Source organism: Oncorhynchus tshawytscha, linkage group LG07, assembly GCF_018296145.1.
Source record: "Oncorhynchus tshawytscha isolate Ot180627B linkage group LG07, Otsh_v2.0, whole genome shotgun sequence".
In the NCBI taxonomy this organism is placed as follows: Eukaryota; Metazoa; Chordata; class Actinopteri; order Salmoniformes; family Salmonidae; genus Oncorhynchus; species Oncorhynchus tshawytscha.
In genome coordinates this window covers 32,641,945-32,746,588 of record NC_056435.1, presented here as the reverse complement: position 1 = coordinate 32,746,588, position 104,644 = coordinate 32,641,945, and the positions used below count along the sequence as shown (strand labels likewise).

The 104,644-nt window shown below is 43.8% G+C and overlaps 3 protein-coding genes across 16 annotated transcripts; 1 reads left to right on the top strand and 2 right to left on the bottom strand.

Moving 5' to 3' along the window:
* Positions 1-2,843: 2,843 nt before the first annotated feature.
* Positions 2,844-35,135, bottom strand: LOC112254392 (protein kinase C-binding protein 1). Of its 8 annotated transcripts, none has more exons than XM_042324314.1 (22): positions 35,015-35,133; positions 28,179-28,439; positions 15,766-15,836; positions 15,262-15,413; positions 14,268-14,489; positions 13,868-13,981; positions 13,175-13,240; positions 12,706-12,798; positions 12,524-12,611; positions 12,379-12,434; positions 12,226-12,303; positions 11,958-12,073; positions 11,319-11,830; positions 10,935-11,078; positions 10,550-10,714; positions 9,855-10,394; positions 9,261-9,776; positions 8,922-9,115; positions 7,657-7,737; positions 7,467-7,545; positions 4,309-4,548; positions 2,844-4,185 (listed from the first exon to the last, which is right to left on the bottom strand). In XM_042324314.1, the coding sequence occupies exons 2-22, from the start codon at positions 28,190-28,192 to the stop codon at positions 4,010-4,012; spliced, it is 3,717 nt and encodes a 1,238-aa protein (XP_042180248.1). In that variant the 5' UTR covers positions 28,193-28,439; positions 35,015-35,133; the 3' UTR covers positions 2,844-4,009. The 8 variants fall into 8 exon arrangements, with proteins under 8 accessions (XP_042180248.1, XP_042180250.1, XP_024282705.1 ...); XM_042324316.1 differs by having other exon boundaries at positions 14,268-14,411; XM_024426937.2 differs by having other exon boundaries at positions 28,267-28,439.
* Positions 29,936-94,149, top strand: LOC112254390 (nuclear receptor coactivator 3). 7 transcript variants are annotated; one of them, XM_024426930.2, is made up of 23 exons: positions 29,936-30,036; positions 35,130-35,230; positions 74,573-74,636; positions 80,796-80,900; positions 81,175-81,335; positions 83,071-83,171; positions 83,330-83,504; positions 83,637-83,834; positions 84,025-84,111; positions 85,791-85,934; positions 86,146-86,293; positions 86,471-88,046; positions 88,968-89,094; positions 89,251-89,484; positions 89,600-89,830; positions 89,926-90,043; positions 90,203-90,374; positions 90,488-90,805; positions 90,959-91,060; positions 91,188-91,434; positions 91,672-91,840; positions 91,936-92,155; positions 92,291-94,149. In XM_024426930.2, the coding sequence occupies exons 4-23, from the start codon at positions 80,815-80,817 to the stop codon at positions 92,300-92,302; spliced, it is 4,626 nt and encodes a 1,541-aa protein (XP_024282698.1). In that variant the 5' UTR covers positions 29,936-30,036; positions 35,130-35,230; positions 74,573-74,636; positions 80,796-80,814; the 3' UTR covers positions 92,303-94,149. The 7 variants fall into 7 exon arrangements, with proteins under 7 accessions (XP_024282698.1, XP_024282697.1, XP_024282699.1 ...); XM_024426929.2 differs by lacking the exon at positions 35,130-35,230; XM_024426935.2 differs by lacking the exons at positions 29,936-30,036; positions 35,130-35,230 and adding an exon at positions 49,937-50,050 and having other exon boundaries at positions 89,251-89,451.
* A 6,552-nt stretch (positions 94,150-100,701) lies between these two features.
* On the bottom strand, positions 100,702-101,951 carry LOC112254389 (DNA-binding protein inhibitor ID-1). Its single transcript, XM_024426926.2, has 2 exons — positions 101,442-101,951; positions 100,702-101,245 (listed from the first exon to the last, which is right to left on the bottom strand). Exons 1-2 carry the CDS (start codon positions 101,796-101,798, stop codon positions 101,210-101,212), a joined length of 393 nt encoding a protein of 130 aa, XP_024282694.1. The 5' UTR covers positions 101,799-101,951; the 3' UTR covers positions 100,702-101,209.
* Between the last annotated feature and the right edge of the window lie 2,693 nt (positions 101,952-104,644).

The following is a 104,644-nucleotide window of genomic DNA, read 5'->3' as shown; positions in this document are numbered from 1 at the left end:
TCCAGCATGACCGGTTTGGCGGTGGGTCAATCATGATGTGGGGTGGCATTTCTTTGGGGGGCCACACAGCCCTCCATGCGCTCGCCAGAGGTAGCCTGACTGCCATTAGGTACCGAGATGAGATCCTCAGACCCCTTGTGAGACCATATGCTGTTGCGGTTGGCCCTGGGTTCTTCCTAATGCAAGACAATGCTAGACCTCATGTGGCTGGAGTGTGTCAGCAGTTCCTGCAAGAGGAAGGCATTGATGCTATGGACTGCCCGTCCATTCCCCACACCTGAATCCAATTGAGCACATCTGGGACATCATGTCTCGCTCCATCCACCAACGCCACGTTGCACCACAGACTGTCCAGGAGTTGGCGGATGCTTTAGTCCAGGTCTGGGAGGAGATCCCTCAGGAGACCATCCGCCACCTCATCAGGAGCATGCCTAGGCATTGTAGGGAGGTCATACAGGCACGTGGAGGCCTCACACACTACTGAGCCTCATTTTGACTTGTTTAAGGACATTACATCAAAGTTGGATCAGCCTGTAGTGTGGTTTTCCACTTTAATTTTGAGTGGGACTCCAAATCCAGGCCTCCATGGATTGATACATTTTTCCATTGATAATTTTTGTGTGATTTTTTTGTCAGCACATTCAACTATGTAAAGAATAAAGTATTTAATAAGAATATTTCATTCATTCAGATCTAGGATGTGTTATTTTAGTGTTCTCTTTATTTTTTTGAGCAGTGTAGTTACAGGCAGGTAGCTAGGTATACGTGCAGGTGAATGTAATATAAAACCACTTCTAACACTCTTTGCCCAGTTTATTAACACCGTAAATACTCATCACCCATCTAGCTACAGCAGCTAGCTATTTGCAGCTAAACAATCACAGCTGACTTTGTGAATATAACTGGTGTGCATCACATTCAGGTTTACTTTGTTATAAAATAAAAAATAAAAAATGAAATATTTGTGTTGCTAAGTAGCTACATTATCTAGCTATATATCTGTCTGTACTCATTGTTGATGATCCATTAACCTCATCCTTGTGTCTTCTGTTAAGGTCCAAACACGTAAAAGACACACCCTATCCCCTCAAATTAGTTTCATGACGTTTGACGAGAATACACTTGCAGGGCAAGAGGCAAGGGAGGATATTGTACCCCCTAGCTCGATTGTACATTGTATATAATCTATATATACTTGTGTTCCCTCATGTACTTTCTGTATTGATTTGTTGTTTAAAAAAAAAATTGGCCACCCTTGACTGGAAATTCGTCACACGATAATTATGTTTTCAGCCACGGGTAGCTTGTGGGTGCTTTATATTCGCTACAGTCAATTATGAGTGCACACCTACTTATATTAAATATATAATTATTAATATACGCCAATTGTATGATAGCTAGCAAATTAATTCGCTAACTAACGTTAGCCTACCTAGCTGGAACATCTGAAGGACCTTTTTTTTAATTTCTACAAATTCCAAAAGATAACCAAACAAAAACATATTTACGAGACATATTTGTGCATTAGTAGCACAAATTCGAACTTATTTGCATTCGTTTTAATTACACTTGTATAAATGATGTTCACTTCAGGGCCTGAAACTCCCCACAATTCATATAACTTCTACATGATGTTGTTTTTAAGTTTTCGCGGACTTTTCTTAGCGGATGAGCGGTCGTCGCGAATTGTATTATGGGGAGTTTCAGGCCCTGAAGTGAACATAATTGTACACTCGCAAAGCCGAATGAAAACGAGGGCTGAGGGGATTGCTACGGGGATTCTCTCAATGGTATAAAGCGAGGTTGTGTATTTTAAGTGTTTGGACCGTACTTTTAATCTACTGTACAGGGTTATCTTCACGGCTAAATCGCAAACTAGATTCAAAAAACCTAAACAAATCCGGACCAATTAAATATAACCGAAGATTTGTATAACTAACCCAAGATAGACCACTGCCCTTCGTTTCAAATGGAAGCAAATTAATCATAGTGGACAGAACAAGCAAGGAGGTGGGTAGAGACCGTCACGCCTATTGGTGCGTTATAGCATATATTTGCATTTTTCCTATAGGGATCGCCTACTCTGAAGTAAATTCGCCCTTGCATTTAAAAAAAAAACTTTGGCAAATGGTAAAGTCTATAAAAATGTATCCACTCTGTTCGTAACAGATTCGAGTTTTAGAAACGAAACTCTATTTTGATCAAGTGTTTTATCGATGAGAAAATTAGCAGAATGTTGGCCAAAATCCATCTCGCTGCATCTTCTCCCACTGCCGGCACTGGGCTTCCTCTCACCACCATATTTGATAGTGAATTGAAACGCCAACCGGATGCTTCACATTTATACATCCGATGAAATATCTGTCTCATTGTTCTATCTGTGCTAGAGCTACTTAGTTCGGACTTCACATACACATGTCCATATATGGCAAAGCGTTGGCAGCCTGGATTTCTTATCCAGTGATATCCCTGGAACAGGGACCCGCGTTACACCTCCAGAATGTTGCAGACTATTTGTCAGATAAAGGAGAGCTGGAAGGTATGTGGCTATATTGCTCAGTTGTTACCACAGCGCTAATGAAGGCCAGGAGTGGAAAGATTCTGTCGGATTCCAAAACAAACCACAGGGAAGCCAGGGCATTGCCATATGTCATGTTGGTGAATATCTGTGTAGGCACACTGATGATTCCAAATCAAAATTCCAGGTCACACAGCAACATATTTGAGGGCATATGCGACCGAAATGGTGGTACATTAGAGCCATGCTGCTACCACTTGTTGAATAGCTCAGCCCAAGGACTTTATTCTGATAGGATGGGAACAATGGTATTTTGTCAAGGTCAGACAGTTTTAGAACAACACACTTTATTTATTTACAGAATGTAAACAAACATGAAATACAACAGAGTTCCATTAGTCTCTTCTCTATACCGTGGCAGGGAGGAATGACTCCATTACAGTGTGCTGTAGGAGAATAGTTTGAAAATCAAATGGGGTTTCCTGCAGATGAGTGAATAAATTGTAGTAGAGTGTTCAAACCTGACATACAAAGACGTGGTCAGTTCACCGTAGCCGATCATTTTCAACCAATACATTTATGTTTTTGTATCATCATGTGGGAGACACATAGAAAATGCAAGGGCTTTCAAAAACTAGTGTTGTATTCTGTTCCCTCTCAGGGCCTGTGTTTGCCATAAATATGGTTTATTTCTCAGTGACAACAATACAAGATGAAAGAGTATGAACACAGAAATATGAATACAGGACAAATGTCGGTTGCATTATGATGAGCGTTAGTCCTAAGGGAGGAAAGAAAAATATTCTGAAATGGAAAAGCTTCATATAACTATCTCTGTACCATATCTTGATTCAACAGGCAGTCCATCAAACATTATCTCAATAAAACTGTAGGCAACATTTCAGCATAAATAATGAATAAATTAACATACAAGAAGGCGGTTGAAAATAATTTGTATCAACAATAATCTGAAGCCATGTTCCATTCTGGTCCATTCACATTAAATTTGGTCATCTGGGTGATCATTGACCAAACTGTCCAATTCTTTCACACAGTACCAAAACGTATTATGTACTCCCAATACAGTTTTATGAATATTACGTATAACAATAGATACACTTTCTGTACATCTGCCTCACACAAATTTGGCCATGAAAAGCTGCTTCTCTATGAGCTTGCAAAGTGTGTGTAATGCAAGGTGACAGTGCTTAAGAGAACAGGTGGCGCTCTCTAGTGGTTACTTGTCCCATAGTACTTTGGGCATAAAGTACATCTGAACTTGAGATGGAAAAGGATGATTATAGCATTGGGGAAAGATGAAATTCTGGTCATGATCACTTAAAATAAAAAAGTATTTTGATACCTTCAGAGCAGCAGCTTGAAAAGACTAATGCTAACGAAACATGTCCATGTACAGTAGCTAAGAAGGTGTCGGTATTTTATGTTACAGGTTCAAGTGTGATAACTCAATGCCATGGCAAGGGCTCAGTGTTAGGACAGACTGACAGTGACATTGTCCTTGCTTTTCTCCATGTTAGAGTCTTTGTCTGTGGGGGCAGATGCTGTTGTTCCTCTGGGAGAAGTTTGACCACTGTTGGACTGTCCGGAGGCTTTGTTTGAGCCATCTGCCGTGGACCCTGACTCAGGCTCTTGCTGTGAGGCTGTCGCTACAAATGGAGAACAGAATATATAACTATGCAGTTGTAAGACAATTAGTACCTGTATTCAGATGGAATCAATGTTCTTTAACTAGTATAAATCCAGCTTTGAATATGGCTGGTGTGTGTTACCTGATTGTGTGCAGGACTTCATGTGTTCTGGCCAGTGGGCTTGCTGGCAGGGGTAGTCACAGTAGCTGGTGTTCCAGCAGCAGTAGAAGATGGCCTCCTTCCTGCAGTTGGCACACCACTGTTTCTTTTTGGTCTCATCCACCACCTGCTGTTTCTCCACTTCTGTCTGCTTCTTTACCTCCGCCATCAGACGCTCCCTCTCCTGCTCCAGACTCTGCCTCATCTCAGCCATGGTTAACTCTGCACATGTACACACAGCAGACAATAACATAACCTTTTCTAGAGAATAATGTGATTAATTATCCTCAGTCAATGACATCCATTGTTATAGACGGGTTGGCTGACAACCTCGTGAAAATCGCAGTTGTGGAAAAAGTACCCAACTGTCATACTTGAGTAAAAGTAAAGATACCTTAATAGAAAATGACTCAAGTAAAAGTGAGTCACCCAGTAAAATACTACTTGAGTAAAAGTATTTGGTTTTAAATATACATAAGTATCAAAAGTCAATGTAATTGCTAAAATATACTTACAGTTGAAGTCAGAAGTTTACACACACCTTAGCCAAATACATTTAAACTCAGTTTTTCACAATTCTTGATATGTAATCTTAGTAAAAATTTCCTGTCTTAGGTCAGTTAGGATCACCACTTTATTTTAAGAATGTAAAATGTCAGAATAATAGTAGAGAGTGATTTATTTCAGCTTTTATTTCTTTCATCACATTACCAGTGGGTCAGAAGTTTACATACACTCAATAAATATTTGGTATCATTGCCTTAAAATTGTTTAACTTGAATCAAATGTTTCGTGTAGCCTTCCACAAGCTTCCCACAATAAGTTGGGTGAATGTTGGCCCATTCCTCCTGAAAGAGCTAGTGTAACTTGAGTCAGGTTTGGCGGCCTCCTTGCTCGCACAGGCTTTTTTTTAGTTCTGCCCACAAATGTTCTATATGATTGAGGTCAGGGCGTTGTGATGACCATTCCAATACCTTGAGTTTGTTGTCCTTAAGCCATTTTGCCTCAACTTTGGAAGTATGCTTGGGGTCATTGTCCATTTGGAAGACCCATTTGTGACCAAGCTTTAACTTCCTGATTGATGTCTTGTGATGTTGCTTTAATATATATATATCCACATAATTTTCCTTCCTCGTGATGCCATCTATTTTGTGAAGTGCAGCAAAGCACTCCCACATTATGATGCTGCCACCCCCATGCTTGACGGTTGGGATGGTGTTCTTCGGCTTGCAAGCCTCCCCTTTTTTCCTCCAAACACAACGATGGTCATTATGGCCAAACAATTCTATTTTTGTTTCATCAGACCAGAGGACATTTCTTCAAAAAGTACGATCTTTGTCCCCGTGTGCAGTTGCAAACCGTAGTCTGGCTTTTTTATGGCGGTTTTGGAGCAGTGGCTTCTTCCTTGTTGAGCGGCCTTTCAGGTTATGTCGATATAGGACTCGTTTTACTGTGGATATAGATACTTTTGTACCTGTTTCCTCCAGCATCTTCACAAGTCCCTTTGCTGTTGTTCTGGGATTGATTTGCACTTTTCGCACCAAAGTACGCACCAAAGTACAAAGTACGTTCACCAAAGTACGTTCTCTAGGAGACAGAACGCGTCTCCTTCCTCAGCAGTATGACGGCTGCGTGGTCCCATGGTATTTATACTTGTGGACTATTGTTTGTACAGATTAACATGGTACCTTCAGGCGTTTGGAAATTCAACCAGACTTGTGGAGGTCTACAATTTTTATTCTGAGGTCTTGGCTGATTTATTTAGATTTTTCCCATGATGTCAAGCAAAGAGACACTGAGTTTGAAGGTAGGCCATAAAATACATCCACAGGTACACCTCCAGTTGACTCAAATTATGTCAATAAGCCTATCAGAAGCTTCCATGACATCATTTTCTGGAATTTTCCAAGCTGTTTAAAGGTACAGTCATCTTAGTGTATGTAAACTTCTGACCCACTGGAATTGTGATACAGTGAATTATAAGTGAAATAATCTGTCTGTAAAAAACTGTTGGAAAATTTACTTGTCATGCACAAAGTAGATGTCCTAACCGACTTGCCAAAACTATAGTTTGTTAACAATACATTTGTGGAGTGGTTGAAAAACAGGTTTTAATGACTCCAACCTAAGTGTATGTAAACTTCCAAATTCAACTGTAAGTATCAAAAGTAAAAGTATGAATCATTTCAAATTCCTTATAATAAGCAAACCAGTAGGCACAATTTTCTTGTTTTTTAAAAATGTACTGCTAGCCAGGGGCACACTCCAACACTCAGACATTATTTACAAACGAAGCATTTGTGTTTAGTGAGTCCACCAGATCAGAGGCAGTAGGAATGACCAGGGATGTTCTCTTGACAAGTGTGTGAACTAGACTGTTCAGCTAAGCCTTCAAAATGTAACGAGTACTTTTGTGTGTCAGGGAAAATGTATAGAGTAGAAAGTACATTATTTTCTTTAGGAATGTAGTTCAGTAAAAGTTGTAAAAAATATAAATAGTAAAGTATAGATACCACAAACAACTATTTAAGTAAAAATACTTTAAAGGACTACTTAAGTACTTTACACCACTGTGAAAATGATGTATGTGCATCATGATTCTGAATGGTCAGATAGCTAGCAACAAGCTGCTGCCATGTGGGGATTTGTAGGTGGCTCGTTTCAGCTCATTGTATCTTGTTATTTGATTCCATGTCTTGTTTTGAGGTGTTATTGGCTGATTTCATGTCAATGTTAATATGGCAACATTTGCTAGCCAGCTAACCAACAACTGTAACAATGCATTTGAGAAACAACAAGTGCTTATTGTGAAATTGCATTTATGATTTCAATAAACATTGTTTGTGTTGTCAATGCTAATATGGCAAAAAAAAAAAAATGCTATCTATCTACAACAATAGCAATGTATTTGAGAGACAAGTGCTTATTGTGCAACTGTATTTATGATTTCAATAAACATTGGAGGTGAATATTGTTTACGTGTTGTCAACAATCTAAGCCAGCCCTGTCTGTTTTTGCCCATAGTTGCGCACACGTCGGTTTTGTTGCTAAATAACCAACCCGTCTATACTGAGAGTCCTTTGACCCAGAATTGTCTGGGTCATCTGCAGTGGAAGCTTGAATAATGAACAGGTCCTTACCTAGATTGTGCTTCATTTCTGACAGCTCCTGTTGATGAAGCCACTGCAGTTTTTCTATTTCAATTCTCAATCGTCTAATCTATGTGGGAGAGACAAGGACATACATTCACTCCCCAGAGTCATACAGCTAACTATTATATGCGGGGTGTTATTCAGCGCCTCTGAGAGCGACCAGCAGATAGATACATACCTCTGCTATTGTGTTCCCTGAAGTGCTTTTGGAAAGCTCTGTGTACAGCTCAGTCATTGTCCCTTTGATTGCATCCACTATCTGAGGAAAAAGGAGAAATGAAGCAAAAATGTCCAATGTACCCAAGAGACCGCTGACTAGTAATAACTTCATTAAATAATAACTCATATTTGATTGGTTGAGAATCTTTATCACACATCCATGCAATCTCCATAGACAAACATTGGCAGTAGAATGGCCTTACTGAAGAACTCAGTGACTGTCAATGTGGCACTGTCATAGGATGCCACCTTTCCAAAAAGTCAGTTTGTCACATTTATGCCCTGTTAGAGCTGCCCCGGTCAACTGTAAGTGTTGTTATTTTGAAATGGAAACGTCTAGGAGCACAAACGACTCCGCACACAAGCCTAAGATCACCATGCTCAATGCCAAGCTTCGGCTGGAGTGGTGTTAAGCTCCCCACCATTGGACTCTGGAGCAGTGGAAATGCATTCTCTGGAGTGATAAATCACGCTTCACCATCTGACAGTCCAACGGACGAATCTGAATTTGGCGGTTGCCAGGAAAACACTACCTGGCCCAATGCATAGTCCCTACTGTAAAGTTTGGTGTAGAAGGAATAATGGTCTGGGGCTATTTTTCACGGTTCGGGCTAGGCCCCTTAGTTCCAGTAAATGGAAATCTTAACGCTACAGCATACAATGATATTCTCGATGATTATGTGCTTCCAACTTCGTGGCAACAGTTTGGGGAAAGCCCTTTCCTGTTTCATTATAACAATGCCCCCCGTGCACAAATCGAGGTCCATACAGAAATGGTTTGTTGATATCGATGTGGAGGAACTTGACTGGCCTGCACAGAGCCCTGACCTCCATTCACCTTTGGGATGAATTGGAACGCCGACTGCGAGCCAGGCCTAATCTCCCAACATCAGTGCCCGATCTCATGAATGCTCGTGGCTGAAGTGAAGCAAGTCCCCGCAGCAATGTTCCAACATCTAGTGGAAAACCTTCCCAGAAGAGTGGAGGCTGTTTATAGCAGCAAAGGGGGGACCAACTTCATATTAATGGAATTAAATGTTTGACGAGCAGGTGTCCACATACTTTTGGTCATGTAGTGCCTGTAAAATTGTCCCCCAAAAGTCTGTATGCTTCAATAAGCTCTGCTCCAAGCCCCAAACTATCGTAACATACTGATAGTGAGTGTAGTGTACATCCTTCAGCTTGTTTACTCTGTGGCCATCAGTCCAAGTCCTGCATACTCACTTTATTAGTGTACTTGGCAATGTCAGCTGCTACGTCTGCTGATGCGGTAGGGATCTGGAAGTCCCCTGCCATGGAGGTTGAGGGGCCACTGCCTACTCCGGGAGCTGCCATCATGGCCACAGAGGCTGGGATACTGGTCACCAGGGTAACAGCCGACGTGGACGTACTGAGTGGGGGGTCTTTCTGCTGGACAGCTACAGTAAACAACAACAATCAAAACTAATCATTGACTTCACAGTCATGGTATTTAGGCCTGCGGTTGCACTCAAATAGTTTTTTAGCTGTCTCCCCTTTTTCTGTAGTGTGCTAATTTAATTATCAACTAATACGGTGGTGTACCTTTGACAGATTGCCTGGTCTGGTACCGTGTGCTTTGGGAAGGTTGCTCTGGCGATAATGATAATGATGATGAAGATGTTGCAGATGCCGGCGTTTGGGGCAATTTTTGTGTCTGTGGCTGGTCAGGTGATGCTGTCTGCAGCTGAGGCGTATCTGGCTGCGGATTCTGCTGCTGCCGCTGCACCTTCTGCATGTGCCACTTCTGGGAGGACGTCTGGAACTTGTTGGTGGGGTTCCACACCACTGCCCGCTGCACCACCGGGACAGTCTCCCTGGGCAGCAGAGGGCGCTGTTTCTTTACTGCTGTGGTGGCGGAGGAGGCTGTGATGGGGGCTGTTGATGTGGCACTGGCCAGGGTGGTCGGGCCAATGGTGGTGGGAGCAGCAGTAGTGAAGGGCACCATGTTTAGAGGGATGGCTAGTGGAGACTGTGATGAATCTTTCACACTGGGGGTTAAGGAAGGGGCTGTGTTGTTTTGAGATGGAGTAAGGGCACTTGACAGGGTGGGGGCTTTACCTAGAATGGAAAGAAATTAATTAATAATAGCAACTATTATTTTTGTCAAATAGTGGTAGAGAATAGGAGGACTCTCACCCTCTGTCTTATTGGTTGGTGGATCTTTGGTGGCGTGTGCATCTTTCCTAGTCCTCTTCCGGTCTCTGCCCCCCTGGTCCTCCCCCAGGTCAATCACCAGCTCCCTCTCAGAGTCGGAGTCATCCACCAGAGAGGTCTGCCTGGCCTCCTGCTTCACCTGGGGCTTCTCTCTGGGGGCTACGGATGCAGGGACTGCTTTGGCTTTCTCTGGGGGCTCTTTGTCTGACGTTACACCCTGCTTCTCTTTTGACAAGGATTCAGAGAGGGTAGATGATACCCCTGTATCTCCCATGGTTGCCGTTGCAGTTGCTGGCCCCTCTGTTTTGCCCTCCTTGTTTTGGATGGGGGGCAGGGGGTCTTTGGGACCCCTCTTGGAAGGGTCCTTCTCACCCTTGTCATTGGCCTCAGTGTGCTGGCCCCCTTTAGGTTTCTGTTCCTCGTCGCTGGCGTACTCACTGTCACTCGAATCTGATTTATCAGAGTCCTCGGAGTCGCTGTGTTCCACTCCCTTATACACGTCCTCAGAGATCTCATCTATACCTGTAAGCAGAGAGGGGAAATTGGGATAAATGTATAACATCAAAGGTTTCAGCAGTGGTTTGCATGGTTGTTTTGATAAAGTTTTTAAAAAAAGTTGAATTATCCAGGTATCTTAATAAGCGGTTATTTTCTAGCGGTGCGGTTAGGTCACTCACCCAGCTGGGCCTTGCAGCTCTTGATGGTTCTGTCCAGGTTGAGCTGGAAGCGGCTCCTGATCTGTCTTTTGGGTGAGGTGAGGACTGGTGGCACCCCCTGCTGTTGCTGCTGCTGCTGCACAGTCTCACTCAACTCCTTTAGGTCCATCTCGGCTTTGCTTCGGTCTGAAAGGCCAGCACAAGAAACCACAAACAATGTTATGAGCTGGTTGAAATCAGCCACAATCACTAGATCATCAAGTAGGACTGCCTCTACATGTGGTTAAGGTTTCTAGGGTTTATGGATATTGTTTTGCTGTCATGAAGTCTTACCCAGGTCAGGTGTGCTAAATAGCTGAAATTTGATGATGATTGAGGTTTTGATGACAGGTGTGTGGCAGCTCACCCAGGTTGAGATTAAGGATGCTCCCTGTGGGTGTTGCTTTCTCCTGCTTGGGAACGAGAGTCAGGGCAGGGCCCTGGGTGTGGAATGGTTTAGGGCTGTCCTTGGCACCAGAGACAGGATCAGGTCGAGTGGAAGCCGGTGATGCTGTGGGGAGAGTTAAGATATACAGTATCTATCAATGTCATGCTCTTCTTTGGATCTGCATTTAAGAGGTAGGTTTTATTAAAATAACTTATGGTAATTGTGCATTGAAGAAGAACTCAACATGCCCTTCGTTTACAGTGCTTGTTTTAAAACAAAAACCAGAGTCTAGGTTGCTGTTACAGTATATTCCATAGTCCCAGGACTCTCCAGACCGTTAGAGAGGCAGTGTGCAGTACCTACCTGTGCAGTCCATGGACTCCTCCCCAGCACTGTAGTGGCTAGCAGGGGCTCTAGCCTGGCCCTTGTCTGGTGTCTCCTGCTCTCCATCAGAGCCTGTGTGACCAGAGGAGTTAGTGCTCATGGGCGAGCGGGGCATATCTGTCAGGGAGATCCTCCGGCCTGTACTCCCTCTAACCCCGCCCATGCCCCCGCCCCCTCCTGACAGCGCGCTCCTGGACAAGGGCATCTTGGGAGATGCAGTCATGTCGAAGTTGAACTTGATCTTTTCATGCTTCTCCGGCCGGACCGAGCCGGATGAGGGGTTGGCGGGGTCCAACAGCATCTGGTACTGGTTGTCAGGGGTATAGGGCGTCCTGAAGGAGGCGTAGGTGAACACTCCAAACTTCTTCCTCATGTTCTCCACGTAGACCTCCATTTCCTGCATGGCGCTGTTGAAGATGCTCTTAGTCTTCTTCACAGAGAAGGGAATCTCCTTGGACATGAGGTAGCAGTTGTTTAAGGGGACCCACGCCCTGGAAGGTGAAGAAACATAACACAACTAAACAGATGGCTAGAGACAGAGTCTAGAGACAGAGAGTTGAGAAATGCAAATGCACTGATGAGTATAATTGACATAGGTAGGTACCAAAGGGGAATTACCTGTCGTGTTGCCCAAAGAAGCGAGCATCCACCTGCCCGTCTTTGTCCCGCAGTGCTTTGGCAGGCCAGAATGGAAACCCTTTCAGCTTGGCCCACACGAGAGGGTGAGGATCACTCTGAGCAAAGTAAGCAGGAAGACTAGTTATAATACTGAGACCATTATATAGGCAGCATTCAGTATACACAAGGCACTACAATTCCAATGTATGACTCGTTTAGCACAAGCTTTGATACAAGTAAATAAGAGAGTTTAAGTAACTGAACTCACACATGGCTCACAGAACCAGTTGTCTCTCTTTTGGCAAGCTGACAGATAGCATTCCGGACAGACTTCAATCTCATTCATCTGAAAGAGAAGAATCATTGTAGGTGTAACAATTGTAGGTGGCTTCTGAAGGCCTGAAAGAATTCCCATACTCACCTCATGTTCACAGATTTTCACTATGACCTTAGCTGTGGCAGTGAGCTTATGATTTCCTGGAATAAGAAGGTCACCATTAGAAATAACCACAAAGCACTTATTGAAACCAGTGAAAATCCATTGCAATCTAAATACGGACACTGACCTCCATTATAAATTATGCAGTTGTGTAAAATCCATTTCACATCTGCCAAGAAAGCTTCGGTACAGCCATACATTTTCTTCTTTGTATTCTGGAAAAATAAAATAGAAAAGTTCAGTGATCAACAACTGGTGAGGTTTGGGATTGTAGTTCTAACCCCAAAGAAATAAGCAGAGAACATTAACCTTCTCTAAGGTACAGAGGTCCATGGCGTGAAAAATATACTCTGCGTAGTCCGGATGCTGTTCCAGAGATACTGGCTTCTGGAAGGGTTCCGTCTGGAGAAGATATACAAGAGACGTGCACAGTGAATTAACCTTCATATTCCAAATACAGGCCTCACTTAGGCCAAATCCTAACTTGAGACACAAGCACAGCTACAACTTTCATGTAAATATATCAAATTGGCATCAATTCAAAATTTAGGTCAAGATTTAAAATGGCCTGCCTTGCACGCATCTCAATTTAGGATTAAACTGCATGACCTCAACACACACACACACAAACCTTATCACACAGACTCTACCACCCCAGGACAGACGACAGCAACTAAAAACAGACACACAAAACAAAAAGAACACTCCAAACAGGAGGGGGGAAAAAACGAACGGAAAATATGATGGGGGTCTTTTTTTAGTGTGTTTGATTGATTACCCAATTAAAAGCCTTTCTCTGCGTGGCGGCTGCATGGGGGGAGTGAGATGACGAGCGTGGTTGGTCCTGAAAAAGAGTAAGAGGGGCAACTGTATCCTCACCACACCACGCTTTACAAACTGCACCCTTGGTTCAATGGTCCCTTTTCTCTTTATGCCATTGTAGAGGAGAAGACTGGCGAAAACAGGCTTGGGGTGGTTTAGTGTTGTTAGAGAGCTTCCTAACCACTTTGTAACCAGAACACCAAAAGATACTTCAGACTCTGAGTATAGGAAATCATTTGGCTGGGTGCAGTTCTCCGTGTATTAGGGCAGGGGCAATGGACATCATCACTGATGGAAAATAAAACCATGAGTAAGCATTAAGCAGTCTTAGAATCAGACCATATCAACAAGCGCAAGACCATTCCATTGTGTTTGTGCGAGAGCTCTGTTCACTCGCATTGGCATTACTAATACATCTATCTCTATTCTTCAATAGTCCAATATATCTCCTGTCAAAACAATTAGTCAATGACAACAGTTAGAACAGGTAGAAATTAAATAGAGTTGTTCCATGACAATGTGGGGAGGGTGAAAGCAGAAGCACAAGCCATTGCAATACGTACTATATCCAGTTGAACAGACCTGATATTTGTTTATAGTGTTACTGGGACTAATCAGCCAGGTAGAGGAGGGAGGTCAGTGCACTTACACCTGGCTGTTTCATCTTCTGGAGTGCAAACTTTAGCAGGTAAGACAGCTGGTCTAGTGTTAGCATCGTCATTGCTTTACTCTGAGTCTCTATGCACTCAGCAACTGTTATTTTCTGAAAGAAAAGAGGTAGAGCGAAAGATGTTAGCGTCAAAGGTATTTCGCCATCTCAAAGGATATTCTCAGTATCAAGCCTCATTTTACTACCTTGACAACATCATAAACCAACACGATCAGAATTTCTTTTAGCTCCAAGATTTTGCTCAACTCTGTAACTTCCAATAAATAGGGAGGTCTTTCATCATGGTCAGGACTCAACCCCCAGCCTCAAACCTCCCACGCATTTTAAAGTTGTCTTCCTAGTAGACAACTGGTTTCCAGTCCCACCCACAAGCGAGTACCTCACACTCAGGGCAGAACCAGTCACCCTCGGGCTCTGCGGGCAGTTTGAGGCACTTGGCGTGGTACACCCTCGGGCAGAGCTCACAGCAGAGCACCTGGCCCTCGCGGTGGCACAGCCAGCAGTAAAAGTCATTCCTGCCGTCCTGCGGTACAACATCAACAGGGTCTGTGGTGAGTGCTGGCTGCTTCGCATAGTAAAAGGGACCATGTCTTAGTTCTGACTGAAATGCAGGCAAGAGAAGGAGAAAGTTGGAGGGGTTCAACATTTAATTTAGGTGTGAGATTACATGAGCAGCACAAACATGCAAAACAATTTTTATAATCAACAGAAGTTACATAGTAATGGTCCAAAGCACAGACTGCTTAGAACCCTGTGTTGCAACATAAGGCATTCAAAAGTGTATTAATTGATCATTTCTGTTATCAAACTGGAAGAGAATCACTGTAGATTATATTGCAAATCCCCTTTCAAAGGTCAAGACAGTGAAAAGGATCAGTTTGAGAAAATAGCCTTTAGTATCACTTAATGATTGGATCTGAGAAACTGTGTTTTGGTCCACACCCATTACTGTTTTGCATTGAGACAAGCTTTGATCCATGGCTTATAAACCAATGTTGCTATTATAATTGACCATTTATAAAGCTGATTAAAAGTGTTAAACATTAATTGCATCAGTTTTTCTTTGAGCAATATCCGAAAACTCAATCAATTTCTTGATTTCAGTAAGGCAAAATTAAGCATGTAAACACACATTAACGAAACAATAATCATTTAGATAACAATTGTATTAGGACATATAGGCTTACTGTAACACTATAAGAACATATAAACCCTTGGTCTCACACACATCAAATAGTCCCATGGCATACCAAAAGACTCAATTGGAACCGAAAGTTAGTTTTTTTTAGTAGGATATATTGCAGTGTAACTGCAGTGTAAACCCAGCAGCCTCACAGTGTGAGCACAGAGGAGAGTGGAGGGGGAGGTCGCACCTGGTCTTTACTGCTGCTGATTGCTCCTGGTTTCTTCTTCTTTTTGACCGGGCTGGAGGAGGTCTCAGCAGGGGAGTGACCGTTGGATGAGTGAGGGGGGCTGGGCACCTTTCGTTTCTGTGCCGCTCGCTCCACTAACCCAGGGACTGAAACTGCAGAGAGGGGTCAAATGTCAGACATGACAGATGCAATATTTCTAAGAAGAAGGTGCATGTACTAGCCATAGATCAGTAGATGTTCATTGTTTTCATACAGTACAGAAGATAAAACCAGTTGCCATAGCGATAAGACATGACAGCGATATGAACAGAAGCAGCACATTAGCCTCCATCTTGTACCTTATATCGTTCAGCTCTGTACCAGACACACACACACACACATGCATGCACACATACAGTACACTCAACATGGGAGCAATAAAATAAACCCTTTCACCACATACTCCACACAGGCATAGGCAATCATAAGTAATAGTATAGCTCAGCTTTGTGTTTTTTTTCTCACCTTTGGATCGTGTAGAGATCTCCATCCCCTCTACTGCATCTGACTCAGTCTTCACCTCCTCCTCAGCCACACTGACGCAGGGAAAAGAGGCACTATTAATGCCCTGTTATGACAACACCTACAGAAAAAGACTCCCAACATAGATCATTTCATCTAATGCGTTCTACAGTTTGACTCACTATGCTTTCACCAGACATAGCTTCATCCACAGTATGTTCAGTGTGCAGTTGGTACCAATCATAAAATCACACTGTATAAGAGCATCTGCTGAAGTCTTACAAATCTTATTTGTGTGGATCTAGTATCATTTTCAGGGGAAATACATAATCCTGTCTGGCTGTAAAGGTCTGCTTTAACACAGACTCACTTGGCAGTGAGACTCACTCTCTCAGTCTCACTACAATGGGGTGTTTCTTAGAGCGAGAGTCCATTTGGCCCAGAAGCAAACTCTGTCTCAACCAATTCTGACTGGACACAGACACACGCTGTTCATTTGGGTGCCAGCTCTGGCCAGAAAAAGTCCCTCTCTTATTGGGAGAAGGAAAATGTTTAGTAAAGCAATTTCAAAACAGGAAACGCCACGTATTCATTTAACCATTTATTAGAAAAAGATTACAACATGTAATACATTAGTCTTGGCATTAGGCTCTGATCCTTTGGGGTAGCTCACTACGTGTGTCATGTTAAGATAATAATGATAATTACAGGCATGGCACAAGTTACGCTATACCAATCCCACTGCAAGAAGGAAACAGAACCAAAAAGGTGGAGGATGGGGTGGGTGCTAGAAAATGCAACCGCATACTATCAAGAAACCAACAGAAGTGCAGGTAGCAGGGAATGAGTGAGTAAAACCGATCAGCTAAATAGACCACCATATTAAAGGTAGGAAGTGTTTGTAGAATATGATGCAAAGTCAGTTGATGCATCAGCTAATGCATCGCAGAAGCCAACACTCGGGTTCCCTGTATGAATCAGCGCTGCCCTTAATGTCTAGTAAAGCAGTGTTCCAATGTTAAGAGTTCCCGAGTGACAAACTGACAGAATGTGATTGGACTAGGTCAAATGATTCATTTAGTTAATTAGGATCCCCATTAGCTACTGCACATTGAGCAGCTACTCTTCCTGGGGTCCACACAAAACATACAAATACATGACCGAGTACAGAACAGTTAGACAAGAACAACATAACATATTACACAAAATAAAAGTAAGAGTTATATATAGGAAAGACACCAAGACACAACAATAAAATGTACATACAGTTGAATTCAGAAGTTTACATACACTTAGGTTGGAGTCATTAAAACTTTTTTTTCTTCCACTCCACAAATTTCTTGTTAACAAACTATAGTTTTGGCAAGTCGGTTAGGACATCTATTTTGTGCATGACACAAGTATTTTTTCCAGCAATTGTTCACAGACAGATTATTTCACTTATAATTCACTGCATCACAAATCCAGTGGGTCAGAAGTTTACATACACTAAGTTGACTGTGCCTTTAAACAGCTTGGAAAATTCCAGAAAATCATGTCATGGCTTTAGAAGCTTCTGATAGGCTAACTGACATAATTTGAGTCATTTGGTGGTGTACCTGTGGATGTATTTCAACGCCTATCTTCAAACTCAGTGCCTCTTTGCTTGACATCATGGGAAAATCAAAAGATATCAGCCAAGACCTCAGAATAAAAATTGTTGACCTCCACAACTCTGGTTCATCCTTGGGAGCAATTTCCAAACGCCTGAAGGTACCATTTTCATCTATACAAACAATAGTATGCAAGTATAAACACCATGGGACCACGCAGCCATCATACCGCTCAGGAAGAAGATGTGTTCTGTCTCCTAGAGATGAATGTACTTTGGTGCGAAAGTGCAAATCAATCCCAGAACAACAGCAAAGCACTTTGTGACGATGCTGGAGGAAACACGTTACAAAAGTATCTATATCCACAGTAAAACGAGTCCTATATCGACATAATCTGAAACGCCGCTCAGCAAGGAAGAAGCCACTGCTCCAAAACAGCCATAAAAAAGCCAGACTACGGTTTGCAACTGCACATGGGGACAAAGATCGTACTTTTTGGAGAAATATCCTCTGGTCTGATGAAACATAACAACATAATAAAAAACATAATAAAACGGTGTGGCCATAATGACCATCAATATGTTTGAAGGAAAAATGGGGAAGCTTGCAAGCCGAAGAACACCATACCAACCGTGAAGCAAGGGGGTGGCAGCATTGTGTTGTGGGGGTGCTTTGCTGCAGGAGGGCTGGTGCACTTCACAAAATAGATGGCATCATGAGGTAGGAAAATTATGTGGATATATTCAAGCAACATCTCAAGACATCAGTCAGGAAGTTAAAGCTTGGTCGCAAATGGGTCTTCCAAATGGACAATGACCCCAAGCATGCTTCCAAAGTTGTGGCAAAATGGCTTAAGGACAACAAAGTCAAGGAACTGGAGTGGCCATCACAAAGCCCGGACCTCAATCCTATAGAAAATTTGTGGGCAGAACTGAAAAAGCGTGTGCGAGCAAGAAGTCCTTCAAACCTGACTCACTTACACCAGCTCTGTCAGGAGGAATGGGCCAAAATTCACCCAACTTATTGTGGGAAGCTTGTGGAAGGCTACCCAAAACGTTTGACCCAAGTAAAACAGTTTAAAGGCAATGCTACCAAATATTTATTGAGTGTGTGTAAACGTCTAACCCACTGTGATGAAAGGTTGCAAAATGATGTGATGAAAGAAATAAAATCTGAAATAAATAATTTCACATTCTTAAAATAACGTGGTGATCCTAACTGACCTAAGACGGGGAATTTGTACTAGGATTAAATGTCAGGAAATGTGAAAAACTGAGTTTAAATGAATTTGGCTAAGGTGTATGGAAACTTCCGACTTCAACTCTACCTTTTTATATTCTTAAATACAGTACAGTTAAATGGGCGGCAGGGTAGCCTAGTGGTTAGAGCGTTGGACTAGTAACCGAAAGGTTGCAAGTTCAAATCCCCGAGCTGACAAGGTACAAATCTGTTGTTCTGCCCCTGAACAGGCAGTTAACCCACTGTTCCTAGGCTGTCATTGAAAATAAGAATTTGTTCTTAACTGGCTTGCCTAGTAAAATAAAATAAAAATGATTTTATTTTTTAAACGAAGAGAGGCACTGCGACGCAATATGTTTTTTAAAGCTAAACTTGCTTTTTGCCAGAGTAACCTCTGGTGGCAGAGCATTCCACGATGATAGGGCTCTATAGATAACTGAGTGACACATTCAAATTGGTTTTTGGTTTGGGTTTCGTGAAGAAACCCACAGTGACATTTCTGCTTTTATGTACAGTGGGGCAAAAAAGTATTTAGTCAGCCACCAATTGTGCAAGTTCTCCCAAGATGAGAGAGGCCTGTAATTTTCATCATAGGTACACTTCAACTATGACAGACAAAATGAGAAGGAAAAAAAATCCAGAAAATCACATTGTAGGGTTTTTTATGAATTTATTTGCAAATTATGGTGGAAAATAAGTATTTGGTCACCTACAAACAAGCAAGATTTCTGGCTCTCACAGACCTGTAACTTCTTCTTTAAGAGGCTCCTCTGTCCTCCACTTGTTGCCTGTATTAATGGCACCTGTTTGAACTTGTTATCAGTATAAAAGACACCTGTCCACAACCTCAAACAGTCACACTCCAAACTCCACTATGACCAAGACCGAAGAGCTGTCAAAGGACACCAGAAACAAAATTGTAGGCCTGCACCAGGCTGGGAAGACTGAATCTGCAATAGGTAAGCAGCTTGGTTTGAAGAAATCAACTGTGGGAGCAATTATTAGGAAATGGAAGACATACAAGACCACTGATAATCTCCCTCGATCTGGAGCTCCACGCAAGGTCTCACCCCGTGGGGTCAAAATGATCACAAGAATGGTGAGCAAAAATCCCAGAACCACACGGGGGGACCTAGTGAATGACCTGCAGAGAGCTGGGACCAAAGTAACAAAGCCTACCATCAGTAACACACTACGCCGCCAGGGACTCAAATCCTGCGGTGCCAGACGTGTCCAGGCCAGTCTGAAGTTTGCTAGAGAGCATTTGGATGATCCAGAAGACGATTGGGAGAATGTCATATGGTCAGATGAAACCAAAATATAACTTTTTGGTAAAAACTCAACTCGTCGTGTTTGGAGGACAAAGAATGCTGAGTTGCATCCAAAGAACACTATACCTATTGTGAAGCATGGGGGTGGAAACATCATGCTTTGGGGCTGTTTTTCTGCAAAGGGACCAGGACGACTGATCCGTGTAAAGGAAAGAATGAATGGGGCCATGTATCGTGAGATTTTTTTGTGAAAACCTCCTTCCATCAGCAAGGGCATTGAAGATGAAACGTGGCTGGATCTTTCAGCATGACAATGATCCCAAACACACTGCCCGGGCAACGAAGGAGTGGCTTCGTAAGAAGCATTTCAAGGTCCTGGAGTGGCCTAGCCATTCTCCAGATCTCAACCCCATAGAAAATCTTTGGAGGGAGTTGAAAGTCCGTGTTGCCCAGCAACAGCCCCAAAACATCACTGCTCTAGAGGAGATCTGCATGGAGGAATGGGCCAAAATACCAGCAACAGTGTGTGAAAACCTTGTGAAGACTTACAGAAAAAGTTTGACCTCTGTCATTGCCAACAAAGGGTATATAACAAAGTATTGAGGTAACAAAAGTTTATTGACCAAATACTTATTTTCCACCATAATTTGCAAATAAATTAATTAAAAATCCTACAATGTGATTTTCTGGAGAAAAAAATTCTAATTTTGTCCGTCATAGTTGAAGTGTACCTATGATGACAATTACAGGCCTCTCATCTTTTTAAGTGGGAGAACTTGCACAATTGGTGGCTGACTAAATACTTTTTTTGCCCCACTGTATGTCAATTTGAAGTGTATGCAAATAGATTATACAAGTGGTTAGGCATTTTCAATACACGAATGTTTCTTAAAAAGACAAAGAGAAGAAGTAAATTTGTCGTCAACCATGAAAGACTATCATGTACTGTATGTTGTTGATGTTAGTTCTGTGTGTACACTTAAGGGCAAGGCGTGCTGCTTTGTTTTGAGCCAGCTGCAGGTTTGCTACAGTAGGTCTTTATTTGCTGCACCTGACCATATTACCAGACAGTAATCAATATGGGACAAGATCAAAGCCTGAACAACTAGTACAGTTGATCTGTGTGTCAAAAAACGCAGAACCTTTTTTATAACAGACATACAGTGCATTCAAAAAGTATTCAGACCCCTTGACTTGACATATTGTTACGTTACAGCCTTGTTCTAAAATGAATTAAATCGTTTTTTACTCCATAATGACAAACTAAAAACAGGTTTATAGACAATTTTGCTAATTTATTGGGGGAAGAATTTGAAGCATGACATAAGTATTCAGACCCTTTACTCAGTACTTTGTTAAAGCACATTTGGCAGCGATTACAGCCTCGCATCTTCTTGGGTATGACACTACAAGCTTGGCACGCCTGTATTTGGGGAGTTTCTCCCATTCTTCTCTGCAGATCCTCTCAATCTCTGTCAGGTTGGCCCTGCGTGCTTAGGGTCATTGTCCTGTTGGAAGGTGAACCTTCACCCGTCTGAGGTCCTGAGCGCTCCGGAGCAGGTTTTCATCAATAATCTCTCTGTATTTTGCTCTGTTCATCTTTCCCTCGATCCTGACTAGTCATCCAGTCCCTACCACTGAACAACATCCCCACAGCATGATGCTGCCACCACCATGCTTCACTGTTGGGATGGTGCCAGGTTTCCAGCTTTGCATTCAGGCCAAGAGTTCAATCTTGGTTTCATTAGATCAGAGAATCTTGTTTTCATGGTTAGAGTCCTTTAGATGCCTTTCGGCAAACTCCAAGCGGGCTGTCATGTGCCTTTTACTGAGGAGTGGCTTCCGTCTGGCCACTACCATAAAGGCCTGATTTGGTGGAGTGCTGCAGAGATGGTTGTCCTTCTGGAAGGTTCTCCCATCTCCACAGAGGAACTCTGGAGCTCTTTCAGAGTGACCATTGCGTTCTTGGTCACCTCCCTGACCAAGACCCTTCTCCTATGAATAGTCAGTTTGGCCAGGCGGCCAGCTCTATGAAGTCTTGGTGGTTCCAAACTTCTTCCATTTAAGAATGATAGAGGCCACTTTGTTCTTCGGGACCTTCAATGCTGCAGAAATGTTTTGGTACCCTTCCACAGATCTGTGCCTTGACACAATCCTGTCTTGGAGCTCTACGGACAATCCCTTTGACCTCATGAATTGGTTTTTGCTCTGACATGCACTGTCAACTGTAGGACCTTATACAGTGGGGCAAAAAAGTATTTAGTCAGCCACCAATTGTGCAAGTTCTCCCACTTAAAAATATGAGAGAGGCCTGTAATTTATCATCATAGGTACACTTCAACTATGACAGACAAAATTAGGAAAAAAAATCCAGAAAATCACATTGTAGGATTTTTAATGGACTTATTTGCAAATTATGGTGGAAAATAAGTATTTGGTCAATAACAAAAGTTTATCTCAATACTTTGTTATATACCCTTTGTTGGCAATGACAGAGGTAAAATGTTTTCTGTAAGTCTTCACAAGGTTTTCACACACTGTTGCTGGTATTTTGGCCCATTCCTCCATGCAGATCTCCTCTAGAGCAGTGATGTTTTGGGGCTGTTGCTGGGCAACACGGACTTTCAACTCCCTCCAAAGATTTTCTATGGGGTTGAGACCTGGAGACTGGCTAGGCCACTCCAGGACCTTGAAATGCTTCTTACGAAGCCACTCCTTCGTTGCCCGGGCGGTGTGTTTGGGATCATTGTCATGCTGAAAGACCCAGCCACGTTTCATATTCAATGCCCTTGCTGATGGAAGGAGGTTTTCACTCAAAATCTCACGATACATGGCCCCATTCATTCTTTCCTTTACACGGATCAGTCGTCATGTTCCCTTTGCAGAAAAACAGCCCCAAAGCATGATGTTTCCACCCCCATGCTTCACAGTAGGTATGGTGTTCTTTGGATGCAACTCAGCATTCTTTGTCCTCCAAACATGACGAGTTGAGTTTTTACCAAAAAGTTATATTTTGGTTTCATCTGACCATTTAACATTCTCCCAATCTTCTTCTGTATCATCCAAATGCTCTCTAGCAAACTTCAGACGGGCCTGGACATGTACTGGCTTAAGCGGGGGGACACGTCTGGCACTGCAGGATTTGAGTCCCTGGCGGCATAGTGTGTTACTGATGGTAGGCTTTGTTACTTTGGTCCCAGCTCTCTGCAGGTCATTCACTAGGTCCCCCCGTGTGGTTCTGGGATTTTGGCTCACCGTTCTTGTGATCATTTTGACCCCACGGGGTGAGATCTTGCGTGGAGCCCCAGATCGAGGGAGATTATCAGTGGTCTTGTATGTCTTCCATTTCCTAATAATTGCTCCCACTAATTGCTCTTTCTTCAAACCAAGCTGCTTACCTATTGCAGATTCAGTCTCCCCAGCCTGGTGCAGGTCTGCAATTTTGTTTCTGGTGTCCTTTGACAGCTCTTTGGTCTTGGCCATAGTGGAGTTTGGAGTGTGACTGTTTGATGTTGTGGACAGGTGTCTTTTATACTGATAGCAAGTTCAAACAGGTGCCATTAATACAGGTAACGAGTGGAGGACAGAGGAGCCTCTTAAAGAAGAAGTTACAGGTCTGTGAGAGCCAGAAATCCTGCTTGTTTGTTATTGACCAAATACTTTTTTTCCACCATAATTTGCAAATAAATTCATAAAAATCCTACAATGTGATTTTCTGGATTTTTTTCTCATTTTGTCTGTCATAGTTGAAGTGTACCTATGATGAAAATTACAGGCCTCTCATCTTTTTAAGTGGGAGAACTTGCACAATTGGTGGCTGACTAAATACTTTTTTATACTCACTTATGCATTGATGTCCAACCTGGACTCAGGGGTAGACGTAACATAGTAAATGTAAATCCGGGACACTCCAATTGATATATGATATCCTACATTCCATATGGTATGTATTAATTTATGGATGTCCATTTTTAAATTTTTTAATTAAACCAGGCAAGTCAGTTAAGAACAAATTATTATTTACAATGACGGCCTAGGAACAGTGGGTTAACTGCCTTGTTATGGGGAAGAACGACAGATGTTTACAGTGTCAGCTTGGGGATTTGATCTAGAAACCTTTCGGTTAATGGCCCAACACTCTAACAAGTAGGCTACCTGCCGCCCCAAGACTCATCCATTTTGTATGATATGTTACGAAGTATAATTCCTCCAATATGTTACGAATTGCAATTCGTACAATATGTTATGAATTTGCAAAACATATGATATGTTACGAATTCCAATTAGTTGTGGCTAACATTAGCTAGGTGGCTTGGGTTAGGGGTTAAGGTTAGGGTTAGCTAACATACTAAGTAGTTGCAAAGTAGTTAAAATTGTAATGTTGTCTGATAAGATTCGAACACGCAACCTTTGGGTTGCTAGACATTCACGTTATACACCCACCCACCCTGATCAGCCTTAAAAACACACTATGCAGAAATCGCTGCACCATTTCCTGGTTGCTAAAATTCTAATAGTTTGCCTAATTTCAGTTTATGTGACAAAAATAGCAAGTATCGTATACAGAATCAATGTATCATCTAAACCACTGTGAAATATATTTTCCATAACCAATGTTTGAATCTGGTGTACAAACGATGCAAAAATGAAACTTAAGCACGGGACACATAGATATGGGGTACATAGAACAGATCTACCACTTCTTAGATTTGCTTTCAATGAGAATGACATATCTATAACTCACCTTTCTATGTGAATTTGGTCAGGTTGCTCAAAAAGTTACACATTGCAGCTTAAAGTAACCTTCTGTCTTATGTAACCATATCATACTAATTTGAGTGTCAAGAGGTTTGTGTTTATTATGTTACGTCTAGTCTATGAGACCAGGCTGTGAGGCTAAAAGGGGATTTCTCAGATTAACAAATTATACAGACATCTCATCTACTGTAAATGACTGGGCATGGATGGGACTGTATGTAACTTACTGGTTTGTAACCAACAGCTAAATGTGTCCTAGTTTCAACATGACTTGAAAAACAATCATGCATTAAACTCAATAGATCTTCTCCTTCCTGTCACCCATGAATCCTGAGCCCACCACCCTCGGGTCCCATGACTGAGACTTCTGAGAGATATGGGTCAAGGCTGAACTGAGGCAGGTGCAATGGAGAACCATCCGCTCTACAACTGCATGGTGACTACAATGCCCTCTATAATGGAACTATCCACAGTCCCAAAACCCCCTAAAATGCAACATCACACTCATGCGCATCATATCCCTCAAGAAAGAAGCGACTCAAACATTCCTGTTTCTTTGTCTTGCACAAACATAGCCCCAGCCCTATGCATGTGCATCATTTAAATGCACACTTCCGTGAATTTAAACAGTACTTTCTTGTGGGAAAGCCACTGTTTTAATCAGTATCAGCTCAACATCAACCTCCTTGTTATTCAGACACCAAATGTGTCGATCCCCTTATTTCAGCCATTTTCTTTGACGCCAAGGCACAAGCTACTGTCTCACAGCTCAGATGGGTTCCATTTCAGAAGCTTTTTATTTAGCTCTTGGGGAGAGCAGCATAATTAAAATGCGAGAGTGCAGGATACAAAGATAGCAGCTCCTTGTTAGAGCAGCAAATGTAGTCCCTTTTCCACCATCTCTCTATCCCCCCTCTGTCTTAGTTCTCCTCTCCATCTCGGGTAGAAAATGACAGCTACATCTGCAGTGACAGAGCATTGGCTTTACTGGCCTCCACCTCTGACATAACCTGTCAGCAAAGACAGAGATTTTCTCCCTCAGCTACATCCCCTCCTCCACAGGCCAGGAGAGCAGAGGGAGAGAACAGTGATACACACAATAAACACAATAAATCAATGCCTCCCAATCTTCCAACAACACCCCTTCCTGTTGTTAAAGCATTGCAGAAAATACATTATTTTCATGAATATAGTGATATCACCCCTCCCATACCCTCTCTTGACACAAAACCCATGCTTCAATGTAGGAAATTGACAGCATACCTTTTTCCTCTTTACGCACAGAATTCTTCAGGCTTTTTTTTTTTTTTTTCAATTAGTGAGGCCGGTGGGGGATGAGACAAAGCAGAATTTTCCAGAAGGGCCTTGCTCTTCCTGCTGCTCTCTCTGCGATTGTCAATCTTTAACCTCAGCTGTGGGCTTCTGATTGGTTTGTGCGCCACACGGAGGAGTTGCCTGATTGGGCGCCCGGCTTAGTGTGCCACACAGGCTATCTTCTCCCCTCTTTCCTCAGACACAGTGCTGCAATGCAGAGAGGATTTCTCCTCACTCTCACAAAACCTCTGCAACCAAGTCCCTCAAAGTCCATATAGCCCTCACTGGCTGTGTGCATTTTCTAAAACATGGGGGATGCAGTTACACAGGCTTAGAGGGAGCGTATCAGATTCCCTCCCTCTTCCTCCACGGCTCTGAGGCAGTGTGTATGGCGTCCATTTTGAAGACATTCCCTCCCTGCCTGCTGAGCACACTGCACACACACGGCTCCGGCTGAGGCGAGCTGCTGTAGAAAGCACACACAGCTTACCAGTAGACGGCTCACAGGAATGCAGGAAGGGCCTTACAAAGACAGGGCTGAAAATGTCACAGGCCTCAGGAATCAAAATGGACGGCTGTGGTTTAGACTGAAGAACATGCAGCCAGTGCCAACACCCTTTTCCCTGTCCAATACTTTCCTACTGGCATTACCTCTGGTCAAATAAATCCTTAAGGGCTTGGACCTTAACAATGTGTCTATACTTTTAACCAACAGTGGTATTGCTATTACTTTTTTTTTTCTACCAGTACCAGATCTCTATTTGTAGTTAAATAAATAGTAATGCTTCCATTAAGATCATAATGGACAAAAACAATGATGGTTTAACATGGAGAATGAATCTGAACAAGGTGAAGGTCGTTAGGAAAGGTCAGACTACTCAGGTATGGTGAATAATTAAAAATGAGTGCCAGCATGACATGGTTTTCTTGTTTCGTGTGAAACCGAAAGTGTCCAGTGGTTTAAAGTCTCTATAACATGGCACAGCAGCATTGGCTGTGTGTGTGAGTAGGCTTTGCTGCATGCGTTTGTGAGTATGAGGTGTGTGTTTTGTGTGAGTGAGTGTGTATCACCTGGTAGATGGCTAGTGATGGCTGTTAAACAGTCTGATGGCCTGGTAATAGAAGCTGTTTTTCAGGCAATTCAATTTGAGGCAGTTGACGTTACATGCCAGACAAGCATTTTGCATGGTTGTTGTCAAAACATCTGCCGACATACAGCATTCGTCTATGTGTGCAAATTCTATGAGTTCCACTAGAGACGTAGAGATTCTCATATCCTTTTTGGGATAATTATATACTTTTGTCCAAGGCTCTGTCTGAAGCAGCCTTGCTTCCCTTCATCAGGCTTCACATACAAACACCCAGAGTGTCTAGACCCGAGGCACAGAAAGGGGAAGCTCTCTGAAATGGATGCCACTCCAAAGCAAAGAGAAAGCTGTGAACTGAAAAATAACATTAGGCAGATTTTCTCACCAGATACTAAACTGTTGAGGCATATAATCTAACATTCAGAGACATTTTATTTCAGCTAGTTGTTAAGAAAAACAGTACTATATATGTTGGTTTAAACCCAGACGAAACGTGTTCAATGATTCAACATGCTAAAACAAGAATGTGAATACTATCCATTGTTATAAACCGTAGTCTGGAAAAACACCCTGACTGTACAGCCATCATAGTTCATCTTGATTGACTACTTCCTGCTTGGAGGGTGTAAGATTAAAAGTAGTGCCATGCACTAATTCCACTCTGAGGCCTAAATCATTCTTGCTGTGCTGTCATTGCTGAGCTGTCTCTTTACCATCTGTTAAATCCACTGGGATCCCCTAATGAATGTTCTCTCGCCCTGCTACGGCCCTCTCCCCTCCCCACACCTTCCATTTTGAATGTACAGGCCTGTGACACAGTCATAAACCCTTACAACCCAACAACAACCTAGCCAAACTGATCAATCCTGTGCCTTATTGCAAAAGGGATATATTCCTCTTGCCATGGTATATTCTGTACAAAGGAATGAAGACAGGCTGATCCCCTATGTGACCAGAGACATATACAGTCAGCAGAGAGGCAGCCTGCTGTGCTCTGCTCTCCTGCCAGGCTCCACTCCTGTGTTCTAGGGACTAGCAGGCTCTCTCCCCCTTCTCTCTCCATGAGACAAACCTGTATTCCTGAGGCACATAACATATACAGTAGCTGGTAGCTTATCAAAGAGGAAGTGAAATAATAAAAAAATCAAGCTTACCTCTGTGGATGCATGGCTAACAAACTCAGTGTGTTATATGTCAATGCTTGTTAAAACATGGAGGACAAACAGCCCTCTAAGTCCTCACCCTGCTCAGAGCATAGCCACGGCTCTCCAGGCTGGCCGATGGGCTGCTAGGATAGAAGCCAGGCTGTGAGTGGCCTGCTCTCACTGGCATGATGTAAGGCTGCAGCTGATTGGCTGGGGCATTTCCTGGCTGCTAATCTTTTGTTCCACACAGGCAGGCTGGAGAAAGAAGCGCTGTGGACAGAGGAAGAAACAAGGCCCAAATCACAAGATAAACCATTTCACAGCGCAAATCAGCCAAGAAAACCATATGGAGCTGTAATCCATGTCTGACCCGTCTATATTACATGGACATTTGGTTGTATTTCACAAAGTACAGTAACAGCAGCATGAATACAGGACAGGCCCAAGGCCCTCATGTTTCAGGAAAAGCCTTTGTCTCAGAGATTACGCCGCAGTGAAAAACCATCCGCTGTGAAAAAAGTGTTGCACAAATACAAGAGAGCAAACAGCGAGAGACAGTCAGAGGGCTCAATCTGCAAGGTTTCCTCCTCTTGTAAATGAGATGAAGTCGTGCAAATGCCTACTGGACATCAACACATTACATAACAATGCAAACACAGTTTAACAGAACATAGATGAGTTACTATGTTACCCTATTTGAAGACAGAAGTTGACACCAAGTTCTCATGCGGCCTCAAATTCTAATGTGGTCACATAAAAATGTACTTTTATGAACAGGTGTGATGGGTTTTTATCTCATCAAATAAAGAGAATTGCAGGAATATATTTTTTTTAAATGTGATGCTATGGGTATTTAACAAAGTATGTTTCCTTGGCAAGTCAGATTTAACAGGGTTTCAAACCTGTAGACGATTTAAAAGCCAATGTACCAATGTTATTATTACTTACAGAGAGATTAAATATGTGGCTAATAAAAAATATTAAAAAGTCTGGTATTCCTCTCAGAATTCTGCAGATTGACAATGTTGTAGTCCCTGCAGAGCCGTGAGAGTTGGACCAGTGCGGGTTCTGCATTATGAAGCATTTACATGACACTTCAACATTCTATGGCAGCCATGTTTGCTCCCCATTATTATTACACGGAGAATACAATGCTATGTAACTTAATGTCTAGAATTTGAAAAATACAAACAATTCAAAAAGTTGGACTAACTCTCTAAATATATGTCTCAATAGAGTCCCTCTATTGCCTATGAAAGATTATATTTTTTTGCCCCTTATCTGTTGCCTGGCTACACAAACTAATTTCTCCGGCCAATGGCTACACCACGCCCATGGACATTCGTTTCCTCTCCACAATGGTCAAGTTTGTTTTTCATGACCTGGTGCCCCGGGTGAGCGGAGTTAACTCATTTTATGCCATTCCGGACTCAACCATTAAGTCTGGATCTGAGTCGCTGCAAGGCAGTTAACCTCCTCAACAACTGCGCCATTGAACGTTGATTAAAGCAGCCCCCCACAGCTCTCTGATTCAGAGGGGTTGTGTTATATGCGTTGTGCAACTGACTATATATCCCCTTTCCCTTTGGGCTGCGTTCAGTATGTTTGTACGTTCTGGGACATTCAATTGAACAGAAATGGTGTTGTACTGAACGATCAGTTGAAAATCTTAAAGGTTAGGGAACTCTGTCAGCATGGCTACTGCCCTTTAAATACGTCACTCATTGCTGCAAGCCACACCCACCAAATGGGAGCAAACGTACCTCAAAGTCTGTTCAAGAATTTACAAGAACGTTTTGAGAACATTTCGCTTAGTACAAACCGTTCGGTACGTAGCAAACAGTCAAGTGAACTGCACGCACCTCAGGTAAGACAACAGTTTGAAAATTTGTCATTGTCTTTGATACTCTGATTTGTTAGAGATGATTCAATCGTTAATTACTTTATTTTGTCCAATTACCCCTTATTGTGACATCACAACGATGGCAGTCTCAAACTGAAGTATGTAGCCAGTGGTGTTAAAAATACTTAAGTCGTTTTTAGGGGTATCTGTACTTTACTTTACTACATATATTTTTTACAATTTTTTCTTACTTCACTACATTCCTAAAGAAAATGTGGTACTTTTTACTCCATACATTTTCCCTGACAGCCAAAATAATTTGTTACATTTTGAATGCTTAGCAGGACAGAAAATGGTCCAATTCGCACACTTATCAAGAGAACATCCCTGGTCATCTCTACTGCCTCTGATCTGGTGGACTCACTAAATACAAATGCTTTGTTTGTAAATGATGTAGGAGTGTTGGAGTGTGACCCTGGCTATACATAAATATAAATACAATTGCACTGTCTGGTTTGCTTAATATAAGGAATTTTAAATTATTGTTACTTTTAATACTTACATATTTTAGCAACTAGATTTACTTTTGATACTTAAGTATATTTAAAACCAAATACTTTTAGACTTTTACTCAAGTAGTATTTTACTGGGTGACTTTCACGTTTACTAATTTTCTATTAAGGTATCTTTACTTTTACTCAAGTATGAGATCAATAAAAAAGTGGTCAGATGAAGCAGATGCTAAGCTACAGGACTGTTTTGCTAGCACAAGATTGGAATATGTTCCGGGATTCTTCATTGGCTTCATCAATAAGTGCATCGCTGACGTCGTCCCCACAGTGACCGCACGTACATACCCCAACCAGAAGCCATGGATTACAGGCAACATCCGCACTGAGCTAAAGGCTAGAGCTGCCCCTTTCAAGGACTCTAACTCGAAGCTTATAAGAAATCCCGCTATGCCCTCCGACGAACCAACAAACAGGCAAAGCGTACAGGACTAAGATCGAATCGTACTACACTGGTTCCGACGCTCGTCAGATGTGGCAGGGCTTGCACATCATTACAGACTACAAAAGGAAGCACAGCTGAGAGCTGCCCAGTAACACGAGCCTACCAGACGAGCTAAACTACTTCTATGCTCGCTTCGAGGCAAATAACACTGAAACATGCATGTTCCGGACGACTGTGTGATCACGCTCTCCGCAGCCGATGTGAGTAAGACCTTTAAACAGGTCAACATTCACAAGGCCGCACGGCCAGACGGATTACCAGGACGTGTACTGCGAGCAAGAACTGACCAACTGGCAAGTGTCTTCACTGACATTTTCAACCTCTCCCTGTCTGAGTCTGTAATGGCAACATGTTTTAAGCAGACCACCATAGACCCTGTGCCCAAGAACACTAAGGTTAGCTATCTAAATGACTACCAACCCGTAGCACTCACATCTGTAGCCATGAAGTGCTTTGAAATGTGGGTCATGGCTCTCATCAACACCATTATCCCAGAAACCATAGACCCACTCCAATTTTCATACCGCCCTAACAGATCCACAGATTATGCAATCTCTATTTCACTCCATACTGCCCTTTCAAACCTGGACAAAAGGACCACCTATGTGAGAACGCTATTCATTGAGTACAGCTCAGCGTTCAATACCATGGTGCCCTCAAAGATCATCAATAAGCTAAGGACCCTGGGACTAAACACCTCGCTCTGCAACTGGATCCTGGACTTTCTGACGGGCCGCCCACAGGTGGTAAGGCTAGGTGACAACACATTCGCCACGCTGATCCTCAACACAGGGGCCCCTCAGGGGTGTGTGCTCAGTCCCCTCCTGTACTCCCTGTTCACTCATGACTGCACGGCCAGGCATGACTCCAACAGCATCATTAAATTGGCCGATGACACAACAGCAGTATGTCTGATAACTGACAACGACAAGAGAGCCGATAGGGAGGAGGTCAGAGACCTGGCCGTGTGGTGCCAGGACAATAACATCTCCCTCAACGTGATCAAGACTAAGGAGATGATTGTGGACTACAGGAAAAGGAGGTCCGAGCACGCCCCTATTCTCATCGAAGGGGCTATAGTGGAGCAGGTTGAGAGCTTCAAGTTCCTTGGTGTCCACATCACCAACAGACTAACATGGCCCAAGCACACCAAGACAGTCGTGAAGAGGGCATGATAACACCTTTTCCCCCCTAGGAGACTGAAAAGATTTGGCATGGGTCCTCAGATCCTCAAAATGTTCTACAGTCGCACTATCGAGAGCATGGTTGCATCACTGCCTCATATGGCAACTGCTCGGCCTCTGACCGCAAGGCACTACAGAGGGTGGTGCGTACGGCCCAGTACATCACTGGGGCCAAGCTTCCTGCCATCCAGGACCTCTATACCAGGCGGTGTCAGGAAGGCCCTAAAAATTGTCAAAGACCCCAGCCACTCTAGTTATAGACTGTTCTCTCTGCTAGCGCATGGCAAGCGGTCACGGAGCGCCAAGTCTAGGTCCAAGAGGCTTCTTAACAGCTTCTACCCCCAAGCCGTAAGACTCCTGAACATCTAATCAAATGGCTACCCAGACTATTTGCAATTCGGAAGAATTCTGTTTGAGTCGTCAGGCAACTTTATCTGTGTACTGAATGACACATTGCCTTTTCTCCATAAGTACACAGGGCATTACTCAGACACCAGTTTGTCAACCCTGAGACATTTTTCTGCTCTTGAATATGTTTGCTGTCATTTAGTCACCTCTGCAATTTTATCCAATTATAAACTCAGCAACAAAAGAAACTGTCTTTCGAAGATCATTCGTAAAAATCCAAATATCTTCCCAGATCTTCATTGTAATGGGTTTAAACACTGTTTCCCATGCTTGTTCAATGAACCATAAACAATTAATGAACATGCACCTGTGGAAAGGTCGTTAAGACACTAACAGCTTACAGACGGTAGGCAATTATGGTCACAGTTATGAAAACTTAGGACACTAAAGAGGTCTTTCTACTGACTCTGAAAAGCACCAAAAGAAAGATGCCCAGGGTCCCTGCTCATCTGTGTGAACGTGCCTTAGGCATGCTGCAAGGAGGCATGAGGACTGCAGATGTGGCCAGATGTTGCAATGTCCATACAGTGAGACGCCTAAGACAGCGCTACAGGGGGACAGGATGGACAGCTGATCGTCCTCGCAGTGACAGACCACGTGTAACAACACCTGCACAGGATCGGTACATCCGAACATCACACCTGCGGGACAGGTCCAGGATGGCAACAACAACTGCCCGAGTTACACCAGGAACGCACAATCCCTCCATCAGTGTTCAGACTGTCCGCAATAGGCTGAGAGAGGCTGGACTGAGGGCTTGTAAGCCTGTTGTAAGGCAGGTCCTCACCAGACATCACCAGCAACAGCGTTGCCTATGGGCAGAAACCTACTGTCGCTGGACCAGACAGGACTGGCAAAAAGTGCTCTTCACTGACGAGTCGCGGTTTTGTCTCACCACGGGTGATGGTCGGATTCGCGGATCGATTTGGAAGTGGAGGGTCCGTCATGGTCTGGGGCGGTGGCCATCATCGACTGAACTTGTTGTCATTGCAGGCAATCTCAAAGCTATGCGTTACAGGGAAGACATCCTCCTCCCTCATGTGGTACACTTCCTGCAGGCTCATCCTGACATGACCCTCCAGCATGACAATGCCACCAGCCATATTGCTCTTTCTGTGTGTGATTTTCTGCAAAACAGGAATGTCAGTGTTCTGCCATGGCCAGCGAAGAGGCAGCATCTCAATCCCATTGAGCACGACTGGGACCTGTTGGATCGGAGGGTGAGGGCTAGGGCCATTCCCCCCAGAAATGTCCGGGAACTTGCAGGTGCCTTGGTGGAAGAGTGGGGCAACATCTCACAGCAAGAACTGGCAAATCTGGTGCAGGCCATGAGGAGGAGATGCACTGCAGTACTTAATGCAGCTGGTGCCCCCCTTTGTTCAGATACACATTATTCTGTTTCTGTTAGTCACATCTGTGGAACTTGTTTCAGTTTATGTCTCAGTTGTTGAATCTTGTTATGTTCATACAAATATTTACACATAATAAACGCAGTTGACAGTGAGAGGACGTTTCTTTTTTTGCTGAGTTTAGTATCCAATAATATAGCTAGGTGTTGTATATGTCATCTTCTGTCCTGAAGTTGAGGTGAAGTGAGATCTTTTGAGGACACTTTTTTTTTACGAGGTAAGTGTATAAGTCACTTTTGCCTGAATAGACTGTACCATAGATGGGTTAGCTGACAACATCACGAAAACTATGAGCATGCTTCAATGGGGCAGAGGTCTGTGAGTTGTGATTCTGGATGACCAGATAGCTACCAACAATGACAAGAAACTGCCTTGTGTGGAATCGTAAGTGCCTCGTTTGAACTAGTTTCATCTTGTTCTTGATCCCATATCTTGTTGTGAGGTGTTTTTACTGATTTCTAATGATTGCTAATATAGCTAAAATTCATTAGCTAGCTAACCAACAACTGTAACAATGTATTTGAGAGACAACAGGTGCTCATTGTGCAAATGTATTTGTTTTCAATAAACATTGCAGAGAAATATAGTTTACATGTTGTCAACAATCTAAGCCAACCCCATTTGTTTTGCCCCATACTGTAGTTGCGAAAGTGTCGGTTTTGTTGCTAAACAACCAACCCTTCAATATAGAGCTCGCCAGCTTGTAGTCACAGATAGTAGAACATCTTTGTTGTATTCCCGAAAACCCGCAAATGTGTTGCCTCCGACTCGTTCAGCCATCCCAATAGAGAAAATGAATGGGGAAAGAGTAGGGTTTGAGATAAACGCAGAAAATACGGTCTAACACACCTTTCTGAGTTATGAAGCCTGTGGTGCTTTGTGTTTTTTGTTTATTACATAAATGCTTCAAAATTCACAAATTGACATTAGCCGATGAAGATTCTCCTAAAACAAAACATATGATCTATGCCTGTATTTACCACATACCTTATTTTTGGCGTTTATCCCCCTCAAAAATAACTCCATTAATTTCCCCTTAGGCTTTGTCTAACGAACCATGCCGGAGTTGGTACCTACAAAAATACACCATTACTATTTCTAGTTTGTACAGTTTTGCCTAACCTGAAGGTGAATAGCGACCTCTTGTGGAGCCGTATGCTAAAGCACTGCATGTCACCCCTCGCTGACCTCTTTGCAAGTTGGGTAAGTCTTTTTTTCTTTGCTGTTTTCATTTAGTTTTATATTTCTTTAAAAAGACAATGGCTATGCACAATTTTGTCACAGTAGGCTAACTGTCAGGTGGATCCAGGTGCGAAATAAATTGCTAAAATCTTACTAGGTGATGAGAATTCTTTAATTTGCTGAAAAGCTAGCTATTAAGTATCACTGACTATATGAGAGAAATTCTCACCAAACATCTAGCTACTCAGTTGTGTAGTTAGTGAGTTGGCAGACTAGTAGTCTAACAGGGATGTAAACAAATGTGTGGCCAAAATTTTAGAGAAATAGGCTTTTTGTGCGTCTGGAACATTTTAGGGATATTTAATTTCAGCTCATGAAACATGGGACCAACGCTTTACATGTTGCATTTATATTTTTGCTCAGTGTAAAATGCTAAATTGATTCCAGATATGCTTCTCTTGGCTGAGGTCCATATAAGAATCTTGATATGCTCTGATATGCTGAAAATAAGGACGATTTCTGATGCATTTCTGAGTTTTCGGCACATGCTTAATAATTGGACAAATATGAAATCCATATTTTTCTTTCATGCACAAATCATTTTGGGATTTCCTCTGGATATCATGCATGGTATGGCCAGCTATTGACTCATTAGATATGCTGAGATAGGCCTATGTGGACATCTTACTTTTTCTATTTGATGACAAATACGTGTCTTTTTTCATCCATAACAAACAGGGGTATTGAGGGTGTGCAACTTTTTATTTTCTGTAAAATATATATTTTTTTGTAGAAAACATTGCCCTATATTTGCATCATTACAGAAAACATGTGTTGTGATTTGCTATGCTGTATTTGTTTTTATAGAAATAGCAGAGATGTGCTTTGGAAACAGCAACTTTTAAATATAATGATGTTTGCCTTTCCGTGCCTTGTATTATATTACTGAATGTGGTGCACTTGTATGCTCAGATTTGTCACTTTCATGTGAAGAAGCATGATCGGTTTAGGCGCCTGAACAGGTAAAACAATTTGGGTGCTGGACATTGATTATGAGTCGAATTTAGCCCATTTTCAAACAGACATACAAGATATGCTGGCATGGAATCCCCTATCACAGATAGTAGAGAGCCCATTCTGGAAATGTGATGTCCTTGTAGAGTATATTGTTTAAAACAATACATATGTCTAAAAATGAACTAATTCAAAAAGAGTACCTTTGAGATATGACTATTAATAGAGCACACTTAGGAGTATAATGACTCAAAGGTGTTGTCAGTATCATTTACGATAATTGGGTCTTACAGGTGGCATGTATAGGTCTAAAAAAGGGCCAATGGCCACTTTCATCTTTTTTTTTTTTATGGTTTGTGTTGCAAATGTAAAAAGCATATCAAACATCCCTCCTCCCAATGAAGTTTCTATGTGAGAAATGTCAGAACAATTTGAGATCCCAAAATGTTTTTCAGGCTATGCTGGTATGTAATCCCCCGATAGTATCTCAAAATGTTGACGTAAGTTTATATACACTGAGTGTACCAAACAGTAAGTACACCTGCTCTTTCCATGACATTGACTGCCCAGGTGAATCCAGGTGAAAGCTATGATCCCTTATTGATGTCACTTGTTAAATCTACTTAAATCAGTGTCGAGGAGGGAACATCCTGATCAAGCTCTGAGGCTGAAATTGAATCTGATCAGCCTGTCAGGAGTGAAGCTCACCCACTCTGTAAATGTAAAAAATGATCTATAAAACATGGTGTCCATTTACGTGAGTTTCTCGTGATCTCAACAAAGCACCGTTTGTTATGTTGTGATCATGAGAAAAATATATTGTAATCTCAACAAAACAACTTTGGTATGTTGTGATCATGAGATAAATAATTAATGATCTCGACATAACGAGGGAATACTTTTTTAAATTCATATGTCCTCTCTGGACTTCCGTACCCTTTGAGCACCTTTTTATCTCTTGAAAAGATCACTTTCTGAGCACTTCTACAATGGGTAAATATGTATGGAATGTTTTGTTCAAATCAAAAGGGGTGTTGTCAAAAATGATTGAATTCAAATGGATTTACCCCAATTGAAACTTTCAAGGACATGCCTACATGTAACTATGCCTACAATATCCTGTTGAACATGAGGAAATGTCTCAAAGATTCTGTATTAAACCGTCATCCAACCTGCAAGTGTAGCCTGAGGTATTTCAGTGAGACTGAAGACTACTCCCAGAGGTCAACGCCTAGGACCCTAGGCTTTAGCACAGTGGACTAACAAAGGGCTCGTTCCTCCAGATCTCACAACGCCCGGATAGGTATTTTGCATATCAGTTTACCACATATGTTATAGCAATTTGGTTACCGACTGCAGAGTCGGTGATGTGGTACACAACCATTGCATGCAACCTCTGAGCAGGGGAACGTGACTAAATCGTTGTGGCATGTACAGTTGAAGTCTGATGTTTACATATCCCTTAGCCAAATACATTTAAACTCAGTTTTTCACAATTCCTGACATTTAATCCTTGTAAAAAATCCCTGTCTTAGGTCAGTTAGGATCACCACTTTATTTTAAGAATGTGAAATGTCAGAATAATAGTAGAGTGATTTATTTCAGCTTTTATTTCTTTAATCACATTCCTAGTGGGTCACAAGTTTACATACACTCAATTAGTATTTGGTAGCATTGCCCTTAAATCGTTTAACCTGGGGCAAATGTTTTGGGTAGCATTTTGGCCCATTCCTCCTGACAGAGCTGGTGTAACTGAATCCGGTTTGTAGGCCTCCTTGCTCGCACATGCTTTTTCAGTTCTGCCCACACATTGTCTATGGGATTGAGGTCAGGGCTTTGTGACGGCCACCCCAATACCTTGACTTTGTTGTCCTTAAGCCATTTTGCCACAACTTTGGAAGTATGCTTGGGGTCATTGTCCATTTGGAAGACCCATTTGTGACACAGCTTTAACTTCCTGAATGATGTCTTGAGATATTGCTTCAATATATCCACATCATTTTCCATCCTCATGATGCCATCTATTTTGTGAAGTGCACCAGTCCCTCCTGCAGCAAAGCACCACCACAACATGATGCTGCCACCCCCGTGCTTCACGGTTGGGAGGGTTTTCTTCAGCTTGCAAGCCTTCCCCTTTTTCCTCCAAACATAACAATGGTCATTATTGTCACGTTTGTTGGAAGCATTATTGGACCAAGGCGCAGCGGATGTTGAGTTCCACATAATTTATTAGAATGTGAAACTTAACAAAACAAAACAATAAACTAACAACGAACCGTGACTACAGAGGTGCTACGTGCACTAACTCAAAACAATATCCCATAAAACACAGGTTGAAAAAATGCTACTTAAATATGATCCCCAATTAGAGACAATGATAGCCAGCTGCCTCTAATTGGGAATCATACCAAACACCAAAATAGAAAACTAAACTAGAACCCCACATAGAAAATAATAACTAGAAAACCCCCCAGTCACGCCCTGACCTACTATACCATAGAAAAACAAAGGCTCTCTATGGTTAGGGCGTGACAGTACCCCCCCACCCCCAAAGGTGCGGACTCCGGCCGCAAAACCTGAAACAAATGGGGAGGGTAGGGGGAGGGGGTGATTAGTGCCGGTGGCGGCTCTGGTGCAGGTCGTAGCCCCCGCTCAGCTCGCGGATCCACCATCTTTGGTGGCGGCTCTGGTGCAGGCCGAAGAACCCGCTCATCCCGTGGATCCAGCCATGGACCCGGGCCGAACATTGTGCCTAGGACTGGACCTTGGTATCAAGGATGGCTCCTGCCATGGAGCGGAACTGGACACCAGATCTGGACTGAACATCAGTGCAGAGGAAGGCTCTGGCCTTGGAGCTGGATTGGACGCCGTGCTTAGACTGGGCATTGGCGCAGGGGAAGGCTCCCGCCATGGAGCAGGACTGGACGCTGTGCCTGGACTGGGCACCAACGCAGAAGAAGACTCTGGCCTTGGAGCTGGGGCCGGCACAGGTAGCACCGGACTGGGGATACGCACTTCAGGGAGAGTGTGAGGAGCAGGCACAGGACGTACCTGACTGGGAAGGCGCACTTCAGGGAGAGTGCGAGGAGCAGGCACAGGGACGTACCGGACTGGGGACACGCACTTCAGGGAGAGGAGCGAGGGGACACGCAGGCACAGGACTGGGGACGCACTTCAGGGAGAGTGCGAGAGCAGGCACAGGGACGTACCGGACTGGGGACACGCACTTCAGGGAGAGTGCGGAGCAGGCACAGGACGTACCGGACTGGGGACACGCACTGGGGGGGACACGCACTTCAGGGAGAGTGCGAGGAGCAGGCACAGGACGTACCGGACTGGGGACACGCACTTCAGGGAGAGTGCGAGGAGCAGGCACAGGACGTACCGGACTGGGGACACGCACTTCAGGGAGAGTGCGAGGAGCAGGCACAGGACGTACCGGACTGGGGACACGCACTTCAGGGAGAGGCACAGGAGGAGCAGGCACAGGAGGCACAGGACGTACCGGACTGGGGACACGCACTTCAGGGAGAGTGCGAGGAGCAGGCACAGGACGTACCGGACTGGGGACACGCACTTCAGGGAGAGTGCGAGGAGCAGGCACAGGACGTACCGGACTGGGGACACGCACTTCAGGGCGAGTGCGAGGAGCAGGCACAGGACGTACCGACTGGGGACACGCTGGGGACAGGACGTACACGCACTTCAGACTGGGGACCGGACTGGGGACACGCACTTCGGACTGGAGAGGTGCACTGGAGAGGTGGTTGCACCAGACTGCTAACTGGATCCTCTGGTCGGATGTTGAGCAGAACACACTTGCACAACATCGCTCTCATCTCACTCTCTCCCAACTTCGCCATTGCCTCCCTGACAGTCTCTGGCTCTTTCCTCTGCTCAGCCGCCAGCTCCATGTGCCCCCCAAAAAAAAAACTTGGGGTTGTCCTTGGGCTTTCTGTAGCCGCGAGTTATATCAATATAGGACTCATTTTACTGTGGATATAGATACTTTTGTACCTGTTTCCTCCAGCGTCTTCACAAGGTCCTTTGCTGTTGTTCTGGAATTGATTTGCACTTTTCGCACCAAAGTACGTTCATCTCTGGGAGACCGAACGCGTCCCATTCCTGAGCGGTATGACGGCTACGTGATCCCATGGTGTTTATACTTGCGTACTATTGTTTGTACATATGAATGTGGTACCTTCAGGCATTTGGAAATTGCTCCCAAGGATGAACCAGACTTGTGGTCTACAATTCTTTTTCTGAGGTCTTGGCTGATTTTTCTTTTTTTTCCCCATGATGTCAAGCAAAGAGGCACTGAGTTAGAAGGTAGGCCTTGAAATACATCCACAGGTACCCCTCCAATTGACTCAAATTATGTCAATATAGCCTATCAGAAGCTTCTAAAGTCATGACATTTTCTGGAATTTTCCAAGCTGTTTAAAGGCACAGTCAACTTAGTGTATGTAAACTTCTGACCCACTGGATTTGTGATACAGTGAATTATAAGTGAAATAATCTGTCTGTAAACAATTGTTGGAAAATTTACTTGTGTCATGCACAAAGTAGATGTCCTAACCGACTTGCCAAAACTACAGTTTGTTAACAAGAAATTTGTGGAGTGGTTTAAAAACAAGTTTTAATGACTCCAACCTAAGTGTATGTAAACTTCCAACTTCAACTGTATGTGACCCAGACCAGGTTCAAACACTGTCAGACACACATCTATGATGCACTGCTTACTCTTTGAGGAAAAGAGACTAGTCGAAGACGTCACTTTAAACTACAAAGGTGCAGCCCTGCCTTGGGAGATTCTCAGTTGGGAAAAATGATGTCCTCTCCTTGACCCCTCCGTCCTCCTCTCCTCCGTGTCCCGGAAACCGATAAGTGGCCGAGTGGTTGAGGAAAGTATCAATTCATTAGTAGGCGGATGGATGAGTATACTTCCCTCCACAATTGACCTACTTATGCAAAGGATACACGAGGTTCCTACCAGCAGCTAGCGCAGAAGTGTTTTAAAATCTGCCACACCCCCTTTGAATCAGCTGTTGGTTTCTCAAAGGAGAAAAGCATATGCACACATTTCAATACGGTATTTTTGGTTTTATCTATAACATGTCTTACACAACTAGTTACATTTGATATAATCACTTTACACATTTATTTTGGTATTCCACCCCTGTAAACATCATTTGCTTGATAATGTGGGCGTGGGGAAGGAGAGTCTCATTTCATACAAGCACATTTGTTTCTATGTTTACTGTCCTCGCCTTTGCTCCTCGATTACCTTTGAGGAGAGGAGGCAGGCACAACCCATTGAGATTCTCCACTTGACTTCTCTCCAAAGGGTAACCGTCTCCCTCTCTGGTGGTCTATGGCTCAGTGTCTGTTAGAAAGCACCACTAGATGTCACCCTCCAGCTTGACTTGTAGCAGATATCTTGACAATTTTACTATGAACAGCTGCCACAGGCCCCTTGCTGCATTAATAAATCACAACATTCACATAATGCCTGGGAAAAGCTTTCATGTGTAAAGGAGAGAAAAAAGCTTTGAATGCTCTGAGGGAAAAGGAGGAACATTATTAGTTAAGGTACGTATGTCATTGCGTCTTGAAGAGCACTGGTTGATGAGTGCATTCTTTTTTCAGTGACACTATTTAGCCTTTCGTATGAATCTTTAATCCACATCTCACCTATCCAAACCTATTGGATCTCATCCCATAACTGCAGAGGAATGGCACACCTAAAAGCAGTCATCATTTTGAGATAAAATGGCCAGGTGACAAGAAGTGGATGTGTAGTTAAACAATAAGGCCCAAGGGGGTGTGGTATATAGCCAATATACCACGGCTAAGGTCTGTTCTTAGGCATGACGCAGAGGTGCCTTATTGCTGTTATAAACGGGTTACCAATGTAATTAGAGCAATAAAAATACATATTTTGTCATACCCGGCTGTCAGCCAATAAAATTTGATTTGATTTATAAGCAGCTTTCAATGACCTGTCAAGAAAGAAAGCTACTACCAAGTTTCACCCTTTTTCCCTGTGCTAGAAGAACTCATCATTGAATGGCCATGATCTACAGTATCTCTATATACAAGCCATGGGTTTAGATACATAGTGATCACCTTAGCTCTGTATAAAATATTATACACTGCCTAATCCAATGCACAATAGAAGCATCCCTCTCAATTGTTGTGGGCTGCGCAGGACTTGTGGAAGCCATCTTCCCATCTGAAATGAGATATATCTGAAATATGGAGTTCATGAAGGTTTCTAGGAAGGAAAATTTGACATGGATGCTTTTTGAACTTTTTCCCAGTGATATTTCAATTATAGAGTTATTTACTCGGTGGAAAATCTTGACATCTTGACATAGGGAAATGTTGACTTTATCTACACTAAATTACTCTCCTTGTTGATTTAATATATTTCAGACTTGAAAGTATATTAATTTGTTCTGTAGTTTTATTTCATGCAATGATGGCACCTGAAAGCAGACATAATGTATTCACATGGAACTAAAAGGTGTGTAAAAGAAGGAGCAAAAAAAATCAATAAAAAAACCCAGACAGTAAAACGTCAGGTGAATGTTCTGTTTTTATATAATACGATATACTTGATGTGAAATGAATGAATTTGGTGACATCAGCATACAAATATACAAAACAAAGTATCACGTGCTGTACGGAAAACTGGAAACTTTGTACACAATTTACTTTCCACATATTCAAAGTGTCTGTGGCCTACTGTCCGACCAAGTAGTGGGCCTGCATCTGTCCTATGTTCCACTGTTCAGCAGCCTGCTGGCTGATGGAATGAAACTTGCCCTGCTCCTATTCTTACTAAACAGTGGGACCCTTAATCTCCTTCCGGAGGGCAGCACCTCAAAACATTCGGGCAAGATTGTGTGTGGGGTCCTCTATGATGTGTTTGGCTGTGTCCCTTGCCCGTTTTATCATAGAGGCCCTTAAGCCCCCTGCAATGCAGCCTGCAGAGCTTGGACCCCAGGTTCACAGTCTGCCTGAGGATACCCAACAGCCTACTGTACCAGGCAAGGAAACAGAAAGTCAGCAGACTCTCTATATGGCAGGTGTAATAATTGGATCCGGGTGTTGGTATTAATTTGTCTCAGTCTGCGCATAAGGTACAGTTGTGGTTGGCATTTTTGATTGATGTTCTCTGAGTGTTGGCATTAAAAGAGAGTGGGCTATCCATGATAGTTCCCATACACTTAAAGCTCCCCACTCAGTCTACCTCTTCACCACCCAGGACTAGGTGGCTCACTGGGTCTGCCTTCCTCCGGAAATGAATGAGCAATTCATTTTTGGGGTTGATGTTGAGTGTGAGGTAGTTGTTATTGCACCAGACATGAATCCTGTTTACTTCTATTTGGAAATGCATTGTGTCATCTGAGAGGTTGACAAGGGTAGTATCATCTACATATTTCGTTGCCAAGCAGTCTCTGTCGGAACATCTCAGGTCATTGGTGTATATGGAGAATAGCACTGGAGCGATGACCGTTCCTTAGAGGTAACTGGTAGGAATGTTGTGCTGTTGAACTTGACATATTGTCCCCAATCAGCAGGAAGTCCAAGACCCAAAAGGTAATACTGGGGTCCACCTGTAAGTGGGAGAGTGTGTCACAGAGAAGGTGAGGCTGCATGCAGGTAAAAGCCAAGGAGAAGTCCAGGAAAAGGATGCACACCAATGGAGGCTGGTGCGAGGACCAATAGGAAGACTGACTCATTGTAATGGCTGGATAGGAATGAATGGAATAGTATCGGACGTATGGAAACCACATGTTTGACTCTGTTCCACCAATTCCATTCCAGCCATTACAATGAGCCTGCCCTCCTGTAGCTCCTCCCACCAGCCTCCACTGATGCACACATAAGAGTGAGGCTTCTCCATGTGTGTCAATGCACTGTGCACCTCCGTCAGGACTGCATCCTCCACGGATCTGTTCTTTACGTATTCAAACTGCATTGGGTCAAGGGCTCCATCCACATGAGACCTGAGATGTGTGGGTATCAAGCGCTCAAGGCACTTCACAACGACTGAAGTTAACGCCACAGGACGATAGTCATTCAGCTCCGCTGGATTGTTCTCCTTTGGAAATAGTCGGATCTCAGACGTCTTCCAGAGGGAACCATGTGTTCTGATAAGAAGCTGTTAAAGAGCACGGGGATGATGTCTGCCAGCTCATCTGAGCATTCCTTCGGTAGCTGTCCCTTGATGTTGTCTGGTCGGGGTGCTTTGATGGATTTTTCTCTCTTGAAGACCCATCTCAGCACCTCTTCTCGATGGTTGACGCCTCCCCTCCATCCAGAGCCTGGAACTCCAGATGTTCCCTCACGCTTCTGTTACAGTGGAGACGTTGTGATTATCAAAATGACAGTAAAAAAAGTGTTGTGTTCATTGACAAACTGTCCCTAGTCATTTATGTTTTTTCTTTGGGTTTTTTGGCTTGCCCTGCCAGGGCTGCCTGAGATTCCCATGATTTACACTTTTTTTTGTAGTTGTCCTTAGCCTGATCTATTTGTTCTTTCACTGTCCTCTGTAGGGTTTTCACTTCCTCTTGGTTGCCAGCAGAAAAGGCTGTCTGTTTCATCTTAAGTGTCTGTTTAAACTCTGCAGTAATCCAAGACTTGTGGATAGCATTTAACCATCTTTGTGGAGACTAATATGCCCTCACAGAAATGTATATTTGCAGTCACTGCTGATACTGACTCCTCAAGGGTATGGTCCACTATAAGAATGTCCCAGTTTATACAGGCAAAACAGCCTTGCAGGCTTTCTACAGCTTCCTATGACCATATAAGGACTGCCCTTTCCTTAATATGTTTCAGTTTCAATGTTGGCAGTAATTTAATTGCATAGTGGTCCGACGTGTTCACTGGGGGCTTCTGCAGTGACTTATATGCCCTTTAATATTACCAGCACAAATCCAATTTACTATCTCCCCCTATGCTACAAGTAACATACTGTTCATAGTTTGGTAGGACAGTGAGCGAGAGTTAAAATAAACGGGTATGGTTTTGGGTGCATCAGGGGACATCTTCCAGCATGTTGATGCATTGGTAGATGGTTTGAGCAGCAGTTGTAGTATCTGCTGTGGGTGGTAAATAAACAGCTGTGATAAACACTTGTCCAAATTCCCTTGGGAGATAAAGGGCGCAGTGAAATGCATAATAGTTCAACATCTTTTGTGCAGATAGTGCTCTTGATGGTAATGGAAGAAAACCAGCATTTGTTTACGTAAAAACACACCCCTCCTCCTGTTGCTTTACCGGTGATTGACGGGTCACGATCTGTGCGAATGGGACCATAAAATCCATTCAATTTCAGCGCATCATTAGAAATGTCATCAGATAACCAAGTCTCTGTAAAACAGAGAAAGGAAGAGTCTCTATATTCACTCAGAAAGTGGGAATTGGCACTGAGCTCATAATTTTTATTTCTTATTGATCTCACGTTGACAAAAAGGATATTGGGGAGTGGTGGATTGTTCTTATGTTTTTTGAAGTTTCCTTCGCAATCATCCTCTTGTCTCCTTTCCTTAGTCCTCCTTTTAGTCTCTTCCATTGAACATTCCATGTTGTATTGATCTCCTGCGGCAATGCGCTTGTGCCATAGTTTTCTCTGCTGGTCTATGATGATTTGATATCAACAAGTTTGTGTCTGGTGTACCTGATACTCCATTGACGTATTCCACCTGCATCTCCAAACTTTAAGGGGACCTCCACAAGCAGATTCAGGCATGTGATCAAAACAAAAGCCAATTGTAAATCCATCTTATGTAGGCTACTCCCCATGAAATACGTTCAAGAATCATTAACATGGGAATGATGAAATATTTGTCTGTGAGTTCAACTGAGCAGGCCTCTAAAGCAAACCATCAAACACCTATCATTCTCAAATGTATATTTGAATACCTCTATCAGCTGGGGGGAAAAAAATGTATCATATTGTGTGTGTGTGTCTTTCTCTCTCCCTGTAAGTAAACTCAATCTTTTCCTTGAAAATAACTAATTAATTCAATATTGAACATTCTCTGCCCTTTTCATTTGTGCTTTATGAATTTCACATTTCTTTGTAAAATCAAATTCATAAATTGTGCCCATGTACTGTCTCTGTTTTGTCTTCATCATGATCCTAAAGCCTTGAATCTGAGTGCAATTGAAACAAAGTGGGGGAGGGGGAAGGGGTGATGAGCTGAGAGGCATCCGATTGGTTGTTTGCAGGTAAAGCAATCAGCAAATGCATTAATTATTAGGGGGCTATCTCCTGTCCTTTCAAACTGTTATCTCCTGTCTTTTCATACTAGAGAGGCAGAGTGGGAAGGGGGTTGGGATGTAGCGTCTCACACTCACTGACAGAGGGGGAGGTCAGTTTGCGGTGTGTTATGGGGGAGGGGGCACAAACAGAGGGCCATGGGCCCCTTTTTAGGTCTCTGTGGAATGTAATTGAGGCTCACTCTTTAAAACACAAGCAAACAACCAGGAAAACAGATAATTCATGATCGCTGTGTTGGCTTTCTGGCTGTGGTGATATCTGTTATAAACATATCATCTCAGTTGAATGCTGTTTATCAAATGCAAGTGAACTCTTGTAGCATAATATTATGGGAAAGAGTCCATATCAAACTTTCTCTGTCAAGACTAAATGTCTGTCTAGTGTCACAAATAATACTTCCTTTTGTGTTTTGAGTTCATGCGGATCAATAACCTAAATAAAATTGCTATGTTTGACGTTAAAATCTGTATACAATTGGCTGGACTGCATACATCTCTTTGAGCTTGAAACTTGGGACTCAGCTGAGGCAATGAACTTCACAGATTTTTTTTCAACAACACCCCTTTGAAGGTGACATCAAAGAGGCCTTGCATGTAAGTAAAACTTTTAAGAGACACACTGTGTATCAGGTGGACTATTTTTTTTCCATTCTATATTATTTCTGTCAACGTTTCCCCTTTCATTTGTAGACTGATTAAGGTCAAATGCCCAGACAGCAAACAGCAAGCAAGGAGCTAATTACCAAGTGTTACGCCAGAGACAGTACAGTATGAAGATAGGCTAAAACTGCTTCTCCAATAGAAATCCCCGATCAAACTTATAATGTTCCCTCTAAACTGAGCATGTGTGCAGGCACGCAGCTCCCCGGGAATGCTGTGCGCTAATAAGCAGGAGAGAGAACTTTACTCAACGTTCTAGAGTTTTCCCCGTTAACACTATCAACGTTTCCCTTTAATGTGGGAATAGTGATCGAATCAATGCAATTTTAGCCACTTTCAATGCTTTATACCACAACAAAACAAACTATGCAAGACTTTTAGTATGCGAAACTAACTATGTAAGACTTTTAGTATGCGAAACTAACTATGTAAGGGATTTTGTTGTAGGCAGGAAGCATCTGAGTAGGATTATATTGCATTGACAGGCAAGACTCAGGCCCATACTCTACAGTCTACACAGACCGGTGTGCCATAACCAATCAGAGCTGCAGTAGGCCTATATGCATTCACTTTGAACTGGACTGTTTTTACAGCATGAGCGGTCGTGAGTACATGTACTTATTTTAAGATCAAAGCGAGAGCTACATGTAGCGACATTTGTACATTTTGTTCATATCTTTCGCTAGTTAGTGAGTTATTAGCCCAGTTATAGATAATTTGTAGACAGCAATAGGGGAGTGATTGCTTCCCACAAGAGCACAAAATGTGTGCATTTTTAGACATTTTTGAAAAGTGAGTCAGGCAAAGAGTTATTTTTTTTGTTTGTCTTAAAGGGTCGGTGTATTTTGAGACAGGCTTGAATAAATTGTGTAGCCAATAGGCAGAGGGTAGCGTAGTTTGTCTGATTCTCTGTAATAATGGTATGGAAAAATTATGCATTTTATTTTGTAAAGTGGTTTCTTGCATCACACATTTTCAGTCACCTCGTCTGCAGGACAAGTGAATTAACAGGTTAATGTCAAGCCCTGCATGTTTGTTTCAAAAGTTCATGGAATGTTGGCGTACATTGAACACCACACATTGGCTGCTACTGTAGACTGAACAATAGAACAGCTATTTCCATGTTAAAATGTTATGGGATGTATTTTCTCCATTGTTTTTGATGGTAGGCCACTCTGGTAGGCCTACATTATGATCAAATAGCCACAGTAGCCTACTTGACCACTTAAAGCGGGTACAGCCTCAGTGTCGACAGGAAACACCGGAAGTTGCACAGAATTTTCATAACATTCAAGTTTGTGCTCAGCAGACCTGAAATTTGTTCAGTGCTGAAATTTTTTTCAGGGAACATTGCTTTTAGGCGACGTCATGGTGACGTTGGCTAGCTAAGCTCATGCATAGAAACAAGTCATCGGGTTTAACAGTTGTCTCGAGCTGAACTTCGCATGTGCAGGCCATCAAATCGAAGGCACTCCTTCGATATAGTTATTTTTGAAAAATGAAAATGTGTCAGTGTCAGTTTGTCACTTTCATAAGGTTGGAGTAATAACATGTTCAACTACTTAAGTCATTTGAATATATAAAATTAACCACTAACTAAAAATGTTTCGCTTGATCGGTTTGGTCTGTTTCGCAAACATTCCCGGAAGTCTCACGATGATGCACCTCTGGGTGGTTAGACTGTTTCTCACTGGCGCTATCCTCCAACCATTCCCTCTTTCTACCCCTTCTCATTCCCCCCTTCCCTCCCTCCATCTTTAGCCCTGACTCCCTCCGAACAGTTGAAATTCTACACGGGTGTGCTGAGAGATCACCATAGAGACAAATTCGTCACTATCTTCTGTGGCTCTTCTCCAGAGGGCAGTTGGGCCTCCCGAGTCACTTCATCCTCCTATAGGGCGATTTGACTTCACAGTGTTTGCTACATAATTGCAAATTGTACCCTGACCACCGCTGCTCTCCAATCCCAATGTGGCATATGGATATTGGCCGGTTTGTGTGTCAGTAGATAACATGCATGTTTTATATCCCCCTCATAATTGAAATAGTCATACTTGGAAACCCGCAATGGTTACAACGGACCATGTTGAAAAATTAACCAACAATCATACAATCAAAGAAAATATGTAGAACTATATGAAATTTGGGGGGTTAATTCTAGCCTTGTTACAATTGCAGACTGAAACATTAGACCTGTCAATATCCATTTTTGAGACCTCATAGAATGATGTGTCTATAAAAGAAAATAGTTTGACTTGGCCTAATGGCCTAATGGAAAATAGCATGTCACAACGGCCACGTGCACCGTTATCATGCATATCTCCATGAGCTACTTTGGTGAGCTATAAATAATGCATTGCTGCTGCCTGTCTCACAGGTAGGTTATTTAATTCATGTACGTGTAGTCCATATTTAGAAAAGCCCATACATCTTTACGCTAATAGAGGAGGAAGACAACTACCCTACCCAGAATCCCTGTCGCTCTGTTGCAAGCTGGGTTGTATAAATCAGTACTCCAAACAATTGCTAAATGTTCCGTTTTGCAACGAAAAATAGCGTTTCTATTGGACAAGTGCAGCCAATGGGAAGGTACCTACCTAAATCTGGCCAATAGAAATACTAGTGTTCGTTGTAAAACAAAACGAGAGTTTCTATTGGACAAATTCAGGTAGGTCCCTCCCCATTTCGTTCCGTTTGCTTTCGTTTAAGAAACGTTTTGCAACATAATCGGCATAATGAATACGCCCCTGGCTTCTTGCGCTTTGGGAGTGTTTCCCATTTAAACAAGCACAGTGGTGAAGATGGCGGAGAGTTAATAGTGGCAAAAAAGAAACTGGTGTGGTGTACTCAATGAATGCATTGAAGCGGGTGAGTTTTTCTGCTAATAGTCGGTGTTTTCTTTTCAAGTTTTTAAAGTGTTTTGTTGGTAACACTGATTTGGGGTTTAAACATGTGGCAAATGTTCCTGTTGATCTGATGTGCCGAGTTACTTGGAATAGGTAGAGGTTTCACCCGTCTTAGTATACCTCAGTGCAACCAACCAACCTACCTTGTAACGTTAGTTCCGATCGTGTTCGTTTATTTACGGAATTTTAGGTTGTGTGAAGTGTTCTTTCTACCTGCTGATGCGAGACCAAATTTTATCGTTTTGAATGTGCATTCCTCGTGGAGGTTTCGGACTGCTTTCATACCACCTACTCTTTTGTTACAAAGTTTATCCGAGGGGCAATTGATGGGCTACGTTCAGAACCAATTCTATTTAATTTCGACTGTGAGTGAACTCTTCTATTTGTGTAGTCTAGCAGGTTAAGTATCTCTGTGATTGTAACGGTTAATGACCCAGCACTACTATGTACAACGGAAAGGGGAGGGTTGGATACGGACGTCAGGCCACCCGTGAAACCTTCTAGTCTATGCTACATGTCACACATCGGTACAGAATAGGCTACTTATGACACTATATGTCTCAAGTTCACAGGCTACATTTTAATTTACTGTAGTGTAGACATTTGATGGGACATGGTGTTAGTATCTATGTGTGTGTGTGTGTGTGTGTGTGTGTGTGTGTGTGTGTGTTAGCGAGAACGTGTACTCAGCAGTGCAAACTCCTCATTGAGTTTTGGTTTAAAAAAAGGTTAACAACTACTGATATCTGTGTATGCTGAACATTCACTTTCGGAGGAGGTAAGGGAGCATTCTTCCGAGAGCTTGCTCATGTAACTCGACAGACAATGGAGCGTGAGTCATGTCGCTTGGATTTGTAAGGTTCAGGTCTAGGTGTGTGCAGTCAGTCTTTGCTTGTTGGCAGAACACGTGAATCACAAGCACCTATATGCACACATATACAGGAGGAGGACCTACCTATCTCGTCTTGCAAGACTCAATGCTCTGTCTGGCTTCAGACATTTTTATTTTTTTTTGGGGGGGACGGGGGCAGATTAAATGAAATCTGCCCTAGAATAACTTCAATCACATGCATGCTTTGGGTATTGGTTTAGAAGATGGGGGTTGTTTTATAAGCCATGTCTATCTGTCAGTTTTCTAATTAGGGCCAGGAGTTTTTCCTAACAATGTGACCTGACCAAGAAAAGCTTGAGGCCCGAGTTATAACGCGTCCTTTCTCCGCCACACTACTACCCACACATGTGACATGTAAGGCTGGCGAGCATGGTATCATGTGAATGTGTGTGTTTTTTTGGGGCTTGTTGGCATGGAGTATGGATAAGGCCACTGAGCTAGCCTATTTACCGGGTGGTCTTCATGGTCTCTTAATTTTTAGATTATTTATTCATGATAAATAAATAGGCCTAATTTAAATGTAATGCACACTTACATCTTCTCTAGCAGTGTGGGCCTATATGTGTTAGTATGTTTGTAGGAGGGGAACAGTGGCCACTGGGAAATTACCCAATGAACTGCTGCTGCTACTCATTCTTAACAAATGGAGCCCCTGTATCCCCCTTTTTCTCTCCCTTTCTGTCACACACAGGGTGTCAGGCTGCATTAACAATGAATCAATCTTCTGGGAGATTCTTTGACTACAGATGGGCTGAAGTGACTTGGATGCATTGCTTTTGCTCTTTGTCCGTTTTGCTACTGTGTTCTCATTAACGGGCTTCATCTCATGGGAGCGGGAGCATCTCTCTATGTGTCAGAGCTTTGTAGCAGATGAACCAATCCAATGATTTCCATAGCATATTGATTGGATACTGTTGGTGTATTTTTGAGTTGGTGTTTGTCAGCAGTTAGACTTTAGGATTTGAAATAGCATTTTTGGCCTTATTTAATTGTTAGTATAAGAAAATTGCCCTCATCCTTGCCACCTCTGAAAGCGTGGACTTTTACTTCCATCAATGAGAATGAGTGGGAAAATAAGCGAATGCCTCATCACCTTTTGTTGTGGCAAGGCCCTTTTTGATAACTACCTCCACTCTGTCTTTGTCACGCTGCATTTTTGCTCCATTGATGTCTGAATAGATGGCATTCTTTTAGTGTGTCGTAAGGGGTGTGTGTGTGTTACAGAGAGAGGATGTTAGATCAAAGGTATTTGGTGTGTGTGTGGCATTAACAAGATGAATAGTGGGGAGAGCGGCGTAGTGGCTGCGGAAGGGCTCTTGATGACACAGCGAGCTGAAAGGAAAGCCTGATTGTTTTCCTAATTGGAATTTTGATTCTTTGGCCTGTACCTTTTTTGGGGGGGGAGGGGTAAAAGAGGAGCGGTAGTGAGGAGCTTAAATGGAAAGGCTACATTGGGATTTGGGCAATATTTCCCCAGTCAAATTAACTCATGGATAACATTTTTGTCTCTGCATCCAGTATGAAGGAAGTTGAAGGTAGTTTCGTGAGCCAATGCTAACTAGCGTTACCACAATACCTGGAAGTATATGGTATCTACTAGCACACTAGCAGTTGCCATAGACTTCGTCATTGCGCAAGTTAGCAATTGTGCTAAACAAAGGCGCTTTAAGCATGTAAAATCTTGGTTGGGTAACAAACAAAAACAAGTGGGATGCATGCCAGCAAAGCCACTACACAAAACTAATCGATACATGAATTGCACTATAACGGTGACAAATGGTACCCACAAACGGCCTACATAAAGCTGTCCCAACAGTAGTCCCAACATTTTACCACCTATACACTTTCAGCAAAACAGTTAATTCTGCATCATCACTGCCTTTAAAAAAACACAGCTGATATGGCTGACTTGCTTAAACAAATGTGGTTTCTAATGACAATTGAACTATGGCATAAGGGGACGACAAGCGAATAAGAGGCAATCCGTAATTTAGATTTAGACATTAATGAGCGAGCTAGGACGGACGTAGTTATATTGACTTTGTTTAGCACTTTTGTAATGCACAGCAAATAGAACATGGGCTGTTCTTAGTGTTCTCCCTGTACACCAAGTCAGAACCGTAGGATAAATAAAGGGGGCATATAAGCAGACAATAAAAGCTCCTACAATATTCAATGGTTACATTTCTCTAAAACGGGTTATAGGCTACATGTGCGCCACCAAGTCAGAACAGTAGGTGAAATTAAGAGGGGTAAACAGACCAAATTATTAGTGTGAGAGAAATGAGGTTGAATCATGATGACATCATTGATCTTCAGGTCATAGCTCCAGAAAGTGGCTGGATTTACAATTCTGAATTGGATGACTGTTCAAAATGTATTTACGCAGTCGGAGCTCGTTTATTACTGACTTCCCAGTTGTCTTGCACTCACTGAAGTCAATTTTTCAGTTCCGAGTTAACGGTTGTTTTGAGCGCGGCACAAATCATGCTTCTTTGACAGCATGGCCAATGTTGAATGTTTATCATTAGTGATGCACCAATATATTTTTGACCGATATCCAATATTTCCCTTGCCCCAAAAAAAACAAAGGATATTTAAAACTTGAGCGGCCTTTTAAGCATTCTAGTATAGTTAACACACACACATGGATGCAGCGGTCTAAGCCACTGCATCTCGGTGCAAGAGGCGTCACTACGGTCCCAGAGTCTGGATTTGAATCAATCACATCTGGCTGTGATTGGGAGTCCCATAGGGCGGCGCACAATTGACCCAGCGTCGTCCGGGTTTGGCTGGGGTAGGCCGTCATTGTAAATAAGAAGTTGTTAACAGACTTGCCTAGTTAAATTAAGGTTACACACACACACCACACTGACCAAAAAGTTATTTTGTTGTCATTTACCTATGTACCCATTACCAGTAAAACATCATCAAACCTATTTCTCTCACTTACTTGCTGTGCTGTTTTGTTTTTCAGTCGTTTCATTCTCAACCAGGATTTTTTGGGGTCTTTGCATGTCAAAAAATATATTTGTTGTGTCAAATAACACTATTTGACCAATCAGGACCTGAAATATGACTGCACGTCAAACATTTTTGTATGTAGTTATTACACTCGTATTTCATATGTCACGGTGATTCATCGATACGTATGCTATGATGCTGGTAAAGGTGTCTCGTGCACCTACAGTGCTGGCAATAAAAAAAGCTAGCTAGCTCATGAATGCAAACAACGTTCTTCCCCAAAAACATAGCAATACGACAATCTGTTTCAGTAGCTATAGTTAGCTAACTATATAGGTAGGTACCATCTAAAATATCCCACATTTATAAGACTGTTCTTATTTGATTAATGGTGGTCTGACACATCTTTGAAGCTAGCCACAATAAGGATTAGCCACAAAAGTGGACTTTGCGGTTTGCCTTCAAAATAAAAGTATTGGTGCTAGCTAGGTACCCCAGAAGTTGCAGTCGAACAAATGATGCTTTATTATCAACACAGTATTGTAAACATCGTTCATGGCTGGTGTTTGCTGACTTGTTGTACTGCTTTGACAGTGTTAATGTATCTTTTTTGACACGCAAACAACGTTCCATACTATGCTATTAGCATCCCGACATACAATGACGCTATTACTGTGTAACTCCGGTAGGGCAACATCGGAAAAATAGCGCACTTGGTAGTGTTAAACGGTGCTCGACCAGTTGGCGAATGCCAACATCACCCACGACAGAGAGCAGTTGATTTTCAAGGGCAATTAATTCAATTTTTGGCTTTAATGGATTTCGCCCTAGAGTTTTCTCGCTGACATTTTGTTACTCTTTCAAATGACTGCTTGACTTGTTGACTGCTCGATCCACACAGCAGATATTGTGGGCTAGTTTAGGAATGCTGTGTTGCACGTATAGAGCAAAATATTATGCCATGTACCTTCGTTAAGTACGTATGCACATCAGCTTTGACATAGGTTTTGCACATCGGACGTTAAGATGGACATGGACGATACATCGGTGAACATATCGGAATCAGACTATTAGCTTAAAAATGCCAGCATTGGTATCGTCCATCCCTATTTATCATTTTAAACTTGGAAAAGAGCCCCTTAATCCTAGATTTGGGACCACACAGCCACTCCACTGAATGGCAAGCTAGTGATTGCTTTGCAAACGACTCATTGTTAAATTAGCTATTTCCATCTTGTCATGTTTATGGCCGATGAGCACCGATACGTTTTAGCTATAGTTTCTCTTCATTACTTCTTTAAAAAAAAAACAAGGAATAAAAAGAATTTGCCAGTAGATTGTCGACTTGATTCATGATGTCGACTGCTAGATAAGATTTTGCAAGTATGATGTTGACATGATCAGTCCAACCAAAGCTGCTGTACATATAACTTGATTTGATGTCATTTTATCTGTGGCCACTGACCTTGAGCCTTCTTGGGTGGGCACTTCTAATGTAGCTCTATGGCAGCACCGACGGGGCTAGAGTTTTCTAGCTCTACCCTTAGACTTGGCGACGACGTAGTGTCCCCATGAGTGACAGAACACTGACCCAATCACGGTGCAACGCTCTATTTTCTGCTGTTTTGCCCCATGACAGAAAGCACTGAGCTAGGCTGAAACGCCTGCATTTTTGGAGCTGCCTTACTCAAGAAAGCAAAAAAGAGTGTTTGTTTGCAGCTTAACTAAATTATATATTTTTTTACATTGTTTGCCAACTGATATGTGACACGTATTAATGCAAAACAGGCAAGCCCCTCCCCCAAACTGCATGCAGAGACAAATGAATCTTACTCTGGGGACGTAGATAAAGGGTTTCATTGTCAAAATCCTGAATTATCCCTGTAGGTGATCCTTATTAACTTGGAATAGGTAGGCTTTTTCTCTTGGAGTTAAGTGTAATTTTCTTCTTTGGTTTAAGTCACACTTGGGTTACACAATGTTTACACAAATTCTCAAAGTTCTACAGCTGCATCATTTGAGAGCGTCTTGACTGGCTGCATCATTGCTTGGTATGGCAACAGCACCGCCCTGGATTGCATGGGCGAACAGATTGTGGTGCAGACAGCTCAGTACATCACTTGGGCTGAGCTCCCTGCCATCCAGGACCTCTATCAGGCCCAGAAAATCATTAGACTGCAACCACCCAAGCCATAGACTGTTCTCTCCGCTTCGAAATTGCCGGTGCATCAAGACTGACACAAACAGGCTCCTGAACAGCGTCTATCCCAAAGCCATAACTTTGCAAAATTGCTAACAAATTGGCTGCACGGACGATCTTAGTTTACGCTTGTATTTTATTTAAACGTTTACATGCCCTCTTCACACTCACAGGACTCTACGCGCGCACACACACACATACTGACTCCACACACACACAATCATCATTTACACTTTTGCTACTCTTTTTATCGTACATGCTGATGCCTAGTCACCTTATCCCTATACGTACTGTATCTACCTCTATCACTCCAGTATCCCTGCACATTGTAAATATGGTACTGGAACTGACCCTGTATATAGCTTCTTGCTTTTCTGTGTTCTCATTTTTATTTTTCATGTGTTTTTGTTCTGCCTTGTGTTTTATTGTTAGTGCTATATTGATGTTGATTACTGCATTGTTGGGTTTGGAGATTGCAAGGAAGGCATTTTGCTGTACTTGTGCATGTGATCATTAACTTAACATCTAAATATTAGTAATTTAGTAGACACCCTTATCCAGAGTGACTTGCAGTAAAGTGCTTTCATCATAAGGTAGCTAAATACAACAACCACATCTCAGTCATAGTATATTGAACAAAAATACATTTTGCAACAATTTTACTGAGTTACAGTTCATATAAGGGTAATAAATTCATTAGGCCCTATTCAATGGATTTCACATGAATATGAAGGGGCGCAGCCATGGGTGGGCCTGGGAGTGCATCGGCCCACCCACTTGCTAGCAAGGCCCTCCCACTGAATGGGCCTGGCTCCCCAATCAGAATTTGATTTCCCCTGCAAAAGGGCTTCATAACAGACCGAGATACTCCTCAGTTTCTTCGGGTGGCTGGTCTCAGATGATCCTGAAGCTGAATGTGGAGGTCCTGGGCTGGCGTGGTTACTCGTACCCTGCGGTTGTGAGGCTGATTGGACGTACTGCCAAATTCTCTAAAACAATGTTGGAAGCAGCTTATGGTAGAGAAATGAACATTAAATTCTCTGGCAACAGCTCTGGTGGACATTCCTGCAGTCAGCATGCCAATTACACACTCCCTCAGCTTCTTTTATTTCACCTCATGAAACATGGGACCAACACTTTACATGTTGCGTTTTATATTTTTGTTCCGTATAAGTCAACTTTTTTTTTTTTTTTTTTTTTTTTTTTTTAATATACAGTTTTACACTTTTTGAGTTAACATTTTACTTCTGGTTCTTCTTTGGCGAGAGCGCTAAAGTAGCATCCAGTTGTATGACGCTACATTTCCGTGACGATACAGTCCTACACAACAAGCTCAAGGTCAGTAATTCATGTGGTGACAGTAGACTGTATCACTGCATGTCAACGCACACCTGAGGGGAACCAAAGCCCCACATCTCAACAAATACCCGTAACAGGTTAGCTGGTTGAAATATTTAAGACTACATTTCTGACAGTGAGTTAAATACCGGATGTGTAGGAACTGCAGAGCAACTTAAACGGCAGAATTTCCTTCAATGGAAGCCACCAAGCCCTAGTCTCTATCACTTCGTGCAGTCTGGCTCTACTACTATCACTTCATATTAAATCATTCCCCCATTCACCTCTTGTTCAACTCTGAGGTAATACCCAAATGCAGGGGTAATTCTGCCGAATGTGAGCCATCCACACTTATGAAGGCTAAACGTGCAGCCTGAAGCAATCATTGCACCAAATTCCAATTTATAACCAGCAAGGCTTTGTAACAGTTTTATGTTGTAAAGGAGGGGGAAGGGGGGTGCACAGCGCTCTTCCACCCGTCTCTACTTTCTCTCCCTTCCTTGTAAAACTGGTTCACCTGAACAACCGAATGGGAGGGTAGCTCCCTGCCCTGGTTTTGTTACCATTGTAAATTGTTAGCAAGACTATTTGTGTTTTGTTTAGGGCCCCCTCTTTCTAAAGTTTGGGAAGAAAAGGAGGAGGGGGGGGGGGATTGTTACCAGATGCTTTTTCTCATGTGGGCAGAGAGGCGTAAATTCTGGATTAACTTCTCAACTGCTACACTGCCACCTTGCCCGCCCCACGTCTGCCTCCACAGCTAGAAGTAGAGTTAAGTTTTGAGTGACACAGAATTCCACCGTGAAGTGAGAAGGCCCCTGCTATTCTGGGGTCGATCAGCAAGCATACTGCAGATTAACAACACTGTCAACATCAAATCTTAACCACATTTTATTGTAACTTTTACATTTGTCCAACTACATACAGTGAGGCGGGAAAAGTATTTGATCCCCTGCTGATTTTGTATGTTTGCCCACTGACAAATGATTAGTCGATAATTTTAATGGTAGGTTTATTTGAACAGTGAGACAGAATAACAACAAACAAAATCCAGAAAAACGCATGTCAAAAATGTTAAATGTTATAAATTGCATTTTAATGAGGGAAGTAAGTATTTGACCCCCTCTCAATCAGAAAGATTTCTGGCTCCCAGGTGTCGTTCATACAGGTAACGAGCTGAGATTAGGCGCACACTCCTAAAGGGGTGCTCCTAATCTCTGTTACCTGTATAAAAGACACCTGTCCACAGAAGCAATCAATCAGATTCCAAAATCTCCACCATGGCCAAGACCAAAGAGCTCTCCAAGGATGTCAGGGACAAGATTGTAGACCTACACAAGGCTGGAATGGGCTACAAGACCATCGCCAAGCAGTTTAGTGAGAAGGTGACAACCGTTAGTGCGATTATTCGCAAATGGAAGAAACACAAAAGAACTGTCAATCTCCCTCTGCCTGGGGCTCCATGCAAGATCTCACCTCGTGGAGTTTCAATGATCATGAGAATGGTGAGAACCCAGAACTACACAGGAGGATCTTGTCACTGATCTCAAGGCAGCTGGGACCATAGTCACCAAGAAAACAATTGGGTAACACACTATGCCGTGAAGGACTGAAATCCTGCAGTGCCTGCAAGGTCCCCCTGCTCAAGAAAGCACATATACATGCCAGTCTGAAGTTTGCCAATGAACATCTGAATGATTCAGAGGACCAGTGGGTGAAAGTGTTGTGGTCAGATGAGACTAAAATGGAGCTCTTTGGCATCAACCCGCTGTGTTTGGAGGAGGAGGAGGAATGCTGCCTATGACACCAAGATCACCATCCCCACTGTCAAACATGGAGGTGGAAACATTATGCTTTGAGGGTGTTTTTCTGCTAAAGGGACAGGAACTTCACCGCTTCAAAGGGACGATGGACAGGGCCATGTACCGTCAAATCTTGGGTGAGAACCTCATTCCCTCAGCCAGGGCATTGAAAATGGGTCGTGGATGGGTATTCCAGCATGACAATGACCCAAAACACACGGCCAGGGCAACAAAGGAGTGGCTCAAGAAGAAGCACATAAAGGTCCTGGAGTGGCCTAGCCAGTCTCCAGACCTTTAATCCCATAGAAAATCTGTGGAGGGAGCGGAAGGTTCGAGTTGCCAAACGTCAACCTCAACCTTAATGACTTGGAGAAAATCTGCAAAGAGGAGTGGGACAAAATCCCTCCTGAGATGTGTGCAAACCTGGTGGCCAACTACAAGAAATGTCTGACCTCAGTACTTGGTGGCAAAGCCCTTGTTGGCAATCACAAAATAATGTTTTGCAGAGGGGTCTCATACTTATTTCCCTCATTAAAATGCAAATCAATTTATAATATTTTTGACAAGTTTTTCAGGATTTTTTTTATTATGTCTCACTGTTCAAATAAACCTACCATTTAAAATTATACAGTGGGGCAAAAAAGTATTGTCAGCCACCAATTGTGCAAGTTCTCCCACTTAAAAAGATGAGGCCTGTAATTTTCATCATAGGTACACTTCAACTATGACAGACAAAATGAGAAAAGAAAATCCAGAAAATCACATTGTAGGATTTTGAATGAATTTATTTGCAAATTATGGTGGAAAATAAGTATTTGGTCAATAAAAGTTTCTCAATACTTTGTCATTGCCAACAAAGGGTATATAACAGATGTCAAACTTTTTCTGTAAGTCTTCACACTGTTGCTGGTATTTTGGCCCATTTCTCCATGCAGATCTCCTCTAGAGCAGTTATGTTTTGGGGCTGTTGCTGGGCAACACAGACTTTCAACTCCCTCCACTGTAGAAGGATCATTTCTTTGTCAGTGGGCAAACGTACAAAATCAGCAGGGGATCAAATACTATACTAATTAACATATTCTCACCCTTGCCACTTCTGCTCAGTTGTTACCGTGATGTCACTCTTCATGTGGTTTAAGGCAACACCCAATCCAAGGGTTGCTTTCCGATACCTGTCGATCCATGTTTTAAGAGCAGGCCAGCACTGCTGTCATTTTCCCCACAGATGTAGAGCAATGAGATGAAACACAGGAGCAAACCCATTTGGGTGGTCTTGGCTCTGCATTCATGCACCTCAACTGATGATCTGTACCAGGAGTCTGGACTCTACTAGTGCTTTGACAGGTCCCTATTGTCAGAGGTTAATGGCTCAGATGTGCAGATAGGGATCTTATTGCAGAGGAATAATCTCCTGTTTAGTCTCGGGTCTTTTATTTTTTCCGTTCCCGTATTGCTACTAGCCTGGCAAATGAAGCTTTCTTTCCCTATGCGCAAAAGAGGCCCCCAACATCGGGAGGCTCTGCCATCATACTTTATATTAAGATACCTGATGAAACACCAACATGTAGAGACACCTTTTGAAGTAAACCCATGTCAGAGGTTATATTTTAAAGTGCAAGCCAGAACAAATGCCCTTTGACACTTCACTATTCTAAATGGGTGGTGAAAGCTGAATGTTCCTCAGCTGCCTTTTTGTAGAACATTAATTAATTCATCCTGCCATACTTGAATGGGCATTTGCACAGAGATGCAGTTGAGAAGATTTGTAATCCTGTGTAGTTCTTAGAACCAACATAATAGGTGGATTTTATGGACATTTCCATGTAAAAGGACCTATGAGCACCAACATGTGAAGTCATAGGTGCACGTCAATTGAAAGCAGAAAGTCAATTTTTGGAGGGGAAATTAAGGCAAAGCTATAAAAAAATATAAATCTTTCTCCACTGTTTTTCATCTTAGAAATTAGACGGTGGCTATGTTATTTGTCTTTATTTCACCTTTATTTAACCAGGTAGGCCAGTTGAGAACAAGTTCTCATTTACAACTGCAACCTGGCCAAGATAAAGCAAAGCAGTGCGACAAAAACAACAGTTGCACAAAAACAAACGTACAGTCAATAACAGAATAGAAAAATCTGTTCATTGTGTGCAAATGTAGGGAGGTAGGCAATAAATAGGCTGTAGATGTGAAAAATAATTACAATTTCACATTAATACTGGAGTGATATATGTGCAAGTAGAGATACTGAGGTGCAATAGGGTAAGTAACAATATGGGGATGAGGTAGTTGGGTGTGCTATTTACAGATGGGCTGTGTACAGTGATTGGTAAGCTGCTCTGACAGCTGATGCTTAAAGTTAGAGAGGGAGAGCTAAGACTCTAGCTTCAGTGAATTTTTTTTTTTTTTTTTTTTTTCCAGTCATTGGCAGCAGAGAACTGGAAGGAAAGGCAGCCAAAGGAAGTGTTTGCTTTGGGGATGACCTGTGCAATATACCTGCTGGAGCACGTGCTACGGGTGGGTGTTGCTATGGTGACCAGTGAGCTGAGATAAGGCAGGGCTTTACCTAGCAAAGTCTTATGGATGGCCTGAAGCCAGTGGGTTTGGTGACGAATATGTAATGAGGGCCAGCCAATGAGACCATACAGGTCGCAGTGGTGGGTAGTAATTTGGGCTTTGGTGATAAAACAGATGGCACTGTGATAGACTGCTTCCAATCTGCTGAGTAGAGTTGGAGGATATTTTTATAAATTACATCGCCGAAGTCAAGGATCGGTAGGATAGTCATTTTTACAAGGGTATGTTTGGCAGCGTGAGTGATGGAGGCTTTGTTGCGAAATAGGAAGCCGATTCTAGATTTAATTTTGGATTGGAGATGCTTAATGTGAGTCGAAGGAGAGTTTACAGTTTAACCAGACACCTAGGTATTTGTAGCTGTCCACATGCTAGGTCAGAACCGTCCAGAGTAGTGATGCTAGGTCGGGCGGAAGGGTGCAGGCCGTAATCGGTTGAAGAGCATGCGCTTAGGTTTACTAGCATTTAAAAACCGTTGGAGGCCACGGAAGGAGAGTTGTATGGAATTGAAGCTCGTCTGGAGGTCTGTTAGCACAGTGTCCAAAGAAGGGCCAGATGTTTACAGAATGGTGTCGTCTCCGTAGAGGTGGATCAGAGAATCACCATCGAGTCTGCCGATAAGAATGCTGTGATTGACAGAGTCGAAAGCCGTGGCCAAGTTGATGAAGACGGCTGCACAGTACTTCAATCGATGGCGGTTATATCGCGTAGGACCCTGAGAGTGGCTGAGGTGGATCCCATGACCAGCTCGGAAACCAGATTGCATAGTGGAGACTGTACGGTGGGATTCTAAATGGTCAGTGATTTGTTGATTTTTTTTATTTTTTTTAAAACTTGGCTTTTGAAGATTTTAGAAAGGCAGGATGGAGATAGGTCTATAACAGGTTGGGTCTAGAGTGTCTCCCCCTTTTTGAAGAGTGGTATGACCGTGGCAGCTTTTCTCTTTTGTATCGTCTGAGATCCCCAGAGGTTGAATAGGCTAGTAATAAGGGTTCGAATAATTTAGGTGGATAATTTTAGGAGGGGGTCCAAATTGTCTAGCCCAGCAGATTTGTAGGATCCAGATTTTACAGCCCTTTCAGAACAGCCGCTGTCTGGATTTGGTTGAAGTGTGGGTTTGGGCAAGTTGCTGCAGGGGGTGCTAAGATGTTGGCCGGGGTAGGGATAGCCAGGTGGAAAGCATGGCTAGCTGTGGAAAAATGCTTATTGAAATGATTGATTATCAGTGGTGAGTGTTTCCTATCTGCAGTGGAGTGGGCAGCTGGGAGGAGGTGCTCTTATTCTCATTGACTTTAGTGTCCCAAGAAATGTGGGAGTTAGTGCTACAGGAAGCAAATATCTATTTGAAAAAGCTAGCCTTAGCTTTCTTAACTGACTGAGTATATTGGTTCCTAACTTTCCTGAAAAGTCAAGTTAAGCATGTCCCAGTTTAGGTCCCCTAATAGTATGAACTCTGAAGATAGATGGGGAGCGATCAATTCACATATGTTGTCCAGGGCACCTCTGGGGCCTGAAGGTGGTCTATAACAAGCGGCAACGGTGAGAGACTTGTTTCTGGAAAGGTGTTTTTTAAAATATATTTTTTAAGTAGAAGCTTGACTTGTTTGGGCACAGACCTGGATAGTATGACAGAGCAGTAGAGCGCAACTCTGCCCCCTTTGGCAGTTCTTTCTTGTCGGAAAATGTTATAGTTAGGGATGGAAATTTCAGGATTTTTGGTGGACTTCCTAAACCAGGATTCAGATATGGCTAGGACATCCGGGTTGGCGGAGTGTTCTAAAGCAGTGAATAAAACAAACATGGGGAGGTGGCTTCTAATGTTAACATGCATGAAACCAATGCTTTTATGGTTACAGAAGTCAACAAATGAGTGCCTGGGGAATGGGAGTGATGCTGGGGGTTGCAGGGCCTGAGTTAACATCTACATCACCGGAGGAGTAGGATAAGAGTACGGCTAAAAGAACTGGTCGTCTAGTGCGTTCGGAACAGAGTTAAAGGAGCAGGTTACTGGGCACGGAAGAATAGATTCAAGGCATAATGTACAGTAGGGGTCGACCGATTTTATGATTTTTCGATACCGACTATTGGAGGACCAAAAAAGCCGATAACGATTAATCGGCCGATTTTTAAATTACATAAATAAAAATTAGTTGTAATAATGACAATTACAACAATACTGAATTAACACTTATTTTAACTTAATATAATACATCAATAAAATCTATTTAGCCTCAAGTAGATAATGAAACATGGTCAATTTGGTTTAAATAATGCAAACACAAAGTGTTGGAGAAGAACGTAAAAGTGCAATATGTGCTATGTAAGAAAGCTAACGTTTCAGTTCCTTGCTCAGAACATGAGAACGTATGAAAGCTGGTGGTTCCTTTTAACATGAGTCTTCAATATTCCCAGGTAAGAAGTTTTAGGCTGTAGTTATTATAGGACTATTTCCCTCTATACCATTTGTATTTCATTAACCTTTGACTATTGGATGTTCTTATAGGCACTTTAGTATTGCCAGTGTAACAGTATAGCCTCCGTCCCTCTCCTCGCTCCTCCCTGGGCTCGAACCAGCAGCACAACGACAACAGCCACCACATCGAAGCAGCGTTACCCATGCAGAGCAAGGGAAACAACCACCCCAAGGCTCAGAGCAAGTGAAGTTTGAAACGCTATTAGCGCGCGCTAACTAGCCAGCCATTTCACTTCGGTCACACCAGCCTCATCTCAGGAGTTGATAGGTTTGAAGTCATAAACAGTGCAATGCTTGACACACAACGAAGAGCTGCTGGCAAAACGCACAAAAGTGCTGTTTGAATGAATGTTTACGCGCCTGCTTCGGCCTACCACCGCTCAGTCAGATACTTAGATACTTGCATATAATCTGACTGAGCATACAGGACACGCTAGATAATATCTAGTAATATCATCAACCATGTGTAGTTAACTAGTGATTGTTTTTTATAAGAGGTTTAATGCTAGCTAGCAACTTAACTTGGCTTACTGCATTTGCGTAACAGGCAGTCTCCTTGTGGAGTGCAACGAGAGAAGCAGGTCGTTATTGCGTTGGACTAGTTAACTGTAAGGTTGCAAGATTGGATCCCCGAGCTGACAAGGTGAAAATCTGTCTTTCTGCCCCTGAACGAGGCAGTTAAACCCACCGTTCCTAGGCCGTCATTGAAAATAAGAATGTGTTCTTAACTGACTTGCCTAGTTAAATAAAGATTAAATAAAGGTGTAAAAAATAAAATAAAAATTGGCGCCCAACAATACCGATACCCGATTGTTATGAAAACTTGAAATCGGCCCTAATTAATCGGCATTCCGATTAATCGGTCGACCTCTAATGTACAGACAAGGGTATGGTAGGATGTGAGCCAGGTGCGGTCACATAAGGAAGGAATATTGATCAGGGCTGGAGGCTCTACAGTGGTATAAGACACAAATTACTAACCAAAACAGCAATAGACAAGGCAGGGAGAGACCTGTGTAGCCGAGTGATCATAGGGTCCAGTGAGTAGCTAGGTGAGCAGACAGCTAGCAGGCCGGTGCTAGCAGATGGGCCTGCGGGGGACGCCTGTAGAAACCCCCTCAGACAGTTACGTCGGCAGACCAGTTGTGATGGATCGGCGGGGCTCCATGGCGGCTGTAAAGGGTTCCAGGACAAATGGCAAAAGAGGTATTGTAGCCCAGGAATTGGTTGATGGATCTCTTCGGCTAGCCGGGAGATGGTCCTAGCTCCAGGCTAACTGGTGCATTTTTCGGGATGGCGATGTTAGCCAGGAGTAGTCACTCGGATAGCAGTTAGCTAGCTGCGATGTTCCGGTGTAAAGGTTCAAATCAAATCAAATTTTATTTGTCACATACACATGGTTAGCAGATGTTAATGCGAGTGTAGCGAAATGCTTGTGCTTCTAGTTCCGACAATGCAGTAATAACGAGCAAGTAATCTAACTAACAATTCCAAAAAAACTACTGTCTTATACACAGTGTAAGGGGATAAAGAATATGTACATAAGGATATATGAATGAGTGATGGTACAGAGCAGCATAGGCAAGATACAGTAGATATCGAGTACAGTATATACATATGAGATAAGTATGTAAACCAGAGTTTGCTGTAGGAATCCAGAGATGTGGTAGGGAATAACGGTCCGATATGCTCTGGGTTGATATCGCGCTGTGCAGGAGTTGACAGGGCTGAGGCTGACTGATGTCCGGGTTGATGATGGTGATGACCGCTAGCAGTGGCTAACTGACTAGTAGCTAGTTAGCTGGCTAGCTTCTGGCTAGCTTCTGGCTAGCTTCTGAAGGGGGTTCCAGTTCTAAAGTATAGAAAATAGCAGATCCATACCGCATTGGGTGAGGCGGGTTGCAAGAGTATGTCCAGTCCATAGATGGAAATTGAGAGAAAAAATATGTATATGAAGAAAAGCGATATATACAAGAGTCTGGACAAGACCATCAAAACAGACATCCCACTGCTACACCATCTTGGAAGCTTTGATTTCTGGTCAATCAGATGGAAAGGGGCTCTTAGAAAAAATTAAGGTATTAGAAATGCATCAAATCACAATGTTGAAGTAAAGACCCCTGCCAACTTATATTTTATATTTAGTTTAAAAAAAGATGTGTTCTGTAAGTTTAGGAAGCGTTATTCGGTTACCAAAAACTCAAAGATTTTAAAGATGATAAAAATTTAAAAAATAAATCTCCCACGTGAGGGAGGATAATGTAAGTTCACAAAGTAACAAGTAAAGGTCGAACTACCAATCGTATTGTTTTAACTGATATAAAGATAAGTGATTTTAAAACTGTAATTCTGTTATGAAGGTAAATGGAATTACTAAAAAAATGTGTAATGGAACTACTGCAATTGAATTGGCTACATTGGGAAATCATAGTAGCCCGTGACCAAACTGATTTGTGACTAGTGTCCTCCCTTACACTGGCATACTGTTATGTTAAGCTCATAACTCTTTCTTTCTGTCATCTAGTGTTCAAAGCAAGCAGTGTGCACCGACTCGCTCCTGAGTCGCTCGAGCAAATCCCCATCGGATAGCCCCCCAAAATGTATGGATATTATTTGAATAGTGAAATCATTTCAAATGTCCATCCCTACTACCATGAAATCTACCCTCTTTCCATTTACTGTAACAAGCACCGACTGACACCGCATGTCAATGGACGCTGAAAAGTAGTTAAAAATTGGGTCAGTCCGCCCTGGCCGGACAAAATCTGAACCAATCAGAGGTCTGTTTCACAAGTTTGGACAGTACAGTAGACCACAGTGTAATGTATTCGATTGTGCCCATTCCGTGGAGATAAATGGATTGACCTAATTTGACGCAGTTGATCAAGTTCACCACTTGCAGCTATAAATGTAGTGCTTCTTTTTAATTATGGGATTTCTGTCGTTAACTCATGAGTCACCTGATGTAATATTATTATCTGTGATGAAGACAAATCGTCCTCTTATTTGAAAGCTACTGCGTGTGCTTCTTTCTCTCTGCACAGTCGGAAATGCTCTTTTCCCCATAAATTCTCAAACAAACCAAATTGGCAGAGTAAATAAAGAAAAGGAGTAGTAAGGGGAAGGAGGATGGGCGGGGGGGTGGTGAAACTGGCATCAGACCTTTTTGACTGGAATTATTTGCAGGTGTCATAGTTCAGCTGCTGCGATTGGCTGAGGAAAGGTAACATTTAAACCACGATAAAACTTTTGACCCCACAGGAGCTACACAGGAACGCCCAGGTCTGGCGTGGAACAGAGCCTGCTCTCTTCCTGTGTTTACTCCACAGATCCATGAGGGAGGAGCCAGCGAGGAGGAAATCATGTGCCTTGCTCTGAAATGAAAGTTGGCTTTTCAGCTGAGCAACACCGTTAACACTACACACTGCTCCTGCTTGGGTGGTGGAGGTATAAAGTTAACCCTCTCTCTGTAGACTGGTGTGTTTTCATTGTTCATATTATTTACCCTCCAGTTGAAACTTGTGGTAGAGATTTTATTGTTCTTCAAATTATTTTCCTCGCGAGGTTGATAAATTACCATGTGTTTTGCTTCTTCAATAGGAGTCTGAGAAGAGCTGGTATGTTATCTCAATAGGCAGAATGGAGGCATAGCAGGCTTGGCGCTCTGTGCTGTCAGATAAAAGGCTCATTGGCCATTGATTAATGAATCCATTAGCATAATATTAGCCCTGCGTGATCAAATCACACACACACACACATTTGTTTCGGCCATGGTTGGGTTTCTATCGGTTGCATGATGGTGTGTGGGAGGGTGGGTGCCTTCTCAAGAAGAGAAGCTGCTGTGCTCTGAATGCTCTTTCTGCTGTGCCTCTTTCTGCTGTGCCTTTCTCTTTGTGTATTTCTCTTCCCCTGCACTGCAGCACCACCAATTCCCTCTAATGTTCATGTGCACACACTCGCACCTCGTCAGAAAACAGCACGCAGACAGACCGACAGGCAGAGAAGACCCACATGCTGACTGTGGGTCCTATGTAGTTGGGTTGTATTTAGAGTGGCATATCCCTTTTACCGTTGCACCTCTCTGAATAAGCCCAAGGAGCCCATTGGCTGTTACACGGCCTGGCACTTTGAAGAGGTACAGGTATGGTTGTTTTCTTGTCCCGAATCTCTGCCCTCCTTCCTTTTCATTTCTTACCTCCCCCTCTTTCTTTGTCTCTTCATACTGAGTGAGAGAATAGGAGTTTGTGAAATGCTTGTTTTATTCAAATGTGAGCTGTTTCTCCATGAGGCTGGGGGTGTGTTTGAACTCTACTGTAAATCTTAGCTACTGCTGTCTCCTGTCTGACAGAGGTGCTGGCATTTCACTGGATAAGATAAAGCATTTTTGGATGATGCTTTTACATATCTTTGTGTACTGAAGCTTCTTTCTCCTCCATCTCACTCAGTCATATTGGTTGCAGAAATGGGCAGGACTGTGGCTAACGGTACTATGGGGCTGGTTTTGATGATCTGAATACAAAAACAGTATGTTTATCTACACTGACCAAAATGCATACGCAACATGTAAAGTGTTGATTTCGTGAGCTGAAATAAAACATCCCAGAAATGTTCCATATGCACAGTGTTGTTGCCCCCCCCCCCAAAAAAAATAAAAATGTAAACATATATGTTTATCTCTGTTAGTGAGTGTTTCTCCATTGCCAAGATAATCCATCCCCCCGACAGGTGGCATATCAAGAAGCTGATTTAACTGCATGATCATTACACGGGTGCACCTTTTGCTGGGGACAAAACATGGCCACTCTAAAATGTGCAGTTTTGTCACACAACACAATGCCATAGGTTTCTCAAGTTTTGAGGGAATGTGCAATTGGCATGCTGACTGCGGGAATGTCCAGCAGAGCTGTTGTCAGATAATTGTATGTTAATTTCTTTAGCTGCCTCCAATGTTATTTTTGAGAATTTGTCAGTATGTCCAACCAGCCTCACAACTGCAAGACCACGTGTATGGCGTTGTGTGGCTGAACGGTTTTCTGTTGTGAACATAGTGCCCCATGATGGGGTTATGGTATGGACAGGCATAAGCTACGAACACAATTGCAATTTGAATGCACAGAGATCCCTCGATGAGATCCTGAGGCCCATTGTCATGCCAAATGGGGGTCACATCAGTCAGTATCTGCTTTTTTTCTGATCCACGCCCCTATTTAATTTGTTTTAATGTGTCTGTGACCAACAGATACATATCTGTATTCATTCTCGTGAAATCCATAGATTAGGGCCTAATGAATTTATTTCAATTGACTGATTGCCTTGTTGCGTTTTTATAATGCAACTCTCTTGGGATGGACAGAGGGAACGTCTCCAGACAGTCCTGCCCTCAAGTGCAGACTGCGAGAACAGCCCAGCCCCCCCCATGCTCAGGGTTTGGTTGGAATTCCGTGCTGCCAGTCTGCTTCCGACTGGATAATGGAGTCTTTCTTACAGTTTTACAGCGGAGCTTTTTAGAAGTCTGCACAAGTTTTCACATGCTTGGCATGTCTGCCTCGCTGTACTTCAGTCCCATTTGTGAATCATATTTCTTTCTTTATCATAAGTCATAGTTCTGTCTCAACGACCCGCTATTTTCATGAGAATCATGTGTTTTCACAAATGGATAAAACTGTTCAGATTCTGTAGCTAAGTCGGTCACCTGTTTACATGGATGCGACAACAAAACAAAGGATTTGTTGATGTGCACGCTGTCAACTTCAGCTATATAAAATGGATATGACACAGGTTGAGACGGGAGAAAAGCTCCTGTAGTGTGAGCAGCAGCTATTGTAGCCGTTGTCATCCCAAAGTGGCTGAAGGATTTGTGTTTTGCTGGGGTGGAGGTGGGGCTGGTCTTTGAAGAAAAACAGGAAGTCATTCTGTCCTCTTGTTTCCTTTTGCACTTGACGTCCCAAACTCTTGTAGATGCCTTTTTGTTTCTTTATGACTGTGGGGGTTGGTTGAATACAGGGTAATTGCGCCAAATGTATCTGCCACTGCTTTCATATTTGAAGACCAAAGACAGGTGGGTCAGTTGGTGATGGTTTGTCTGCTTACGATGTTGCGGTTATGTTTACGTGTGGAGAGCTGTGGTCTGGTCAGTCCGTAGTGTGTGGTGTCTTTGTTGTGCTAGCCTGCGTCTCACAGTTCAGATTACAGGCTTTAGTTCAAGCGCAGCTAGAATGTCCTCTTCTGATCCTGACTTAGTGACACTGCAGCTCTTGAGCTCAGCTCAACACTCTTCCTCCCTTTTCCACCCCTTCCTTTCTCTCTTTTTACAGTACCTCCCCTATCATATTCATGTCTTCTGTTTTTTTTATATGAAAAACGTGTGTGTGTGCCCCTTGTCAGACTTGTGTTACCAGTTTATCGGCTGCCGACCTGAAGTAATACATGTCTAGAAGGGAGATGCAAACAATTTAGCCTTGGTGCTTGACTTGAAGTGGCACACACTCTCATTCTGTCTGCCTCCCAACATCTCTCATTCCTCATCCATTCTCTCTCTTTCTCCCTCGCTCTGTGTTTTAATTATTCAGCTGCACCTTTAGCTCAGTTGCTGTGAACCATTTTTTGGGTTTGATCTGTGTGGAAGATCCCATAGGAACACACAGGTGGTGCATCGCTCTACTTTTTTTGTGTGCAGTGTTTCCCCTATATGCACCACCGCTGCCACTGCAAATCAATAAGAAAATATTTTTGGGATCCCATTGATATTATGTTTTGAGTCACTCAGATGGCATAATCAATGACAAATATATAGTATAGCAGGAAACTAGCTTTAAAACAGCAAAATTGTCTCTAGCCAAGAGAAGAGCCTCTTAAACCTTGCCATTGGTACATTTCTCAAATGGACTGTAAATATAAAATCTTCCCTGTCATGTTGTCCGGTGCCACATTTTCCTAACGGAAACCTGTGAATAATGTAGAAATTAAGTATCTAAGTCATCAAGGGAACTGACAGAGGATAGCTAAGCTTAGCGTTGGAAAGTTGCTTGGTACTGCAGTAGTGGACTCTGACAGCCAACTGAGGCCAGATAGTCTGTATCGGTCCCTTTCCCCACTATGTAAATGTCGTGGCTGGGAGGCCATATCCAGGAAGTGATGACGCAGGGGACCGTGAGAGAGGATGCAAATAGGATGCTGTCTTCTGTGGCTTCCTGTATCTTTTTTAGAAATAATGGTTCCATATTTCTACCAAAATATTAAACTTTTCCACGGGAAGTAGAGAAGTGGGTTCTGTTCCATCCTGTATCAGCCAGCCAACTGGATGACTCTTACTGGCGTGCTTCGGCGGGACATACTCCACATGAAAACCTCTCCAATAAAATCAAATCATAAATCAAATTTTATTGGTCACATACACATGGTTAGCAGATTGTTAATGCGAGCATAGAGAAATGCTTGTGTTTCTAGTTTCAACAGTGCAGTAATATCTAATAATTCCCCAACTACCTACTGTCTGTGTGGGTGGACCATTTCAGTTTGTCTGTGATGTGTACGCAGAGGAACTTAACTTCCCATCTTTTCCACTGCTGTCCCTTTGATGTAAATAGGGGGTGCTCCCTCTGCAGGTTCCTGAAGTCCACGATCATCTCCTTTTGTTGACGTTGAGTGAGAGGTTGTTTTCCTGGCACCACACTCCCAGCGCCCTCACCTCCTCCCTGTAGGCGGTCTTGTTGTTGGTAATCAAGCCTACTATTGTGTCTGCAAATTTGATAATTGTGTTGGAGGTGTGCATGGCCACACAGTCATGGGTGAACAGGGAGCACAGGAGGGGGCTGAGCACGCACCCTTGTGGCGCCCCAGTGTTGAGGGTCAGTGAACTTCACCAGCCGTCAAATTCCAGGACCCAATTCCACAGGGTGGGTTGAGACCCAGGGCCTCCAGCTTGGAGGGTACTATGGTTTTGAATGCTGAACAGTAGTTTTTTTTTTTTTTACCCCTTTTTCTCCCCAATTTCGTGGTATCCAATTGTTTTAGTAGCTACTATCTTGTGTCATCGCTACAACTCCCATATGGGCTCGGGAGAGAAAGGCTGAAAGTCATGCATCCTCTGATACACAACCCAACCAAGCCACACTGCTTCTTATTAACAAAGCGCCATCCAACCCGGAAGCCAGCCACACCAATGTGTCGGAGGAAACACCGTGCACCTGGCAACCTTGGTTAGCGTGCACTGTGCCCGGCCCGCCACAGGAGTCGCTGGTGCGCGATGAGACAAGGATTTCCCTACCGGCCAAACCCTCCCTAACCCGGGCGACGCTAGGCCAATTGTGCGTTGCCCCACGGACCTCCCAGTCGTGGCCGGTTACGACAGAGCCTTGGCGTGAACCCAGAGTCTGCTGGCGCTGCAGTACAGCGCCCTTAACCACTACGCCACCCGGGAGGCCCATGAACAGCATTCTTGCGTAGTTATTCCTCTTGTCCAGATAATATTGTGCAGTGTGATGGCGATTGCATCGTCTGTAGACCTGTTGGGGCGGTATGCAAACTGAAGTGGATCTAGCTAGGGTGGCAGGTAAGGTGGAGGTGATATGATCCTTGACCAGTCTCTCAAAGCACTTCATGATGACAGAAGTGAGTGCTATGGGGCAGTAGTCATTTAGTTATCTTTACCTTCTTGGGTACAGAAACAATGGTTGCCATCATGAGTCATGTGGAGACAACAGACTGGGATAGGGAGCGATTGAATATGTCCTTAAACACACCAGCCAGCTGGTCTGCGCATGCTCTGAGGACACGGCTAGGGATGCTATCTGGGCCAGCTGCCTTGCGAGGGTTTAAATGTTTTACTCACGTCAACCGTGGAGAGGGGTGGAGGTGCGCAGTCCTCGTTAGCGGGCCGCAACGGTGGCACTGTATTATCCTCAAAGCGAGCAAGGAAGGTGTTTTATTTGTCTGTCACGTGGCTGTTTTTTGTGTGTAGTCTGTAGTTGGTTTTTTTTTTTCTCCTGTAGACCCTGCCACATACGTCTCGTGTCTGAGTGGTTGAATTGCGATTCCACCTTGTCTCTGTACTGGCATTTCGCTTGTTTGATTGCCTTGCGAAGGGAATAACTACACTTTTTATATTCAGTCATATTCCCAGACCTCTTTCCATGGTTGAATGTGGTGGTTTGCGCTTTCAGTTTTGTGCAAATTCCGCCATCCGTCCACGGTTTCTGGTTAGGATAGGTTTTAATAGTCACATTGGGTACATCTCCAATGCACTTCTTTATAAACTCAGCGTCAGCGTATATGCCAATGTTGTTCTCTGAGGCTTGACCGGAACATATTCCAGTCCACATGATCAAAACAATCTTGGAGCGTGGCTTCCGATTGGTCGGACCAGCGTTGAATGGTTCTCGTCACTGGTACATCCTGTTAGAGTTGCTGCCTATAAGACGGTAGGAGCAAGATGGCGTTGTGGTCGGATTTGCTGAAGTGAGGGCGGGGGGGCTTTGTATGCATCGCGGAAGTTAGAGTAGCAGTGGTCGAGGGTATTGCCCATGCGTGTAGCGCAGTCAAAATTCTTGTAGAATTTAGGTAGCCTTGTTCTCAAATTTGCTTTGTTAAAATCCCCAGCTACAATAAATGCAGCCTCAGGATATATGGTTTCCAGTTTGCATATTGTCCAGTGAAGTTCCTTGATGGCAGTCTTAGTGTCTGCTTGAGGGGGAATGTACACAGCTGTGACTATAACTGATTTTGGTAGGTAAAATAGCCAGCATTTGATTGTAAGGAATTCTAGGTCGGGTGAGCAGAAGGACTTGAGTTCCTGTATGTTATGATTACACCACGAGTCGTTACACCCCCCCCTCCGCCCTTCCTCTTCCCAGAGAGGTGTTTCTCTGTCGGTGTGATGCATGGAGAAGCCCGGTGGCTGAACAGATTCTGACAACATATCCTAGAGAGCCATGTTTCCGTAAAACAGCGAATGTTACAATCTCGGTCTCTCTGGAAGGCAACCCTTGCTCAAATTTCGTCTACCTTGCCCACCATCAGTGAACATAAAGTAAACGGAGCCAAAAATTAACCGTATGGTTTGTGTTGAGTTACACATTTCAGGCGGCACATTGGGCTTAGTTATGTTTGTTCACCAACTCATGTCACAGTCCTGTCTGTCTGACTCCAGTAGCATTCATTGGCTCGTAACTGCTGTAGTCTGTGCTTTGGTCAGCGTGCATGATATGCTGCAGACCTGCTAATGTGGTCTCTTCTGTCTTTTATAACAGGCTGTGCTAAGACATTGAGACCCTAGACTGTGAATGGATTTTGATTGGACACAATCAGGTGAAGGTGAGTAGACCAGTGCACTAGAGTCCATGTCACTTACACTGCCCCTCACTCTCAAGGGGCCTCATTTATCAAAGGTGACTGCGCACAAAGTTTTCCCGCAAAGGTTGGTATTTATCAAACGTGACGGGAAAGTGTGTGTATCTCCACGCACAGCTCAAACCATGCACCCGCACAGCTTCTGGTGGTTGATCAATTTATATTGCAGGGGGTGGTGAAGGTGTTTGGTGCACAGGACTTAAAATAATGGTAGGCTAATAAACATTTTACCATTTTAATGATAAATCTGCATTTGCCGTTGGTAAGGAGATCGCATAGCAACATGTAGTCATATTATCTTACTTTTTATTATATAGGCCGCAAAGCACAAGCATATTACAGGACATGTCTCTCCTTTCTGACATGACCAGATTATTCCTGCTACATAAAGCCATGCTTAAACGTAAATGGACCTGTGGTCTATTCAAAACGGTTGACAATACAGGTAAGCAACAGTATTGATACGAGTGCAACACCATAGCATATTTAATCTTAATATGGAAGAACAGTTTGTTTTTTGTATAGAAGTGAGGGCCGTAGTATTTCCTTTTTAAATTGCTTGACTAGACAATCATTTCAGAATGCACAGCCAGTGTTTCGGACTCGCTAAGCATTTTTGGATTGAAAAAGTCACTGCAGGAGTTTGTAAAAATAATAATAATAATCTGCCCACACTTCTACAGGTGATTTGAAATTAGACATTGCGCTTTCTTTTAGAAACTGTCATTGCCCAGTTTTAATTTCTCCAAATTATACAGCAAATTATATATATATTTTTTTCTTCTTTTTGCCCTCCATTCAGCTTTTACGGTGTTTTCCAGTTGGGGTTGTAACGGTCGTTCACGAGCACACACATAGTATGGCTCTGATTTTTATTTTTTATCAATCCCAATTTGTTGAGCATGCAAGTCTTAGAATCTCCATGTACGCTAGAATTTAGTGAGAAATGTACACACGGATGATAAATGAAGCCCCAGATCTTCATTCATCTTGGTCTCCATTAGTTCAACAAACTGTAAGCCTATGCTGTCTTGTACAACCAACTGCTTTTCGGTACCTATCACTTTAAAATCTGCCCCGTATCTGATGGAACAAACATCTATCTATCTCTGGGCAAGTTTCACATTGTCAGAAGTGTCTGCTTCAGGATCATTTGCATAATGCCAGGCCTGTTGTGACTCATTTGTGGTGCGCTGGCTGCTGTTTTCAGTCGACGTCTCTCTGAAATAGAAAGGGCACAATGTTTGCGTTCTCTCCAGAGTATAGGCCTACTGTCTCTCCCTAAGCGTGATTCACTGCAAGGTTTCAAAGTCAACAAACTTACTGGGGAAAAAGTTGAGGAATAAAGGCGAACAACAAATAAATGAGGCATGTTACAAACATGCATATACTGCTTGATGCCATGGTAGCATGGTTGTCAAAATACTGGAGAAAATGGTTTCTTATGTTCAAATGCTTTACCATCACCACAGTATGATTGGCAGATTCTATACAAGGGGAAAGATTTCTTCAAGGGAATAAAACATTTCACTATGGTCACCTATAGCAGAGTTTCCCAAACTCTGTCCTGGGGCCCTCCCTGGCACTATACAACTGATTTCAAATAACCAAAGCTTGATGATCAATTAAAATATTATTTGTCACATATGCCGAATACAACAGACCTTGGAGAAATGCTTAGAAGCCCTTAACACTTTCTTAAAACTGCATTGTTGGTTAAGTGTTAAGTAAAAAAATAGAAAATAAAAGTAACAATTAAACAGCAGCAGTAAAATAACAATAGCGAGGCTATACACAGGGGGATGAGTTGATTATTTGAATCACCTGTGTAGTGCTAGGTCAAAAATCTAAATGTGTACCCGGGGTGGGCCTCTGGACCAAGTTTGGGAAACCCTGATCTATATAACCACTTCCTTGTTCTTTTCCACCGATATACTGTATACATGTGAGCTACATATTCTGCCTTCTCTATTATTACCAGCAAGCAGCACTCTAGCATGTGTTTGTCTTTCAAGATGTGAAGCTGACTGAGGTTTGTTGTCATCATTCTCCACAACTGCAGAGATAAAATCAAATCTAATCAAATGTATTTATATAGCCCTTTGTACGTTAGCTGATATCTCAAAGTGCTGTACAGAAACCCAGCCTAAAACCCCAAACAGCAAGCAATGCAGGTGTAGAAGCACGGTGGCTAGGAAAAACTCCCTAGAAAGGCCAAAATCTAGGAAGAAACCTAGAGAGGAACCAGGCTATGTGGGGTGGCCAGTCCTCTTCTGGCTGTGCCGGGTGAAGATTATGTTCATAAATGACCAGCATGGTCAAATAATAATAATGACAGAACAGTTGAAAATGGAGCAGCAGCACGGCCAGGTGGACTGGGGACAGCAAGGAGTCATGTCAGGTAGCCCTGAGGCATGGTCCTAGGGCTCAGGTCCTCCGAGAGAAAGAAAGAGAATTAGAGAGAGCACACTTAAATTCACACAGGACACCGAATAGGACAGGAGAAGTACTCCAGATATAACAAACTGACCCTAGCCCCCCGACACAAACTACTGCAGCACAAATACTGGAGGCTGAGACAGGAGGGGTCAGGAGACACTGTGTCCCCATCCGAGGACACCCCCGGACAGGGCCAAACAGGAAGGATATAACCCCACCTACTTTGCCAAAGCACAGCCCCCACACCACTAGAGGGATATCTTCAACCACCAACTTACCATCCTGAGACAAGGCCGAGTATAGCCCACAAAGATCTCCGCCACGGCACAACCCAAGGGGGGGCGCCAACCCAGACAGGAAGATCACATCAGTGACTCAACCCACTCAAGTGACACACCCCTCCTAGGGACGGTATGAAAGAGCACCAGTAAGCCAGTGACTCAGCCCCTGTAATAGGGTTAGAGGCAGAGAATCCCAGTGGAAAGAGGAGAACCGGCCAGGCAGAGACAGCAAGGGCGGTCCGTTGCTCCAGAGCCTTTCCGTTCACCTTCACACTTCTGGGCCAGACTACACTCAATCATATGACCCACTGAAGAGATGAGTCTTCAGTAAAACCTAAAGGTTGAGACCGAGTTTGCGTCTCTCACATGGGTAGGCAGACCATTCCATAAAAATGGAGCTCTATAGGAGAAAGCCCTGCCTCCAGCTGTTTGCTTAGAAATTCTAGGGACAATTAGGAGGCCTGCGTCTTGTGACCGTAGCGTACGTGTAGGTATGTACGGCAGGATCATATCAGAGAGATGGGTAGGAGCAAGCCCATGTAATGCTTTGTATGTTAGCAGTAAACCTTGAAATCAGCCTTTGCCTTGACAGGAAGCCAGTGTAGGGAGACTAGCACTGGAGTAATATGATAATTTTTTGGTTTTAGTCAGGATTCTTGCAGCCGTATTTAGCACTAGCTGAAGTTAATTTAGTGCTTTATCCGGGTAGCCGGAAAGTAGAGTATTGCAGTAGTCTAACCTAGAAGTGACAAAAGCATGGATGAATTTTTCTGCATTTTTGGAGAGAGTTTCTGATTGTTGCAATGTTACGCAGATGGAAAAAGCTGTCCTTGAAACCGTCTTGATATGTTCAAAAGAAAGATCAGGGTCCAGAGTAACGCCGAGGTCCTTCACAGTTTTATTTGAGACGACTGTACAACCATTAAGATTAATTGTCAGATTCAACAGAAGGTCTCTTGGGACCTAGAACAAGCATCTCTGTTTTGTCAGAGTTTAAAAGTAGAACGTTTGCAGCCATCCACTTCCTTATGTCTGAAACACGTGCTTCTAGCGAGGGCAATTTTGGGGCTTCACCATGTTTCATTGAAATGTACAGCTGTGTGTCATCCGCATAGCAGTGAAAGTTAACATTATGTTTTCGAATGACATCCCCAAGAGGTCAAATATATAGTGAAAATAATAGTGGTCCTAAAACGGAACCTTGAGGAACACCGAAATGTACAGTTGATTTGTCAGAGGACAAACCATTCACAGAGACAAACTGATATCTTTCCGACAGATAAGATCTAAACCAGGCCAGAACTTGTCAGTGTAGACCAATTTGGGTTTCCAATCTCTCCAAAAGAATGTGGTGATCGATGGTATCAAAAGCAGCACTAAGGTCTAGGAGCACGAGAGGTGAGTTTGGGGACAGAAAAGAGGACTGAGAGGGAAGGAAGGGGGATGGAAAAAGAGCGAGACTGAGTGGGGAAAGACAGATTTGGGAGCGTGCAGTGGCGACAGGACGGGGCGCGTGCAGTGGCGACAGGACGGGGCGCGTGCAGTGGCGACAGGACGGGGCGCGTGCAGTGGCGACAGGACGGGGCGCGTGCAGTGGCGACAGGACGGGGCGCGTGCAGTGGCGACAGGACGGGGCGCGTGCAGTGGCGACAGGACGGGGCGCGTGCAGTGGCGACAGGACGGGGCGCGTGCAGTGGCGACGGGGCGCGTGGGTAGGAGACTAGGACTGTGTCAAAGAGGTGGCGCTATACAAGTCCATGCCTGCAGTTTGGACTGGGGTTGCATAACCACTCCCATCCGTTCTGCAGTATTCCACTCCGAAATGATGCGCTCATAGCTGTGTGTGTGCTCTTGTTAGAAAGCCAGTGTATGTCTGTGTGTGCCAGTGTGCTTGCCCACCCTGAGATGTGTGTCTGTCATTGCCTACGTCTCAAGTGCTGGAACAATGAACTCCAGTGTTTTTTTTTCTGTGTGGAAATGAAAAGAGCAGTGGCCTTAGTGTCTACCTTCCTCTGGTGTGAACCCTGAGGGGGTCAGACGCAGTGCAAGGCTGGGCCAGGGGAGGAAAACAAGGGCAGGATCGCCCGGCCGGCCAGCAGCACGCTCAGAGAGGGAGGGGGGGGGGGATTGGGGGGGACAAGAAGAGGAATGGCCAGAGAGTGTAGGAAGAAGGGGAGAGCGGATATAGAGAGGATTCGGGGTCAGGGAGCAATTGGAAGTTGGAAATGTGAATGTATCTTGCGGTTCAGTAAGGTTAAACAGAGCAGTATAGCCTAACCTTGGGACATCTCTGTTCTGTAGGAACGCAATCCAGCTTGTGCTTGTCCCTGTGCTGGGGGTTTATTGACCGTACTGTACTATTCGAGCACGAGGAGTGGTGCAGGCACAGGATGAACGCAGGATGACCCATTTTCCCCAGAGGCTCTAAATCACTACATCATTGTCAGTCTCTCCTCACACTGGAACAGTGTGCAATGAAGGGAGACTCATGTAGCTACTAGTGCTGAGCGATTAACCAAAATTTGTTTTCGTTTTTTTTTTAAACAACTAATTGTCCAAGTCAGTTCAATTATTTGAATTCCATTTAATTTTTTCTTTTTGTGAGCTCAATGCGCACATTGCACAGTTTCTCTAGAGATAAATCAGATCCAGCTTGAACTGCGATGTAGGGAGTTGTAGTTTCCAACAGGCCAATATTCTACATAGTTTAGAGCATAAAACGTGGTAATTAACTGCAATGCCTATCATACATTGCGTATTTACTTGTCCGGTCTGTGGTTCTTTTAATGCCTTCTACTGAAGAGACCAGAATGCAAGATCATGAAGGGATAAAGAGAGCAGCTGTTGCTTCGTGACTTCTCCACCTGCAAATACATGATCAAATTGATTTGATAGTTGGTTTTCAACAGTCATAAAAGTATGCCTTATTTCAGTTGAGCTTCCAAAATAGTGATTTTTGTCAGACAGCAGCTCTGTAGAGATGAGATGACTTGGAATTAAATAAGTCATCAAATAAAATAAATGTAATATACATGACTGAAGTAATTTATTAAGGTAATGTGAATAAGCAGTACTGGGCAGTCACTACCATGGGACTTTTATTAATTGTTTCAGTTATAGCATTCAACCCGAAAATCGAAAACCTTTTCTATTTATTTTTGAATAACCGACCTCAGAAAGTACTATCGCTCAGCACTGCTCCAAACCTCCAGCTTTCTCCCTGAAATCAGCGTTGAATTGAAATATTAATCAAGGGATTATAGTCAGTGTCTGGAATGATAGTTTTAATGGACTATCCTCTTGGACGAGACGCCCAAAGACGGGACCTTCTATAAGTTCTAACATAATAGACCAAGCCATGTTGGTCTCAGAGGTCTGGATACAGTGTGTCTCTGTCTCCCAGGTGCTGACATGCGCTGAGGATGAGTGAAGTGGCAGACAACTCGCTGGAGCCCATGTGCTCCGAACGGAAACGCAAGATCTCCACCTGCGATACACCAGGCATGGGGTGAGTCACTGTCGGGAGCGACGTCTCCATCTTCCTTTCTGTCAATCGTTGTGTGTGACACTGTCTTATGGGCAAAGTGGTGTTCTTTTCTCTCTAGCCTCTGTTAAATTCCCTCAGCTTCACATTCTGTTTTTCATGTTGAAGATTTCTGTGGTGTCAGCATTTTAACTCAAGTATACAGCAGGTCATTATGGAGGGAGAGGTGTGGTTGTCATGGTGACATATCTGACTATCTCCTATTTTCTCCCCCCCCCCCCACTCCCTTTCCCTGCAGATGTGACAAGCGCAGGAAGGAGCAGGAGAGTAACTACATGGAGGAGCTGGCCGAGCTGATCTCTGCCAACTTCGGCAACATGGACAGCTTTAACGTGAAGCCAGATAAATGTGCCATCCTCAAGGAGACCGTTCGGCAGATCAGGCAAATCAAAGGGCAAGGTACCAGCTCCCTAACAGGCTGACTACACTGCTCGTGTCGTGTGCTCGAGCGTTGCAAAATACATTTAGAAATCTAGATTATTCAATTATTGCACCCACACTGCTCGCGCGCGCCAATGATCGTCTGCGTTGCCAAGGGCTAAAATAGAAGTCCTGCCTCTCCCATCTCCTCATTGGTTTATAGAAGCAGGTACCCACGTGCCATCTCCACATTGGTAATAGCCACGTGGGTGACTGAAAGACGAATGAGGTCAGTGGCGGTAATGCACCTAATTTATGAAAGTTGCCAATCGCAATATAAAGTCAAGAGGAGAAAAAGCCTGGACAAATTATCCCAGGACAAATTAGCTAGCAACAGCAAGCTAGCTAAATATGACAAATTAGCTAGCAAGTGCACGCTAGCTAGCTGAATTGGCATAAATGTTTAATGCTTTTTGACCTGTCCCCAACTTAATATAATTGGTTCAGAGTTGTTTAAATATTTTAACCTGCGTGTTGTGATCGCGTTTGGGAACAAAATACATTTATGCACAATGGTGCACGCGCGCAGCCGGTTCTGTGTAAATGCTAACGCTAGCAGTCATCTGAATATCAGCATGTTATCGCCATTGGATTTAGCAAAAAGAGGAAGTAGGAGAACATGATTTGGCATTTGTGAAATCCTTTCTGTAGTATTAGCTCAGTGTATGGTTGCATGGTCAGGAGGATGCCTCTGCCAACCAGGGCTGTAGAGACTAGGTGGGTTCATGGCCCTGTGGCCTGCCTGGCCTCTTTGGGTGAAATTAACACCAGTAGTTGAGTTGTGGTGGTGATGGCTCAAGGCTGAGGTGCTCCAGGCTCATCTGTCTGTTTGCACTGGAGTAGCAGGCCCCAGACTGTGACGGATGGGACTGGAGAGCAGGGTGGGAGGGCTGGGACAGGTGAGGGACCCCATAAATCACTCAACCCCCCCCCCGCCGCCTCATTTCACTGTTACCGATCTGAAGTGGTTGTTGGATCGGTATAAGCTGTATTAACTCCACCCAGCCTTCTGGTAGGTTATATGCAATCTTATAACTATGCAGTCCAGTCAGATAAGATCAGTAAGGAAGGAAGGAAGGAAGGAAGGAAGGAAGGAAGGGAATTATTGGATTGGAAACCACCCCAGGGCCTCAGATGGCTGCTGCTGGCAGGAGCTTTGTACAGCTAGGTTTCCATAGTTACAGGAAGTAAATGATGAAGGCCGTCCTTCTCTCACCGGTACCTTTTTAACCAGCTCTCTTTCACCTATCCATTTACTCCTTAGGTCATCTTATTTAGGCAGACTCTATCCTCTCGTCCCTTACATTAGTGTTAGCCTTGAAGCAGCCTTGAAAACCAGAAGCATTTTTTGTCATTCTCTTCGTTGCAAGTGAATCTCTTCCATCAGAATCTGACTCATAATTCCATTTTAAATCATGATATAGTTACATTTTTAGAACTGTAAAAGCATTGGTAATGCTGCCTCCTGGTGGTGGACAGTAAGTCATTTTTACAGTAACATGGTTGGCTAGATCAATGGTCTCTGTATTGTATGCTAATTTTGGCCTCCAGTAAAACTGTTTTGCAAGTAATGTTTCTCATTTCTCCTCAAATTTCCACAATGTATTTCAAGCTGCTTGTTTACAGAGGGTGTACATATCCTGCTGTGTGTTGCATTGTTACTAGTTTTACCTTATCTACTGTGAAGTGACTGGGGGTCCTTGTCCCTCTGCAGGGAAGAGCTCGTGCAGCGATGACGATGTCCAGAAGGCAGATGTGTCATCCACCGGTCAAGGGGTCATTGACAAGGACCATCTGGGACCACTGCTGCTACAGGTTAGCCTGAGGACAGGGTGGGGGTCAAAGGGCAGTGGAATTAGCTTCACCTTATGTTGAATGAGGGACATACAAGACTCTTGTATGTGCAGCTGGTCACACATTTAGTATAGTTATTGATTGATAATAGAATTTTGTGCATCTTTCCTCTGGCTCAGGCACTGGATGGCTTCCTGTTTGTGGTGAACCGGGATGGCAGCATCGTATTTGTGTCTGACAATGTGACCCAGTACCTGCAGTACAAACAGGAGGAGCTCATCAACACCTCCGTCTACAACATCCTCCATGAGGACGACAGGGAGGAGCTGCACAAGAACCTGCCCAAGACCAAGGGTACGCAGACGCACACAAATGCAGTCACGATAATACATGTGCCATTGGACTTGGATTTAGTGGTAATGCAGAACGGTAATCTTTCCAACCCACAGCATGAAAGCAATTACTGTGTCCCCTTGCCCCTTCTAGCACCCAACGGTGGGTCATGGGGAGGAGAGGCACCGCGGCAGAAGAGCCACACCTTTAATTGTCGTATGCTGGTGAAGTACGGTCACGGGCAGAGCCATCAGAACCATGGTCCGTCTGAGGGGCCCAACAGGCAGCGCTACGAGACCATGCAGTGCTTCGCCCTGACTCAACCCCGCACCATAATGGAGGAGGGAGAAGGTAGGGGAATCCTCCTCAGTCATGTCACAGTTAGATGTGTTTCTATTTATGATGCAGACTTGCTGTACTCTTCACATTGAGTTGCTGTAACTTGATTATGGGAAGTTGGACTAAAGTGTTGTCAAGCCTGATATAGGTTCATTAGAGAAGGATTGTGGATATTGACTGGCTATGTTGTGTGTGTGTGCAGACCTGCAGTCGTGTATGATCTGTGTGGCCCGGCGCGTCACTGCAGTGGAGAGGACCGAGAGGTTCAGCACCCGCCATGAGCTCTCAGGTGAGATGACTGTAAACACACTGCATTCACGTGTTCATTCTCTTCAAATGCTCTTTCCCTTCATTCAATCTGAGCAAAATAACACACTCTTCTGGGATTGTCTATTGATCTGCAAAAATGTAGGAGTATACAGTTTAGTTTGACTAGATTATAACATTGAGATGCAACATTTTGTTGCTCAAAATTAAATAAGAATATAATTGCCATGTGAACTCAGCAAAAAAAGAAACAGCCCTTTTTCAGGACCCTGTCTATCAAAGATAATTAGTAAAAATCCAAAACTTCACAGATCTTCATTGTAAAGGGTTTAAACACTGTTTCCCGTGCTTGTGAAATGAACATGCACCTGTGGAACGGTCGTTAAGACACTAACAGCTTACAGACGGTAGGCAATTATGGTCACAGTTATGAAAACTTAGGACACTAAAGAGGCCTTTCTACTGACTCACCAAAAGGAAGATGCCCAGGGTTCCTGCTCATCTGTGTGAACGTGCCTTAGGCATGCTGCAAGGAGGCATGAGGACTGCAGATGTGGCCAGGGCAATAAACTGCAATGTCTGCACTGTGAGATGCCTAAGACAGCGCTACAGGGAGACCGGATGGACAGCTGACCACGTGTAACAACAATTGCACAGGATCGGTACATCTGAACATCACACCTGCGGGACAGGTACAGGAACACACAACCCCTCCATCGGTGCTCAGACTGTCCGCAATAGGCTGAGAGAGGCTGGACTGAGGGCTTGTAGGCCTGTTGTAATGCAGGTCCTCACCAGACATCACCGGCAACGGCGTCGCCTATGGGCACAAACCCACTGTTGCTGGACCAGACCGGACCGTGCTCTTCTCAAGTGCTCTTCACTGACGAGTCGTGGTTTTGTCTCACCAGGGGTGATGGTCGGATTTGTTTTTATCATTGAAGGAACGAGCGTTACACCGAGGCCTGTACTCTGGAGCGGGATTGATTTGGAGGTGGAGGGTCCGTTATGGTCTTTGGCGGTGTGTCACAGCATCATCGGACTGAGCTTGTTGGCATTGCAGGCAATCTCAGTGCTGTGCGTTACAGGGAAGACATCCTCCTCCCTCATGTGGTACCCTTCCTGCAGGCTCATTGTGACATGACACTCCAGCATGACAATGCCACTAGCCATACTGCTCGTTCTGTGCGTGATTTTCTGCAAGACAGGAATGTCAGTGTTCTGCCATGGCCAGCGAAGAGCCCAGATCTCAATCCCATTGAGCACGTCTGGGACCTGTTGGATCGGAGGGTGAGGGTGAGGGCCAGTCCCTCCCCCAGAAATGTCCGGTAACTTGCAGGTGCCTTGGTGGAAGAGTGGGGTAACATCTCACAGCAAGAACTGGCAAATCTGGTGCAGTCCATGAGGAGGAGATGCACTGCAGTACTTAGTATCTGGTGTGGCCACCAGCTGCATTGACTGTTATTTTAGATTTTGACCCCTCCCCCTTGTTCAGTGACTCATTATTCCATTTCTGTTAGTCACATGTTTGTGGAACTTGTTCAGTTTATGTCCCAGTTGTTGAATCTTGTTTTGTTCATACAAATATTTACACATGTTAAGTTTTCTGAAGATGAACACAGTTGAGAGTGAGAAGACATAAAAAAAAATTTGCTCTGTTCATTTGACCCTTGCCCTTTATGCTGTAATGTTGTCTGATAGGTAAACTGATAGAGATCGAACAGCAGAGTTCTCTCCACACCACCATGCGGCCAGGGTGGGAGGACCTGGTGAGGCGCTGCATGCAGATGTTCCTCCATCGCAGTGAGGGCCATCCCTGGTCCTACAAACACCACTACCATGAGGGTACTTCTCTCTCTGCTAAACCCTCTTCTCTGGCTCCGTGCTCCCTGCTATATCACCATGTCTTCTCACCAATGTTTCACCTTGTTACTCTGCTATAAATGCACAAGTACAATGCATCTCTGCTCCTAACGAAGGCTACTACTCGGTGATGAGCACGTTGGTCGGTCGGTCTCATTTTCTGTCTTCATGGTTTTCTCTCTGTCCTCTCCAGCCTTCCTGCATGGCCGTGCCGAGACGCCGTCTTACCGGTTCTCTCTCTCCGACGGCACCCCGGTCACTGCGCAGACCAGGAGCGAGCTCTGTCGTAGCCGCGCCGCCAATGAGCCACCCACCTTCCTCTCTACCCATCTGCTACAGAGGTTAGTCTGTCAGCTTGGAGCACTCTGAGACATGGCATCAATATCACTCTGTGTAGGATTTTACTGTTTTCTTTTCCCAGCTGTAGTAGCTAAGATTGAACTGAGTTTTTTTTAAATACTGTAGAGTAGTGTTTTAATTAACTTTTTCCACTCCTGACCCCTCTTTCTCTCTGTCAGGGAGCAGAATGGTTACCAAACCAACCAGGGGGGAGTGATGAGGCCCCAAGGCATGGGCGTCACCAACCCCAACACTCAGATGAACATGGCCCCTGGAGGGGGCAGTGGTGGCATGAACAGGGGCTACGGTATGGGGGCAGAGCAGGGGCACATGGGACAGAGAGGCAGCCCCTCGTACACAGGGGGAAATGGGATGAACTCCATGAATCCGATGAATCAAATTAACCGCTCGTTGCATCAAATGAACTCACAGACGAATTCAATGGGTCAACCGATGAACAACATGAGTCAGATGAATTCCATGAATCAAATGAACTCCATGCGTCCAATGAACTCTCGGATGAATTCCTTGAACCAGATGAATTCTATGAGTCGGATTAACCAGATGAATCAAATGAACCAGAGGAATCAGATGAACCACCCTGGAATGCAGCAGCAGTATCCACAGCAGCAGCAGGCCCCATTCCATGGAGCGGGATACAGTATGGGGGGCATGACCAGCCCCCCACAGAGCAGTCCAGGGATGAATGCCCCCCAGCAGAACATTGGCTCCCCTAGAGTAAGGAGGAGCCCCAAAATAGGTGCTAGCCCCTTCTCCCCAGGAGGTATGCATTCTTCCATGAGCTCGGGTCACCCTTGTGGTCCTGGAGGCACAGGTGGTAGCACCAGTTTCTCCAGCAGCTCCCTGAGTGCCCTCCAGGCCATCAGTGAGGGGGTGGGCACCTCTCTACCCTCGGCCCTCCCCACGCCCCTGAACTCTCCCCCCACACACAAGCCTGACAGCTGCCTCGGCGCCAACTCCACCCAGCAGGGGCAGTGCCACGGTGGAACATGTAAACAAGGCAGTTCAGACTCCAAGAGCCCGGGCAACACTCTGGCCAGTGGAGGAGAGCAGCAGCACACCCCCACCACAGAGGTGGCCCCAGACAGCCAGGCCAACAGTGAGGGCCCAGCCGGGGGAGAAGCCAACCGACCGAGCCATGACAACAACGGGGGCCACAAAAAGCTCCTGCAGCTCCTCACCTCCCCTACGGAGGAGCTAGTGCCCCCTAACCACCAGGCCGGCCCTGGCAACCCTCCCATGGGCTTTGAGTCCAAGGAGGGATTGGGGGGTTTGACCAGCCCCTCCACAGGCGTATCCTCTTCCACGGCTGCAGTAGGACAGCATGGCCTAGGAGCAGCTGCTGCAGCAGCACACTTTGCCAACCAGTCCCTGCAGGAGAAGCACAAGATTCTCCACAAGCTGCTGCAGAATGGCAACACCCCAGACGAGGTGGCCCGCATCACAGCCGAGGCCACTGGGAAGGTCACAGATGGTGGGGGTCCAGAGGCTGGGCCAGGAGATCCAGAAGAGGGACCAGGGGCGAGTGGGGCTGAGGTGAAGCAAGAACTTCACAGCCCCAAGAAGGAGAAGACCCACGCCCTCCTCCACTATCTCCTCAAAAAAGATGACTCCAAAGGAGCAAGGGGTGATGTCCAACCAAAGGGCAGAGGAGCCCAGGGAGCATCCTCAGTGGTCACGACGTCTGAACCCAACCCCATTGTGGAGCAGGTCAAGACTGAACCACCTGATGAGGTAGGGACATTGTGCCTACGGTCAGGGCTCTAAAGAGCAACCAGTGTGACAAAATCCGTTAAATGGTATTATTGTTGTAGTGATGAGGCTTTGCTGTACCATTTGTTTCCCACGCACAGATTCATTAGTGTCATGCTTGCACCATTTAATACAGCAAAAACTGCTTGTTTCTAAACCAAATACTTCAAAAGATCTGACCCAGTTTTCTTCCTAACAACCTGGTAACTTGATCAGTATATCCAAACATTTGGGGGCACAGAAAGGAAGGAAAGGGATAGCTTCTTCGGGAGATCAATGATCATTGCGTTGAATGAATGACAGATGTCATCAAGAACTTGACGCATGAGGGGAGGGTTTGGCGAGCAGAGATGTCCTTGTGCCATCGTGGTCTACTGACTCCTGTGGCGGGCCGGGCGCATGCACGCTGACACGGTCGCCAGGTGTACGGTGTTTCTTCCCGACACATTGGTGTGGCTGGCTTCCGGGTTAAGCGGGCAGTGCAGCTTGGTTGGGTCGTGTTTCGGAGGACGCATGGCTCTCGACCTTTGCCTCTCCCGAGTCCGTACTGGAGTTTCAGTGATGAGACAAGACTGTAACTACCAATTGGATGTCATGAAATTGGGAAGAAAAAGGGGTAAAAGTAAAAAATTACTTTATAATTTCAATTATTGGTATTTGTATCAACATTTTTAGCTTTTCAATAATAAACGAACGCACAACATGATTCAGAAGTAACTAAAATTCATATCTATATCAATTCTAATTTAATAAATTCTGGTGCTCCTAACTTTTTACAGTTGTGAGCACCAGTGCTATCAATTGAAAAATAAATGTGTGCCCTGCCTACGGTTAATTACTTTCTATTATTTATTCAGCAAAGAGCAGCTTGTTCATTAACAGTAACATTTTTTTTTTTCCCAGATGGAAACCCTGGAGACAATTCTCGGAGGCCGCAGGAACTCTAGCTCCGGGTTTAATCCCGAACCGGACTCCAGAGCAGGAAAAGAAGGGGGAAACCAGCAGGGAAATGGCCCAGGCAGTTTCCATGGTATACTAGCATGAGTGTATTCTAATTTAAATTATGACTAGATCAGAAGTGCTAATATGTTGGCCATTTAATTGATTGTTATGCAGCAAACCAGACATCCTTACTATAGAGTGTTTTGTCCTTGGCCTGTTCTGACGCTTCTGCTGTGTCTTCCAGATGTGGAGAGAGGAGCCATGCTGCCTGCCCGGCGTGGGCCCCTCCAGAGGGCTCTGTCAGTGGACGCTAAACCCCTGGTTGGTGGTGGATGCCTGGCGGGGCGGAGGAACGTTCCCTGCCCCATGCTCATCAAACAGGAGAACGTGGAGGCCCACATCCGGCCAGGCATGACCAACGGCTTCCCTGGACCAGGAGGCATGGGTGTGTGTCCACTACGGGGCGGTGCCGGCACAAGTAACTTACCCCCCAGTACTACTCTTCCCAGCTGACTGGAACAGTGTGAATGCTACAGTTACTAGACTGTGTCTAGTTCATGGATAATAACTGCACTGTTTGTGTTCCCCTGGAGGTATGAACAGGGGTATGGGGATGCCACAGCGGCCTCCCATGGCAGGGCAAGGTGACTGGGGGATGCCCAGGTCCAGTGGAAGTCCTGTGGGGGTGCCAGGTCACCCCTCAATGGGCCGGCCAGGGATGGACTTCAACTCCAAGGGCATGATGAGAGGCCCCATGGTCATCAGGTCCAACAGTTTACCTGGCAACACCAGGTCTATGCTGCAGCAGCAACTCGTAGAAATGGGTATGTACTGACGCGTCTGTGTAAATATTACCAGCTGTGTTCTTCCTGTTGGTAGATGTTTGATTGGTTCATGCTGAATTCTACTGCCTCTACAGGTTCCAGTGAGGTGAATATGGGGATGAGTCCCTTCAGTGGGCAGGGTCCTCCACCTCTGTCCCCCTCCTGGCCTGACAGTGCAATGGGAATAGACGGACCACCAGCTACCACAAATAGGTGAATAAGCATCATCATCCACACACACTTGTACACATTCATCTGTTTGCTCTGTCTCCTATTAACCCACACATCAATAACACGCGGTGTGGAGTACATTGCCTCCTCGGTATACAATAAGTGCCTGCACTGACCCCCCTCCCCCTTGTTGTGTACCAGGCGTCAGTTTGGGAACCCCCTGGATGAGCTCCTGGTGCCGCCCTCCACCAGCCAGGGGCAGAGTGAGGAGCTGGCGCTGCTGGACCAGCTGGACTCTCTGCTCAACAACACTGATGTTATTGCCCTTGAGGAGATCGACCGGGCCCTGGGCATCCCCGACCTCGTAGGACAGGTACCTTATGAGGACATTCGGATAACATGGAGCGTCCTCTATCTACAGTCCCTATAAACCATGTGACAAGAACCACACTGTTATTTTGATCATGTCTGACCTCTCCCTCCCAGAGTCCTGGTCCAGAGCAGCAGCCAGGTCCTGTCCCAGGACCAGACACCTCCATGGGGATGGAGCAGAAACCCATGTATGGCCAGGGGTACCCAGGACCCCCCTCCATGGGCATGCAGTCAGCCTATGTGGCCAACCCCATGCAGGGCCAGTCCCCTTCTGGCTTCAACCCCATGAACCAGATGGGGGCTCAGGCAGGCCCAGGGGGCTTCCCTGGCATGGGGGGCATGAGTCACCCCCGCGCCAACATGAGACCCCGCATGATGAGTGCCACCAAGCCCCTCCGACTGCAGCTGCAGCAGAGACTACAGGGCCAGCAGGTATTAGCATATGACACACGTGACTTAGAAGTTGCTATAAGAGGCTATATTTGATTGTGATAGGTCTCGATACAGAGCCACGTATAAAAGCAGGCAGGTGGTTGACCTATATGGATGGCAAATGGGAGTAACTTTTGTTCTCTCCCGCTGTAGTTCATGAACCAGACCCGTCAGGCCATGGGCATCAAGATGGAGAATGCCCCTACAGGAAACGCTGCAACACGGCCTGGGATGGAGCCCGGCATGAGCGGTCAGGTACACACCTGCCACATCTTGCTCCATTTAAAATCAACATCTGCTAGGGCAGACCACCGCAGACACACACTGAAACCCATGCAGTACTTGCAGTCATTTCAGTGTTTTCCCCTGTCTGCTTGGTCAGCCTGGCTTCTTGAATGCTCAGATGATGGCTCAGCGCAGCAGAGAGATGATGACCATACAGATGAGGAGACAGCGGATGATGATGCTAATGCAGCAACAGCAGCAGCAGCAACAGCAGCAACAGGCTGCAGCAGGAGGCTTCAGCCCCCCTCCTAACGTAACGGCCCCTGCAGGCATGGACAACCCCATGGCAGGCCCACCCATGAACCAGCCAGGACAGCAGCAGTTCACCTACGGTGGAAACTATGGTGAGCTATCTGACCTAAATTCGTATCCATTTATTTACTAGCCTTGATGAGTCTCATACGTTGACTATTCTCTAAAATAGAAGGCTATGTTCTCACAACTCTTTCCCCTTCTGACCAGGAGTTTTTCCATTCATAGGTGTTGTAACGTAAACTGACTTTCTCTCTTTCTAACTGTTATTTTTAACAGACTTTACAATGCAGACATGAAATAAGACTTGTTTCTGGCTGTGCATACAGGAATGAACCAGCAGGGAGACCCCTCATTTGTAGGCGCAGGCAGCAACATGATGCCAGGTCACATGGGAGGGCCTCAGAATCCCGTGATGCAACAACACCCTCAAGGCAGCCCCATGTACCAGTCGGCAGACATGAAAGGCTGGCCACAGGTTGGCATGGCACGGAACAAGTATGTCTGATATACACTGATGTAATGGCAAAAAACACTCCCATTACTTCCTTCTCTATCTCCTCTACTTTGTTCTTTATACCTCTGTGTTTCAGCTCATACCCCCAGCAGCAGTTCACCCAGCAGGGGAACCCAGGCCAGTTTGGGGGGCCCATGATGATGAATGGCTCCATGGGCGGGCCAGGTCCGGTCAGTGGTGCTGGTAGAGCACAGATGGTCCAGATGCAGGGCCAAATGTCTGGGCAAATGCAGGGACAAATGCAGATGGGCACGAACTCCATGGGAATGGGCAGAATGCCAATGGGACCTGAACAGGTAAATAGTTTTAGTCATTTGTAAGTAAATGAAGATTGTTATAAAGGTCACAACTTAACTTTGAGTTATTTTATAGCTCAGCCTGAACTGTGTGAATGTATTGTAACAATAGCCTACATTTTTTGTCATTTACAGAAATATTGCTGAAAACGTATGTAATCAATAAGAGCCTTCACCAGGAAGGCAGCAGAGACTACAGTGCACCACCTGGGTGGGTGGGAGATGGCCTGGCCAGGGGCCACCAGACACAGCGCCAAGATCTGCTCCCGCCACTGTTCTCAGACCTGTGTGTAGAGAGACTCGAAAGAAGCCTCAGTGAGAATGAGAGACTGAAATAAAGACACCTCATACCTAATGCAGCCTCTCAATGTAGGTTTCTTCTCTCTGGAGGAGTATATGAGTGGCTTAGTTCAAGAAGACGCCATGCTTTTTCTTCCTCTAACCTGTGGGAGTGTAATCGGCGTCCTGCCTTCTACACCAGAGGAGGCCTCATCGTGTGTGTTAGTCGGATTCCATTGCAAAACATTTTGCAACAGATACCATTTACTCTTGGAAGCAAACAGACCAAATGGAACAGAACTGAGGGACCTACCTGAATTTGTCCAATAGAAACTTGTTTTTGTTGCAAAAAAAATTCTCAATTTGGAGTAAACTGTTTCCGTTGCGAAATGTTTTGCAACGGAATCCGACTAACACCTCTTGACCCCTGGAGCTAGCTGTCATGCAGTATTCAGCATCAACACTGGGAAACAGAATCTATTTGGGAACAGGATGGGATACGGTACAACTAGCTATGGCTGCACTTTACCAGAAGGCTTCTATGGAAAAGGATTGTTGCAATATTTCTTAGTCATTACAGCCTTACCAGCGATTCAATGCATTCACAGCATTGGGTTTCTTTTCCTTTTATCCTTTGGATGCACCTCGTTTTATTTTTAAATCATCAGGAGCTATAAGCACAGGTTATTTCTATATATTATGCAGATTCAAGCAATAAAACCTCTGCTTTAAACGTGAACTGAGCGTCATGAACTCCTAAGCAAACGGTACTCCAGTATTAGATCAAATTAGTCACGAATGTGTTCTATGTGAATACAAATTGTAAATATGCTATAAATGTATCATAAATGTCTTTATACATGCTTTTTATAGATCACTTTTTTTTGCACAGTGTAAGACTTGGTCAAATTCTAACTCATCTTTGTCTAGAAGGTCAATACACTTAGTTTGCAGTTAATTTGAACCTTTTGGAACATGAGTGAGGGTGTGGGTTTCCCATTTTCCACTTGGTCCTTGTCCTCTGAACATTTTTTTTTTTATGTGATAAAAGCCATCTATTTCTTTTTAGAAGCACTTTTACTTCTGATTTGGTGTGTTGACTGTTTGGAACTTCTGAAATTATCAAAATGTTTGATGGTGAATGAAGAAAGGACAGTCCCTCAAATGAGCAGATGGTTGGCAAGCTGATGTGTAGGATACAGGTATGTAAACATTGTAGAAAAAGATGGGATGGGGGGACAGTTTCAGGAGTTAACAAGGGACTGTTCCTAAAGTAGTTATTGTTCCTTGCCTAGCTCTAGCCTTCATCATTTCCTTTGACTGTTATTCTTCACTCTGAGAAATCTACCTTAACTGTGCGCAATCCAAAGATATTTTTCCAGTTCATTGTATAGCTTCTGACGTTGACGGTGTACATTTTTTATCTATGCATTGTATATGCAGACAGTTACCGGGTACATTTTATGAAATGATAAATGCATATTTTTGATTTTGTACTGAAAGCATAGGGGACTGCGTATTGTTCAGAGGCCAGTGGGTAGTTAACAGTAGCAGTAATGTGTGGATCTATAATTGACTGGCAAAGTCCTTTGCTGTGGAAGAGGAATACCATATGGATTTTTTTTTCTCTCAAAATATAAATGTTCAATGTCCTGTTTTTAATCACTTCATAAAATTACCTAGGTAGAATTTTAATAAAGAGCAAAAACAAAGGATCTTTTCACCTGGGTATTCTTATTTTGTTTCCTTTTTTTATTTTATAGGATGTATATGACAGTTTGTCCTGATTTTGATGTAAATGTTTATTTAAACACATGACTCCCAACTGTAGTTTTTTTTTTTGCCCGCTGTTCATTAATAAAGAAGAATTGAGGGGAGTGCTCCTAATCTCAGTTTGTTACTTGTATAAAAGACACCTGTCCACAGAAGCAATCAATCAGATTCCAAACTCTCCACCATGGCCAAGACCAAAGAGCTCTCCAAGGATGTCAGGGACAAGATTGTAGACCTACACAAGGCTGGAATGGGCTACAAGCCCATCGCCAAGCAGCTTGGTGAGAAGGTGACAACAGTGCGATTATTCGCAAATGGAAGAAACACAAAAGAACTGTCAATCTCCCTCTGCCTGGGGCTCCATGCAAGATCTCACCTCGTGGAGTTTCAATGATCATGAGAATGGTGAGGAGTCAGCCCAGAACTACACAGGAGGATCTTGTCAATGATCTCAAGGCAGCTGGGACCATAGTCACCAAGAAAACAATTGGTAACACACTACGCCGTGAAGGACTGAAATCCTGCAGTGCCTGCAAGGTCCCCCTGCTCAAGAAAGCACACATACATGCCCGTCTGAAGTTTGCCAAGAACATCTGAATGATTCAGAGGACCAGTGGGTGAAAGTGTTGTGGTCAGATGAGACCAAAATGGAGCTCTGGCATCAACCCGCTGTGTTTGGAGGAGGAGGAGGAATGCTGCCTATGACCCCCAAGAACACCATCCCCACTGTCAAATATGGAGGTGGAAACATTATGCTTTGAGGCTGTTTTTCTGCTAAAGGGACAGGAGAACTTCACCGCTTCAAAGGGACGATGGACAGGGCCATGTACCGTCAAATCTTGGGTGAGAACCTCATTCCCCCAGCCAGGGCATTGAAAATGGGTCGTGGATGGGTATTCCAGCATGACAATGACCCAAAACACACGGCCAAGGCAACAAAGGAGTGGCTCAAGAAATAAGCACATTAAGGTCCTGGAGTGGCCTAGCCAGTCTCCAGACCTTAATCCCATAGAAAATCTGTGGAGGGAGCTGAAGGTTCGAGTTGCCAAACGTCAACCTCAACCTTAATGACTTGGAGAAGATCTGCAAAGAGGAGTGGGACAAAATCCCTCCTGAGATGTGTGCAAACCTGGTGGCCAACTACAAGAAACGTCTGACCTCAGTACTTGGTGGCAAAGCCCTTGTTGGCAATCACAAAATAATGTTTTGCAGAGGGGTCAAATACTTATTTCCCTCATTTAAATGCAAATCAATTTATAACATTTTTGACAAGTTTTTCTGGACTTTTTTGTTCTGCCTCTCACTGTTCAAATCAACCTACCATTAAAATTATAGACTGATCATTTCTTTGTCAGTGGGCAAACATACAAAATCAGCAAGGGATCAAATACTTTTTTTCCGTCACTGTACTCATTCAAGGTTTTTTTATTTTTTACTATTTTCTACATTGTAGAATAATAGTGACTATGACATAACACCTATGGAATCATGTAGTAACCAAAAGTGTTAAATCAAAATTATATTTGAGATGATTCAATGTAGCCACCCTTTGCCTTGACAGCTTTGCAGACTTGGCATTCGCTCAACCAGCTTCATGAGGTAGTCCCCTGTAATGAATTTCAAGTAACGTGTGCCTTGTTTAAAGTTCATTTGTGTAATTTCTTTCCTTCTTAATGTGTTTGAGCCAATCAGTTGTGTTAAGACAAGGTAGGGTTGGCATACAGAAGATGGCCCTATTTGGTAAAAGACCAAGTTCATATTATGGCAAAAACAGCTCAAATAAGCAAAGAGAAACGACAGTCCATAACTTTGATTGACCTTCATGTCTTAATCTGTAAAATTTCACGAACTTTGAAAGTTTTAAGCGCAGTCGCAAAAACCATCAAGCGCTATGATGAAAATGTCTCAAGAGGACCGCCACAGGAAACGAAGACCCAGAGTTACCTCTGCTGCAGAGGATAAGTTCATTAGTTACCAGACTCATATTTGGCAATTAACTGCACCTCCGGTTGCAGCCCAAATAAATGCTTCACAGTGTTCAAGTAACAGACACATCTCAAGATCAACTGTTCAGAGGAGACTGTGTGACGCAGGCCTTCATAGTCCAATTTCTGCGAAGAAACCACTACTAAAGGACACCAATAATAAGAGTCTTGCATGGGACAAGAAACACAAGCAATGGACATAAGACTGGTGGAAATATCTCCTTTGGTCTGATGAGTCCAAATTTGAGATGTTTGGTTCTAACCGCCATGTCTTTGTGAGACGCAGAGTAGGTGAACATATGATCTCTGCATGTGTGGTGCCCACCGTGAAGCATGGAGGTGGGGGCGCTTTGCTGGTGAAACACTCCGTGATTTATTAAGAATTCGAGGCACACTTAACCAGCATGGCTACCACAGCATTCTGCAGCAATACGCCATCCCATCTGGTTTGTGCTTAATGGGACTATTATTTGTTTTTCAACAGGACAATGACCCAAAACACACCTCCAGGCTGAGTAAGGGCCATTTGACCAAGAAAGAGAGCGATGGAGTGGTGCATCAGATGACCTGGCCTCCACAATCACCCGACCTCAACCGAATGGTTTGGGATGAGTTGGACCGCAGAGTGAAGGAAATGCAGCCAACAAGTGCTCAGCATATGTGGGAACTCCTTCTGTTGGAAAAGCATCCCAACCTTATGAAGCTTGTTGAGAAAATGCCAAGAGTGTGCAAAGCTGTCATCAAGGCAAAGTGTGGCTACTTTGAAGAATCTCATACACAAAATATATTTGATTTGTTTAACCCTTTTTTGGTTAGTACATGATTCCATATGTGTTATTTCATAGTTTGTATGTCTTCACTATTATTCTATAATGTTGAAAATAATAAAAAATAAACCCTTGAATGAGTAGGTGTGTCCAAACTTTTGACGTGTACTGTACAGTTGAAGTCAGAAGTTTACATACACCTTAACCAAATACATTTAAACTCAGTTTTTCACAATTCCTGACATTTAATCCTAGTACAAATCCCCCGTCTCAGTTAGGATCACCACTTTATTTTAAGAATGTGAAATGTCAGAATAATAGTAGAGAGAATAATTTATTTCAGCTTTTATTTCTTTCATCACATTCCCAGTGGGTCAGAAGTTGACATACACTGAATTTGTATTTGGTAGCATTGCCTTTAAATTGTTTAACTTGGGTCAAATGTTTTGGGTAGCCTTCCACAAGCTTCCCACAATAAGTTGAGTGAATTTTAGCCCATTCCTCCTGACAGAGCTGGTGTAACTGAGTCAGGTTTGTAGGCCTCTTTGCTCGCACACTCTTTTTCAGTTCTGCCCACAAATTTCTATAGGATTGAGGTCAGGGCTTTGTGATGGCCACTCCAATACCTTGACTTTGTTGTCCTTAAGCCATTTTGCCACAACTTTGGAAGTATGCTTCGGGTCATTGTCCATTTGGAAGACCCATTTGTGACCAGCTTTAATTTCCTGACTGATGTCTTGAGATGTTGCCTCAATCTATCCACAGAATTTTCCTGCCTCATGACGCCATCTATTTTGTGAAGTGCACCAGCCCTCCTGCAGCAAAGCACCCCCACAACATGATGCTGCCACCCCTGTGCTTCACGGTTGGGATGGTGTTCTTCGGCTTGCAAGCCTCCCCTTTTTCCTCCAAACATAACGATGGCCAAACAGTTCTATTTTTGTTTCATCAGACCAGAAGATATTTCTCCAAAAAGTATGATCTTTGTCCCCATGTGCAGTTGCAAACCGTAGTCTGGCTTTTTTATGGTGGTTTTGGAGCAGTGGCTTTTTCCTTGCTGAGTGGCCTTTCAGGTTATGTCGATATAGGACTCGTTTTACTGTGGATATCGATACTTTTGTACCGGTTTCCTCCAGCATCCTCACAAGGTCCTTTGCTGCTGTTCTGGGATTGATTTGCACTTTTCACACCAAAGTACGTTCATCTCTAGGAGACAGAATGCATCTCCTTCCTCGGCGGTATGACGGCTGCGTGGTCCCATGGTGTTTATACTTACGTACTATTGTTTGTACAGATGAACGTGATACCTTCAGGCATTTGTAAATTGCTCCCAAAGATGAACCAGACTTGTGGAGGTCTACTATTTTTTCTGAGGTCTTGGCTGACCCATTATGTCAAGCAAAGAGTCACTGAGTTTGAAAGTAGGCCTTGAAATACATCCACAGGTACACCTCCAATTGACTCAAATTATGTCAATTAGCCTATCAGAAGCTTCTAAAGCCATGATGTCATTTTCTGGAATTTTCCAAACTGTTTAAAGGCACAGTCAACTTAGTGTATGTAAACTTCTGACCCACTGGAATTGTGATACAGTGAATTCTAAGTGAAATTGTCTGTCTGTAAACAATTGTTGGAAAAATTACTTGTGTCATGTTCATAGTAGATGTCCTAACTGACTTGCCAAAACTATAGCTTCTTAACAAGAAATTTGTGGAAAGGTTGAAAAAGCAAGTTTTAATGACTCCAACCTAAGTGTATGTAAACTTCCAACTGTATATATTTTACTGCAACAAGAAGTATAAAGGTTTTGGAGTGATCTTTGAACTGTAAAGAGTGGTGTAAATCCCAATAACATTGCACAGTGCATGTTTTACACATGACTCCTGTGGTCAGATTGAGACATATGATGTTCTTTGGGTGGTATCTGAGTGTCAAAGACTGTAGTCCAATGAGCGGCCACATGGGAGCAGTATATTATAAGGCATTCCAAAAAACATAGACTAACAGGCTACACACTCATTGCCTGGCTGGCTACCCACCCACACTCCTAGATAAAGGATGTAATTAAAGCAAATATGCAATGTTGGTTATATCACTGTGTAGGATATGCCCTATATGTAGCCTATCCAACATTCCGAGGCAGAATTATGTAAGCGGGCTCGTAAACTTCCTCTGAAAGAATGTGTGATTGAAAAGTCAAATCAAATGTGAAAATATCATTGTTGAAAGAATATACAGTATAAATATGCAGTATAAAAACACTGGCATATGGGGCCTACGAGTAGCGCAGCGGTCTAAAGCACAGCATTGTAGTGCTTGAGGCGTCACTACAGACCCAGGTTCGATCCCAGGCTGTATCACAACAGGTCTGTGACCAGGAGACCCATAGGGCGGCGCACAATTGGTCCAGCGTCTTCCGGGTTTTGGGGGGGGGCTTTACTTGGCTCATCGCACTTTAGCGACTCCTTGTGGTGGGCCGGGTGCCTGCAGGCTGATTCTGGTCATCACTTTCCCCCGACACATTGGTGCAACTGGCTTCCAGGTTAAGCAGGCGGGTGTTAAGAAGCGCGGTTTGGAGGGTCATGTTTCAGAGGTTGCATGACTCGACCTTTGCCTCTCCCGAGCCAGTTTGGAAGTTGCAGCGATGAGACAAGATCGCAATTGGATATCACAAAATTGGGGAGAAAAGGGGGTAAAATAAAAAATAAACACTGGCATTTAATCCACAACTAAGCATAGACCTACATAACACACGTATTAAATATTAAATAATTACACTTATTTAGTTTAGTTCTATGTTTATTAACACAAATAAAAAAGTGAAAAGTATATATTAATAGCTGTATGTCTCCTATGTGTGGGAATATAATCTACAACAGAGAGCGAGTCTCTTTCTTGGCAGAGCGCCCGGCCCATCTGTGGCCTGGCTCGTGGAGTACTGTTTGTTAATGTTTCAATCAGCTGTGTGTTGAGGAATGTGGAGCTATTTAACCTGAACTTCCCCAGGTGTGCGGAGGCGCCGCTCAGTCTGGGCCCGGTCGCCCTCCCCTGCCCTTGGCACAAAGCTATCACACAAACACAATCACACACTGGCCGTGCCTCAGAACGCCGGGGCTGCAGCTGTGCGCATCGCACCGCAGGGAAATGGGAAAAACATTGCACCAGGGGAGACAGAATAAATCTTTCAAAGAATTGCCGATTTAACCCCTGCCTTTCCGAAATAAAAAAGGATCCTGAACTAAAACACAATTATTGATTTCAGTGTTTTATAGTATATCCCAATTTATCTATTTTTGATGAATTCCTGATTAGACCGAATACTTGCCTATACCTTTCCTAATGTGTTTGACAGTGAGTGCATAACATTATATACAATTCCGCACATATCTTCTGCATGCTAGTTATCATTGTCAATACCGTGAAGACATTTTGACTCAACGCTCAAGACTTCGCCGTGTTATTTGATATGTTAACGAGGCCTATAAAAGCAAAGTCCAAGTTAACAGTTAAGTCATTATGTAGGCTACCAGCGGTGGTCCAATTTCATTTCAGGAGCTGGGACAGCTAATTCTGAATAGTTAATGACAGTTCAGGGAATGTTTGTTTCCCTCTTTCTTCTCTCAGCCTGTACATCATCTTATGTGCACTTGTAAACACTATAGTAAATGTATAATGGCTAACTGTAAATGTGATGTGACGGGGTAATGATGTGACACACACACAGACCATAAACATCAAAAGCCATGTTTAAAATAATTGCCTTATTTTAATAAAAACACCATGAATGTACATTGTAAAAAAACAACAATATTTTTCACATAGTGTGGCATTGTAATATACAATACATTTTGTCGCTCAGGATACTGAGAAAATGAATACATTTTATTTTACAAAATGTTGAATTTCATACATGTTTTACAAAACGTAAGAGAAACGTTGTCTTTCTTGAGAAAGTCAACACAACAACAGGCGAAGCTCTTTGCAGTAACTGCCATGGTCCCATGACTAACACAGTCTATTACGACCCACTAGTCTCCATGAGATCAGAGACCTCGGGATGGATCGAATGCCTCGAGTGACAATTCCCCTCTTCTTGAGAATGTCCATCAAAAGTATTTTCTAGCATGGGAGGTTGCAACTTCCCTACTTGGCTCAAGGTTTGTTTGTGATCGAATGTCACATAATGTAACCTTATTCTTTCTTCGTGGTGCTCGCTCTGGAACGATACAAGGGGCGATGCTCCGAGAAGTCTAGCGGCACATGATTCTGTCATCCGAGCATCCATTCTGGAGAGAAGATACAAACGTTAGGTCCGTGTTTGCTGTGACAATGCACCATAACTTTATTCACTGTTATAAACCAACTTTACGCACGGCTACAGACTATTCATATTTAGGCTACTTCCAACAGTTAGGTCAGATATTGGGAGACACTAGGTAGTTCTTACAGAAACTCATAAAGGCATGTCAGAGTGATATTTACCTCGACAGTGATGCTTGCCAGCTCTGCATTCAGGGTGGTCAGAGGTGTGCGGGGCACGCTGCTCTGCTGACGACTCTTCTCCGGTTCATCCAGCTCGACCTGCAGGTCCCAGATGTAGTCAATGACGTGCTGGAGGATCTCCACCTTGCTGGCCTTCTTGTTGGTGGGCAGAGTAGGTACCAGCTCCTTCAGCTTGCTGTAGCAGCTGTTCATGTCTTGCAGAAAGACGGTCATCTGCTCGTCCAGCAGCGGGATCTTGCATTTGGAGATGGACAGGCTCTGGTCCGCGAGGCACCGCACCATGTCCTCGCCGCCAACCTTACTCTTCAGTGCGCAGGTAGGTCCGACAACCTTCATATTGGCTGAAGGTGTAGCTGTAGTTTCCAAAGATAATAAAAAGATGGTGTGTAAAAGCTATAGAGATTAGCAAAGGCTCCAAAAGTATTTTTAGTAGTAATGGGAATATTGTCTCAGCAATGTTGACAGTTCTCAACAACGCACGAGTGTACCGCCTTGAATTTATAAGACTAGGACTTGGGGGCGTGCCCAAACTTGTCCTGTTTGCGGAGCGAGGGCCTATAGCGCAGCCGTGTTAGTGCTAGGACGTTTCACAACTGTTTTCTTAGCCAATGGGACCCTGCGCCTGATTTTAAGGATTTAGATTATGTTTGAGAGAAGGCGTTACAAATGGAAACAAATGTGTATTTTTACGGGTGATGGGCCTATGTGGGAATCCAGCTGGCCATGGCTTGGGGACTCTGCAGGTGTAGAGTGCCTGGGGACACTGAAGGGTTGGTGGGTGTATATGTGCTGTGTGTCGGATGGGATGAATGGCTGGTGATAATAACCATAGCGCCTGAGACTTGCCCACCCAACAGTTAGAGGGCACCTTAGATGACCACGTTATAAAGGTGCCATAAATTAAGAGATATTCAGACTATGAATAATAACAGTTAACTATAATAACCATTGGGTATGGTGTAATATGATTAAAGTCCATTCAAACAATTAGCTCTATATCTATAACACTCATGTGTGCAATTTATGATTCAGAACTTTACACACAAGGGGGAAAACAACATTCACAATTTAGTGTAGCATTAGTTATTATTTATTATAAAATGTATTTATAGGTCCCGCCTACATGTCTGTCTTTGGCGCACTTTCTCCCGTTATTCACCATAGCTGGCTGAGAATGTGTGTTTAAAAGTCACACTAAGCTTTCTTTATACTTACAAACTGCACTTTTTAGCACAGACTCTCTTTTTCCTCTCATGAGGGAAGCCCCTGTGAGCCACTTCACGGATTCCTTCACATGTTCTCCGTGTGTGCTCAGCCTTGTGTGCACATTGAAATTGCATTGCTCTGTTCTGAATCTTTCCCCAGATTGTCCAAACAAGCCAAGGCAGACAGGCAGGCGCCAGCGCCGTGACGTCACCCATTCATCGGAGCCTTGACGCCTGTCAGCCTGGCGCCGAGCGGGCGGTCGCTATGGAGACCTCAAACAACAGGCTCTCGCACTCCACTGTTCACCTGAGTAGAGCGCCAACGGTCCATGCTATTTCGAATCCTTGGGACGTTGACATTTCAAATATTTAAGATTAGGGTTAGGTAAAGAGTTATGGTTAGGGTATGGACGTCCCAAGGATCCCATAATGCACTATAACCACGCGCAAACCCTGAGAACAAACTGGCATCAGAGTTCATAATTAATTTATCACTTTAAATCACTTTGATGAGATTACCGCCCCGCACACCTGCAAACGGTCATTCTCGCCAGTTTACCCAAGCATAGTATTTTAGGAAACGAATAAGAAAGAGAAAGAGCGAGCGCTGTAAAGTGAAACCATGCATTTGTACCGCATTTGTACGCAAATTGATAGGATTGCGGCAGCATTCCTTCACATGAAACTCTATGGAGGCTGTATGTGAATGTCTCCTAAAATCAACACACAGCAGCATAACCAGCTAAAAGCTGGCTTTTCTAAAAGCTAGAATTTCCAAGAAAAGTTTATATCAAAAAGTGTTATACAATGATATAATATGCAACATTTTAAAACAAAAACAAAAAAACAAAAAAGTTCCTTTAACTTTGTTCTTACTAATGACAATAGTTAACTTATGTTGAACCCTATAGCAATGGGTTTAGTTATAAAATTGAAATAAACTTTTTGAAGAAGCGACTTATTGCAATTAGCCTATATGTATGCAAATTAGCCTAGATATCACTAGAAAAACTATGGGAAAAAACGAATTAAAAGCAGAAAATAGTCCGTTTAAAGTAATTTTAGCCTACTGTCTTAAACGTAATTTAGTATTGTATTTTTTTGCACTCTGTCCCAGGTTGCAGCTGACAGGGCGGAGGGGGGAAGGGGGAGGGCCGGCTGCCAGAACAATGGGAGTGCGGTGAAGGGATTGTGGGAGAGAATCTAGGCTGGAGCCACAGTGTCTGGAGCGCCCCTCCACTCCCCTCATCCAGCTTTTGTTCAGCTGCAAAAGCTATCAGCACTTCCTATTGACACCAACAATAACTCTACACAGCTGGGCCCTTTTTAGCCTGTTTACAGCACATCAAGGCAAGGACAGAGAGAGGGAAGAGGGAAAAGGGAAGAAACAGATGAGAGGAAAAGAAAAGTGAAGGAAATTAGCTCCTGATTTTAACTGACAGAATGGCAATGCCCCTCACCACCATCCAACTACCCCAAACCCTGTTTTCCATGGTCATTCATTCACTCATTTGAGTTAATACTGAAATGCAAACAGGCATTTAATTGCCAAATTAATTTTAATGACATATAGTAAAAATCTGATCCCACGTTGTATTTAATCTTTGTGCATTGTATTCTGAACGTATCAATGTAAACATGCTATTAGAGCATCTATCAAAACGGCTGATATGCAACAGTTGCAGTCTGTTGCTTAGAAGAAACACTGTGTACAGTGCAGCAGTGTTTTCAACAGTTTGTGCCAGAACAGAAACTTTTCCCCACAGATTTGTCACTATACTGTAGTAAATTGTGCCATTTGGACAGGGAAAGTGTATTGGCTAATACACCCTCTTTATTGCTACAGAAAGTAGTTCCACAAAAGCAAAGTGCAGGATGTAGTGAGGGGAAAGCTGGAGATCAGAGGGGAAAGGACATTCGGTATTAACCCTGTTGCTACTGTTATAATTACCATGGAACAATAGCTACTGCTCATAG

Bases quoted from the DNA above. Each gene is read 5' to 3' on its own strand.
- LOC112254392 (XM_042324314.1), bottom strand. The intron at 13,982-14,267 runs GTACTCGCTTGT...CTTTTCTTTCAG, and splicing joins GGTTCTGCCCTGAGTGTGAG to AAAATAACAGTTGCTGAGTG. The intron at 12,074-12,225 runs GTGAGTTCAGTT...TACTTTGCTCAG, and splicing joins ACTGGTTCTGTGAGCCATGT to AGTGATCCTCACCCTCTCGT.
- LOC112254390 (XM_024426929.2), top strand. From the start codon at position 80,815: ATGAGTGAAGTGGCAGACAACTCGCTGGAGCCCATGTGCTCCGAACGG. The intron at 83,505-83,636 runs GTACGCAGACGC...TGCCCCTTCTAG, and splicing joins GAACCTGCCCAAGACCAAGG to CACCCAACGGTGGGTCATGG. The intron at 91,061-91,187 runs GTACACACCTGC...CTGCTTGGTCAG, and splicing joins AGCCCGGCATGAGCGGTCAG to CCTGGCTTCTTGAATGCTCA.
- LOC112254389 (XM_024426926.2), bottom strand. From the start codon at position 101,798: ATGAAGGTTGTCGGACCTACCTGCGCACTGAAGAGTAAGGTTGGCGGC. The intron at 101,246-101,441 runs GTAAATATCACT...TCTTCTCTCCAG, and splicing joins TGGCAAGCATCACTGTCGAG to AATGGATGCTCGGATGACAG.